This window comes from Gymnodraco acuticeps, unplaced genomic scaffold (genome assembly GCF_902827175.1).
Source record: "Gymnodraco acuticeps unplaced genomic scaffold, fGymAcu1.1, whole genome shotgun sequence".
NCBI classification, from domain to species: domain Eukaryota; kingdom Metazoa; phylum Chordata; class Actinopteri; order Perciformes; family Bathydraconidae; genus Gymnodraco; species Gymnodraco acuticeps.
In genome coordinates, this window is record NW_022990692.1 from 852,468 (window position 1) to 973,265 (window position 120,798).

The following is a 120,798-nucleotide window of genomic DNA, read 5'->3' on the forward strand; positions in this document are numbered from 1 at the left end:
TAAAAGCAGAACTGTGAACGCGGTTTGGGAGACCCGAGATGCACTACTTCAGTGTATGAAGCATATACGCGCACAACCAGGATGGGATACGGTCACCATAAGTGAGGCATACGGCCTGTCAAAGAAACTGCGGGACCGAGCATTTATGCAGCTCCTGGAGTTTTTTTTCGTTGCTTATGCCAGAAGTGGATGTTCTATACAACACTCTGCAAAAACGAAGCATCGATGCACCTGGGATCAACAGCGCGCTCTGCCGTTTCAAGGAAAATGTTCAGAAAATGAGGCAGAAAACTGATGCATTGGCCGCCACTGCTCATGATGGAACAGACGAGCCAGGCCGACGAGTCAGCAGCACAGCGCCGGTGATGAAGGAGGCTTGTGACACAGTCATCTCACAGGTGGAACAGAGGTTCTCATAGAGTGACCATTTGATCGCTGCAAAGCTTGTTGACTGCTCATTCTTCCCACAGCATGTCCTGTCATTTCCTACACCTGAGCTTGACTGCGCCGTGAAACTGTGGCCTGCGTTGGGAAACAAGGAGAAGTTGAAGTCTGAGCTGACCACGCTCTACCGCCACAGTGAGCTTCACACTGGAAACACTGCCCTGTCTCTGTTGAAATCCATTCACGAGAACAACTTGGAGGAAACGTTTGCTGAGACTGTTATTTTGGTCAAAATAATAGTGACAACTCCGATGACGACATCCGAGTCAGAGAGGAACTTTTCCACCCTCAAAAGGATAAAGACTTTCACTCGCAACACCATGGGACAGCCGCGACTTAACGCATTGGCCATGCTTTCAATTGAAAGCCAGTTGATCCAGCAACTACAGGACTTCATCCCCAAAGTGATAGACACATTCTGTCAGAGGAAGGACCGCCGTGCCGCTTTTCTTTTCAAGTGAGCCTTCAGCTTTGGTAAGTTCATTTATGTCATATATTTTGTTGATCTTCTGTGTTTTGCCTCTGCTGGATCGATTGATATTGTGACCTCGATGATGAGTGTCTGTGTTTTCCTTATATTTACAGTCTATGGTGTTTTAATGCTAAAGCATTACGGTTGTTGTTATTGTTAAGAATTACTTTGTGATGGTGACCTTTACTCCATGTATGAAGGTGCATTACTATGACATCCCCACGCTGTGTACGTAAATGTATGCGCTCACAGTGTTACTCCTGTGGTCTTCAGTATGTAATTTGACACTCCCCCTCTCTCTCTCCTCCCCCCCTCTCTCTGTCCCCCTTCTCTCTCTCCTCCCTCTCTCTGTCCCCCCCCCCTCTCTCTCTCTCTCTCTCCCCCGACCTCTTTCTGCCCCCCCAGTTTTGTACACCTAGAAACGCCACTGTCTGCACTACTCATCGACTAAAAAACACCAGATTATCCTTGTTAATTACACAACATTGATTGGTTTAAATTGTGTGCAATGCTTTTGTATTTTTCCCCTTCGATTCGGAGAAACAAATGTGTTTTCGGAGTAAAGGATGGCAGAAGACACTACACTACCCAGAATCCCCAGCTATCGTTTGGACTACACCATGTGCTCTGTTTGACAAACCCCGTGATAGTCCTCAAGCTCTGTGATTGGAGAGTGTGCTCCGAGGGTTACGCCGAGCCTCGAACAGCACTTGAAATGGGATGGAATCACGGCAGACTGTCCACAACTGGATTTCAACGGGTCCACCGCGTCCCCCCCTCCCCCACCCTGTCCCCAGAACTACAAATGCTGGCTATTCTGTTTCGCAACATGTTCTCTATGGCACGTCTCTACTGGGAGTTGTAGTTTTAAAAGACGTTTTCGTATTTCCCATAATAAGAAGTTGCCAGTATTAAACTGTGTACATCCCTGGAGGTTTAGGGGATAGGAAACACTCACATTTAAAACATATAATTAATAAATGGGTGGAAATTGCTTGTGCCCATAATGGGCAGCATTAATATATATATATATACACACATGCCAGCTAAGGTCAGAAGAGCTTTATTTAACAGCTGGTCTTATGTTTGTGACCCCTGTTGTTAATTGATAACATTACATTACATTACATTAATTGATAAGCCTGAAACATGCACTTGTTAAGGTTCAGAGGCACATTTTGCAAATATGGCAGTAGCCATCGATCAGCTTAAGATAAGATATACTTTATTGATCTCAAGTTGGAACATTTGCGTTACATCAGCATGTGTACCAGTTAAATATGCAGTGGTGTTTATTTGTAAATCATTTAGTATAATCACACAAATTCTGTGTTTTATATTCAACAATTCTGTGTTCTTTATTTATTGATTGTTCAATACCTGACAAGGTCGGAGATGAAATATCTACATACATCTTATAAGAGTATAATACATTATGTATAATATCAGTTAAAATAATTACTTCAACATAGTTAACATTGCTGGAGGTATGCACAAATATTGATAGATGTCTTGTAATGCACTATTGAGGAACCTGCGACCCAAGTTTTTCATTCAATGCAGAACTACACCATAGTTGTGTAGGCCTATATGATATGTCAATAAACCTTAGAAAATCTTGAAATCTTGAGCAAAATAGTCATTATATACAGTGTTTAATTAACTATTAGTAGAGAATAACGAGTAATGAATATACTTTATAGGGATCCTATTAATATCTAATAATACAAATAATGAAATTCAATAACATGCTTTAACCACTAGGTGTCCCTTTATATCAGCTGTGCACCTTTATGGTGTAAATACAGCCTATCTACCAATTGGATCAAATATAAAAGTCAGCCGAATTAGTGTTGATACTGCAAGGAGACGTATTGTGTGAAAATAAATGTAAGATGTTGTTTAATGGCTGATATATTTATGATCCACGTCACGTTTTCAGTTCCTCATGTTTGTCTAGAAGTCTTCTCATCAGGGCTCTATAAATACAGAACTACGGCAGATATGTAATATTTAATGCAGCCGAACCGTGTATTACAATGCCGTTATGTGATGACTTCCAAAGAGAAAAGCAAGCACACTCGGAATAAAGTATTATTGTATTTTTTTAAAATGTGTTCGGTCTGTTTCCGTTATTTGTTAATGACGATGTGCTGTGAGATGTGAGACTGGAATTGCACAGGGGGAAATAACGTAGGCTATCTTTAGATGCGGATTTTGTTAAACTAATATGTTTGCACTGTGGACCAACACTATACATTGACGTGGAAGGAGGTAGCAATAAAGATAACACCATTAAACAGTTACACAACATAACAGAAATAATATCGATAGCAGCGTCCCTAGCAACCACCTTGGTAACAATGAAAACGTTATCGGACGCAATTTCCTGAAGTAATCTTCGTAATAACTAGCAAACTAAAGATCATGTACATCCACTGCACACATAATCTGAAATAACAACTCATATTTCTCGCATCAAATGACATCAAAACGCATTTTAATGGCCAAACTAACTTTAAAATAGGCATTTTCCATCGAGAATAAAACGAAGTTCGGCCATGTTTTTTTTTTCTGCAGGGAGAAATTTGAAGATCACGTGACGTCAAACAGAGCACATGGTGTAGTCCAAATGATAGCTGGGGATTCTGGGTAGTGTAGTGTCTTCTGCCATCCTTTACTCCGAAAAAATATTTGTTTCTCCGAATCGAAGGGGAAAAATACAAAAGCATTGCAAACAATTTAAACCAATCAATGTTGTGTAATTAACAAGGATAATCTGGTGTTTTTTAGTCGATGAGTAGTGCAGATATCACTGTAAAATCAATCGACAGTAAGGGGAATACTTACTTCCGGGTGTACAATTCTCCGTTATCCAATGAGAATGGACGCTCACATTGCCTTTAAGGGCAGCCGACACAAACGAATGCCGTGCTTCCATGAGCGTCCATAGAAGCATATGGACATCCCGGAAAGCTGAAAATGGACGCTAAGGGCCCCCCCCTTGCGTTGAAAATGGACGCTAAGGCCCCCCCCCTTGCGTTGGAAAAAGCCGACAGGGGACTTGACATAACGTCAACATAGGCCGACCTGGGAGTGAGGATGTGTTGGTTCAGCAGCTTGATTGACAGCGGAACAAAGGAAAATGTATACCTGTTCAATTTACAGTTTGGTAATCTATACCTTCAGCAACTCAAACTCTCTATACAGGATGTGTTTGGGGTCGTATGTGATTTTACGGCCTTGCTTTCTCACCATCTCCTCAAATATCTCCTGAAGAGAGGATGGTGGAAGCATGCCAATTATTTTTCCAGCCCTTTTTATCAAGCTCTGGAGTTGTGATTTAGATTTAACTGACAAGTTACCAAACCATGTTGTGATGCCATAACGAATAATAGACTCAATTGCTGCCCTGTAGAACATTAACATGATGCATTTATCCACTCCATGAACCCTGAGCCTACGCAGGAAATGCAGGCGCTGGCTTATCTTTGAGCATACCTGATCCACCTGATGGGCCCAGCCTAACTGAGCATTAAAATAAATCCCCAAATATTTAAAACGTGAAACCTGCTCAACTCCCTCCCTGTTGATAAGGCTGTGATCCTCTACTGACTTGGGGTCAAAGATCATTTCCTTTGTTTTTTTTAACATTTAACACCAGGTTGTGCGCCTCACATCACTTCACGACTAATATGGCTAATGTGTTTATTTATTATTTGTGGGGCAATTTAAATTTGTGTTATTTATCTTTTTTTTCAAGATTTAAATGAAGTTCAGCGCAAGTTCTTTCAGGAAGACTGGGTGTATATACATTCACTCCGCAGCTGCGTATAACCAGCTCATCACAGGCGTTCTCTTTAACCTATTACATTTCACCTCATTCTCCAGCAGCCAATCACCGTGCTGCAGCCACATTTTAAAATGGTTCTCCTCTCTCCTGCAGTCAGCTGTGATTTCAGGTGTTCATGCACCTTATCATATGGCATGTGTCAATAAATGTTCAAACTAAATGAATTCTCTCCTGATTGAAACATCATGTGTTGAAATAAACAACTGCAGTTCAAAATAAACAGTGAATTGCCTAATATTTTTGTTGTGGAATCAATTAATTTCTTTCTTTAAAGGCCAAAACATGAAAAAGCTAAGAAAAAAACTATTGAATATAATATATTTGGAGCAACTTAATTTATAAATGGTTGTCAACTTAAAAACGTGTGTTCACAATGATGGTAATTAAGTACATACTACTTAAAATTCCTTTTAAATCATGTGGTAAAACAAGTTGGAGCAACTTAATCTTTTGAGTAAGCAACTTCAAAACTTGTGTTTATAATACCAATTATTAAGTAAGTGGTAATTCAAAACACCTCTGATTGTAGAGGAAAAGCCTTCTCCCCTAACTCAAATAACTTTGTTGCTTTAACACAATTTCATTAGAAGTTGTCTTAACTCAATAAACATCGATGCAAACTGTTGCGTTGATTTTCTTTGTTGAGCCAAGGCATTTGTTTTTAGAGTGTAGAGAGGTGAAGTGTCTGCTTTATGCTGATGACCTTGTTCTGCTGTCTCCTACTGAACAAGGACTACAACAACAGCTGGACATAGTAGACCAGTACTGTAAGAACTGGGCCCTGGCAGTCAATATGAAAAAAACTAATGTCATGGTTTTCCAAAAACGCCCCAGATGTCAGGAGAACAAATACCATTTTAGCATAAATAATCATATCATCGAACATAGTATGAGTTATACCTACCTCGGTTTAACCATAACAGCATCAGGAGGTTTCAACATGGCAGTGAATGCACTCAAAGAAAAAGCTAGGAGAGCTCTAAATGCAATTAAGAGAACATTTTATAATGTCCAAATTCCAATTAAAATCTGGCTCAAAATCTTTGATAGTGTGATTCAGCCCATTGCGCTGTACGGTAGTGAAGTATGGGGTCCACTCAGTCACCAGAGCTATACCCGCTGGGACAAACATCCAACAGAGTCTTTACATGCAGAATTCTGCAGATACAGTTTACGTGTTCAGAGAAAAACACCAACAAATGCATGTAGAGCAGAATTAGGCAGATACTACTGATCATTAACACTCAAAAGAGAGCACTAACATTCTTTAACCACCTTAGATCCAGCCCCGAGACACCCTCCACTCCGAAGCCCTCCAAAGCCAAGAGCTAACCCCAGAGAAGAGTCCCCTATGTCAGCTGGTGCTGAGGCTAGCTGCCCCCTCTCAGAGCCACTCTGACCAGTCTCTCAACAACACTGCTCTCCAAACACCAATCACAGTCAAACGCATTATAACACAATGTAAAGACAACTATTTACAACATTGGGAAGAAGAAACTAAAAGCCAAAGTAGATTAGAATGTTACCTGGCTCTAAACAGAGAGTATGAGCTGGCAGAATATCTCTCTACTGTCAGAGATAGAAAGCAGAGACAGATCCTAACCAAGTACAGGCTCAGTGACCACAGACTGGCAATCGAAACAGGAAGACTCAAAAGATCCTGGAAACCAAAAGAGAACAGAATATGTGATCACTGTACGACAGGTGAGACTGAGACAGAGATGCACTTCCTCCTGAAGTGCCAAACATTCAATGAAGTAAGGAGCGTTTACTGGAACAAGTTGAACTCTGTAATCCCAGGTTTCAAGGAGGTTGATGACCTCTCAAGACTGAGAGTACTTCTAGGAGAAGGAGACAAGGCACATCTTGCTGCCCAATATGTATACTCATGCCACAACCTGAGGGACAGTGAATGAGACACACACACACACACACACACACACACACACACACACACACACACACACACACACACACACACACACACACACACACACACACACACACACACACACACACACACACACACACACACACACACACACACACACACACCAGGGTTTCCGCTAGGATTTTTTCTCGCCGGTCAAATGTCCGGGCAGAATTTATTTTACCGGACACATTTGAAAATTACCGGTCATATTTCAATAATAATAATAAGAGTTGTGTAGCAGAGTTTCCGTTAGCAGGTAATTACCGGACTATGAGCAGATATGCTTCAGTTTAAAACTCAGTTCACGGGGCTCATTTTTATATTGCTTCAGTTTATAATCGTAACAGATCGAAAAATTCAGATTCATTTTTCAATAAATTATTCCACAAACAACAAACAACATAATTATTACATTCAAACAAACTACTTGTAGTAGATAACGTACATTATTGAAAAGTTTACATCAACTTTGAATAATAACACGGGAGAAACGGATAATCTCTTTTCCCCTCTCCCTCCCTCTCTCTCTGACAGCCCGTCAGTTTCTCATGCAGCTCCTGCAGCTCGCTAAACAGAGGGCGGGGCTTCAGGTGATTATGCAGAGCTGCGTGTCTCGGTCAGACTCAGCAGCTGATCTGATCTCTCTCTCTCGCGTCTGGTTATACTTCACTCGCGTTTATGTCCATATCGATCAGATCCAGCTCTCCTGATCGGCCTTTATAGAGAGCACCGATCAAACTATTAAGAGTGAATATCGGCCGATAATGACCGGCGGCCGATCTATCGGAGCATCCCTAATTATTACCAGACATTTTGACCGGCAGGTTTTGAATTTACCGGTTTTTAATACATTTTACCGGCTAAAAACCGGTAATTACCGGCTAACGGAAACCCTGACACACACACACACACACACACACACACACACACACACACACACACACACACACACACACACACACACACACACACACACACACACACACACACACACACACACGTGTGTGTTGAAATGTAATTGAATCACTGTATATATATATCATCAATAATATGTAAACATTTGAAATGTATGTTAATGTTGTTAATTATTTTGTATTGTGATGCTTTGGCAACATTGTTTAATTTAACTTTCATGCCAATAAAGCCTCGTTGAATTGAATTGAGAGAGAGAGAGAGAGAGAGAGAGATAGAGAGAGAGAGAGAGAATGATAGTGTGAGAGAGAGAGAATGATAGTGAGAGAGAGAGAGAGAGAGAGTGTGAGAGAGAGAGAGAGAGGAGAGAGAGAGAGAGAAGAGAGAGAGAGAGAGAGCAGGAGAGAGTGAGAGAGAGAGAGAGAGTGTGTGTGTTGTGTGTGGTGCTGTGTGTGTGTGTGTGTGTGTGTGTGTGTGTGTGTGTGTGTGTGAGAGTATGAAATGAACAGTTAGAACTGACTGCTGTTAGAGTGATGACATCATCGTATTCCATTACACAGGTGTTTATAGAGAGGCGAAGTCCCTCCCCTTCCGAAAGCCTCCATGGGACCCCGGAAGCGGAAAATTATACATTGAAGTCAATGGAGAGAGAAAGGTTATCTTTTGATCCCGTTTGAATTGTGCCACGAATGACACATATGATGTTTGTCAATTTAAAAGAACATTTTGCAAGTCAAAAAAATAAAAATGTGTCGTAAAACTGTGAAGTTACAATTTTTTTTGTGTGAAACCGCTCAGTGAACTACAGGTCTCTGGTCTCGCACAATACGCGTCACCAACATAAAGATGGCCGTCACGTTAGCACATTTCACCACATTCTTTCAGAATGAGAATACAATTATTTTACGAGGTGAAAATCACTACACGTCTGGGCACGTTGAGAGCTGTACCTATATGAAAGGGGAGTTAGTCGGTTCTGTAAGAGCCAGCATGCGGGACCGGCTTTACAAGGTTTCGGTGAGTAATATGAGTGCAATGTGTAACGTTAATGTCAGCTAGCTAACATTAGCTAACAAGGTACACTAAAGTGTTTTGTTTCAGCAACTAGTTTTCTCCTTAAGAACTTCGTGGTCTCTGTGTATGCTGTGGATAACATTAGTGTTCACAAGAACAAGGTACACTCCCGTGTTTTGTTTTAGTTGCTCTTCAGATTGAAGCGGCCAGTTTTATATCGACTATACTGTATGTGTGATCTGCTTTTTCTCGTTGTGTCATTTGACTTTATTTGCTGTGTTCAAGGATTTTGGTTATCTAGGCACAGCTGTGTGTGACTCCCTCTGGTACACTGGTATGTGTTTTCCTAATGTAGAGAGCATTGATTAATTAATAAACTACACACTGAGTCTAGATCCTGACCAATTCCTTTTTTATTGTTGATCAAATGTTTTTCAAAATGTATTCATACACATTTAGAAAAATACAATGTACAATCACAATCAATACAACACAAATTACAAAAAATACAGAAAAAACAAACAATAACAACAGACAAGAGGACAAAACTATGGAAAAATAAACCCTCCCACCCCCAGATCCAGACCATCCTTGTATTATTGCTCATTCAATCTATTATAGCATGCTAACAAATGGTACTTACTTTATTTTTACAGATCTGCATGGGAGACGATGGCGCGATGCAGAGCGCTGTCTGTGATTGTGCACAGGAGATGTACAAATGCAGCCACGCTGCAGCATTGGCAATATTTGCCATGTGGCAGATCAGCTCCACAGATGTTGAGTGCCAGTGGAGGAAGCCTGGCACTTCCAAAGTAGTCCAGCCGGTGTCTCAACTTTACCAACAGCGAGAGGAGACATACAACCCACTGGCCAGAGACATCGCCAACTGTCAACTGGGGGGTTGTAAACGAAGCCGAAGGGGTGAAGGCTTTTGTGGAGGCCTATCAAGTGACAGTGTTCGAATCGAGTCTGGTCTCTTTGTGAGTGAGTCGGGTGTTTTGGGAGCATCACCCGATGGACTTGTGCAGCCATCTGCCCTGCTGGAGGTGAAGTGTCCACACAGCCAGAGGAACATGACCATCGCGGAGGCAGTTTAGTTACCATCCTTCTGTCTCCGTGAGGAGGGTGGGTCATATATTCTCAAGGAGAATCACCCATACTGGCACCAGGTCCAAGGGCAGCTGCATATCACAGACCGGAGTCTCTGCTACTTTGTTGTGTGGACCACGAAGGAGGCGATCATCATCCCCATCCCCAAAGACCCTGCATGGCATGGAAATCTCCTCCTCCTGGAACAATTCTACACCCAGCATATGCTCCCTGTGTTGGCCAGTAGAGAGGAGGACATTTCAATAAACATACTCTTAACACCCTCGGACTCTGCGTTGTGTTTCGTATGTGTGATGGGGTGTTATGCAGAGGGGAGGAAAACAGGACACAGCAGATTGGGATTGTGGTGGAGATGCTGAGCAGTTATTTAATTGTTGCATGTAATTATTATTATACTGCGTGCTTCTTAGTTATTCCATCTTTTGCTGTAACATGGATCTGTATGTAACTCTATATTTACTTGTTATCTACCACACTTCCTTCTACATCATACATCATCATTATACATGATGGTGTATATAGGATATATATATTTGTATACATATCTGTAAATTGTATAATTTTATTTAAACGTCTTTTTGATCTCTCAAACTGAGTAAGATTGACAATAAAGTTGACTTTGAAAAATATATATATTCTTTATGAAAATAGTTGACTGTTGTCAAATGAATCCAAATGAAACGTTGGACTGAACTACAACTACGCCTTTAAATCTCTACGGACTGTTTTTCAGTGGGATGGCAAGTTCCTATCTTTAAACATTTATTAGTTTTTTTCTCAGAACAGATTTGATTTTCTGAAGTTAATTTAACTTTGCCGACCATGTAAGGTCATCATTAAAAGGTACAATCAATTTGTTTATGGTTGACTAAAATAATGAAAAACATTCATTTGGATAATTTACTGACAGAATAAGAAACTCAATGATGCTCTACTCACCTGTTCCCTTTTTATAAAGTGAAACAGTTGAAACGATAGATTTTAGTAAACTTAAAAACAACCTTCTCCAAAAGCTATCAAGGAATATACCGAATACTTGTTTTAGAACTTTATTACATATTTTTATATAAATAGTTTGAATGATCCATAATTGACAGAAGCTTGTGTTTACTCTGACCTGTTACTCATATATTAATGTCTTTGTAACTTCAGTAAACCACTACCTCACTCATTTCACTTTCATTCATCACGGTTCAGTAAACTAAGTGACACATGAACCAGTTTAAATCATTATAATAACGTAGGATTGCAACTCTTTGAAAATATAGGTGGCTCTTAAAAGAGCTGTTGTGTTTGGGTGTGCTGGTCTCAGGTCAGTCTAAGCCCTCTCTCCGCGGATGCGGCGGGCCAGCTGGATGTCCTTGGGCATGATGGTGACCCTCTTTGCTTGGTTCATCTTACTGGGGGGCAGCTACATGGATGTCGGTGCAGTCTACAATCATTGCGCAGTTGAAGGCAGAATGAATTTATTATTGACTCCGAATGAAGCACAACTTCATGTCATACAATACAATGACTTTATTTGTAATTGTGTAAAAAAATATGAGCATTGATTAGCAAGCAGGACCTGCAGGAACAGAGAATGGTGATGGAGCTGGGAAGAGAGAAGAATAAAGAAAACAGATCAACTTCATTATCGGATATTAAAAATTCAATTTCAAAACAAGTTGCCGCTCCTACAGTTATCTAGTATGTAAAGATGATTTCACATGACCTATGCCAAATATCACACTCAATACATGTGTGTCTCTGCGGGGTGCATTGTGCCTTTGATGTATATAAATAATATACCATAACCAAATACTATTACGTACAGTGGAAATCAGGTTGCCAGAGCAGGTCAGTGTGCATGTTCCTCAACGTCTCAGCAGTTACAGGTGAGGTAAAGAAAATAAAAGAGAAAAAGGTCAGTAACAACACTTAGTTTAAAGTAACAACACTTTAAAGTAACAACACTTTGAATAATTATCTCTTCTAACAATTTTCTCTCAATAAGCACACAACGACTGTCTTTCCAACAAACAGATTGTCATCACAATGAAACACGTCCAGAAGAATGTCATGCAAAGCTCCCTGCCTGCCTTCGACTCTCCCTGAACTGCTTCCTTAGCACCCGGTGGAGGGAGCAGTAGGCTACTCTTCAAATGTTTCACGAAATACTTACCATCATGTTTGGTTACTGTTTAACATTTTGGTTTAATTCATGTAATAAAATAATAACTTCATGGTAAGGCTACTAAAAATGACAAGGCTAAGTAATGTAATGCTAACTAACGTGCTCGCTACTCGTCGCTACTAGCTAGGTAGCTAACTTGACTATGCACATGAACATGCACAACATGTATATTACCTATGATATTACCTGATATGTCTGATCCAGCTACTCCTGGTCCTTTCATCAGACGGGAATCGATAGAAGGAGCAAGTGGTATGATCACTTTTATGACTACAACCTGGTACAACGCACACAGGCATCTTGTAAAAGTGAATTTATTTTTAGCGATCTATAATTTATTGGAGGGAATAAATCAGTTATGAGATCTTCTTCTTCTTCGCTTTAATTACGAGTCTTCTTATAAATCACCGAGCATGCCTGTGACATCACTTACGCGACCCAGAATGGGATTTGGGATTTGTAGTCTTTGTAGTAGCGTATTTTTCATAGTCTTATATTTCAGCAGTTTTACGACAAAATGTGACTTTTTTGACATGGAAATGATTGTTTAAGATTGACAAACATCATATGTGTAGTTCGTGGCACAATTCAAACGGGATCAAAAGATATGTGTTCTCTCTCCATTGTAAATGTAAATTTTTCACTTCCGGGGTCCCATGGTCCGGAAGTAGATGGGCGTGACTTCGCCTCTCCATAGTTGAGCTAACAAACTCTGCAGAGATCACAGGTTTCCATTGTTCTGAATGAGAGATAAACCTCTTACATGTGAACGTTTTGTGAAAGAACCGTAACAGATATCTGTGAAATTTCAAAACGTGAAGCATGTCAAGGAAGTTGAGTATCTGAAGTGTAATATTTGTGTACTTTCGGGGTTAATAATGTGGCCTTTTTGGCAGTTTAACTAAAGGTGTGCAGCTACTACAGTGAGGAAATATCTGCCTGAAATTACAATGGGCTTTAATGGAGGAATGTTGAATGTTTTTGTCACTTCATGCCCTCAAGAGGCATTTTGTTTGTTTGTCATTTTTCAAGCTACGAGATGTTTTCCTACATTTGTCATGAAGAATTATGTCTCAGGGATGTAGGGTTTGGGAATTATGGCAGAAAATATGAAGGCACATTTCAAGATTTCCTACCCTCTGTGACATCACACACTCTAGTTAATGTTAAAATCTGAATAAAGCCTCTTTACCAAGGTCTGAACAATGTTTAATATCTCTAAAAGTAAGAATCAGATTTAAAAGTTGTGTTACACGAATAATGTCAGAAGGATGTGTAACATTTTAAAGTTGGAATGAGGTTTCTGAGTGAAAGTATGAATGAACAGTTAGCAGTTGAAGTCGCATGAAGATTGTTCAAGTCTGAAGATTTTCTCCATTGACTTCAATGGTTAAAAATGTGATGAATTATGGGATGTATCTCTGGAATTATGAAAGTTATGAATAATCCAAATGATAGCCATCGATTCCCGACCGAGCTGAACGTTTTGATGTTTGAACGGTGTTTCTGCGATGTGTGTGTTGTGAAGGTAAACTTCTGTTGTTGCAATGTTGAGGTAGAATGAAGGAGTCTGGAACGTCGATTAGCCAAAGCACTTAGAGTTTATTGATCACAGTACATTAATTACATACGGCCGGGAGATCATCTTAGTTTCACACTGTCCTTGTGCTCCACCAAGATTATCTCTGCCCCCAAAGCCACAAACATCGCTGCTACACAAGGAGAGGCCGGCCCACAGAAAGCCCGCGTTTACCTAATTAGTAGCAGATGGGAGACAATAGTCTACTTGTCTCAAAGAGATGCAGCCAGATCTCAAACCTCCCCCAAGGATATAGGAGAAGCGTTTGACCTGTGACCTCAATTTATAGAGGAGTCTTTGAGTGACTACAAGCAGATGTTTGCAGTATCACAGATTCTAAAAAACTATAAGAGACTCTATAAACAGATCAGATTAAAATATTCTCTTACAGATTCACTCTTTTATCAATCTATTGATAACCAATTAACATTAGTCTAAGAATATTTCAGTCAATACTTTAAATCAATAGGCGTCTTCAGAGTTGGGTGGGCTCAGATACATTCATTACATTAAAAAGTAGAACAAGATTGAAAACATTTCAATCACCATGATTGAACACAGTCAATCATAATAAAAAAATCATCTCTCTTCAGTGCTTGGCATCTTTTGTCAAAAGGCACAATAATAAACACATGGGATACAAAATATTATAGCAAAATATATGTTTCAAAAATAAGATCTTTTATCATTTATCACTCAGTTAATCTCATTCATCAAACACAAATTCTAAATCAGTTTACATCTCAAAGATTTACTTTAAGGCAATTACTTATTAAAAACACAATTAGAATTTAGGATTATAAGAAATCAATTGAGGTATAAATCAGAATCATGAGAGATCCAGCTAAGGTTCCTAGTTTAAGGTATAAATTCACAGTGATGAATCGATCAATCTGTAAATCTGTAAAGTTACAGTGTCCTCAATCTTTAACATTACTTTACGTTTACTTCATTACGCTTTATTCAAGTATAAGGCACTTAGTAATACATTTATTTCATTCAAATACATTTGTTCAAAATCTGAAAAGGAAAATCAGACATTTTATTTGTATAACAACCTGAAAAGGAAAAAATCAGACATTTGTCCTTTAATCCAGTGTATCAACTGTAATCAATTATCAAAACATCTGTTCTTTATTCAGAATATCAACTTTAAACAACATCTCAATCGCTGAATGGAGGTACCCACGGGTCGGAGATCACGATGGAGACCCAGGGGTCCGGAAGCTCGGCATTGTACATTAATATTGTGTCCATTACAGTCGAATGTCCAACTAGCCTTTGTGGGGCCTGGAGGGCAGTCTTGGCAACCCTTCGTATGCCTAATTTAACTACAGTGATCAAACAGATCACTAGGATCAGCACAACCAAGATAAACACTGAAACAGTAACAACAAATTTAACCAGCCCCGCTCCCCAAGATCCAAAAGTTCCACTTAATTCCCCAAATGTAAACCCATGAGTTTCATGCAATTCTTTTATTCCCCTGGCAGTATCATGAGCCATGTCCATAACTTCAGGTGTGGTATCAGATATGAAAGAACAGCATTCACTTCCTATCACCTTGCATGTTCCTCCTTGGGCAGCTAAGAGGAGGTCAAGCGCCATACGATTCTGTAGTGCTACTGTCCTAACTTCCTGCAATTCTTTGTGTTCAGCTAACATCGCTGTGTTGGATACATTTAAATGATGTTCTACCACTTTAGACAATGCGACAATTTCCTGCTGAGTGACATAAATACCGTACCAAGGCAAGAATAGGCTAGCTATCTGTTGTCCTTGTGTAATTGACCTGCTGTTCCTGTGTAGAGAGGGAAGTATTGCTGCAATCTCAGTAGCCTCTACTTTACGGATTAAAGGGATTAGGTAGGCTAGATAACAGGTACCATAAAAAACGTCATATGGCACACAGCCATAGGCCCGGTCCCCACAAACTAAGTAAACTCTCTGTGGGAGGGGAATTCTGGCTATATGTACTCTCACTATGGCGTTACAGTCGCTGTGTCCCACATCAGGAGAGGTGTGAGATCCTACTGCATTCTGGAAACAGATGGACACATTCTTCCATTCATGCACAACAATTGGGGGAACATATACTGAGCAGTCACGTGTAGGGGGCTTGCCTAAGGGTATTGGCTGCGTACAGTCATGTATTTTAACCTTAACGGAGTCCACTGTTCTAGAGCCAAACCAGGGCAGAACTGTTACCAAAGCTTCAACTAACAAAGCGGGTGTGTGTGGTTGCATTGTACATGTTGGACTTGTAAAGTTAGCCGAACAATTAGTCTGAGCTAGAGCTAACTGGAATCTATATTCAAAAGCTAGGTTAACGTATTTCTTCATATATATTAGTTTTAAAAACATCAAACGTTTGAAACCGTCAGGCAGGTAATCTTTATTTACTGTATCAACAATGAGAGAGACTAAGCCCTTGTACTGTAAAGGTTTTTCAGAGTCTATGGGGTAGGAAGGAGTATAACAATCCTCAGCCTCATCGCTAATTCTAGATGCTATGTCATTCCAGTTTACTAAACCGTAATCAGCTTTTGTGAAAGGAATTGGGCTAAACATAGGAGAATGCATTGATTCTGGCATATTTTGGCACAACCAACAGTTGCTAACATTACGTTCATGTGCATAGTCTAACATTAAACTTACTGCAGAATTAGTTTTAGTTTGTTTAAAAGGAGTAATTAAGGCCTTTTTTGAAGAATCTACCTCGCCTCCTGATTGTCTAAGTGGAGTAGATGGAACATTTGTTTTGCTATTTGGTCCAGTAAATGTGCATGCAGTATCACCTAGATTGGGAACGCGGTAATCTGGCTTCCGCACTGTACATTTTACCTCATTCCTTATCAGTGTCTCGAACTGTTCTACCGTGCTACACCACAGTTCTGGGGGCATTTCTTCGATGGTGTTAAGAGCCATCCTTACCCCCTCTGGTGCGAACCTGAACCAAGCGTACTGGCTTTTTGGATATATCTCCCATGTTGGGTAAACTGAGGACACAGGAAACACAATAATACAGTTAGATGAGTCACATATTGAACTTGGGCAGTTAAAGGCAATAGTCTCTGACTTATGATCAGGGAGGGAGACAATCCTCCTTATTCTCCCTCCTTTTCTCTCTCTTTGTGTCTCTTGCACCATACTGAATGTCTGTGTGGTGTTTGGATACAACCTGTCCTTGTCGCTAGGCACTTCTTTGCCCGTTGGTGTTGTTTTGCCCTCAGGGTCTGGACCCTGAGTGGTCAAGTCGTCTGCGCTCTTCGATAAGAGCACCTTATTTTCTCCCTCAGACGGGCGAGGTCCCTCGCCACCTGTCGTTGGGATTTTCACAGCTTCATCTAGCAGGGCGTTCTTGGCCAGGTACAGTAAACCCAGAATGACGATGATGGTGACTGCCTTCACACGCCAGCATCCGGTAGAGGAGAGAGACGACATCTTGAAGCGTGAATCCACTCCGCTCTACCTTGTACTCTCAGGGCTGTTCTGGTCACTATTAATACCTGGAAAGGACCTTTCCACCTGGGAGACAAAGAATCTTTTTCAAGCGATTTGATTAGTACATTATCACCAATCTGAAAAGGGTGGGTGGGCTCCTCACCAGGCTGGGGGAGCCTGTCAGCCACCTGCCTGTGAAACTTTCTCAACATGTCAGTTAGATATTTGACATAGTTAGTCATGTAATCCTCTGTCCACAAAAGAGTGAGTCTGTGGGGCATTACTGGAGGACTAGATCCTGTGAACATTGGCCTTCCCATCAATACTTCGTGTGGGCTGAGCCCTGTCGTTGCATTTGGTGAGTTTCTGATTGAGCACAGAACTAGCGGCAGCGCGTCTACCCATTTTAGTCCTGTGGTCAACATTGTTTTAGTGAGTTTTTCCTTTATAGTCAAGTTCATTCTCTCAACCTGGCCTGAGCTCTGTGGATGATAGGGAACATGCAATTGCCATTTGAACCCTAACACTGTAGCTAGACTCTGGGTTATCTTAGAAATGAATGCTGGACCTCTGTCACTGTTAATCCCTGCTGGAACACCAAATCTAGGGACAACATCTTTAAGAAGACACTTTACAACTGTTCTGGCGTCTTCTTTTCTGGTAGGGTAGGCCTCTACCCATTTGGAGAACTGGCACACTATTACCAAAATATATTTGAATCCTTGGCATGGTGGCATGTGCGAAAAGTCAATTTGCATATTTACAAAGGGCCCCGAGGGGGGCGGTAAATGTTCATGCTGAACTGGACCTTTTCTTCTTCTTGTCTGCTGGCATATCATGCATCTATCTACAAGGGTCTGTGTAGCTAGTGTAATGCCTGGAGCAAACCATTGTGACTTTATAATCCCATTCATCCCTCCTTTTCCTACATGTGATTTGCCATGTGCAACATGTGCCAAAACATGGAGGAATGAACGGGGACAGACCATCCGGCCGTCTGGGTGGAGCCACAAGCTGGACTCAGCGTCAAGTGTACAACCTCGTCTTAGGCATAAATCTTTCTCCCTAACATCAGCGCGGGCTTGCATGTCCGCGACATCATTAAAGGAAGGCAAACAAATGGTTTCTGCGGGTTGTGTCGAGGGGCATTGGAGCACCATAGAAGAGGAGGAAACTGCTGCTTGTTTAGCCGCGGTGTCGGCTAACGCATTTCCACGCGAAATAGGATCATTAGAATTTGTGTGAGCAGCACATTTAACTACTGCTAGCTGTGCAGGGAGCAGGATAGCGTCTAATAGCTCAGCTACTAACGCATGATGTTGAATAGGCTTACCAGCCGATGTTAAGAAACCGCGCATTTTCCACAAGACACCAAAATCATGGCACACACCAAATGCATACCTGGAGTCTGTGAAAATGGTTGCAACTCTACCTTGAGCCAAAATACACGCCCTGAGCAGAGCATACAACTCTGCAGCCTGAGCTGACGTGCCATTTGGCAAGGCCCGGCTTTCTAAAACTTCCCAGTCATTCACAACAGCGTAGCCTGCTAAGTGTACTGTGTCAGACGGCCTGCTCGCAGACCCGTCTGTGTATAGAATCATATCTGAATTAGGGATAGGAGTTTGCAACATATCAGCTCTGGGGGAGGAAGACATGTCAATCGTTGTGACGCAGTCATGTGTTATTTCAAAATCTTGAATTGGCACCAGTGTAGCTGGGTTTAGGGGGGGGGAACGTTTAAGAGTGATGTGTGGACTTGAAAGAATTACCGCTTCATAACCAGATCGCCTTGCTGCCGTCATATGCTGAGTAGCAGAGGTGTTCAGATATATGCAAAACTGCATGTGGGACATGTACTACACAGTCACTGGCCAGTACAATGGGAGAGGATTGTTTTACAACTATCGCAACTGCGGCCACAGCCCGCAGGCATGAAGGCATACCAAGCACCACAGGGGAGAGTCGAGATGAGTAGTATGCAACAGGCCGGAAATTAGAGCCATGCTTCTGCACCAAGATGCCCGTTGCAAAGCCCCCCTTCTCATGGACGTGTAGATGAAAAGGTTGATGGTAGTCAGGGAGCCCCAAGGCAGGAGCAGATGTGAGGGCCTGCTTTAAGTCCTGAAAAGCTGTGTGCATGTCCTCAGACCATTGAACAATGTTAGGGGCAGCCTGCAGAGTGGCAGCACGCAGGACAGAATCCATCGCAGCGTACTCAAAAATCCAGTGTCTGCAATAATTTGCCATGCCCAAGAAGGAAAGCATGTCCTTCTTTGTGCGAGGTGGTGGTACTTTGTTCAACAGACAAATCCTTGCTGGCGAGAGGAGACGGTGTCCATCCCTCAGAATGTGACCCAAATACATGACCTCAGTCTGGCAGTATTGCAACTTGGCCAGGGATGCTCTGTGTCCGCATTCAGAAAGTCTTTTCATGAGCAGAATGGAGTCGATGCGACAGGCGTCTTTATTGGGAGAAGCTAACAACAGGTAATCTGCGTACTGAAGCAAGGTACTACCTCCTGTCAGGACCAAAGTGTCCAGATCTCTCCTCACAGCTGCTGCATACACTGTCGGAGATTCAACAAACCCCTGTGGGAGGCGCGTGTATGTGATTTGTTTACCTTTAAAAGTAAATGCAAACAGATACTGGCTGTCTGGATGCAGAGGAACAGAGAAAAATGCTGAACATAAATCAATCACTGTGTAGTACTTAGAGTCCGGGGGCAGAGAAGCTAAAATCGAATTGGTGTCCGGCACAATTGGAGCTGTCGGAATGACAATAGCATTAATAGCTTGCAAATCTTGGACAAAGCGCCACTCATCAGGGCGATTGTGTTTAGGTATGGGTAGAATTGAAGTATTACAGGGACTAGTTGTGTAAATTAACACACCCTGATCAAGCAAAGATTGGATTACTCCTTCAATCCCCAAAATGGCTCTATGGGGCAAATTGTACTGTCTGATAGCTGGCAATCTGGCGTTGGCTTTAAGTGTTACTCGATGTGGAGGCGCTGAGGCAACAAAACCCACATGTATCTTGTGTTTTGCCCATAATGTAGCCGGGACTTCTGAAAAATCTGAGGGGGGGGCCATACTCTGTGGGGGGGTTTCGGTTGTAAATGAAGGAAGGTGCTTTGGGGAAGAGCAATTGGCTCCGCGAGACGCAGCAGGAAATGCTCCCCTCCAAAGTTAATTACGTTAGGTGCCTGTGTGTGTGTGTGTGTGTGTGTGTGGTGTGTGTGTGTGTGTGTGAGAGAGGGGAAAGTGAGGCTTCCAGCTGGGCCTGGCAGCGGGCTGCCATGGCCCCCACCTCCTTTGGGTTACTGCCTGGCGTAACAGCCACCGTTATGTAGGGGAGGGTTTCTTCAACATGATAGCCGTGTTGTGATTGTGTCAGCCTTAGTGGTAATGCACATCCTTGTCGGCCGATGAATAAATATTGTTCACTCATCAACCGATCTGATTTGTTGCAAAAACCTCTTACTGATTGAGCGTAGTCATCTGACGGATTAAAGGCTGCTGTGCAATGACAATCCAACACAGGTCGCATAAGAGACATTAAAGACGCACAAACCGGAGAAATGCTAGCAATCTTCTGAATCCCTGTTGTGGAGAAAACAGAAATCATGTTGAAATCTGGAAATGACCAACAATAAAGGTTGTCTCGCGATGATTGAATGAATTGGACTGCCTGATAGACCTTACTGTCAGGAATTGTCAAAAACAATCCGTCTGAAGTGCAATGTATTGTTGCCTGTAATTTACATAGTAAGTCCCTGCCCATTAAATTAATAGGACTTCCATCTGAAATAATGAAAGAGTGTTGCACGTTTGATCCATTAATTGAAACATTAGTGGTCTCTGAAATGGGTTCGGACATAGAAATTCCAGCAACACCGATAGTTGTGACAAATGTATTGGTTGCTTCACAGACTTTCTCCTTAGTACGCACGGCAGACAAGGTGGCTCCGCTGTCAATCAAAATATCTACAGCCGTACCACTAAAATCAACGGGCATAATCGGATCTTCACGCGGGTTATTGGAAAGGCGAATTGTTGCTGCTTGAATGGGGAAATGCTGTGAATCTGATCCTATATCTTCCTGGCACCCCTATCTTCTATTAAATCCACTTTGTTGAGCGTTCTGCTCCTGCTGAGTTTGTCTGTCATACCGTGGAGGCTGCGTTAATGCCAGATGTCCGGACTGCTGGGGAAGGGGAGGGGGAAGTGCGGGCTGGGAAAAGGGGGGCTGTGTGAGGGGGGGGCTGTGTGTGCTGCTGGACCCCCCACCGCTTACCACACTGTCCTGCCCAGTGATCCGTTGCTCCGCAAACATGACATGGCATCAACTTTTTTGGATTTTTGTTCTGCTGCTGTCTGCTGTTATTATGATAATCCTGTGATCTCCCCTGATTTTGATACTGCTGGGTGTGGTTTTGTCCCTGAATTTGATAAGCCTGGGTGTTTTGAGGAAATTGTTGAAGCAGTTGTGAAATTCTGGGAGTAAGAAATATTTGGCTCCTATGCAACGCACGCATTGTGGCGATAGTCATTTTCCAAGATTTAATTTGCCAATCCGGAGTTGACATCATGTAGGCTTGAGCTGTCTCTGGGATTAAATTATGTAACAAGGTCTGTATGGCAAACAAATCATTACCCTCTCTTTTAATTCCCGCATTATTATCCCACACTGTCATGAAACGCTGGATAAATTCTGGGACATTTTCTGCTGGGTCTTGTACACAAGCCGTCACTTGGGAGAAATCTGTGTGAGTTTTAGCGCATGCTCTGATAGCCAATGCAGCGACGCTTTGTATCCACATGTCTCGCGTCTGTGTCGTGGGCCAGTCCCCTGCGGCCGTACACTCAGGAAATGTAAACTCGTCTCTGCACGTGGGCCAATCTGCTTTGTATGTTAAGATTATCAGCTGCTTAACATCATGAACCAAACAGTTATAAACCGAGCAGACATTAGTCAACCACGACAGATACTCATCTGGGCTTTTGGTGGGACTGGGAGCGTGATTAGTGACATCAATGACCTCAGCGGGTGTCCATGGCTTAAAAACTGGAACATCTCCTATCAGAATGTTCGGGGCGGTCACACTTTCTTCAGAATTATTATCCTGAGATGTTTGCATTGTCGTGTACATTTTACGCTGGACATGTTTTGGAAAACTGGTGCCGTACGGCGAACCTGTGTAATCTTGTAAGCGGAGTGGCGGAGTGCCAGGAGTGGGGGTCAATCGCGGACTGCCATGTGAAACATTCCCCTCCCCCGCTGCTGCACTCTGCCCGGCGTGTGCCGAATCTAATTCGCCATATTGTTCTGTGTGATATCTCAAACCATTGTTATTCATGATAGCTGCAGCTGTTATTAACAGATCATCATCGGAGTTTCTCGCAACGGGATTTGAGAGTTCTGTCGCGGGAATTATTTTCGTACAGAGAGATACAGCCTGCTTTCCGTCCAACAGCCCTGCGTCTGTCAAAATACAAATGAGCTGAGATGGGGTTGGAGTTTTACCACATCTTTTAATCCAATCATAAAATATTGATTTTGCAATGTCTGGAACATTCTCACCGTGTCTTTCCCTGAATCTGGACATGTTTTCTGATCTTACATCAAAAGCAGCCTCTAGGCTAAGCAAATGACAACTTTTTGCACATTGAGAAACTTTATCAATCAGCGCCTTGAGCTCAATGGAGCCTCGCTCGCTGCCAACAGATTTTGCATTCTTCCTTTCCTCATAACCCCTTTTTTCTGCCAAAGTCATCCAGGCTTTCACACATTCTGTCATGTATTTCTGATCCCATGAACAATTTGAATTATCTTCCACCAGTTTAAATGCTTGCCACAACACGGCCATATCAAAACTACCTGTCAGAGGCCAGTCAAATTGAATCAATCCTTTCTGATTAATCTGTTGTGAGTGTTCGCAAAGTAACGATGTAAACGGCATAACTTTAGACCAATCCAAAATTCTTCCGACAATTCCAGACGGCATGTTTGGAGAAAACAAATGCGTGTAGTGGTTTTCTGCAATCGGGTTTTTTTTAAGTGTCTTTGTGTGTGAAATGGTTTTCCTCTTACCAACTGAATCGTTTGTGGAGGCAGTATTACCCATGTTTAACGGTTAGTACAATAAAACAAACACTGCAATTAGACAAACAAACATGTACTCGCAACAAAATCAGCGCCCTGGCCAAAAATCATCCAGTTTAATTTAGTCCGAAATTACGGAAACGTCAACGGGAGCACTGAAATATCTGTTTAATATGGGCTCTTCTCAGCCATATTTACTAGTAATCTGTTGATGAGCAATAAACTACCTTATTCTCAATCAAAACCACTATGCAAATGTAGTGGTAAAACTGCTCAACCGACCGAGAGCAGAGATTGTTTTAATTAATTCAGTAGGCCTACTTATTTTTTTAATTAATTTTTTTAATTTTTTTAAACAACATCCAATTCAATAATCCGTTAGTTTATTAAACACAGTGTGAATGTAATATTCTGCCACCACCCTTCCCATTTAATAGCTCAATTTAGTTCTTGAGCTTATGGTGTGATTAACAGAAAATACAAGTCTGTGTTCTTAAACATTCCTCGTGTGCCGTTCACCGCAGGGGGGAGGGGAATTCGCCCTCCCTCGTGCAGGCCTTAGCAGACACCCGAAAACGGATTGGTCTGATTTAAACCCGTTGAAATCTCCAGAATTCGGCAATTTGTTTCAATTACAAATCCTCACATTGCTTTTTGAAACAGAGGTTCCACCTTGCTGATGCTTTCCTTAAGGTCTCTCCGAATATTTGCAGTGTGTGATTGTCCAGTAATTTAATTCTAGAAACCACACACAGCGGAAATCGTTAAAAGTCGATGTTCCGAGGTTATTTATTAGCCCCAAATATTCTTATTGTTTTATACATGAGCTGTGCTTGCTTTTGTTGGCACTTTCCCCAGCAGCAATCACAGGAAAAACCGGCCAGGATAGAATCCCCCTCAGACACCGATTCCTCAGGTTATGATTAAGCCTTCAAATGTACAGTGGAGAGACCAAAACAAATTGCACTCGCGCAGTTTCACAAGTAATTTTGATACCGTCAATCACAGAGTCTGGTAAGGCAGTTGTTCAAATAGATTTGAAAAAAGCACTTACCAGTCTTCTGAAGAAATCTCGGTATCCTGTTCAGTGACGCCAAATTGTGAAGGTAAACTTCTGTTGTTGCAATGTTGAGGTAGAATGAAGGAGTCTGGAACGTCGATTAGCCAAAGCACTTAGAGTTTATTGATCACAGTACATTAATTACATACGGCCGGGAGATCATCTTAGTTTCACACTGTCCTTGTGCTCCACCAAGATTATCTCTGCCCCCAAAGCCACAAACATCGCTGCTACACGAGGAGAGGCCGGCCCACAGAAAGCCCGCGTTTACCTAATTAGTAGCAGATGGGAGACAATAGTCTACTTGTCTCAAAGAGATGCAGCCAGATCTCAAACCTCCCCAAGGATATAGGAGAAGCGTTTGACCTGTGACCTCAACTTATAGAGGAGTCTTTGAGTGACTACAAGCAGATGTTTGCAGTATCACAGATTCTAAAAAACTATAAGAGACTCTATAAACAGATCAGATTAAAATATTCTCTTACACGTGTGTGTGTGTGTGTGTGTGTGTGTGTGTGTGTGTGTGGTGTGTGTGTGTGTGTGTGGTGTGTGTGTGTGTGTGTGTGTGTGTGTGTGTGTGTGGCAACTGTTTTGTCCAATGCTAATTTCCAATAGTGCTGCACTATAGTGCTTTCTGAAGAATGTGGTAGAGTTACATTAGAAGCTGTAAAAGTTCAACAGGGGTTTCTGGTTAAAAAGAACACACATACATAAATGTAACATACATTACATTACATGTCACTTGTTAGACGCTTTTATCCTAAGAGACTTACATACTCAATACTGTGGGCAATCCCCACAGGAGCAATTTGGGGTGAAGTGTCTCAGGGACACAACGACATGCTGACTGTAGTGGGGTTTGAACCTGTGACCCCCTGATCCGAACACCAACGCACTATCCACTGCACCACACGCCTCCCAATACAGGAAACATACTCTACACTCCAGCAGTCTCATCCTTCTGACTTATAGTTGCTCCAGAGTTACTTCATTTTTGACAACATGGAGGGTAAGTGAATCAGTTATTTCTGTCGGAATATGAACACGGCACAATACGTTGCAAGATACATAAATGTAATATAATATAAATGCTTGGTTTCAAATACTTGGGATACACTTTAAGTTTGTTGTTTTTTTCTAATTGTGTTGGTCTTGTTAGGAGACATAACATATGTAAACTGTTTATTCATTTCCTTGTTGACCTCTTTTTATGTCACAACTCGTTTCTTTGGCTTATTATGCAAATGAACTGCTTTCTGGTCAATGAGGATAAATATTATAATCAGAATCAGAATACCTTTATTAGTCCAATATAGGGGACATTTACAGTCAATTATAATTATAATTTAGTTTATGTCTATACAAAACAACCAAAGGTCCAATGTGCAGTGTTTTTGAGTTGTAATTATTCTCTTTCAGTGTCAAATTGGAGAATTGTCATCTTGGGAAAAACTGGAGTAGGGAAAAGCAGCCTTGCTAACACCATATTTGGAGAGAAACTGTACACAACCTCCCCCACGCTCACTTCTGAAACAAGAAAGTGTCAAGCAGAAACCAAATCTGTCAATGGAAAAAGCATCACTCTAATCGACACTCCTGGTTTCTTCGATACAGAGACATCCGAGGAGAAGGAGCTGAAGTCTGAGATATTAAGGTGTACCTCAGAGTACGCGACTGGGCCTCATACATTTCTCATTGTGCTTAAAGTGGAGAAATTCACAGAGCATGAGCAGGCTGTCATCATGAAAATAATAAATAAGTCAATACTTTTCTGAAGAAGTCTTCAAATACGCAACAGTTCTCTTCACTCATGGTGACCAGCTCGATGAAGGACAGACGCTTAAGGATTTGGTTCACCAGAATCAGCTTGCTGGGGATCTCGTGGATAAGTGTGGAGGTCGCTGCCATATCATAGATAATAAATACTGGAACAACAACCAGCAGGAAGAATACAGGAGCAACCAGTTCCAGTTGACAGAGCTACTCAAGACAATAGATAGGATGATAAAGAAAAACAAAGGAAGCTGCTACACCAATATGAAGCCACAAGCAGAAGAGGAAGAAATACAAAATGAGGAAAAGCACAGTACACAATCACCAGAGACAGAAGTGAGGGAGAAAGCAAAAAGCAGCAATTTGAACAAGCTTTTGACCAAACTGGCAGGTTTAGCATCAGTTGCCTTATTAGGAGCTCTATTGGGAGTAGCAGTGGGGGTTGGAGTATAGGCATAGTTTTGAGGAAAGGACAAGATATAGCCAGGTTTGCAGCAGGGACAGCTGTAGCTACATCAAGCACACTTACAGGGGCAACTGCTTTTGTGGGAGCTGGGATGGGGGGCGTTGCAGGACTTGGTGCAGCTAAGGGGGCAGAAACTCCACAGGAAGCAGTAGAGAAGGCAGTAGAGGCTGTTACAGAGGTAGCACTCTGTCTTAGATAAAGCACAAGGTGTTTTAAAACAGAGGCCAAATGTAACATAAACTTCTGAATAAAGGGAAGAGAATGTATGAACAAAGATCCTTCTGCAGACTTCAGGATAATCTTCCTATTTATACGTAAAAAGGTCTACTTCTTGTCTGAGCTTCAAACCTAGGTCACTTGTTTGTTTCAAATACATTTTTTAAACTTAAGGTACGGACATAAAGTTTTAAACAAATGTGTTACAATCATGACCCCGTGGACTGAACCTGTTTATATTTTATGATCATTTGAAAACTATTTTGATATTGTTCATACTGGATATATGGATTGACAAGGTTCTGTTAATTTTTATTGGCACAATTCCATATTTGTTCTGCAACTACTGCACAGCAACTCCCCCTAGAGATAAATACAAAGTTATACTATAAGTATATAAGTTATATTATTGTGGTCATTTAACATCTTGCCAAGGACAACAGTTGAAAATTAGCCTGCTGGCTAATACTGGCTCATTTACAGCAATGTGGATTAATGTGCACTGTCCTTTTAAATAAATAAACAAACAAAATACACGGTTATGTATTAAATCTTTGATGTATGCAAAGTATTATTTGATAAAGGTTGTGTTGCTTTGTGGATTACATTGTATCAGCAAAACAATTATAAGATTGAATAAACAGAATGCTATGAAAACATGTTAGTTCAGCAAATAAAGTTGTATTTGGTTATTTCCCCCCACCACACATATGCAAGAACAGTAAGTGAAACTAGAAGTGAAACCTGCGTGAGAGCAAAGGGGAATAGATGAAAAAGTGATGTCTGTTACATGTGAAGCTGTTTTCTCTTCTCCAGATCATGGACAGTAAGTTTAGATTACTTCCTTCAGTTTATTTTGTTGTTAACACTGCTCACTGTACAATACTCTGTCATATGACATCTATCTGAGAAGACCATTGATGAGTGTTGTCTGATGCTATAACAAATCTATTAAAGTAAAAATAAAAAAGATAAAGTTTATTTTTGTATTCTCAAGAGAGCGTGAAATAAATGCGACAAAACAGAACTGGAAAATGTGTTCAACCAAAAAGACCAAGCATGTGACGCAGAATGTTTTTCGAAGAGAGGAAACCACATCCTGCTTCGAACTCCGGTTTGAGACTGAGAGAATTGTTCGTTGTGTTTCTGTAGTAAAGCTAAACTGTAGAAGCTGAAGGGGAAAAAAAGAACTGCTGATATGATTCAGGAAGTTCATTGAAACATATTCACGTCGCTCCATAGTTGCATCGCTTCTGATATCATGGCCGGTTAGTTCATTTCCTGGAGTTATTTCTTCAGTAATAAACACTGCACATTAAATGTTACAATACAGATGTTGTAGCTATTTAGTCAACACATCCTCACTCCCAGGTCGGCCTATGTTGACGTTATGTCAAGTCCCCTGTGTCGGCTTTTTGCCCTTAGCGTCCATTTTCAGCTTTCCGGGATGTCCATATGCTTCTATGGACGCTCATGGAAGCACGGCATTCGGGGCTGCCCTTAAAGGCAATGTGAGCGTCCATTCTCATTGGATAACGGAGAATTGTACACCCGGAAGTAAGTATTCCCCTTACTGTCGATTGATTTTACAGTGATATCTGCACTACTCATCGACTAAAAAACACCAGATTATCCTTGTTAATTACACAACATTGATTGGTTTAAATTGTGTGCAATGCTTTTGTATTTTTCCCCTTCGATTGGGAGAAACAAATATTTTTTCGGAGTAAAGCAGGGGTGGGGAACCTTTTTCCTCTCAAGGGCCATTTCAATTTTTTCAACATCCTCCGAGGGCCGTACAAATTATTGACCTCTGCTTAAAAATCACAGCCCATTCATTTGGCCTTTCTTTCATGCTGTGCAAAGAAAAAGCAACCTCTTAATCCAGATATCTTGCCATGACTCGCGCATGCATGCACGTGCACGGTGTAGTATGACCACCACACAGAAAGATATCGATACAAGATGTGTGCAAATGTATTTAGTTTCCTATCCATGTGGACATTATTTAAGTGGGGGGGGACCTAACCTCCTCTAGGGGGGTCCTAGAGGAGGTTAGGTCTTTTAGATTTTTTTTTAAATATTGAAGTTAAAAGCATCAATCTGGTGCACTTTGAGAGCAAAATGAAGAGATCTATGGAAACATCTCTCAACACCCAAGATGAAACAGAACTGTAAGCAGATTAACTTTTTCTTTATGGATATTTTACAAATCACTCTCCTTTCAAACTGTATTATTGTTTATTAATAACAACTTTTGTTTACTGTCATATAGTATTTTATACCCGTTTACTTTATTCTCTTAATTTTTGATAACTATAATGATCATATAAAGATGTGTCTTTACCTCACTGGTTGTAGAAAGAGCTTCTTATATTCGTTAGCATAGCTAGCTAACCAGATGCTAATAACAACAAAGTTATTGACTGTATGATCAGAATGACAGATGAACAGATCGCCACTGGGCTTTCAGCTAAAGACACAGCCACGCAAAAACTGCAGCATGTGTACGGATTTATGGGTAGGCCTACTGCAATTTTTGAAGTTCTGGTGCTCTCCGTCAGAACTGCACCCCTGTCAGACGAGACATATACCAGGTGATGACACGTTAGGCTCGTGTTGTGTTCAAGGACCATGACCGTTGCCAGGAAAAACAGGCACTCGCTTGTTTAATTATTTTGCGGTCTAGATTTCTTAAATTGTTTGCGTGTGTTTATAAATTACCTCGAGGGCCATACCAAATGGTCTCGCGGGCCGTATACGGCCCGGGGGCCGGAGGTTCCCCACCCCTGGAGTAAAGGATGGCAGAAGACACTACACTACCCAGAATCCCCAGTTGTTTGGACTACACCATGTGCTCTGTTGGACGTCACGTGATCTTCAAATTTCTCCCTGCAGAAAAAAAAAAACATGGCCGAACTTCGTTTTATTCTCGGTGGAAAATGCCTATTTTAAAGTTAGTTTGGCCATTAAAATGCGTTTTGATGTCATTTGATGCGAGAAATATGAGTTGTTATTTCAGATTATGTGTGCAGTGGATGTACATGATCTTTAGTTTGCTAGTTATTACGAAGATTACTTCAGGAAATTGCGTCCATAACGTTTTCATTGTTACCAAGGTGGGTTGCTAGGGACGCTGCTATCGATATTATTTCTGTTATGTTGTGTAACTGTTTAATGGTGTTATCTTTATTGCTACCCCCCTTCCCCGTCAATGTATAGTGTTGGTCCACAGCGCAAACATATTAGTTTAACAAAATCCGCATCTAAAGATAGCCTACGTTATTTCCCCCTGTGCAATTCCAGTCTCACATCTCACAGCACATCGTCATTAACAAATACCGGAAACAGACCGAAAACATTTTTTTCGGCTGCATTAAATATTACATATCTGCCTTAGTTCTGTATTTATAGAGCCCTGATGAGAAGACTTCTAGACAAACATGAGGAACTGAAAACGTGACATGGATCATAAATATATCAGCCATTAAACAACATCTTACATTTATTTTCACACAATACGTCTCCTTGCAGTATCAACACTAATTCGGCTGACTTTGATATTTGATCTAATTGGGTAGATAGGCTGTATTTACAACCATAAAGGTGCACAGCTGATATAAAGGGACACCTAGTGGTTAAAGCATGTTATTGAATTTCATTATTTGTATTATTAGATATTAATAGGATCCCTATAAAGTATATTCATTACTCGCTATTCTCTACTAATAGTTAATTAAACACTGTATATAATGACTATTTACAAACACACAAACAGATTATTTCCGGTCCTTTGTTGAAGTTTATAATGTTGTTTATTGAGCTTTACATACCAGGGTTAATTGTACAGTTTCTAATTGTTGTGATGAGCATCTGCCGGGCTGGTGGAATCGGTATGCTCTCTTCCTCCTGTGTCCACACCTCTCCTGTCACCTATGACCTCCTTATATACACCCGGTGCAGCTAAACCCCGCCACCCAGTGTTCATAAATAATATTGCACTATACATATAACTCAAATAAACTGACACACCAACAACACCCACAAAATGGCTCCTACACACCGGCCCCTAATTGGCTTTAGTATGAAAACAAAAACAATTACCAATAAATAATAAAGGAGCTATACAAATGGTGTGTATGTGTTAGCATGTAATTCTTAAAGCATTTTTAGTTTATTTTCTTCTCCCTTATTTTAAGGGTCATCAGTCTTTACTGGGTTAGGGTTACATAGAGGCCTGATTCCACTAATAAACCTTTCAAAAATAAAAGTCTATACAACCCGTTCTTTCCAAACAACATGCAGTCCCCACCCTAAAAAGCAGACCTGCTGATCAGGAAACTGTCATTCATGCATTTCTTTTTTTATTGTATTTTTTTAAAAGACCTGTTTATTGGAATTAGGGCAATGTTTCCTCCCTTTCAGAGGCTTGGTAAAAGTGTTACAAGGATTTAAAAGGAATACAAAACAACCAGATTCCACCAATCTCTGCAAACGTGGCTTAAAACCGCTTCTAGAATTGATTTTTTCAAATGTTTTGGTATCTGGTTTTATTGCCGAGCTGTAAATCTGCCTCTGTCACAAGCATGCAATCTACGAAAAGTATTATTCTCTTTTTAAACACTTAAATTTAAAAAATGATTTATTTACCTGATGTTGTATTTTGTTCTTTGTTTGCGTTATAATTATTTTCTAATTAACTCGTTATAGTAATTTTAAAAATTATGTTGTTTAAGTAGGAGTTGATATTTAAATGTTTACATGAGTCTGATATAATTATAAATATAAAAAGATAATTTGTATGTGTGATATCTTCAGCTTAAAGGATGTTATAATCAAGGCCTGCAACAAGGATCTTATGCAACACTCACTCTATTTTTCAAGTAGGCAGATGTAGATAAACTGGTAGAGAACGGGAAGTAGAGTCAAACCACAGCGAGAGAACCGAAGACAGAACACCCAGCAGTCGGCTGACTACAGTCATTCCTTTTTAAGCAAAATGGACGGTAAGTGTTAAGAGTTATTGTGATTATTTACTGTGAGTTGTAAAGGCTGCAACACTAGACGTTAACAATACTTTATTACAATTGTAGAAGTAAGTATTATCATTATTATTGGTGATAAGTGGATACGTAAGTATGTATAATAATGTAGGGCGGATTCATCTTTAAAAGGTGTTGCAATGTGTTGTGATTGTATCCTATGTTTTGTGAAGTAACTATGTGGTAGAGTATAAAGTAGAATATTATATTCCTCTGAAAAGTAGTAGTGTATAAGTATGAAGTGTGAATGAAAATACTCAACTCAAGTTCAAATGTGTGCTTCAATGCAGTACTTGAGTAAATGGACTTTGTTTATATCCATTCTGATTGATTCTCAGAAAAAAAGCTAAATAATAGTTTTTAAAAATATATTTAGTCATTGTCATTTATTCATCATACATACAGAAACAGAGAAGTCGTCTGCAGTGACTACTATGTGGTTTAATCAGTCTAAAAAGCAAACAGTCATTCACAAAGCTAATCTTTTTAAAGTACATTTGACTTTATCTCTACTCTGACTAGAACGAACCTGATCTGTGCCATGATGGGAAGTTTTGTCTGTAATTCATTTATTGTCTGTGGACACATCTGAATAGGTGGAATAAAGTTATCTAGATTTACATTAGAATTAGGGGGGATTAGCTCATCGTCAGTTTATTCTAAGGATTTGGGTAAAAACCTTTGGTGGGTTTGTATGTCATTAAAGATCTACATCTACAGTTAAAAAAGGAAGTCAAGGAACACTGAACAGAATGCCATTTTATGAAAATCGAAACTATCCACAGCATGTTCCCTTCGTGTACAGACGGCAATTTATTATGGCCCACATCTGAATGCTAACAGAGGAATGTGGTTTGATCAGATTATAGCAAACATGAAGCCATGCCCAGATTTGTGTTAACTCATAGCAACAAGCTGCTGAGAAAATGTTGATCTTATTGGAATACATAATTCACCTTGTTACAAGATCTATGCCCCGTTGGGAACACATCCATTTTGATAATTTACCCCCGACAATAGATAAGATGGTAGAGGCAAACGAGGAACGTTGCTACACCAATGTGATGCTACAAGCAGTGGAGGAACAAATACAACAAGAGGAGGAAGAGCTCATTAGACAGTCATCAGGAAACATACAGGAAGAAGTCCTCTTAGTCCTCTTAGCTTTAAAGAAAAGTCTGTCAGAGCCGGGACAACTTCAATTTGTTGCCAACACAGCAGTAAAAGCAGCTGGAGTGATAGGAGGAGCAGCAGTAGGAGGAGTAGCAGGGGGAGCAGCGACTAGGTGCGATTGCAGCATTATTTGCTGTTGCGGGAGCAGTGAAAGGAGGTGTTGCAGGGTATCATGCCGCTCAGGGAGCCGTCACAGCACGGGAAGCAGCACAGGCTGTCGAGAATCAACTCTCTGTCTTTAAAAGACACTGTTCCAAAAACGAAACAGAGTTTAAATCTTTAATAATAGTCTAGCAGGAAGGGCCCTCAGATTTTGAGATACCCCTACCCGAGGTAGAACAAATGACAACAATGATTTTTCGTATCTTATAGGGTCTCCCATTAATGAAATTGATTGTTGTCACATTTTATTTTGGGGGAAAAAATGTTTTTTTGGTTGTTCTTTAGAACTACCCCAATCCCTGAAAAAGAGACGAATTAGACCAGGCTGAATGTGGGAAAGGTGACAAAAAAGCCCATAACTTGAGAATGACCACTCTTTTCCTCTTCAGATTTGCTGAGGTATGAACCAGGTGGCTGTCCTACATCACCAAATAGTCAGACAATTATTTAACTAAATAAATACTGAATTATAGTCCTGTAAACCTAGCTTTACCTTTTTTTCCTCGGCCGCCCCGTAGTTTCAGAGCGCATCGAGTTTAAAATACCATCTACAAGCTGATGCTGACAGCCCCGCTCCTGCTGCCCGCTTGCGGCAGACCACACTTCCACGCTCACCGGCAGGCACCGACTGGCCATCGGGAGGACCGGGAGGGTGTGTATGTGTGGCCGGAGCGAGCGAGAGAGAGACCTTACGTGCATTGTTGTTGTTAGCATCTGGTGCTAGCTAGCTGCGCTAACGGATATAAGGAGCTGTTTAAATGAAAACAGAGGAGCGCTCTATCCACACAACTGCGCCGAGCACTTGACTTTATGCAGGAAGCCAGACAGTGGGACATTGTACGAAAAGTCAGCACACTCAGCACGGATAGTGCGCAACATGATTGCAGCGTCCAGGCAGCTCCCGTTCGAGCATATGCCTTGAGTTGAACATAGCTCCAACGATCCATCACACACACACACACACACACACACCACAACACAAACACACACACACACACACACACACACACACCACACACACACACACACACACACACACACACACACACACACACCACACACACACACACCCACACACACACCACACACACACACACACACACACACACACACACACACACACACACACACACACACACACACACACACACACACACACACACACACCACACACACACACACCACACACACCACACACACACACACACACACACACACACACACACACACACACACACACACACACACACACCATTTGTATTGTATTATTGTATGAGAGAGGTTCCAGGGGGTATACTACGAAGCAGGATTTTCGCTTAGCCGGCTAAATTCAGGGAAAACTCCGGCTTTCCGGTCCTACGAAGCGGGTTCTCTTTTTAGCAGGCTAGATCTCCATGGTGTGGTGACACGTTATTGGACATAATTCACCTTGCTTATTGTGTTGCCACACGGACCCTTTAGTGGGGAACACCTGTAGCTTTAGCTGCCATTCCTGCTAGCTCATCAGGCAGAGCAGTGCATGTGTTAACCTCTCTGAAAGTAATGGATAATAAAGATTGGAACTCCATTCTTAATACACCGCCTCCGACTCTCTTTTCACGGCACTACACTGGTGACCCTGACTTTTCCGAGAAAGTTTCCGGAAAATTAACGAACATGGCTGAGCGCGATGTTTTCATAAAGCTGCCGGAATTCTGGGAGCACACCGCGGAGGCATGGTTTCGCACACGTGGAGGCACATTTCGCCTGCCGACAGGTCCGTGACGGGGACCTAAAATACTACCATGTGGTAGCAGCGCTGGGGAGCTCCACGTCGTCCAGGTTGGTGGGATTCATCGCAGCCCCCCCACATCATGGCAAATATGAGGCGATTAAGGCCCTTCTCCTTAAGACATTTAGCTTATCTGCTAAGGAGAGGGCCCGCCAGATACTTGACATTCAAGGCCTAGGAGACAGCAAGCCATCCCAGCTAATGGAGAAAATGCTAAATCTGCTAGGGGGGGAAGATCCCCGTATTTTATTCACGGAGATTTTCCTGCGTCACTTGCCTCCCCGGGTACAGACGGCGCTGGCCAACACGCCTGTCACGGAGCCCCGTGCTTTGGCTGAGGAAGCGGATCGTTTTTCCTGGCTACGCAACAGCCCGGGGCAGAGACGTTAGCCGCGACGCTCAGCGGCCCACCGGCAGTCAAGAAAGCGTGGCGGAGGCCGGACACGGCTGTGGCTAGCAGGCGTGGAGACGCCGGAGAGTGCGTTTACCACGCACGTTTCGGGACAAGGGCGAAGAGATGCATCGCTCCGTGCAGCTACAAACCCCCGGGAAACGGAGGGGCCGGCGCCCAGTAGTGGCTCTGAGCGTCGGCGGCACGTGCAGGCTTCTCTTCGTCAGCGACAGCGTTTCGGGGAGCCTGTTTCTGTGTGATACGGGCGCTCAACGGAGCGTAGTTCCAGCGTCGAGTGAAGACGTCGCCCGTGGGGGGCACGGACCGCGATTGACGACGGCTAACGGCAGTCCCATTCGCACGTACGGCGTGAGGCCTATGTGTTTGTGCATCGGAGGACAGCGTTTCAGCTGGGATTTTGTGACAGCGGACATTTCTTTTCCCCTCCTCGGAGCGGATTTTTTGTGTGCTCATGGACTCTTAGTGGACGTTAAGAATAGGCGTTTGGTTGATGCCTTAACGTTTTCTTCCCTCGTGTGCACACTTGGCAGCGCAGCGTACGACGGGCTGTCAGGCTCGCTGTCAGGTGCAGACACGTTTCTCAGACTGTTGGCCGAGTTTCCAGACCTGTCGCTACCCACCTTCTCTGCGCTTACCACTAAGCATGGCGTGGAACACCACATCACTACCGGAGGGCCTCCTGTCTACGCCAGGGCCCGGCGGTTGAACCCTTCTAAGCTGGCTGTAGCGAGGGCGGAGTTCGCAACCATGGAGCGCCTGGGCATTGTCCGCCGCTCCGACAGTCCTTGGGCTTCCCCCCTGCACGTCGTTCCCAAATCGAACGGCGGGTTCCGCCCGTGCGGGGATTACCGCCGACTCAACGACGCCACTACGCCTGACCGCTATCCGGTGCCCCACATTCAGGACTTTTCGGCGCATCTGGCCGGTACGGGGGTGTTTTTCCAAGGTGGACCTGGTGCGTGGATACCACCAGGTGCCCATGCACCCACTGGACATTCCCAAGACAGCAGTGATAACGCCTTTTGGACTTTTTGAGTTCCTGCGGATGCCTTTTGGACTCAAGAATGCCGCTCAGACGTTCCAGCGCCTGATGGATTCGGTGCTGCGGGACCTGCCGTTTGTGTTTGTTTACCTCGACGACATACTCGTCGCCAGCGCTTCAGTGCAGGAGCACCTGTCCCACCTCCGAGACCTTTTCACACGCTCAACGAACACGGATTAATCATCAATCCTGCAAAGTGCCAGTTCGGGGGTGTCGGACATCGATTTCCTGGGGCACCGCGCGTCACCAAGGGCGGTGCGACCACCTCTGCCAGCGAAGGTGGAGGCTGTTGCGGCGTTTCCTCGCCCGCTCACAGCCCGGTCGCTCCGTGAGTTTCTGGGGATGGTGACTTCTTCTACCACCGTTTCATCGCCCGGGCCGCACACATCATGCGGCCGCTGTATGAAGCGTTGAAAGGCAAGACCCCCGTCCAGGAGATCGACTGGACAGCAGAGGGCGGACGGCGCTTTTGCTGAGGTCAAGACCGCGTTGGCTCAGGGCGGCTTTGCTGGCACACCCATCATCTACGGCTCCCATCTCCATCACCACGGACGCGTCAGACTACGCGGTCGGCGCAGTGCACGAGCAGTGGGTGGAGGGCGCTTGGCAGCCGCTCGCCTTTTTCAGCCGCCAGCTGACGCCTAGAGAACGCAAATACAGCGCCTTTGACCGGGAGCTCCTCGGACTTTATTTGGCCGTGCGGCACTTCCGTTCATGCTGGAAGGCCGTGAATTTAAGGCGTTTGTCGACCACAAGCCGCTCACCTTTGCCATGTCAAAAGTGGCGGAGCCTTGGTCGGCACGTCAGCAGCGGCAGCTGTCCTACATATCGGAGTTCACTACGGACATTAAGCACGTGGCTGGCAAGTCGAACCTGGTTGCTGATTGCCTCTCCAGGGTCGTCATCGGTGCCGTCCAGTTGGGCCTGGACTATACTCGCATGGCGGCAGACCAGGTCACAGATCCCGGCGTCCAGGCCCTGAAGGTGGAGAGCGCGGGGCTGCGCTTGGAGGACGTGGTGTTCGGCGACGCGGAGCATTACTCTCCTGTGTGACGTCTCTACGGGCCTGGCGCGGCCTGTCGTCCCTGCCAGCTGGAGGCGTCCTGTGTTCGAGGGCTGTGCACGGCCTGTCACACCCCGGCGTTAAACCTTCGGTCCGTTTGGTAGCGGCGAAGTTCGTTTGGCAGGACTGAAAAGGGACGTGAGGACTTGGGGCCAGGGAGTGCGTGGCTTGTCAACGCGCTAAGGTGCACCGCCACACGAAGGCCCCGTTGGAGCGTTTCCTGGTGCCTGAGAGGAGGTTTGATCACGTCAACATTGACCTGGTTGGTCCGTTGCCTTCCTCTCAGGGGTTTTCCTACCTCCTCACCATGGTGGACAGGACGACCCGTTGGCCGGAGGCGGTTCCGCTCGTTTCGACATCAGCCGCAGACGTTGCCCGGGCCTTCATTGCAACGTGGGTGTGTCGTTTTGGCACCCCGTCAGACATTTCCTCAGACAGGGGCTCTCAGTTCACGTCCGAGCTCTGGAACGCTGTGGCAGGCGGTTTGGGGGTTAAGCTGCACAGGACTACCGCTTACCACCCTCAGGCTAACGGTCTCTGCGAGCGCTTGCATCGCTCCATGAAGGCGGCCCTCAAGGCCGGCCTTACGGACGGTAACTGGGTCAACAAGCTGCCCTGGGTGATGCTGGGCCTGAGGACCGCACCTAAGGAAGATCTGCAGTGTTCTACAGCGGAGATGGTCTACGGTCAGCCGCTGAGAGTTCCGGGGGATTTCCTCCCAAATGCATCGGCTCCCTGGTCGGCGTCGGCCCAGCGGGCTTTCCTGCGTGACGCCGCTGAGGCCTTTGTTCCGATCCCTACTACTCAGCACGGTACTCAGGTGTCCCAGGTTCCCGCAGAGCTCCGCTCGGCGGAGCACGTGTTCATCCGGCACGATGCGCACAGAGGCCCCCTGCAGCCCCCTTATGATGGGCCTTTCCGGGTCTTGGAGCACGGGGACAAGCACCTGGTGGTCGACCTGGGTGGCAAGGCCGAGCACGTCTCGGTGGACCGGGTGAAGGCTGCTCACCTGGACTTGGACCAGCCTGTGGTGCTGGCTCGACCTCCGCGACGAGGCCGCCCCCCGGCCTCGTCCCCTGTCACGGATTTAAGACCTGTTTTTCCGGTCCCTCCCCTTCCGGGGGCCGCACAGGCGGGAGTCACTTTTCCGACTCCCGTGCTCAGGAGTCGTGGGGGTCGGCGTGTCGTTCCTCCCCGCCATGCTGATTTTGTTTATGTGTGAATTCTGGGGGGGCTTGTGGGGTGACACGTTATTGGACATAATTCACCTTGCTTATTGTGTTGCCACACGGACCCTTTAGTGGGGAACACCTGTAGCTTTAGCTGCCATTCCTGCTAGCTCATCAGGCAGAGCAGTGCATGTGTTAACCTCTCTGAAAGTAATGGATAATAAAGATTGGAACTCCATTCTTAATACACCGCCTCCGACTCTCTTTTCACGGCACTACAATGGTAACTTATGCTTAGCGGCTAACCTGGTCGGGACCAGGTTAGGTTGCAGGCTAAGAGCTCAACTCAGTGAAAGCACTGCCTGCTGACCAATCAGAGATCAGTGTGCGGAGTTTAAAGCGATCAAGTCATATTACAGGAGAAAGGAAATACAGAAAAGCTGCCGTCGCAGGAAAGACGGCCGGCAAAAATCACCGACTGTGTGAACGTGAACATTAATAGAATATCACCTCCCATCTTCAGAGCAATCTGACTATTATAACATTAGCGTTAAGAAAGCTTACTTAAATATCTGCCACAACATAAGTACACTGAGTGCAGACGTCGATGTGTCCCATTATCATTCATATCACATCATAATGTATCATATATCTCCTTATCTGAGTCAGCTTCTTGAGCCGTATCTGGCCGTGCAACACTCACAGTGTCACATACTGTATGCAGAAGTATTATTTTAAGCAACACATTAAGTTGACGAAACACTCGAGACAAATGTAATTAAAGTCAGATCGTGTTTTAGACAGGGCCGTGATATCATAAACCTGTTAATGTACGCATTCAAACACTTTTTCTTTTGCCAGCTGTATTCACCTTGCAGGCCTATGTGGCTTTTATCCTGGATAAAGTGTTTAAGTCATGGATGTTTAAATTTTAACTTCTTCATTTTTGACTAGTATTAAAGTTCACTTTTCATTCAGGAAGTATGACGCTGCGCTGTCAGTGCACTTCTCCATGTTTGTGATTGGTCGAATGCTCCAAATACCACCCCTTTCATGTGAACGCGCACCTAACTAGATAGGACACGGCTGGCTTGAGCGATCCACTTGATAACCAGCGTCATAGCCGCGGGAAGTCATTTTGCTCAGGGGCTGCTGCCAAAAGTGAGGAGGGAGCCGCTTAAAAAAAAAAAAAAAAGGCGGTGCCGGGCCGGGCGCAGCTGTCAGCGATACGAGCCGCATACATTGTTTGTTAAAGGCGAGACACGGCAGGCAAAAACATCGTTTTTCATGCACTGGTCAATTTTGAGATGTTGTACTATTTTGATTCCATAACATGTTTTCTTTAAGGCTTTTGGAAGTAAAACGTACAAAATACACATTTAAGTGTTCATTTTACTATAGTTGGTCTATTTGCGTCTGTATATTTCTCCTAAATTCACCAAAAGTTAGCATTCTAACGTAACATAAAGTACCGCGACCGCTGTTTGCACCATGTCATCGTTGGAAAGCTGTGTCTCTCCTGCACAATCTCATCGGATCCAAATATGGTCATTTCCTTTGTATCAGCAACCAATCGTGAAAGCACAAAGGGGTCTTAAACCAAGAAACGAAATGTCATTGGCTCGTGTCAACTTCCAACGTGATTCGTTCAGATGCGTCACGTGATGTGCTAAAACACTTCCTGGTTAGCTTTCCGCTAGAAATTTAAATCTCAAAATGGCAAAGGAACGGCAAAAAAAAACGTTCACAGAGAAGACAACAACAATTGTCACTTGCACGAAGCAAGGTTATACAAAACAAAAATGACCCCGAACATGAAATACCTTCACGGAGTGCGTCGATGCGCAAGCTGTCATCCAAAGAACAGAGGGTTTAGCTAGCGCCTCACTGCAATCTTTAAAGGTCCTTTTCTCAAAATGAGTTTTTTCTCCTACTCTGAGTTCGAAATTTCAACTTCAGTAGCACGTACATACACCAAACCTTCCAGTTATATTCCTATCAATATTATGAAGGCTTTTACAGAAGGGTTTGTTCATAGATCATTCATAGCCTGAATTATATAAGATGTTATACCTAGAAACATGGCGAAAATTGATATTTTAGGGCTGTTGACAGTATTTTCTGATTTATGGAGTGATAAAAAGAGATATCCAAAATCCCTTCTGTAAAAGCCTTTGATGCTAATATGACTACAAAATGAAACGAGCATTTTGAACCTGGCTTTATCCAAAGTTCAGATTTCGGTTCCTGAAATGTGTTAAAATATGCGCAAATGTAATGAGATAATGGCTCATTTGCATATTCAGAAAACTTGTAATATAAGAAACAATTGCCTTATTGTAGGTAATTAACTGGAGAAATTACCCTATTCACCTGGGGTGTCTCGCCTTAACTTTAATAAACCAGTATAGACCTTAGCAACAGCTGCACATGCCCACATGCTAACTATGGGTCTTACAAACCTACATAACATTACAAATAGTCAGAAAATATTATTTACAATATTAATAAAACTATGAATTCAATTTTAACTGATTGACAAGGCAAAACACTGCACAGCGGCAGCAGCATTAAAGGAAACATCGTCTTACCTTGTGTTGGGGCTTCACAAAACTCCAAATGTAGCCTGGGGTGGCACTAATGAAGACCCTCATTAGAGCAGATACATCCACATTGTCCAAAATGTTACTGTGGACATGCATTAAAGTCAGATGTGTCAGTCTCTTCTGTGTCATATTACTCTAGTTGTAGAGGTGATGGGCTGAGGAGTGGTGGTCCACTCTTTTTATTGGGTTGTTTGTTGGAGAAAAAAATCCAAAATCCTTTTTTGCGCCATTCTATAAAGTTGTCACTCTGCAGTGTGTGTGTCGCATCAATTACGTCACTCTCCCACGACCTATGACCTAGATGACTCGGATTTTATTTGGAAAATAAATTCAAGCCACCTGATATATACAAATATATACTATGACTATTATATGCTACTGTATACAGCTAATTTTATTTTAAGTAAAATCATAACTATTTTATGTAGTTTAATCATTTTTATTTAGGTGGTCACTCAGTTTTTCAAATGTACACCACTCGCCAACAGGGGGTGCTGCAGCACCCCCAGCACCCCTACTTCCCGCGGCTATGACCAGCGTCGTAGTACAGTTTAGCGAGAGCGCGTATGTTTTGGATTAGGCCAACCGGCTAACTCAAACATATCCAGGTTAGGTTGAACCAGCTTCGTAGTATAGGCCCCTGGTTGAATTGAGGCGAATATTTGTAATGTTCAGAGGTTGTTGTTTAATATTCATGAGGATATTTGTCATTGTTCAAATTATAATAAACATTAGCATAAAGCATATTTGTCCACTCATATGTTGATAAGAGTTTTAAAAACTTGAAAAATATTCCTCTAAGGTACATTTAGAACAGAGCAAAAATGTGCGATTAATTTGCGATTAATCGCGATTAACTATTTTAATCGTCTGACAGCCCTAATATATATACGAAAACTAGATATAGGGTCATTTTCTGCACATGTCAATAGCAGTTTCAACTATCTTTTTTTGGAAATTAAAATACTATGTATAAATATATACATAGGTACAAATGCAAATTAATAATAATAATAATATATGCATAATTGCATATAAACATTGTGAACACTTATTTTCAAGTGACCTTTTTTACATTCATATATGTTCACGCTGTGGATTGGAACTGCTTTTGAATGTTATGAGGCATTTTGTTATGGAAAATGTTGTGCATAATCAGTACTGTTTTAAGCTGTACTATCTCAACACATTTTAAGAGATTGAGTTTTTTTAAATATGGGAGTTGTGTGTTCATATTTACCAACACCACAGACTATTCGTAATACTTTTTTTGGGATGTTATTATTTTTTGTAGATTTGTTGAGTACGTGTTTTCCCATATTTCGGAGCAGTATTAAAGGTAAGGGAGAAATAGACTGTTATAAAGAGTATATTTTCTTCAAGAATGTTCTTAGTATGAAACAAAATACCTATTGTTTTTGATAGTTTAGTTTGTACATAATTTATATAGTGCTTCCAATTGAGTTTTTCTTCAACAAGCAGTCCTAAAAATGTACATGCACCAACTTTTTCTATCTCTGTATTGCAAATCCGTATAATGCAGTCATTTCTACTCTCAGACTTTGTATTGAATAACATGTAATTTGTTTTGGCCACATCAAGGGATAATTTATTAACTGCAAACCAGTTACATAGTATTTTTAATTCTGCATTCACAATTGTAACAAGATCGCCAAGATTATGATGGGAGCCGATAATTCAAAGTTCAGGTTCAGCCTCAATATATTTGGGGAGAATTAAAATGAGCCATCTTTATTTGCAGACAGCCAAGCCCCCTCCTGTGAGTGTTCGGTGAAGCATTATTGCTTACAAATCCAATGTAGGATATAAACACGACTAAACTGCAATGATAGCAAAACTGTGGCTTGGGTTTTTGGGGTAATAAAGTCCAAATCAGTATGATTATTATTACTTTTTGTTTTGTAACTTCCCATTGTAAAGCGTCCTTGTGTTTCGTGAAAGGCGCTATATAAATTGAAATTATTATTATTAAATCATCGTTGGGCTGACAGCTGAGAAAATGCTGCATCTCTTGCATTTATTGACATAGAGGAGCCTTATTGTTTACCTTTTTAATATAATTTTTTGTAATTTTCAATTGCTTGGTTTTCGTGAAATTAGCCTGTTTTTCCTGGCTGATGCATCTCCACAGATCATCTTAAAGGTCCCATGTCATGCTTTTCCGGTTATTACCCGTCCCCTTGTGTGTTATGAAGGTTTTTATGCATGTAAACGGTCTGCAGAGTCAAAACCCTCAAAGTACACCCTTGTAGCGAGTAAAACTCTAACACAGAAAATATCTCCCCAAAACGCCTCGTTGGAGATACGTCACTGTCCATTGATTCTTCCGGGTAACTCATGATGTCATGCGTTACCCGGAACCAAATGGACCAATCCGTGGAGCCGTTACGTCCGCGGAGCCGTTACATTAAGCCCCCGCTGATTGGTCCAAATTGACCAATCCACGGACTTCCTCACACACACACTCAGTGCATGCAGCTCTGCTGATCTCTCCTCCCTGGCTGCAGGCTGATAACAGACAGTTGGGATCGCGGCGAAATTCTCTCTGCAGACCCATTCTCTCTGCAGACCCATTCTCACAGCGTTTATCAACCCTTTTCTTTCTCAATATCAAGCCACACTTATTGTTTTTACTTCGGCTGTGACTTGTGTGTGCTCAGGGTGAAGGTTGGCTGTGTTTGGCTGTGTATCGCTAAACAAGGAAACCACACCTCCACGGAGCTCAGCTCGATTCACAACGTCCCAACCAATCAGAGCACACTGTGCTCACAGGGAGAGTGGGGGCTGGAGCTATTGGAGCTACAACGAGCCGTTAAAGGCAGAGAGTGAAATTCAGTGAATACACGTAGTTTACAGAGATGCTGTTTGAGAAACCAAAGTGATTTTGGAAAATTGCACAATATAAATCTATTCTAGTAGACCTCAACAATGGAATTATGATCAATGGAAATGGCCATGACATGGGACCTTTAAAGGCTTCGGAATCCCCCCCATTGTAGTCAAAACTAGGGCCCCCAAACAGCATCTTGCATAGGGCCCCCAAAAAGCTAGAAACGGCCCTGCGTACAGGGAAGGCCAATTCAATCAGGAGAGACGGTTTTGATGTGATGATACATATTGAATTCGCAGATGCACAAATGAATGTGACAGTATTGGCGATTAGGCCCCGTTGGGCAGGAAGTATCATTCGGGAGGGTAGAACCGATCCGATGAAAACCCCCCGGGGTCTAGACACTGGTGGTGGTGAATGGATAGTTGGGTCGGTCTGAGGAGGAGTGGTTTAGCTTGACCCTCGATTCGGAGGGACGGGAGGTGAAAAGGGGTGGAGGAGGGTTGCGTTGAGTCACCTGAAATGACAGCTGTCGGAGGGGAGAGCAGATTTGAAAGGGTTTGATGGCACGCTATGATAGGCTCTTGGGAATAGAGCGAAGTGATTGGCTAAGCTGAAGAGTGACGCCCCCGGTCACTTATTGAGGAGGAGAGAGAGTAGAAACATGGATATAGAAATACATGAATGAGTTAAAGACGGTCTTCCTGGTTGAACCTTGCGCTGAGCTTCATCAGAGAGGCACTGGCACTTCCCACTCTCTCCACACTTTGCAATCTTGGCAAATACAAGTGAGTAATGTCTCTCACTTCTGTAGGTGCTGGGGGGTTTTGTAAATGAATGGCCCCCATCTCTGACAATCCACCCCTTGCCAACAGGACTCCATAACAAGGGTTTGGGTCGGGCTGGTGACACCATATCGCTGTCTGAAACATTGCTCTTTACATGTTGTTGGAAAATGCATCCTCTGTTGGCGGCAGAATTTTCCGAGGCTGCATCTGTTGTTGATGCAATTACGAACCTCAGTTCATCCAAGTTAGTGCACATCAGTCCAATTTCCTTTTCCTTTTTTCCATATAGCAGAAAGCGCAAATTGACTTGTGACTGGGCAAAGACTCTTCCAAGCTGGCAGAGTCCAAAATGGGCCAGATCTTTGAGCTCGCTGAGATGGGTCTTGAGTTTGGTGAATGCTGTTGTCTTTCCTATTCTGTACAAACTAATTGTTGTGCCACAGCCAGTGAGTGCATGACGTGCTGGTAGAAAGTTAGACATGTGGTTTCCACCCAGCTTCAGGACCATCTCCAACTAAACGGCCTCTTTGAGAAATTCCAGTCCGGTTTGTTGCCAACACAGCAGTAAAAGCAGCTGGAGTGATAGGAGTAGCAGGAGGAGCAGCAGGGGAGCAGCAGGAGGAGCAGCAGTAGGAGGAGCAGCAGTAGGAGGAGCAGCAGTAGAGGGCACAGGGAGCAGCAGTAGGAGGAGCAGCAAGGAGGAGCAGCAGGGGGAGCAGCGGTAGCACTAGGTGAGATTGCAGCATTATTTGCTGTTGCGGGAGCAGTGAAAGGAGGTGTTGCAGGGTATCATGCAGCTGAGGGAGCAGACTCACCACGGGAAGCAGCACAGAGAGCAGCAAATCAACTCTCTGTCTTTAAAAGACACAGTTCCAAAGACGAAACAGAGTTTAAATCTTTAATAAGCTAAGAATCGAAGAAGGGAAATTAAATGTGTCATTTAAAAGTCACATCTGCCTGTAATTGCATGAACATCTTCTTCTAAATTCCCTTTTAATTATTGAGCTGATAATGTTTATTCATAAGTACCATGTCATAGGTTTTACTTGTGTGCTTCGAGCTTAAGAAGCTTATTTCTTTTCACAGAATTATTGAACTATACTCACATTAAATTCAGATTAAATATTGTTTGTACAGACATTACCTGTTTTATATTTTATTATCCATAGTGAGAAACTGTTTTGGCATATATATATATATATATATATATATATATATATATATATATAATACTGTATATTATATACAAAACAACATATATGCATGTTTTAAAAACTTTGTTCATAAATAGGAAACAGGGTAAATGCAATTTAATGTAAAATAATGTTTTTGAGTGTAAGCCTATACTGTTGTTGCTGTATTTGTGTTTCCTGTTGAAAACATTGCTTACTGTTTCCTGTTGCAAGAGAGGACCAGAAGAGGTCATTAATGTAAGCACAGCATCATTTTGTTGGACAGTAAATGTGGCTATTTATGGACAATAATATAATCAAACTATTACAAAATAAATTAACAATGAAATAAACGGAAAGCTATAAAAACATTTTTTTTTGGATAGTTTTTTCCTTGGTGAAGTAAAACACACTACGTGAACTGTATGTTGTATAGCGACCTTTCATGCACAAAGCAGCCCAAAAGTGCTTTATAGAAAACATAACAACAATATTAAAATGAATACAGAAACAAGATAAAACATATACAGTGATAATATGTTAAATAAAACAATTTTTAAATAAAATATTTTTTTTTAAATAAAATCAAAACTGAAAGAATACAGTAAAACATGACATGATTTAGTGAGGATGGAAAGTTAACCCAAATTAAAACCCATATAAAAATATAGGGTTTTTAATTTGCTGTTAAGCTGATAACAAATGATATGACATCTTTATCTGAGGAGACCTGATGCTGATAGTTTTGTTATGTGATATAATTATTCATAAAGTAAAAACTAACCATTTTATTTTCTGAAGAAAGGGTGAGAGAAAACCACCACAACTCTATAACACCATTTAAAAGCTGCAGTAGCATCACCTGCCCACCAGAGAGTGGCCTATTCTAATGATTTGGGTAAAGACATTTGGTGGGGTTTGTAAGTCAGTGAAGAAGATTACATCTACAGTTAAAAATGTAAGTCAAGGAACAAATAACTGAATGTCATTTTATGATTTCACATGACCCAAAGGTCTGTCATTGAAATGTTAGCTTAGAGGAAGAAAAATGACTTAATTACATTTGGATATTTTTTATACTGGTGTTCGACTAAACAGCTCTAGCTTTTTATTGTGATTTTTTGAGTATTTAAGACCTTTTTGTATATTAAGCACATGAGCATCTTACATAAAAAAAAAGAAAGTCAAGTAAAGAGTTTGATTGATGGAAATTATTCTCTTTCAGAGTCAAATTGGAGAATCGTCATCTTGGGGAAAACTGGATGTGGGAAAAGCAGCCTGGCTAACACCATATTTGGAGAGAAGATATTCACAACTAATACTACTGCCAATTCTGAAACAAGTAAATGTCAAGCAGAAACCAAAACCATCAGTGGAAGAAGCATCACTCTGATCGACACTCCTGGTCTCTTCGACACAGATCAATCAGAGGAGGAGCTCAAGACTAATTTATTAAGGTGTGTCACAGAGTGCGCTCCTGGGCCCCATGCTTATCTCATTGTGTTTAAAGTGGATAAATTCACAGAGCACGAAGAGGCCCGTCATCGCTAACATAAACCAATACTTTTTCGGAAAAAATCTTCAAATACGCAACAGTTTCTCTTCACTCATGGTGACCAGCTCGATGAAGAACAGACAGTTAAGGAGTTTTTCCAGCATAACGAGCCTGCGAGTAATCTGTTGAAGAAGTGCGGGAGGCCGTTGCCCACGTCATCGATAATAACACTGGAAGAACAAGCCAGCAGGAAGAATACAGGAGCAACCAGTTCCAGGTGAAGGAGCTACTGAAGACAATAGATGAGATAATAGAATCAAACGAAGGAAGCTGCTACAACACCAATGAGATGCTACAAAGAGTGGAGGACGTAATACAAAAAAGAGGAGGAGCTCATTAGACAGTCATCAGGAACCTTGACACGGGAAGAAGTCAGAAAGGAAGCTAGACACAGAGTATTTAAGAACCTTATGATCAAACTGGCAGGCATTGCAGGCGGTTATTTTTTGGATGTTTGAATGGCACGTCAACAATGGAAGATGATGTTAACGAAGTTCTGAAGAAATATCAGCCACAGCCAGAGAAAAGCCAACCTTCAGCCAAACACCCAGGAGCAGCAGCAGAAAGAAGATCAATCAACTTTTGCTGCTGCGGGAGTAGTGAAAGGAGGTGTTGCAGAGTCTCATGCAGCAGAGGGAGCGCCACACAACGTAGCAGAGAAGCAAAGGCTGTCAGGGATAAACTGTCTGTCTTTAAAGACACTCTTCCAAATATAAAACAGAGTCCTGAACCTTTAATAAGCGAAGAATCGAAGAAGGGAAATTAAATGTGTCACTTAAAAGTCAACATCTGCCTGTAATTGCCATGAACATCTTCTTCTAAATTCCCCTTTCATTATTGAGCTGATAATGTTTATTCATAAGTAACATGTCATAGGTTTTACTTGTGTGTGTGCTTCGAGTTTAAGCTTATTTATTTTTCACAGAATGATTATACTCACATTAAATTCAGATTCGAGATTGTTTGTACATACATGCCTGTTCCTTTATTTTTATTATCCATAGTGAGAAACTGTGTTGGCATATTGTATTATGCAACTTTGATACTTTGTATTGCAGCTATCATAATTTCCCCTTGTGATAAAAATAGAGTTGTATTTTACATTATCGTAACCACTGAGTGTCGGTTTGAGGAGTTGCGTACTGTCAATTATATATAATACTGTATATTATACACAAACCACATATATGCATTTTTTTAAACATTGTTCATAAATAGGAAACAGGTAAATGCAATTTAATGTAAAATAATGTTTTCAATGTTATAATCAAACAAGTGTAAGCCTATACTGTTGTTGCTGTATTTGTGTTTCCTGTTGAAACATTGCTTACTGTTTCCTGTTGCAAGAGAGGACCAGAAGAGGTCACTTAATGTATGCACAGCACTTTGTTGGACAGTACATGTGGCTATTTATCGACAATAATGTAATCAAACTATTACAAAATAAATGAATAAATGGAAAGCTATACAAAAAGACAGTTTTTTCTTGGTAAAGTAAAATGCCCTCCCCACACAACACACACACAATCACACACAACACACACAATCACACACAGTACGTGAAAGTGAAAACAGAAACAAAGTGGAATTTTAGTTCAAACCGGAGAGACGTGATGTAAGAATTACATATTTATTGTTTACACGTCATATGAATGAAATGATTGCCATGATAGTACAACAGGAGAATGTAATGGTGTTTGGCGATTAGGCCCCCGGTTTGCAGGATAATCATTCAGGAGGGAAAGCACCGCTCCGATGAAATCCCCAAAACCAGTGAAGTATGAATACTGAGATGAACTGAGTTGCTTACCTTGTGGGGTGACTTGTGATCTGGGGAGGAGAGATAATAGATTAACACGTATATGAGCGACACTGTGCCGGATTTCACCTGCCGGAGCTTACTGGTCATGCTGAGACTCTGACTGCCGAAATCAGTGCCGGTCTTATCTGAAAACGACCTGCGGGTCGCATGCCTGGCCAGCAGGGCTTGACTACGCCGAGGAGCGAGCGGTTTCGTTTTGTAACGGTGGCCCAACGTCCACGACACCGAAGTGTACGGTAGCCTTCCGCTACGACACCGAAGTGTACGGTAGCCTTCCGCCACGCCTGACTTCGCAGGCTATATATATATATATATATATATATATATATATATATATATGTATCTTTTTCTTTACTCTTTGTTTTGTAAACTGACACCGAAGTGTACGGTAGCCTTCCGCTACGACACCGAAGTGTACGGTGGCCTTCCGCCACGCCTGACTTCGCAGGCTATATATATATATATTTTTTTTTCTTTATTTCTTTTTCCTTTGTTTTGTAACTGACACCGAAGTGTACGGTAGCCTTCCGCCACGCCTGACTTCGCAGGTTATATATATATATATATATGTATATATATATATATATATATATATATATATATATGTATCTTTTTTCTTTACTCTTTGTTTTGTAACTGACACCGAAGTGTACGGTAGCCTTCTGCTACGACACCGAAGTGTACGGTGGCCTTCCGCCACGCCTGACTTCGCAGGCTATATATATATTAGGGGTGTAACGGTACACGTACCCGTACCGAAATTATTCGGTACGGGCCCTTCGGTTCGGTACAAGTGTGTACCGAAGTGTACCGAACGAATATAACGTTAAACGTAAAAAATTGAGAACGTGAATAACTTTTTGGAAGTAATCTCAGGTGCTGCGTCGCAGCATTCAGAGTAATTTGCTCACATTGGATTCAACGCGTCATAGAGCGAGCAAGTCATTTCATTGGATGAGAGGCATACTATGAGAGCTGGTCAGAGGGATGCGTTCAAATGTAGTCAGTAATTTGAGGAACTGTCGAAAATTAATGGCGAACGCAGATAAAGTTGAGCTCGAAAATCCTCCAGCATCATTGAAGTCTCCGGTTTGGGAACATTTTGGTTTCGCAGTTACGTACAAGGATGACGGACAAAGACAGGTGGACTGAACCAAAGCTGTTTTTCGGCATTGTTCAACTAAAATTGGTTACGCGGCTGGCAATACTTCAAACTTGCACACTCTTGAAAAGGCATCACCCGACCGTGAATATCACCGGTACGAAAAGAAAAAAGACTGAAGTGCAAACCCAACTCCCCACTAGCATTTAAACCTCCACCACTCGCAGAGAGTTCAGACCGAGCCAAAGCTATTACAAACGCCATATATCCTTATGTTGCCATGTTAGCAAAGCGCTACCTGGCTGTATCTGCTACCTCTGTCCCTAGCGAGAGGGTTTTCTCCACATCAGGAGACATTGTTAGTGCCAGCAGATCTGCCCTTTCGGCAAGCAATGTGGACAGGTTCATCTTTCTTAAAAAAACATGAAAATACAATGACAAGCAAGTCATAATGTCAAACTGGCTGCTTAGGTGCTAGTACAGTACAGTTCAAATACAGATTATTTCAGTTCATCGAAATGCTGCACCTTAATGTTCATTTTATTATATTTTGTATTTATTTGAGTGAATATTCACAGTTTAATAATAATTAAAAACCCAAAACTAATAGTTTTGGGTTTTGTGAGTACTAGTACAGTAAAGTTCAAATACAGATTATTTCAGTTCATCGAAATGCTGCACCTTAATGTTTATTTTATTATATTTTGTATTTATTTGAGTGAATACATTATTCACAGTTTAATAATAAAAATAAAAAAATATATATATATGTTTTGTTTTGTGAAAAAAAAATTCTGCTGTACCGAAAACGTACCGAACCGAACCGTGACCAAAAAAACCGAGGTACGTACCGAACCGAAATGTTTGTGAACCGTTACAACCCCTAATATATATATATATATATATATTTCTTTACTCTTCATTTCTTTTCCTTTGTTTTGTAACTGGCACCGAAGTGTACGGTGGCCTTCCGCACGCCTGACTTCGCAGGCTATATATATATATATATATATATAATATATAATATATATATATCTTTTCTTTACTCTTTCCTTTGTTTTGTAACTGACACCGAAGTGTACGGTAGCCTTCCGCTACGACACCGAAGTGTACGGTGGCCTTCCGCCACGCCTGACTTTGCAGGTTATATATATATATATATCTTTTCTTTACTCTTTCCTTTGTTTTGTAACTGACACCGAAGTGTACGGTAGCCTTCCGCTACGACACCGAAGTGTACGGTGGCCTTCCGCCACGCCTGACTTCGCAGGCTATATATATATATATATATATATATATATATATATATATTTTTTTTTTCTTTATTTCTTTTTCCTTTGTTTTGTAACTGACACCGAAGTGTACGGTAGCCTTCCGCCACGCCTGACTTCGCAGGTTATATATATATATATATATATATATATATATATATATATGTATCTTTTTTCTTTACTCTTTGTTTTGTAACTGACACCGAAGTGTACGGTAGCCTTCTGCTACGACACCGAAGTGTACGGTGGCCTTCCGCCACGCCTGACTTCGCAGGCTATAATATATATATATATATATATATATATTTTTTTTTTTTTTCTTTACTCTTCATTTCTTTTCCTTTGTTTTGTAACTGGCACCGAAGTGTACGGTGGCCTTCCGCCACGCCTGACTTCGCAGGCCTATATATATATATATATATATATATATATATATATATATATCTTTACTCTTTCTTTATTTCCTTTGTTTTGTAACTGACACCGGAGTGTATGGTGGCCCGAGTCCACGCGGACTGCAGGAAATACATTTTACACTGATGCGTTTGAGCAAGGCCTGGGAATGAAATACCTGTGTGCCGGAGATGAAGCCCGTTACATGTAGTTGCGGCGTGAGACGAGACATTATTCCCTGTGGGCGGGGCCCGCGGAATTAGGACAGGAATGCAGTTTTGAATATCGGGAACCTTAGTGAGACATGTATACTTGTGAATGTGTTTGAGCCACCACCAGTTATATGTATAACTACCATAGTTAGGGTCTGAGAGATCTTTGGGAAGCCCGTACGGCGCTGATGTCCGGACGAATGAAGGTTGTGAAGGCGGAGGAGGACCACCGTCCTAGTTGTTGTAGGGATGAGGTAGAGAGACCTTGATTAGCAGCAGAGGTGGCTGCACCTATCCTGAAGGAATGCCCGGGTATGATATGGGTGATAGGCTGGATTTAGTGAGAACTTGCTTGGGTAGGAATTGACGGGGCCATGACCCTGCGAACCGCTCTCCCTGGAAGAAACCCCCCAAAACCCATGGATGGGCGGCATCCGTGAAGACCTCATTGAGTCAGAGGAACGCACGAGGCCATCGTAAAATAAAGTAATTCCGTTCCAGTGGCGAGCAGGAGGGACCAGAAACCGAAGGTCTGAACGGCAGCCTTCGTCTAAGAAAACGCAGTCATGGAGGTTGTTGACCGCTGATGCTGCGTCCAGGAGGCGGGAGATGAACGAGCGCCCCTGGGGGATGACGTGCATGGCGAAGTTGAGGTGTCCGAGAAGGGAGAGCAACTGTTGTTTTTGTGATAACTTGTTGCTCGCAGTATGACTTGGTGATGTCCTGGATGCGCTGCGATTTGTCGGAGGGGAGAGACGCCTTCATGTCTATGGAGTCGAGGATGATGCCTAAGAACTCTAAGCGTGTGACGGGACCTAACGTTTTCTCTTTGGAGAGAGGGACACCTCACTCCTGAAGCAGTGTTTAAGCTTGGCCGGTGAGATCCCTGAGCTGTCCTGTGGCGGGTTTATGGGGAGGAAGTCGTCCGGTAGGTGAAGGACGGAGGGGATTCTGACGATGTTCAGCAGGATCCAATAGAGCGCTTCCGAGAAGGAATTGAAGATGCAGGGGCTGCTTCTGCACCCGAAGGTCGTGCGAACGCGAAGATAGAGTTTGGACTCCCACTTAATACCGAACAAGTTCCACTGAGACGGATGAATGGGGATGATTTGAAGGCATCGGTAATGTCCGCTTTGGAGAGCCGAGCTCCGTGCCCTGTGAACTTGATCATCTTTATTGCATTATCCACTGAGGCATGGTGAAGGGAGAACTGATCTGGAGGGATGATGCTATTGACGCTGCAGAATGGGCCGGAGCAGGGAGCGGACAGATCGAAAATCAGCCTTTTATTTACGTGTGGCTATTCCGATGGGATTTGAACGGAACACTGAGAAGGGGGAGGAGCTAAAAGGACCGATTATATATCCTTTGAGAAGTTCTTTGTCGATGAGCTGGGAAACTATGTTGGGTTCTTTAGCGGCTGACTGTAAGTTTCTTGCTACGAAAGTCACTGTGGGAGATGGGAGGACCCCTACCCCTGAAGCCTTGGGAGAGCCCTGACGGGAGATAGTCAACGAACACGGAATCTGTAGATAGCGCAGCTGCTAGCTGAGGGATGTTAATGGGAGTGGAGGGGTGATATTCCAGAATGTTTTTTTTTTTTTTTTTTTTTGTTTCTGGCGCAGAGCCACTGTGACGGCCCGTCCACACGGTGGCGTGCGTTACAGCTTCCGACGCTTCTGCCCATTCACTTTGAATGGGGGTGACGTCACTTTTAGTAGAACTGTATTTGGGAAGCGACGTGGAGCGTTTGCTGGCGTTGCTCGCTTCAAAAAGTTGAGCAATGTTCGACTTTTGGCGCCTCGGCAGAAGCGTCAGCCAATGAAATCCCGTTTATGCAAAATCTGCCGGTACAGAGCGCTAGCCAATCAGACCGCGTGTATGTTGGGAGAGACTTACGCAGGTAATTCCTCATATTCCGAAAATGTGAGGGAAAATTCATTATAGCGGTAGTGAATCACCCGGTGCTGTATGATCAGTCTCTGTTCATCTACCGGGATACAAACCAGAGGAGCGAGGCATGGAGGGAGGAGGCAGAGACAGTGGGTGAAACTGGTAGGTTTTCGCCTGTTGGGGATTTTTTCTTCTTTCCAGTTTACTTAGTTTTAACATTGCTATTGCTTTGTGTGTCGGGGGCGAGAGATTCATGTGATTGGTTGTTGCTGCTGTGCGGACCAGTAGCGTAGGCAGAAATTTACTTTAGGGTGGGCCTGTAAAAATATAGGGTGGGCCAGATTTTCTTCTGCGCATCGGAAACTAACCACGATCCCGCCGGTACCGGTGGCAGATTACTTTTAGAATACTTCCTTTCCTCTTCTTTCCTCCTCTTCTTTTTATCTTTTCTCCTTTCTATCTTTTCCTCTTCTTTCTTCTTTCTCTTTAGAATACTTTCTTTTCCATAACAGATGGGTATGTTTTGGTGAACGGGAGACACGTATTTTACTGTTTTAATGGCTTATGAAGAGCACGAACACAACATTTTAGTGTCATTCTTGACAGCTCTCTCATCTGCACCGCACATAAAAAGAAAAACTCACCCAGACTGCATTCTTTGTACTGTCTTAAAACCTTTCCTTGGAAGAGTTTATGCATTGTAAGGTGTCCTTGGGTGCTTTGAAAGGCGCCCCTAAATAGAATACATTATCATTATTATTTATTATCTGCAACGATGTAATCACTTTTAAAACTTTTCCCAGTTACTTGTCCCATGCATTCGGCAGCAGCAGGCCATTCAGTTAGATTTGATCCCGTTATGAATGTCATCATTCCGACAATAAATAAATGTTACATAAACGTTATCTTCCACGTTTTATCTAAACATCTCCGTTTCTACCTTCCAATATGTTTTGAAAGAGAACTCTCTCTCTCTCATCTGCGTGCGGGGCGGAGCCTCACGGACACGCTGCATCTCTTGCTCGCAGATACGCTGCAGCGCTGTGCGCACGGTTCTGCCGGTAATGAATATTACATTGTGAGGAAACTTTCCACCAATAATTCCAATAAGTATTCACTTCAGGTTTACGAGAGTAACTGCACTCAGTTTAATCGTTTTTCAAATGTAACACCGCTGAATATAGCCTACTGATTTTTTATTTTTTTTATTTCTTTATTTTTCTTCTGATTACGTAACACCGTTACATGTATTCCGTTACAACCCAACCCTGTGTAAGGGTCGAGTGCAAACGTTTTCGTTAAAACTAGTACCTGAGTGCAACGGAAGTTGAAGCTCCTGTGGCGTAGTCTTCCAGAGCCTGGAGGCGAGCATCGATAGCTATCATGGAGCTAGCCAGGGATTGCAGGGAGCCGGCCGCGCTACTCTCCATAGGGGTGTGTGACGCTACCGGACTGGCGAGCCTGAGAAGGGGTGGATTTTTTGGAGGGGGACGGGATCCTGGAGGGCTCGACTTCCTGCCCTTTTTTTTACCTCCGCGGCTGCGGCCTCGTCCTCGCCTTGCTCTCTGGGAAGCTGGCTGGAGCTGCTGCCCCGGACTGGGGAGCTAGCTGGAGACCTGGTCCGAGAGCTATCGCGCTGAGAGAGAGTGAGGCCTGGGGCTGTGGGAAAGCCCTGCTGCAGGAGCCGGGCGATGAGGAAGTCTTCCTCTGTTGATAAGCCGCTGTGTGGAGCCGAACCGGGATCGGAGACTTCCAGAGAAGGTTCGTGTTCCGAATTGTCCGAGTTGGACATCTTGAGCTAGTTGTTTCTTACGGTTTTTTCTCACGAGAAGCAGTATTGTATTGCAACTACCATTGCGTGTGATCATCTGCAATGACAACTGACAGGGAGGAAGAGCAGGTATTTAAGGCATTTGGCATGTGCAGCGATTGGCTGCTGAGGCGTGACGCCCTCATATTTAATGAGGGGGGAAGGGAGCCATAGAGTGACGTGTGAGTGACTCGAGTTAGGTCTTCCTTATTGAACTTGCGCTAAGCTTTAATTTCATATGATTTGTGACCTGCTCTATCGAAATCAGTCGCATTGACCCGAAGACACATTTTGAGTTGTATACACTGCTGGAAAGAGGATATTCCTAGCTTTCTAATGATATAAGTATTGTTGTTGTACTCCAAATATTAAGCGAAATATGTCACATTATATAATGACTGTCACCGAGGCATCATTTTGAGAAAAAGGCCTTCAAAGTTTTCTCTTCTCGGGAATCCATCGATCTGATTGGTTATTAGCAAATGATCAAAATACTACGGAGGGAAGATATTTTCGTTTGGATTACTGGTCTAGGGGAAGCTCGCGAGTGTGTGTAAAACCCCCACGAGAAACACCGGCTGTTGTTATGCTTGCTGTGACGTTAAATTACTCCGTTCTCGCTTGTAATTATACAATTTGTTTTTGTTGGCAAAGACAGTTTTTTCTTGGTAAAGTAAAATGCCCTCCCCACACAACACACACAACACACACAACACACACAATCACACACACTAGGTGAAAGTGAAAACAGAAAAAAGGGGAATTTTAGTTCATATTATTTGTGAAAACTAATAACACAAATAATAATAATAATAAACTGTATTTGTCTATCACCTTTCATGCACAAAGCAGCCCAAAGTGCTTTACAGAAAGCACAACAACAATATTAAAATAATATTAAAATGAATGCAGAACAAGATAAAACATCTACAGTGATAATATGTTAAAATAAAACAATTTAAAAAGACAATTAAAAATGTAAAATAAAAGCAAAACTGAAAGAATACAGTAAAACATGGACAATGATATTGGTGAGAATTGAAAGTTAACCAAAATTAAAAGCCATATTAAAAATATAGGTTTTTAATTTACTGTTAAACATTTCAAGGGAGTTTGCTGATAACAAATGATATTACATCTTTATCTGAGGAGACTGATGCTGATAGTTTTGTTATGTGATATAATTATTCATAAAGTAAAAACTAACCATTTTATTTCTGAAGAAAGGGTGAGAGAAAACCACCACAACTCTATAAACACCATTTAAAGCTGCAGTAGCATCACCTGCCCACCAGAGAGCAGCCTATTCTAATGATTTGGGTAAAGACATTTGGTGGGGTTTGTAAGTCAGTAAAGAAGATTACATCTACAGTTAAAAATGTAAGTCAAGGAACAAATAACAGAATGCCATTTTATGATTTCACATGACCCAAAGGTCTGTCATTGAAATGTTAGCTTATACTCGGAGGAAGAAAAATGACTTAATTACATTTTTATCAAGAGTGTGACTTATCAATGCTATTACACATGGTTGCTTAAGGGTTTTGGTAACGTCTTAATGAATAACTCAAAACTGAAATCCAAACTATCCACAGCATGTTCTCTTAGTGTACAAATAGACACTTATTATGGCCCACATCTGAATGCTAACAGAGAAATGTGGTTTGATCAGATTAAGTCTTAGTGCAACGTGTAGCTCTAAATAGTGTGTTGTTTGTTTGTTGCTTTCTTTAATAAGAAAGTTGTTTTTTTACCATTAGTTTACTTTTCATATTGGCTGGTGTGCCCTCTTTACTTTCTGATTCATTCAAACAACATCTTGTGGCTTCAGAAATCAGTTTCCTCTCTCTTTTTTCTCTCTCCCGGTTATTTTTATATTTTGTTACTTCCCTCTGTACCCCTGCACCAGGAGGGAACGCAACACATATGATACACATTATTTTAAAGTAAAAGAAAGTGTCCCTTTTCTATGCTCAAGAAAAGGTGAGAGAAAAAGACTAACTCTCTATAAACACTTTAAATAATGCAGTTGCATCACCTGCCTACTAGATGGCGGTATATTCTAGCGGTTTGAGTTGTGTGTCAGTGAATAACATTACATTTAAAAATGTTAAAACTGTAACCCAATAAACAAATAACAGAATGCCATTTTATGATTTCACACATTCCAAAAGACTGTAATTGAAATGTAAGCTAATAGAAGGAAAACATAGATTAGATATGAGTTTTGATAATGCAAAACTCATCTATCCACAGAATGTTCCTTTCGTGTACAGATCACAACCTATCATTGCCCACATGTGACTGCTTTTATGGAAGCGTTATTAAGAGAAGCCACTGCAATAGCATTGACAGCAGTTACATAAGTCTTCTGTGGTCACTGGCCTTCGTGTTTTTATAAGATTAAGGCAAATATTCAAACATTACACCCTGCCCAGATTTGTGCTCATGTAAAAGCCGGTCACTCAAAGTGAAAAGCTGGCTGAGCTGGCTGGGATTTGTATAGACATTACCGAGATAAATGTAACACAAATGTCTAAATCATTCAGACCGGACAATGGAGTTAGGTGATAAGATATGTGCAGATATTGTGCCATGCCAGGGTTTTACCTCTGATGTGAATGTTTCTGAGCTAGATGTGAGTGCAACAAAAGTGTGACTTGAAAAAAATCTAAAATACGATTTTGTGTGATGGTGTGAATCCTTTAACTTTTTAAGGGTATGTGGAACAGTGTCTTGTTGGAAATGAGTAATCTCAGACATGCAGGCACTCGTTGGTTGCTGATAAGGAAGTCTCTTGTGCAACACACGGTCACTGTAAAAAAAAGCGTAACAACATTTATTCAATATGTTTTTTTTAATCTTTTGTTAGGTTTGCTAGGAGGTTTTGCAACTGCTGCAATGCAACTTCCCACGTAAAAAGAAAAATGTAATTTTTAAACTCAAAACTCAAATCCAAACTATCCACAGCATGTTCCCTTAGTGTACAAATAGCCACTTATTATGACCCACATCTGAATGCTAACAGAGAAATGTGGTTTGATCAGATTAAAGCACACACGAAGCCTCACCCTGATTTGTGTTAACTCATAGCAACAAGCTGCTTGAGAAAATGTTGATCTTATTTAAATAATAATACATGATTTTGTTGGACAGTACATGTGGTTATTTATGGACAATAATATGATGAAACTATTACAAATTAAATGTACAATGAATAAATGGAAAGCTTTTTTTTTTAGCAAAGACAGTTTTTTCTTGGTAAAGTAAAATGCCCTCCACACACAACACAAACACTCACACCGAAACAGTACGTCAGTGAAAACAGAAAAAAAGGGGAATTTTTGTTCATATTATTTGTGAACACTGCTCACGAGTAACAACGTATATGACATATTTATGTGTGTCATGTGATATAAAATAATAATATAGTACATCTAAATTAAAGTGTCCCATTTTATTTTCTGAAGAAAGGGTGAGAGAAAACCACCACAACTCGAAACACCATTTAAAAGCTGCAGTAGCATCACCTGCCCACCAGAGAGCAGCCTATTCTAATGATTTGGGTAAAGACATTTGGTGGGGTTTGTATGTCAGTAAAGAAGATTACATCTACAGTTAAAGATTGACAGAACAGAATGCCATTTTATGATTTCACATGAGCCAAAGATTTGTCATTGAAATGTTATTTAATACTCATGAAAAAAATTACTTCATTACATTTGTGTAATGAGTGTGACTAATCGTTGCAGCTCCACTTAATCTATTATACATGGTTGCTTAATGTGACACCCTCACATCAAAGGGATTTAGGGGCGGGACTAAGGTTTTATGGGGGTCATAAATCAATAACTCAACATGTCAAAAATACCAAAGTGACATAACATAAGCCCTTGTCTTACTTAAATTCCCCTTTAATTATTGAGCTGATAATGTTTATTCATAAGTAACATGTAAAACTTGTGTGTGCTTCGAGCTTAAAGGTCCCATGTCATGCTTTTCCGGTTATTACCCGTCCCCTTGTGTGTTATGAAGGTTTTTCTGCATGTAAACGGTCTGCAGAGTCACAAACCCTCAAAGTACACCCTGTAGCGAGTAAAACTCTAACACAGAAAATACCTTTCTATGCTGCCCCAAAACGCCTCGTTGGAGATTTCTCTTTTTCTTCCTGGGAAATTAAATGTGTCACTTAAAAGTCACATCTGCATGTACAGTAATTGCATGAAAATCTTCTTCTAAATTCCCCTTTAATTATTGAGCTGATAATGTTTATTCATAAGTAATATGTAATAGGTTTTACTTGTGTGTGCTTCAATCTTAAGTAGCTTATAAATGTTTCACATAATTATTTAACTACTATACTTGTTGTGGAATATTTTCCAAGGCCCATAACTTTGACCCAGTGTATCAGTTCAAACTGTACTGACTGAGCACAGGCACCTGTAACCTTGGCTGCTGTGCTCTCAGTGTTTTGTCTCCCTGTTCCTGCCTGTTGGCGTCAGCTGATAGAGGTGTTATCATTCTATCTTGTTATGCAGCATGTTGATGATGCTCTCTGAACTAGCTAAATACATGGGTCTGGGGTAGAGTTCTCCAGAATTGACGTGGCAACTCTACCGTGAAGTCAGAACCTCTGACTCTTGGACTTGTGATGTGAATCCTCCGGCCGTTAACTCCAAATAAACCATCATGTGTTTGACATCAAAGCTACTGCTCTTCCCGTGTCTCCTTCCTGAGTCGGTGACTCCCACTGCATAGCTACACAGAAGTTTCCTCTACAATACTCACATTAAATTCAGATTGGAGATTGTTTGTACATGTCCTTACCTGTTTATATTTTATTATCCATTTTGGGAAACTGTTTTGGCATATTGCATTATGCAACTTTGATACTTGGTAACATCCCCTTGATATATAAAAAAAACATTTATTTTATTGTCTTATATTATCCGTTAGAGGAGTTGTGTAGTGCAAATACTGTCAATTATTAACGCCACAAACCACATATGTGAAATTGTTTTTAACATATGTGTACACTGTTGCTGAATCTTTGAAACATTGCACCCTGTTTCCTGTCCAAAAGAGGACCAGAAGAGGTCACTTAATGTCTGCTTTATTGTGTTTAAAAAGGTTGTGGCTCTTTGTGGATAACAATGTACCACCATAAACAATTAAAGTAAATGTCACTTGAGCAAATCATTCAAACTTGGTAGATCACACACACACACACACACACACACACACACACACACACACACACACACACACACACACACACACACACACACACACACACACACACTATAATTACTATCTTTGAAAAATGACACTTATACTGTATATCTGCAACAGACAGCAGGACAGTCACTTACACTACTGTACATATTTTTACTGTTGAAATATATTCATCCTCATTCGTTTAGAAGTGACTGTTATGGTATCGACTGTTGTGCTTTTTATTGATGCCTCTTAATGTGTGCATATGTAGAGATGTGTTTATGTTTCATTATGTATATACAAGTGGGTGTACACATGTGTATCTATGTATACATATATATTTTTTTTATTCCTCTGGTATGTGAGAAACAGCATTTCGATGTCCCTGTCTGTATCATACAAACAGAAGTTTGACTATCAAGTTGACATTGACTTATTTTGGAGAAAATTGTTGCTAAGTGTTTTGTCAAATGATATAAAATATTTATTGAAGTATAAAAAAAGTTAAGTTTTCCTTTTTCAGCAAAGGCTGGGCGAGAGAAAGTGACGAAACAGAAAGGGACACTAAAGTCTAAGAAAATACCAAGTTGAGAGACAGCATTGCAGTTCATACAGAAACCTCTAGATGTCAATAAGGATCAGGATTCGTTAGAAAACATTTAACCAACTGACAAATTTAAATTCCAATATGGATGTAAATGCAGCTGCAGGATGTCTACCAATGTCTTATCAATGTTTTATTTGAAATCCTCCTCACTACTTCCTGGAAGAAAGGAGTTGCATTTGCAGTGCTGAAAAGTAAACAAACACTCATTTGAACAATTGCTTTATAAATCTAAACTGAAGGCTCATAAAGGTGAAACAGTGGAGATGTGAAATGTTAAAAATAAGGAACATGCTTCTGTAGCTTGTTGACATGCAACAGAGCTGGTGCTTATTATAAATGTGGACACTTGAATTAAAATGTCCACTGTGTGATATGCTCATGCCATTAGTGTGTCGCCAAGAAACAAGTCAAACAGGTGTCAAACAAAGCGAAAGGCAGAAGAAACGATACGCAGTCACAGCAACCTCCAGATCGGAGTCTGCTGATTTACAATTGTTTCCAAACATGAGTGGTAAGTTAAGATGACTTATTCCATAACTAATAATAATAATATTATAATGTTTTCACAAGTTTGGGTCCATTTTCGAACAATGAAACTTAAATGCCGAAATTATGTTCTATCTTGTTAGATAACAATTCATTGTGATACTCTTTTAAAAGGGTAATTTCATAAGGTTGACTATGAAAGCAAATGAAAGGAGATAAATAAAACAAAGTCATGATAAAGATCATGTTTATTTATTTGTGAGTACCAGCATTTTAAATAATACAAAAATAGATTTTAGGCGAGTAGATTATTGATGAAAAATACCCATTGATGATGAATCCTGAATTCCTTTTTACATTATTTTGTGAAAACAATAAAAAACTATTCATATTATTTCAGTTTCAAAATGTATTATTATTTATAAATAATATTTTATCTTTCAAAAATCTGTATCCATTCAAACTGCTTGTTCACAAATTCTACGCAAAAACCATCCACTACACAGACAGACAGATACAACTATTATATAATACTGTATTACATTTTATATATATGTATTTTAGACATATTTTATACATGCGTATATTTGTCAAAAATATGTAGATGTAAGCCTACTCTGAACACTGATAAAGATAAGTTAGCATGCTGATATTGTCATCACAGCTTTGCTATTTTTGAAATTCTTTGCTCACTCTATATCTCCTGCAAAAGCAGTGAAAGATATCATAGAGTCATTACTGTCTTCTAGATTTAACCAGAAGGATCGTGGTTTTGGGAAAAACTGGAGCTGGGAAGAGCAGCCTCGCCAACACCATCTTCGGAGAGACTTTGTTCAAGATAGACGATTCGGCCAATTCAGGAACACGTGTATGTCAAGCAGAAACCAAACGTGTCAACGGGACAAAACTCACGTGGGTCGACACTCCTGGGTTTTTCGACACAAGCAGACCTGAGGAGCAGCTGAAGTCTGAGATAGAGAAGTGTATAGAGAAGTGCGCTCCTGGGCCTCATGTTTTTCTCATCGTGCTTAAAGTGGAGAAATTCACAGAGCAAGAGAAGGACGTCGTCACAAAAATCCAACAATGTTTCTCTGAAGAAGCTTTAAATTATGCCATAGTTGTCTTCACACGTGGTGACCAGCTCCCTGAGGGAATGACGATCGAGCAGTGGGTCGATCTGGATCCAGATCTGAGGAATCTGGTGAAGAAGTGTGGGAGACGGTGCCACGTCATTGATAATATTAAATGGAAGAAAGACCAGACGGATGAATACAGGAGCAACAAGTTCCAGGTGGCAGAAATACTCAAGACAATAGACAGGATGGCTGGTGCAAACAGAAAAAGCTGTTACACCATTGAGAAGCTACATGCTGCATATGGGTCATGGGCTAATTGGTCTGTCGGGGTAACAGGGGTAGTAGCTGGTATTGCAGCTTTGGTGTCCATTGCTGTTATTGTTGCTAAAAAATGAATATCATGACAAAAGACTAACTGCAGCATTAGGGCTGTGTAATGTCAAGAATCTGGCAATACGATTCAAACTTAACATATTGCAATATTGTAAGCAGGGTTGCATATTATTATTTTTGTATCTAATTTGAAAGAATCCCTTAAAATTAGATAAGGAATTAAAATTATTTCTACTCTTATATCATATATTTTGTAACTTGCAACTTGCTTTTTTTTCCATCATCTATTTATCTGCCAAAAACAGTGAAAAATGGCAGTCATTATTTCTCAACATAAGAACAAGAATATGAACCATGATAAACTAAAATGTGTCTTTACCGAGTATCAAAGACCGATGAGAGTAATTATGAAATGCATTTTATATAACTTTAGTATATGTTTATTAGAGAGACGTCTGACCTGAGAGTTGAAGTCTTACCATTAACATTTGAAAGCATTGTAAGTTTAATGTGTGACTCAAATATGTTGACAAGTATATACAGTGCCAATCATTTGCTTGCTTCCCTTCCCTTTGTATTATGGTGAATGCATTTGATTTACTGTATCCTTTAGTATTTATCATAAAAATACAATTATGAATTATCCGATTATCCCATCATGATCTGATGTGGGCTCTCCATGATTTCTTTGATTCTGTTTTCATTGTTTTCTTTTGTCATAACTTAATCAAAATACAACAATAAATTAGTAATTTAATAATGTGTTTTCAAGTGGATTTTTTTATTATACAATCTCAAAGAGGACTTATTATGCTCATTATCAGGTTCATATTTGTATTTGTTGCCTCTTCTGTCACATGTCCCGCCCCTAAGCCTATCACGTATGTGTTGGAGCGCTAGCCAATAGCTTACTTGTTACATAGTGATGTCACTATGTTCCAGAAGTAAATAAAGGACACCAAAGGAGGCGTTTCAGGCAGGCGGGGAATGTGTGAGAGAGAAACTCCCTCTGGATGTTAGCCTTTGCAGACCATTTACATGCACTAAAACCTATATAGCACACTATAGGAAAGGGAAAACCCCGAAAAACATAATAGGGCTTCTTTAAGTCATCCAATGAGCCGAAAGGACCTCATGGTATTAGAAAGGCTGATATTCTGCAACAAACACTACTGGTTTGTACAGATTCCCTGTTTGTTTCCTGCTTTATGTTACTATGGAAACAATCTGATTATACATATGATGATTTGTCACAATACTGTGTCAAAAGGCTGCCACACCGGTGCGAGTCAAATAATCAGCGACTCATATTTAAGCATATTTAATTAATTCATTTGTGTTATGTAAACATTTGTGGTTGATCATTGTTTTGTATTGATGCAGTATATTGATGCCTGTGCTTGAATAAAATAAGTGAAATGTGAGTGGATCATTTTATCAGCTGGCAGCCGAGGAACAAGTCGGACAGGTAGAAAAAAAAAAAGTTAAAGCAAGAGGTGAGTCAGAGAACAAAAGAAAACCTCACAGTGGAGACGTGTCCCGGATCGCAGTCTTTTCTTTTGCTAATAATTCTTCCTTTGACAGCATGGACGGTGAGCTAAGCTTCATATTATATTTAAATATTCTATTCAAATTAAAATGATTGTATATTATATATGAATCGGGCGCCTACTCAAATCTCAAAATCTTAACTCCTCCTTTAAACTATGTAGAAATGATTAGAGTTGTAATATATTTTAGTTTATTATTAAGGTTGTTTGAGGCTATTATGTCACTTTGATAAAATACACTCTGACAGTTAAGCCTTATTTAACTGTCAGACATTAACACATTAAGCCTTATTTATCTACATTCATCCCACCGAGGCATTGTGGACTAACATGTCATGTGAAAATGTTTTATCTTTCAGTATCATTTAAAAAAAAGAAATGTGACAGGTGTGACAGTATCCATTATTTAATTATCTTTTGCTGCCCCAAAAGTATCTCCTCAAACACATCTTTAGCTGCACCTGTTCTCATTCAAATCTCAAACCAAAACTCAGCTTTTCAGAGCTACTTTGAATGTGTCATTAATATTGTGTTTTATATTTTATTTGGGTTGTTTTTAAAATTGTAAGGAATTTTACGTATTTACATGCATCTGTAAAGTCTCTTTGAATACCTTTAAATAAATAAAAAATATTATTATTATTGGTTTATATTATTACTATTATTCTCAGAACCTGTCAGTCTCCAAAAAATATTATATTGGTAAACATGCAATTTTGATGTGTGAATTTGTATTTATTTTTAAAGATATTTGTTGTGCCAGAGTGCTTTAATTAGAGATACAGAGTTAAAGGGTGAGATAGAGGGGATGAAATTGCGTGAAATGTTCAACAAATTAATTGATTAACTGAGTCACTTTTCTAATTTTAGAGTCAAACACAACGAGGATTGTGCTGCTCGGAAAAACTGGAGTCGGAAAGAGCAGCCTTGCTAACATCATTTTGGGAGATGCCAAATTCAAAATTGACCATTGTAATGACTCAAAAATGAAATCTTCTTCAGCAGAAACCAAATCCATCGATGGACGAAGCATCACTTTGATCGACACTCCTGGTTTCTTCGATGCAGGAAGGTCTGAGGAGGAGATGAAGCCAGAGATGGTGCGGTGTCTCACAGAGTGCGCGCCTGGGCCCCATGCTATTCTCATTCTGCTCAAAGTGGAGAAATTCACAGAGCAGGAGAGGGCTGTGATCACTCAAATGTTTCAGTATTTCTCTGAAGACGCGCTCAAACACACCGTAATTGTCTTCACTCATGGCGACCAGCTCCCCGAAGGAAAGAAAATAGAGGAGTACGTAGAGCAAAGTGAAGGTCTGAGTGATCTGGTGACCAGGTGCGGAGGCCGGTGCCACGTCTTCGACAGTAAATACTGGAAGACCAATGAAGGGGACGAGTACAGAAGTAACCAGTTCCAGGTGGCAGAGCTACTCAACACTATAGATGGCATAGTGACGGCAAACAGTTCAGGCTACTACACAGACGAAGCTATGCAAGAGATAGAGAGAGAAATACAGAAAGAAGAAGGGCACATTAGACAAGCATCAAGAAACATGCCAGAGGAAGGGATCAGAAAAGAGGCTAAAAGCAACTACTTAAAGAAGCAGGTGGACAACGCACCTCGAACATGGTTTAGAAGTTTTATTCGATACGCAGTTATAGCTGGAATACTTGCAACTATCTCAGCTGTGTTGATCAATTCAAAAATGTTTAAGATATTTAGGGTAGCACCACAGGATATCGAAGTCCCAGCAACACCACCACTGACAGAGGTGGAGACAGAAAACGATGGCACAGGTTCAGATTCTCACCCAGTGGTAGAGGTAATACAAAGTGCATTTGAGTACTTTGTGGAGAAATACAATGCTTTGTTTGAAAGAATGTACAATCCTTCGAATCCATTTGAATGAACACCAAGGCAGAATCAAATGAAAATCAGCAGAAGAGATTGTCATTGATGTATAGAAGTTGCATCCAGCAGATGTACATTTATTTCAATCATTTTTTAAGCTATAAGATTTAGTAACTTAAGGATGAATTCATTTGGCTATTTTAGATCTTACCTTGTGATGGTGTTTGCGTCTTTGCTTTACATTTTCGGCTGGTTCCTGTCAACTGAAAAGATAATTACTTTATAACTTGTTTTGATATACTGAGAAGGTGCAAACAATTTTTAGAAAATGTCAAATACATGGAAATGTATATTTTCCTTACTCAGTTTAACTTATTATCTTCAATCTACATGTTGTTGTTTGGGCATGGGTCATGACTTTTAGAATATGTCATCTATACTGTTTTTTGACGTGTCTGTTGTGAGTTCACAAACTTTATGAAATACAAAATCAATCTGTACCCTTTAATAATGATTATGTTTTGTTTGAATATGTAACACTTTGTTTAAAATGTTTTATGTAACAATAAACGGCTGATTGGTAAATGTTCTTTTTCAGTTTCTGTTTTTCATGAAACCATTCACAGGTGCTGTCAAAGGGTTGATGATACTCATACATTCTAAAAATAAACCAAATCCAAAGATGAATTGCAGATATTGTCTGAGCCATAGGGCTTCTTTGTTGTCCAAAACTATACAAAACAATTGGCTGACAGTTTTCTTTGTGTTGCTGAACATAGGCAGTGTCATTAATTTGAGTCAATTACCATCCTGTTGCTATCAATAGTTACAAAAGCACCAACTAAGTATGACATGTGCAAATAGTCCTGAATCCATGCACTATTCACTCTCCTTTGTTGAATGTTTGATAGGAAAGACTGCTGTAAAATACTGGGCCTTTTTTTAATGAAGCTATTTCCTGTTGAATTTTGTTCTGAAATGTAATTCGCCTAAACGAGCTCGTGGCTAACTAAAAATGTTTTATTTTAATCGGAATTTTTCCAGGACCAAAAAAGTAGCAACTGTAATTCTAACATGATGAAAACAAACGTAAACCTGTTATACAATAATAATAGATACTTGTTGTGTTGGTCGAAGCCAGATACAAAAGGCCTTTTTGTTTTGAGTCTGCGTAGATGTATTGTTGTTTCCCAGAAGTCAGGTGGATGCTGCCAATAAAACAGATAAATACAATTCCATTCAACCTGTTGAGTTTCACTAAGACAAAAACACTCCACCTTTAAAAGATATGTAAAGGTACAGCTGCCGTCCTCCCTTTTCTCACGAAATATAAAGACTACTTATTCTGTATGTGATGTTGTTTTAATCCTTTAGCGGTGGGAGATTAGCGGCTTTGAAAGCAGTGAATGTAGTTTGTGAGGGACCCATTTCCATAGTGACAATCATGTATTTCGTTACAATTATATGTAAAAAAAAAAAAAATTATATTTGGCCTCAAATCATCTGAGGCCTGGCGCCCCATTTTTTCAATTTTAGTTTTGGTACTTTGAGTATATTTTGTTTTTACATTTTCATTGCAGGCCTTTTATACTTGAAACAGAGTATTCCTAAACTCTGGTACTACTCAAGAACGAGATATGAGTACTTCTCCCACCGTTTGTTTGTAAATGACCCTTGATTAATAAAGTTAAAAAAAACCTCTGATGCTGAATGCTTGCAGAGGTGCATGAACTCTGCAGCGAACACTCAGCTGCACCAAAGCTAACAGTTCTGCAAAAAATAACAAGTATGTGAAGTGTCACAGCTAAGACCAACCATAAACACCTGCCACTGAGTCACCTGAGTGTATAGTAAGAAAAGTGAATACCTTTACACGACGTCGGAGGGAAGAAGCTCAGCGATTGGACCAAAGTCAGTTCTGCTGCTCAAAATGATTGGATCTGCTGAAAGACCCCCTCACGACCCCCTGGTGACATAACTACTGCAAACACTGCATGGAGGTAAAAGTAGAAGTGTGTAGGAATACTCTGATACAAGTAAAAGTCCTGCATTCAAAATGTTACTCAAGTAAAAGTACAAAAGTATAAGCATCAAAATATACTTGAAGTATGTAAAATTACTCATTATGCAGACCGGAGTACTTAAGTAAATGTACTCAGTTACTTTCCACCACTGACTGTGCAACCAACCAACCATACATTTACACAAACGTGTACTAAACTAAGTAGATTTAGAAGTACTTTACTTAAGTACTTACTTGAATATTTCCATTTTATGCTACTTTGTACTTCTACTCCACTACAATTCAGATGTAAATACTGTACTTTTACTCCACTACAGTTGTGTACCTTTAGTTACTTTGCAGATCTAGATTATTGATAAACAATAGGATCATCACTTAAATCAGACTTTAGTTACACCTGGAGTAAATTCACAAGCTACCTTGAAGTAAATTAATTCAAATGAGTTCCACCTCTGATTTTAGATTTTTTAAGAAGTACTCAGAAGTACAATTAAAAGTGCCAGAGTGCAGGAATGCTCTGTTACAAGTAAAGAAGTCTTGCAATCAAAATGTTGAAGTCTGCTCTGATTGGTTAGCTGGCTGGGTCTGTGAGGTGTATTTTTTTGATTATTTGTACAAATATTAAATGCCGACACAACTGCACTGTTTCTGGTTCTCTCTTTTAACAGAACACTTGTAAGCAAACACGTGTTGACAGTTTTAAGTACCATCGGCTTGTATCATTTAATAAGTAAGAGATGTTACTGCTCAGGTGCAAGGACACACCTGTAGCGTTAGTCACAACGCAAACAGCCAGGCGTGGTTTCTTAAAGATTGTCTTAAATCTCAAGAACTTATTGGCTGTAATATTAAAGAAAACACACATACACTAAAACATCTGATAGTTTTGCTACAATTTACAATTATAATCCTTTAAGTAGATATAAATCTTTTTTCTAAAGTATGACCTTTCAAGCAGGTTTACAGTTAAAGCTCCGCTGCAGTTATCATAAAATAATGTTTCATCCCTTAAGACTTGAAAATAAAGTTCTGGGTATGCCATACATGTTAGTTCATATCATTTTTTATAATAAATCAGTTTATAAGTGTTTTGTATTTGTAAGAGAAGTGGTTCTATTATCCACGGATTAATAGATGAGGTATTTGGGAGTTTCCATCTCGTGATATGTATTTGTATTGGCTGCGGTTCAGCCTGCAGAAAGCACCCTGTTGAACAATACTGTCTGTTGTGTAAGTACTGTCCCTTTAAGAGTTTGAGTCCAAATAAAAGACAGCAATATTCTGGCAAAATGTAACTATAACAGAGATAAGAAAAAGCAAACTGGAGCATTCAAATAAGACTGAATAGCAATGTTTCACTGGCAATATGAAACTTGGTAATATGATGACTAGAGAGGGTTAGAACATCGTGCTATTTATAACTCATCTTTGGCACAGCAGATCATATCTCTGAATGTTGGAACATATAAAGCTGTATAGACACACAAATGACACAGCCCTTGAGTGTATTGTGGCCTTTGCTGGCCTTTCGTGTGGGCGAGCAAAGTACATTAAAGCAAAAACTTTAAAAAAGAAAAACAAGAGAGAAGATCAGCTGCTCTGTAACAGGACGATCGGCCCGTCATAATCAAGGTGTCAGGTGACACTTGAGATAAGATATGTACCTAGTCTTAGACGGCAAACTTTTGTTTTGTTTCAAGGTAATATATGCAACGGATCTGCACAAATGTCTCAACCCAGATCTATTTGGAGTCCTGGAGACCATCTGCTTAAAAAATGTTTTTGTTCTGATATCTAAAAAAATATGTTCTAGCTTATATCAAACATGTTTTGACTGACGACACATCTCAGAAATCTACACAAATGAAGCATTACTTCACTGTGGGGTCCGCAGATACACAATTTACTTTCTATGCGTTATATGTGATTGTTGTTGTCAGTACTTTTTATATCGCACTTCCCTTCAAACATCCCAAGGTATTTACATTTATGTAACAGGGTTTGCTCTGATACCTCTCGGTGTGTAACTGAACACATGATAACAAACTGTACATTTCTATGTCTGTGAATGACATTATGACAAACAAGAGGAACCCTTTTTGTCATACATGCCCCATTATATCACACGCAACATAAATACATATTTATTTAGTTTGATAGAAATGCTTTTAGGTCCAATCTGTGGCAAAGGGAAGGTACAACTTTACTATTTTTTACTAGTACTAGAAAAAAAAGCAAGTTAGTTTTCAAATAGCATTTATTTTATATTTGTATTGTATGTACAGTATAGACCCCAAACAAAAAGTGCGTTTTGTTCAGATTTGTTGTATTCTTTTTCAAATAATTAAGCATTCTGTCCGTTTTTTCTTCCCGTTTAGTATTACATAATCCATGTCTTCTCTTCCACTGCAGGGTGGTAGCCACTAGGGGCGCAGTGCATCCACCAGCTGCAGACATTACAAATACTGCCGCACAAATCTGACGCTCCAGATGTGTGTCTTCACCACGGGGTAAACTATGGATGATTTTGACCAATATCCGGTTTTCTTTGAGTGCCAGACCCTTCTTCAGGATCAGATGAAGAAAATAGAGAATTATTTCCGTGTTCGGCGCAGATCAGGCGGAGGAGACTGCGGATCTCTGCGGAAAGTGACCGATCAAATCTACAGCATTTCTTTTAAAAATCAGAAAGGTAGGCCATGAGACAAGCACAATGCTTATCAGTGATGTTTTCAATTATATATAACTGTTAGATGTCTGTTCTGTTAGAAGCAGCCTATGTTTAAACTATAACATAGTCCATAACTGCGTCAACTCATTGATTTAATTAGATTTGCCTTTATAATAAAATAATATTTACTGTCGAGAGTAAACATATGTCACATATAATATCACTCATATAATATGATCACACGGATTCAACATTGATTCCAAGATCCGAAGGTAAACAGGGAAACCCCCTAGCTTCATTTTCCCGAAAGTGAAACTTAAGACCTTCATGACTTCTGCCATTATGAGGTTGGTGCGCGTGCGCGTCCGAATATGTTGAACGTTGTTAAAATGATTAATACCTATATGAACAATTTGGAGCAGTAATCATCTGAAAAAAACGTTTACAATTCATATTTGAACTCTGGACCAGCTGGCTATTAAATTAGAACCAGCTGTTGTCTATATTGTCTATATCAGAGGTGGGAGAAGTAGGCTACTCGGATCATTTACTTGAGTAGAAGTAGAAGTACCAGAGTGTAGGAATACTCTGTTACAGTCAAAGTCCTGCATTCAAAATGTTACTCAAGTAAAATTACAAGTGTTAGTATCAGAATACACTTAAAGTACTAATAAGTAATAATTATGCAGAATGGTCCATTTCAGAATAATATATGTCGTATGTCTTGATTATAATTATTGATCATTAAAGTGTTCTCAGAGCTGGTAAAGGTGCAGCTAGTTTGAATGACTTTGTATACTGCAGGGTAGCTTGTGAATTTACTCCAGGTGGAACTAAAGTCTGATTTAAGACTGATTATATTTCAAATCATTCATCCAAATCTGTAAAGTAACTAATAGTATTTAATAAATGTAATGTAGTAAAAATACACAATGTACCTGTGAAATGTAGAGGTACAAAGTATCTGGAAATGGAGATACTCATGTAAAGTACCTCAAAATGTTACCTAAGTACAGTACTTGAGTAAATGTACTTAGGAACTTTACGCCTCGAACTATATTATATTGTTGTCATTATCAGTCATGTTGAGATACTGTATTATTGGAACACACTGTGTTGGAGCGGGATCAAGTTAAAGTAAAGTTATTCTATTCTCTACCACAGGGGAAAAAGTGTCCTGTAGAAAGTTCAAATTGATTTCTACATTACAATTAAAAACACATTAAATAAGAAAACATATTCAAACATAAACCTGATATTTAAACAAAACGTGTTACCATGTTATAGTTAAGACATACATCTACAAAATATACACATATTATATATTAAGTTCAAGTTTCACTTTCTCATATAATAATGTGTGCGCAAAATAATAGTTCACTTTCAGCTTTTAACATAAAAAGAAGTTGGAGAATGAGGAGAGTATGTAATTAGGTAAAGAAAATAGAGGATAAAGCAAAACTAATACAACCCTCATCCCTATTTTCCTAGTGTCATCAAAGAAAATGCATATTTTCTTTGTTTGTTAATTAAGGAACTTCTTTCCCTCTAACCTCACAATAACTCTTGTCACATTTTATTTCTTAGACCAGCAGGCAGTCCTGCAAAAGTCTGTTCATGATGTGGGGGATCTGGTGATCACTGTCCGAGACGGCCTTGAACTTCACACATCCTCTCCAAACAAGAATATGACAGCCCCGGTACAGGTATGCACAACATTTCAAATATGTAATTCAAACAACAATTATTTTTTTCCTATTTATAGTCCCCCACTTAATGTAGTTACTACTTCTACATTTGAAGATATGACCATAAGTAAAAGTGTTTAAATGTATATGACAACAGTCCACTGCAATATTTGAATTTCTCTTTTCAACACAGAGCCCACAGTCGATTCCTGTCTCAATCCCTCCATCAAGTGGTGAAAAATACGAACTACAACAAAATACTTTCCTCCTTCGTTACCTAAAGGAATGTCCCACAGCTGGGACAAGATTAGAGGACGATCTTGCCTCATTGTCCTGCTCTGCTCAGTTGTATCCAGAGGAAGGGAGGGTTTTAGTGAGCCTTTCAACTCAACCTGATGATGAAAATGATGTTAGAGATTGGAAAGCAGAGGTTGACAAACTCTTTAATGGCTACCTGTGCCACTGTGAGGTGGACCCTCACAAAGTTGTAGCTTTGCTTGAGTCCAGGAACTCTCTTCAGACCACCAATGACGTTAAGGTCTACAGCGAGAATGGGATGGCTGTTGTTGTTGGGCACCGTTCTCAGGTGAACGCCAAGTTAATGGATGTAGAAGCCTTGCTTGGTAAACAAAGGCCACGGTTACTTGAGAGGCAAACTTGCATTTGTCGACTGGGCGAGGCTAAGCTCCGCCTCCTCTGGAAAGAGATTGAGCACACTTTGCAAAAAGACTTTCCAGGAGTGAAGGTCACACAGGGAGCTCCAGGTCAGTTGCATTTGGAAGGTTCTGTCGAGGATATTCTTAAAGCTAAAGATCGGATCTCTGATCAGGAGAAGTTGGTGTTCAAAAGGACAGTTTCTGACATGAGCCCACATTTGTTGGCCTTTCTAAAGAAGGCTTATAATGGTCCTGGTGTGCTAGGGGACTTTTTAGGGGTTGCTGGCAAGGTGGAAGTAGAGTTACGAGACACAGAGCTACGTTTCTTATCCCTTTCTAACAATATTCTTGTTGAAACAGAAAAGGCACTGCAATGTGAGATTAAGGAAGTCAAGATTGATGTTCCTTACTGCTCTGCTGTGCCATCTGAGCTTCAGGAAAAGCTTAAGTCTGAGACAAAGGATATGAACCAAGTGCAACACAGAGCTCAGGTTGTGTTTGGCGCAGACAGCAGTGTGTGCTTACTGGGCCACACCAAAGAGGTTGAAGACCTAAATGAAGTTGTCATACAGTTTATTTTGGATCAGTCTATTGTGCAAAGTGTCGTCAATCTGCCTTTTGAAGAGTTAGTGCATGAGTTACCAGAATTTCTGCAGCTCCATGGTTTAGATCATTCAGGGGTTACCTTTAATCCTTTAACATCTTCCTCTCGGCCCATGGTGGTGCTGGAAGGTCCATCCAGCAAAGTGACTGAGGTAAGGAACAGGCTGGGGCCAATTCTGGACTCCCTTGTTCAAGATAGACTCCCCATTGATAACAGAGTAGAGGTGAAGTACCAAACAAGTACTGAAAACAGGGCACCAAGTGATCTGGGGTTCCAGATGGATGCTTCTGGCCAAGATGGAGAAAGAGGAGCCACTGCTGGAGCTCCTGGAGGGGGTGTCCGTGTAGAGATCATTCAGGGAACCATCGAGACCCAACAGGTAAGAGAGTAAGCTGTGATTTTAAGAAAATGTTTCAATTCTGGTTGTTGATACCATTTTGTGACGATTAGCACAACGGTTTCTGACAAGCCGTCAAAAGTAGGTTTTTGGGGGAATAGTCGCAACCTTAAAAATGTTTAAAGCGTAAATGCATATAAACACCATAAGTAATACATTCAATGAGAAAAAACATATTCTGCTCTCCTCTCAGGTGGATGCCCTGGTATCGCCCATGGTTTTCATGATCCTCTTTCTACCCGTGTTGGAAACACTTTGTTCCAACATTTTGGAAACCAGCTGACTGCAAGGTTTAGAAAGGAAGCAGATGAAGAAACGATTCCTGGTGACACAGTCCTGGTGGAGGCTCGAGCTGGACAATCAAATGCAGTCATTTTCCTCAACCTCGCTCCATGGAACGAGGATCCGGATGGAGCTCCAGTTGAGGTGAAACAGAGAAGTCCATTGTCATTTTTTTCTTCAGTTTCCCACACCATGAATCAGTATTTATTTTGTTTAGTCTTAATAATACTGTCTGTCCTTTTCAGGTTCTGAGAATGGGCATTAACAACATCCTAACTTGCTGTGAGGATAGAGGGTTTGGATCAGTTGCCCTGCCTGTACTCGGCGCAGGGATTGCCCTGCGTTTCCCTGACAGCCTGGTAGCGAGGGTTGTCCTGGAGGAAGTTTATGCTTTTGAACAGAACCGAGCCAGCGTGAAACCTCTCCTGGTCCGCATCGTCATCCACCCCGAAGACGAAGACTCTTTGGAGGTAATGGATATAAGTTTGACTTTAAACACGATGCAAACAGGGCAACTATCGTCTAAAAAAACTTGCTCTATTTAGTGTGTCAAAAATATTTTTAGAAATCCTACATGTTTATACGAAAGGATGACATGTACATCTCACAGTCAATTGTTGTTAATCAGTATAATGACATGTATTTCTTAAACCATTGAGCAGTAAACACAAGCTTACATTTTATATATATATATATATATATATATTAAACATATATATATATTAAACATATAATATACTGTACATATATTAAACATTTCGTCTTCCTTGTCTCTGCAGGCCTTCAAGTCTGCCCAGGAAGCTTCCCAAATCAAAGGATTCACAATGAGGATGAACCAGCATGCACAAGGTGAGTAAATATATCATGACAGATGAAGCAAAGAATTGGAATTCAGTACTGCGGCATGTTTTTCTTTACTGGTAACTAAACTAAGCATTTGTGAAACTCAAACGTTAGTGGTAAGATGTGTTCATAAGTTCATTTGTTAGCAAATGACTCTAGTTTCTGCAAATTATGCACAAAATAAATAGATAATAATAATTCATTTAATTGATTAGAGCGCTTTTCCAAGTGCTCAAAGCGCTTTACATTACCTATTACACATATCAGACATGTAACAGTTATTACTGTGGACATTACCCAGAGGAGCAAATGAGGGTGAAGGTCTGTAGGTGTATTCGTTTTATTGACTGCTGTGATAACTTTATCACCTTGTTATAGATACATATGCAGTGTGTTTCCCCACTTACATCCTCCAATCCAATCCAACTTTATTCATTAAGCACTTTAAAACCTCCAGACCAAAGTGCTGTACAGAGAGATACATTCAATATAAAATCACACAGCTCAGCTAACAAAACATAAAATAAGTATAAAATCACATAAAAGGTACGAACACAAATCAAACCAGAATAAATGCAACAATTATACAATTAAAATAAAAACAGCCATACTGTATAGTAAAAACAATAGACCACTTAACGCAAATAAAAGCATCAATCTACTTTCGAATGCTAAGGAGAAGAGGTGGGTTTTAAGACGGGATTTAAAAACAGACAGTGTGGCAGCCTGTCTGATTAGCAAGGGCAGGTCGTTCCACAGTTTAGGGGCGGCAGCAGAGAAAGCACGGTCCCCTCTGCGCTTAGACTTTGTTTTTGGCACCCTCAGGAGCAATTGATCAGCTGACCTGAAAGTGTGAGTGGGCGTGTAGCTGTGTATCATGGCAGATATGAGCAACCTCATGTAATCTTTAAGTAGTCATTTTGTATTTAAACCAAACTGCACACTATGTTTGGGTTACTGTTTCCCAAAAAGCCTAAAAAAAGCGACTCTTTGAAATGTAATTAATGCAAACAAGCAGGAGGCAAATGTACTGAACATAATTGTTATGTCTTTAGGTCCAACTCCAACAAGGATTGTCCTGCTGGGGAAAACTGGATCAGGGAAAAGCAACCTAGGAAACACCATACTTGGAGAGGAAGTGTTCACCACAAACAATTCTCCCAACTCTGGAACAAGGAAATGTCAAGCAGAAACCAAAACTGTCAACGGAAGAAGCCTCACTTTGATCGACACTCCTGGTTTCTTTGACGCATGCAAGTCGGAAAAGGACATGAAGCCGGAGATAGTGAGTTGTATCACAGAGTGCGCTCCTGGGCCTCATGCTTTTGTCATTGTGCTTAAAGTGGAGAAGTTCACAGAGCACGAGCAGGCTGTCATCACTAAAATATGCGAGTATTTCTCCAAAGAAGTTTTCAAATATGCTGTGATTGTCTTCACACACGGCGAACAGCTTGAAGGGAGGACAATCGAGGAATTTGTCAAACTGAATAAGAATCTGAGTGATCTGGTGAAGAAGTGCGGCGGCCGCTGCCATGTCATGGATAATAAACACTGGAAGAACAACCAGCAGGAAGAATACAGGAACAACCAGGTCCAGGTGAAGGAGCTGCTCATCGCAATAGACAATATGGTGAAGGACAACAATGGAAGCTTCTACACCAATGAGGTGTTTCAAGAAGTGGAGAAATACATTTGCACAGTGGTGGAGGAGTACATCAAACACGACACGTCGTCGGGAAACGTGCCATTGGAAGAGATCAGAAAAGAGGCTAAATCCATAGTGTTTGAGAGGCTGTTGATCCAACTGGCAGGTGCAACAACAGGAGCATTGTTAGGCGCTTTTTGTGGAGTTGCATTTATGGTTGCGCTTGTGATGATAGCCCTGCATAGCGCCGGAGGATTCATGAATGTCCTGAAACAGATGAAAGCATTGAGAGGGACTGCAGCAGTTGGCGGAGGAGGAGGCCTGGGAGTTGCTGGAACAGTTTTAGCTGTAGCTAGCGCCGCAGGGTTCGCTGTAACAGGGGGAGTGGCAGGTGGAGCGATAGGACTTAAGGCAGCAGAGGGAGCTAAAACACCAGGGGAGGCAGTCGAGATGTCATATAATGCTGTCATGGAAAAAGTAAATGATGTCATAGAAAAAGGGAAAGGTCATTTCAATCTGAAATAACGACCTTTGGAGGGCGTGTTTCTGGTTCTTTAGCTGCTCAATGCACTTCTATGTTCATAAGCAGGTAGAGAACAGTGGGTTTATCACAACTTTATGAATAAAACCACTTACCACTGACGCTAGAAACAAGCTTGATGAGAGTAAGCGAGAGTGGTGGAAAGTAACTAAGTACATTTACTGAAGTATTGTACTTAAGTACTTTTTTTAATTGCACTTTACTTGACTATTTCCATTTAACACTTCTTTATGCCTATACTAGATTTAAGAGGCAAATATCATACTTTTTATTTTTTGGTTACTTGGTGTATATAAAAACTCTTGATTTGCTGATATGATATAATGCAGTACTGTAGTACTAATCAACACAGTATTTCAAGTATCAATGCTAAAATACTCTTACAGTATACAATAATAATAATAATAATAATAATAATGAAGATATCCATTCTGCATAACAAGTACTTTTACTTTTGATACTTGAAGTACATTTAGTTGATAATACTTTTAATAATTGTAGTTCTGAAACGGGTCATTGTGTAATATCAGTAAAATATAAATAACTGACTTTTATTTCTAGTGGAGTATTTTTTAAGACATAAGTGTTTGTACTTTTAAAGTTTCTGGCTACTTTTCCAGCAGTGATTAGCGGGTCAGAAAACCTAAAAAGGCTGCAAGAGTTAGGTAATAATTATTTGTGTGTTTGACGCTAAGAGTGACAAATTATACTCATGCAACTTGATTCATTGTTAATATTACACAAATGCATAAGGGAATAATATTTAGGCACTGACGAACACAACTTGATCTAAACAATACAAGCATAATAGGTGGAGGTAATCGTTTATTTTAAAGCTTCTAATCTCTGTACTCATTTGTAAATAAAGTCAAAATCGTTATAATATAATATAAGTGGGCTTATGCAATCTATATAAATATGTTCATACTGCATTTATGTTCAATTATCTGACAGTGGAGTTTTGAATCTGGTGTGTTTTGAAAATGTTTTTCTATATCATGATGCAACTATGTTCTGTTATAAATCTGTCTTTCAACAATAAAAGCAGTGATTGCACACAACCTTTCTCATGTGTCCATTTTGTTTGACTAGTCATGGTGAAAGTACATTAATTTCAAGTACTGTGCTTCCATAAATTCCATTTTCTGCTGCTTTGTTTTGTGCTACCTTCAAGAGACAAATATCCTATTACAATTCTATGTTAACTTTAAAACAATTCAAATAAAAAATACAAACTGTAACTAGCAATAGTTGTTCAAATTCAAAAGCTGCTTGGCAGTATATAAAAAAAAAACGAAAACTCTTCCGACAGTACCAACATAAACGATAAGAGGATCAATCAATATGGAAGAATTATGATAATTCACTTAGTTATTTAGAAATACGCTTGTGTGGGAGAGAGTAGTAGTTCTACTTTTTGTACCTCAATTACATTTGGATGCGAATACTTTTGTATGTTAAATCTTGCATGAGGGACTTTCACTAAATGATTTTTTATTAAAGTATTTTCTACACCGTAAAATATTATTATTACTTTTACTTATAGGTTAAACATCTCAATTCTATCTCTGTGTGTTACAATGTGGCTGAAGGCCTGACTATTGAACCCTGCACATACAAGCTTTGATCAACAGGGGGCTCTCTAAAGCACATTACACTTTAATATAGGAGCACTCTGGTGAGGTCGACAGGGTCAATAAAAGTTGGAGGACTTTGACCCTTGATCCTTACACTTCACTATCCAACCTTCTGGTGAAAGCAGGGAGTTTCTAAGTATTTCAATATAAATAAAATGCGGCAATGCTCCTCTCTTTTTATGAAACTGGCAGTCACTTCAATGGCCTGAAAAAAAACAACATCAGCAAGAGAAGCAATGTGGAGTAGAACTGGACTGGAATCAGTTCTGCCGCTCAGTATGCCTGGAGCGTTTCTGGGACTGTGAAAAGGAGAAGGGAGAGTCCAGCTTCCCGCAGTGCAGGGAGACCTTCACACGGAGGCAGAGTTGGGTAACGCGTTACACTTAAATCTTGCGTTACACTTAAATCTCAAAATTAAATCTTACAAAGTAACGCGTTACTGTAATAATATTACTTTTGTCGGTAACGGAGTAGTGTAACGCTTTTATAATTCAGTAATCGCACTCCAGCCTGAGGCCTACTCTCAAGACCTTCACCCTGAGGGCTTCTCTTAAGACCTTCACCCTGAGGCCTTCTCTCTAGACCTTCACCCTGAGGGCTTCTTTTAAGACCTTCACCCTGAGGCCTTCTCTCTAGACCTTCACCCTGATGCCTGCTCTCAAGACCTTCACCCTGAGGCCTTCTCTCAAGACCTTCACCCTGATGCCTTCTCTCAAGATCTTCACCCTGAGGGCTTCTTTTAAGACCTTCACCCTGAGGCCTTCTCTCTAGACCTTCACCCTGAGGGCTTCTTTTAAGACCTTCACCCTGAGGCCTTCTCTCTAGACCTTCACCCTGATGCATGCTCTCAAGACCTTCACCCTGAGTCCTGCTCTGAAGACCTTCACCCTGAGGCCTTCTCTCTAGACCTTCACCCTGAGTCCTGCTCTCAAGACCTTCACCCTGAGGCCTTCTCTCTAGACCTTCACCCTGATGCCTTCTCTCAAGACCTTCACCCTGAGTCCTGCTCTCAAGACCTTCACCCTGAGGCCTTCTCTCTAGACCTTCACCCTGATGCCTTCTCTCAAGACCTTCACCCTGAGTCCTGCTCTCAAGACCTTCACCCTGAGGCCTTCTCTCAAGACCTACACCCTGAGGCCTTCTTTTAAGACCTTCACCCTGAGGCCTTCTCTCTAGACCTTCACCCTGATGCCTTCTCTCAAGACCTTCACCCTGAGTCCTGCTCTCAAGACCTTCACCCTGAGGCCTTCTCTCTAGACCTTCACCCTGATGCCTTCTCTCAAGACCTTCACCCTGAGGCCTTCTCTCTAGACCTTCACCCTGATGCCTTCTCTCAAGACCTTCACCCTGAGGCCTTCTCTCTAGACCTTCACCCTGATGCCTTCTCTCAAGACCTTCACCCTGAGGCCTTCTCTCTAGATCTTCACCCTGATGCCTTCTCTCAAGACCTTCACCCTGAGTCCTGCTCTCAAGGCCTTCACCCTGAGGCCTGCTCTGTGGAGGAACATGCTGGCGGAGGCAGAGTTGGGTGTAACACATTACTGTAATAATATTACTTTTGTCGGTAACGGAGTAGTGTAACGCGTTACTTTTATAATTCAGTAATCACACTACAGTTACTAACATTGCCCCGACACGCGTTACTTTGTTACTTTTATAAAATCAGTCATAATCACACTGACAGAAAAGAGGGGTTTCCCTCCAAAAGCTGTTATCCACTGCTGTAAACACCACGTCAAACCTCAACAAACACCTGCAAAGAACACATGCTAAGGTGAAGCTAATAGCTAAAGACCCCCGAACCCAGAGTGAGGATGTTGTGAGTGCGCCGCCGCCGACTCCGAAGCAGCAAAAATTTGAATTTGGAGGACCGGTAACCAAAGCAGAGATGGACAGGCTTGTAGCATCCTTCATAGTAGTGGAAATGTTGCCCATTTGCACCATCGTTCAGAGATAGACTGCGCAAAATACAGATAGCAGGAGACAGAGGACAGCCATGGTCAGATAGGAAAACATTCAGGAGCTATCTGGATCAGTCTTATGCGACAATGGAAACTGAACTAAAGAGAACATTTGAAACTTTAGCAGTCTGCGTGATCTGCCTGTAGGGAGGGGCGGGCCGGCCCTACGAGTAAAGTAACGAGTAAAGTGACGAGTTACTTTATGTAGAGAGTAACGAAGTAGTGTAATGTATTACTTTTTAAAAAAGTAATATGTAATATATTACTTTTTTTTAGTAACGACCCCATCTCTGGGCGGAGCTGAGGGGAGAACTAATCCTTCTACTTAACTAATACTACAATGGCTACATAAATGCTTTCCCATACTTTTTCCTGTAAACAAATACAAAATGAAACCCCTGTAACAGTCCTCTCCCTGTTTTAGAGTTACCATTTATCTCCCAATCCCATTGAGAAGTTCTTGTTTGTGAAATGCAAACTTGCAGAGAGATTCGTAACAACTACAAATAGTCAAAAATCATATATACGTTTTGGGGCATTTTGCATCTGCCCAGGGCTCCATTGTCTGCACATTTGCAAAAACAGTAGTACTGATTGTGGTTATAGTTGTGGAGGTAATTCTGTTTGATTTGATTGTTACAAAACCATTTCAGTTTCAGAAAAGAAGGCTGAGATCGAGGTAAAACAAGAGCCTGAATCCTGTATGACTAATAAGTCTTTCCATCTTCACACTCCTGTTTAGCTTGTCCCGACATGTCAAAATGTAGTTTTAATTGTTGTAATTTGGCGCCAACCCTTCCAGTCTTGCAGGTAATAATCATTCTTTCTTTCTTCCTTCTATAATTAACTGGTTTAAAGTCAAAAGGCGGTCAAGGAGAGCGTCCAGCTGAAAGAGAGGGAGATGCAGAAGCTGAACCAAGCTGAGGAAAATGTGGAGGTTTGAAATGTAGTAATGGTGAAATACTGAGGATAATTTGAACAGGAATAACAAGTATCCTCTGGCTATGTTTTTAAAATCAATACAGTCAGTATTATTACTAGGGCTGTGCATCTTCACTGGTCTCACGATTCGATTCGATTACGATTATCCTGTCAACGATTCGATTCAATTCGATATCCCGATGCATCACGATTCATACCAATGTGTTGCATCCTCAATTTTCTATATTACTGCACATGGCTTATTTTTCATCAATGCATACATGCAGTAAATACATATGAACTCTCTTTTTATTATTTAGAAAGTGCTTCAGAAATCAATAACATAAATGTCTTGACATTAATTTATAAACCAAAATAAATGAATTGTATAGGTCTAGCCTCCCTATATCTGTGTGTGTTCCATCCTCAAAAACAAAAAACTGCAGTGGCGTCATCTTCAATGCGACACAACTCACAAAACACACACAACAATGGAGGATGTGGAAGCGATCGTTTACTATCACAGCAAGAAGGAAAGTGATCACAGCAAGAAGGAAAGTGATCACAGCAAGAAGGAGCTAGCCAGTCGTGGCAACTACTTTCCACCTTGCACCAGGGACATTGGTGGGGTGAATGCTGGCTATTACATCCTGGGAGACAATGCCTATCCCTTGCAAAGCTGGCTCTTAAAACCCTTCCCAGACACTGGACGGCTGACAGCAGAACATGTGGTATACAACAAGAACATTTGCAGCACACGGGTAGTGGTTGAAAACGCATTTGGTAGACTGAAGGGAAGGTGGCGTTGCCTCATGAAAATAAATGACTGATGTGAAACTTGTGAAATCCATGGTGCTGACATGCTGTGCTCTGCACAACCTCTGCGTGAGTCATGGAGAGGACTATGATGATGGGTGGAATGCACCAGCAGCAGCAGAGCCTGGGGTAGCAGTGGCTCATGGGGCAGAGGAGGAGGGCACTGACATCAGAGAGGGTTTGATGCGCTACCTGAATACCTAAATATGCATTGTATTGAACATAAATAAATCTTTTTTTTTTTCATATACATGTGTTTGTCAAATATTTTAAACAAATATTATCTGAATTGAATATTTAGTAAATATTTGAAATTCAAGCACCAGTAAGTACTGCCCCATAATAAGAACATTTGAGGAAATATCAGATCATAAAAAGAAAATCTTTCTAATAAATTAAGCGAATATCAAAGCTAACTATAAACATAAATACTAAAGTGTAAAACACAGCAAAACTATATTCATAAATGCAAGCGTAAAATAGTGTGGACAAGTGTAAACATGGATGGAGGCTAAAGTATCCACAACATAAAATAATATATTAAAATATAACCTCAATCTTTCTTCTAGACATGTTAAAAGCTTGCTTGAATGGGTTATAGGTTTATTTTGTTCTCTCGTCTTTGAAATATATAAGGAATGTGTTTGAGTCTAGTAGAACGAGGGATTACAATTGAGCAATTTCTACATGTATTATGTATTTATCATGTATTCTTAATACTATTACAAAATAAACATGTAATAATGTTTTAGAGGAGGACCTCAAGCTAGCAAACTCAATTTCTTGCTTTAAATCTCTTAAAACTAACTTATCTTATGGGCTTGTTCCTAACTGATGGTGTTTGTTATTGCTTTATAAATTCATGTATGTTTATATCTTCTCTAAATCAAGATTATGTGAATCTGATTTTTTTCTGTTGGGTGCAATTCATTATCAACAAGAGATAAGATAAGTCAAATAAGTACTTTATTGATGGCAGTATAAAAATACAAAAAAAAGGGTGTATCAAAAAGGCATGCCATTAAACAATATCAATTAAAAATTAAAAACTGTATTGCAGCCAGCTTAAACATACATGGCATTGTAAAAATAAAAATAAAATGAACATTTTAAAGAACATAAATAAACAAGAAAGTACAAATTTAAAAATTAACTAGAAAAAAAATATATAATATGTACAATAACTATTAAGGTTATTTTAAGTTGGACGAGGAGGAGACGGGCCACGTCGGCTGCCCAGTCCCCCTAGCACCTCGCCAAGAGTGCGCAGGAAGGCTAGGTTGAAGGTCTCTGTTTGAGCGGCCTCCTCCCTTCTCAAGACGGCCTCCTCCCTTCTCAAGGCCGCATCCAACTCCCATCTCCGCTTAGCAGACGCTTTGTCCAAGTGCCGTTCCTGCTGGGCCATGTGCTGTTCATGGTGCCGTTCCTGCTGGGCCCGATCCTCTCCTCCTCGTTTCCTCTTGCCTGGGTGACAATAAGATAATAATTAGCAATAAGGAAAAAACACTGGACAGGTACAGGACACACAAGGATATAAGAATAACATGTATAAACAGAACAACAGTAAGGTGAACTAAAGAAAGTTCTGGCCCTAGATGTTTACAATGATTGTGAAAGTGAATTACATTATGTCCAGCCTGTTGATAATGAATATAAATATATCTATATGATTGGATGTCACACACAACTGTACTAGCTGCTTACTAGCTAAGACTTTACTTGTAACAGAGCATTTCCACACAGTGGTATAGCTTATTTTAATTACTGACGATGGATGATCCAAGGTTTAAAAAAACAAAACACAATTCCAGTCGTTTTGCCATTTCTATTTCGTACCTAGAACCACACGCTGCGGTGTCGTGATGGCACTCGGTGTTGGTGGTTGAGTCGGGTTAGGGTCTTCGGCTGGGGTCCGTTCTGGATTCAATGACGATGTGGAGGGAACACTGCCATCACCCGTTGTTCGGGAATGTTCCTCCTCACAAATCCCAATGTAATCATCTAGAACAGCCAAATGACTTGTTAATTCCACAAACTACTGCAGCACAATACTAAATAGCAACAACAACTATAGAAAAGAAAAACTGAACGTAAACAATGGCACATATGGTGTTAGCAAACAATAGCTCTAGCTAAGGCTATCTGCCTTAGCTAGCTATGTAGCTCTTCGGGGCTCCATAAAAGCATGGGTTGTCGAACATTAATGTAAGGATAAAATAGACTTCTTTGTTAGAAGTGAGCGTACCTTGCAGGGACTCCAGTAAAGCCCTCCTGTTGTTGTTGTCCTTTATTATGCGATATTCACTCTTCATCTTTTTCAGTTTTTCCCTACACTGCAGGAAAGTCCTCGAAAATCCGCGTTCGGACATCTGTGCAGAGACATCCTGGAACACTTTTACATTTCGCGTTGTTCCGTCGAGCTCCTGCTGGATTGTATCATCCCCAATGAGATGAAGGAACGTCGTCACCTCCTCGGTCGACCACGGTGTGCTTTTCTTATTAGACGTAGCCATTTTTGTAGCTCCTCCGTTTACAAAATGCTGTTTATAAAAATGCTGCAAGCTTGCTTCTAAATATATATGCGACGCTAGGGATGAACTCGCGCGCGATCTTGTGACGATTCTCTCTGACCAATCAGCAGTCGAGAGTGTTGACGTCACTAGTTCAGCCCTGGCCCTGGTCTGATAGAACCACGATTTTATGGGGCCGGAAAAGAGGGAAAAAGTACCCGCTAGCCGGTGCTAGGCTATATGGAAAGGCCACCAAAAACTGGCCTGGCCGCTTGAGGACGGTTAAGGACGCTTAAACGGGGCTACCCGCTGCAGTGGAAATGCGCCATAATACTACAATGGCTACATAAATGCTTTCCCATACTTTTTCCTGTAAACAAATACAAAATGAAACCCCTGTAACAGTCCTCTCCCTGTTTTAGGGTTACCATTTATCTCCCAATCCCATTGAGAAGTTCTTGTTTGTGAAATGCAAACTTGCAGAGAGATTCGTAACAACTACAAATAGTCAAAAAATATATATACGTTTTGGGGCATTTTGCATCTGCCCATGGCTCCATTGTCTGCACATTTGCAAAAACAGTAGTACTGATTGTGGTTATAGTTGTGGAGGTAATTCTGTTTGATTTGATTGTTACAAAACCATTTCAGTTTCAGAAAAGAAGGCTGAGATCGAGGTAAAACAAGAGCCTGAATCCTGTATGACTAATAAGTCTTTCCATCTTCACACTCCTGTTTAGCTTGTCCTGATATGTCAAAATGTAGTTTTAATTGTTGTAATTTGGCGCCAACCCTTCCAGTCTTGCAGGTAATAATCATTCTTTCTTTCTTCCTTCTATAATTAACTGGTTTAAAGTCAAAAGGCGGTCAAGGAGAGCGTCCAGCTGAAAGAGAGGGAGATGCAGAAGCTGAACCAAGCTGAGGAAAATGTGAAGGTTTGAAATGTAGTAATGGTGAAATACTGAGGATAATTTGAACAGGAATAACAAGTAGGGTTGCCAACTTCCAGAAATGGAAAAACGGGACACATGTATGTGTCCCCGGCGTGCGCGCGTGTACGCGCGCGAAGATTTTCGGGTTTCTGGCGGATTTAGTTACTTTTTTTTGTTACTTTATTTCGGTTTTAGGGTTAGGTTAGGGTTATGTTACTTAATTATTTTTTTAATTATGCTGTTTCAGGTCGTTTTCTCCACCGTGACTTATTGAAAACTCCCTCCGACACAAGGTGCAGAAGACCCGAGACAGATCTCCACTCACGGGCTTTACCCAACTGTATTTTTCTTCCCACTGTGTGTTGTAAGACACAAGTCTTTTCTTTTTAGAAGGGCCAGGGCCCAGAACCACATCCTCTCTCTCTTCTCCTCTTTCATTATCACCTCCACCGGCAGCGCTCATTTTCCCGCACAACTGAACAGGCTGACATGCCACACACAAACAATGATGCCGCGCTCGCGAAAATCTCACACACACAAACACACACACACACACACACACACACACACACACACACACACACACACACACACACACACACACACACACACACACACACACACACACACACACACACACACACACACACACACACACACGCGTGCGAGCATTGTGCCTGCCCTGTCAACTGAGCGGTCCTAGCGCCCTTCGCATACAGCACACAAACACACAGGCACGCAGCCAGACACACTGCATTGCGTGCAAACAGAAACATATTTTTTCTTTTTCCCTTTACCGGGAATCCGGGACAAACAAACAATGTCCCGTACGGGACACGCCCCTTTTGGCTCAAATACGGGACGTCCCGGCTAATACGGGACGTCCCGGCTAATACGGGACGGTTGGCAACCCTAATAACAAGTATCCTCTGGCTATGTTTTTTAAATCAATACAGTCAGTATTATTTATTACCCAATAAATGAGCACTCAATGTCATGTTCATTTGGCTCTTAGTAACCAAAATGTACTTTCATCTGAAAAGAGGACTTTGGACCAATGAGCAATAGTTTATTTTTCTCCTTAGCCCAGGTAAGACACTTCTGACATTGTGTCTGGTTCAGGAGTGGCTTGACACGAGGAATGCAACAGTTGTAGCCCATGTCCTGGATACGTCTGTGCGTGGTGGCTCTTGATGCGCTGACTCCAGCCTCAGTCCACTCCTTGTGAAGCACCCCCACATGTTTTAATGGCCTTTGCTTGACAATCCTCTCAAGGCTGCGGTTATCCCTATTGCTTGTGCACCTTTTCCTACCACTCATCTTTCTATGAATATGCTTGGATACAGCACTCTGTGAACAGCCAGCTTCTTTAGCAATGACCTTTTGAGGCTTACCCTCCTTGTGGATGGTGTCAATGACTGTCTTCTGGACAACTGTCAAGTCAGCAGTCTTCCCCATGATTGTGAAGCCTACTGAACCAGATTGAGAGACCATTTAAAGGCTCAGGAAACCTTCGCAGGTGTTTTTAGTTTATTAGCTGATTAGAGTGTGACACCGTGAGTCTACAATATTGAACTTTTTCACAATATTCAAATTTTTTGAGATACTGATTTTGGGGTTTTCACTAGCTGTAAACCATAATCATCAATATTAAAACCAATAAAGGCATGACATATTTCACTTTGTGTGTAATGAATCCATATCATATATGAGTTTCACTTTTTGAATTGAATTAATGAAATAAATTAACTTTTCCACGATATTCTAATTTATTGAAATGCACCTAAAACAGCTTGAGCTAAATGTATTGCTGATGTTATACAGCCTTGTTTGTCCTTTCAATATTTAAGATGTTGCTTTTCAAAAATTGCTTTTCCCTACGAGATCTATCACGATTTATCTTATATTATCTTATTTAATCTTATTACACAGCTTAATTTAATACTCAATTCTGATTGGTCAGTTTGGACATTTCAGAGGTTAACAGACCGGTTGCTAAGGAGAACAGACCGATGCTAAGGAGGATCAAGAGACCATGTGCAGGTCATTTCTATCCCCAAAAAAGATGTCTGGTCGACATCAACTGGACAACATGTCACTAGTTTATGAGTAAAAAGCAAGTAAAAGTATCAAAAATAGTACAATACTGGTAAATGCATACCTCTGGGTTTCCACATACTTTTGTAGGGTTGGTTTGCTACCACTTTGACACAATGTGGGTGCAATTCTAGTTTGTGTGTGCTCAAAGCGGTGCTCTGCATGGCTAGATAGATACCATTAGGGAGAAAAAGACTAACCCTTTAACTCGACACACACGGATGAAATTCCTCCGTGCCTGGGCAGAGGCAGGCCAGGTAATGGGGACACACCTTCCCCTAACACAGCACTACATGTTACAGCAAGCATGACAAATCAATCACAGAGAGAGAAACACAGAGTAAGAGAGTGGGTGGGGGGAAAACGCGGGGAGGAAAGGGTAAAAAGAAAAGGGAGAAAACATTTACATTAGCAAAATATTCAGACTTCTTTTGGAGCTCCGTGTCTTCTTTCTTCACCTGGCAATTACTGTGGATAACTTGAGGTGAGTCTGTTTAAATGTCCTGCTCATTCCTGTTTTGGTTTCTGTCACCAACGACAGTGTGGTCACAACTGCCAACAAATCACGGCAATCAACTGTGTCACTGCAAATGTTGGCGGAGAAACTAGAACATTTTCGTAAGGTTTACTCGCATTCTGTTTTGCTTTAAATTGCTGTATATTTTTGAAGTTATAAAAGGTGTTTTTCATAGTCTTTGCCATTATTGCCAGTTTCGCCTGAAGGCTGAGATTTCTTCAAATTGGAACGACATGGCAATTTGTGTAACTAAACCTGTATGTAGTGTTGTACAATTGTGTTTTTTTGTAAGCAGAACAGGTGCGTTTAAGTAGGTATTTGCGTGAGTCACACAATGCACACAAACACACCTTTTGAGTCCGATTTTATAGTCTGTGATTTGGTCACTAAGGGGAGCTCTGTTTGTACGAATGACAATAAAAAGTAAAGAATTGGGGAAGAAGCAAACTTTTATTGTTTGTATTGTAAGAAAACCAAAGGCCGAGATGATTCAGTATGACAGTGTCACCAACTTGATGGTGTCGTGTGTCATTTTTAGGGCTATTGCACAATATTACGCAGTTTCACTCCTGGTGCTTTGATGCCACTGTCAATGTGGTTTGACCGGCTTTCTGTAAACACTGCCATGTGGTTTATCTTTGTCTCTCTTATCCTTTGAAAGTTGGGGGGAATTCTTCCATTAAACAATATTTATTTAATGCGGTAGAAAATAACATTTCAATTGAACACTGTCACATCATGAGCGTTACAACTATACATTATTTTAAAGAAAAATAATCTTGAATGATTCACTGTTGACAATGTCAATATGTTTCTAAGTTTAAAAAAGCTATATAGTCTCTAGCTACAACGATTATTATCATGAATGCGATATTGCTTTGAATTATTTTAACACTTGGACATTTCCTAATTTATTAGTGAATTAATCTTATTGCATTTTATTTCGCACTCTTTTTAAATGTGGTCAATTAATGAATTGACAAGAATCTCACTTAAAATAGACTGTTTTTCATTTGAATACCAACCGAACAGACAAATAAAACCCCAAAGAGAGCTAAGGGCCAAATTGTTAAAATAAAATAAATAAATAAACTTTTACAGCAAGGCGACAGTCCTCAAGGTCCTGCCCTCTTACATATGATAGAAATGTAGGCTATAGGAGCAGTTTTTGAAAGTAAATGTCTCTAAAACTAAACAAATGTCTGGTTGTCAAGATTAAATATATAAAAAATATTGAAAGGTTTGCTTTGAAGATGAGGGTGTGATTATTTTATTACACACTGCATAGTTTGAGTGTGCGCCTAAAGGGTGTGCTCCTAAAATAATACTCAAGATATGTTGAACAAGTGATGACATGTCACTTTTGAAAATGTTTTCCAGTAACATGAAACAGGTAAAGTACAAATTGTTGCACGGCAGCAGCCTACATGATCAATACAGAGCGTCTGTTGTACGAACTGTTTAAATATCTCCTGGTATTTACTGCTGAGAGCTAACTCACATTTCTGCACTATGCAAATTGGCTTCCATAAAAAATATATATATTCAAAAGTGCTGCAAGAATTAAGTCTCTTAATAAGGCGGTTGAATGTATTTTATTATTATAAACACTTTCTATAAAACAACAACTACAGTGACATCCAGTTAGTCCTGTTAGACTGTTGCGCCCGTCCCCTAGCCTAAACGTCATTCTAATAAAGTTCTATCTTTTTAAAACATCTCCCTGTAGGCTACAAAATGTTCATTAGTTGGGGGCTATTTTCTGCTTTGGTTGAATATATGTTTTCTGTTGTAGTCTATTAAACACGTCCTGCCACTCTATTGAGTGGCAGGACGTGTTTATGGGATTATCTCTAAACGATCTAGGTAACAGGTAACATTTCATCCAGTGCAACAGTGCAAGTCATTGATGTGTTTTTATTAGTCTTTAACAACAAAAACGAAGCTCATTGGATCAAAAGAATAAGTTATATCAGGCCTTGGATACAAACAAAGTGCATGTTAGTAGCATCAATTAAGTGTTGATTTTAGTGTTTTCATGGGACTTGTTTTCATGGGATGTTATTCCAGTTTAAATTGTTCTAATTGTTATGTATGTATGAATTATTACTCCAATACGGAAACCGACACAGTGACTGTTGCTCTTTACTCATGTCTGGTCTCGTTGTTCAGGAATTAAGATTCACAGTTAAAACCTGTTAGACTCCTACGCTTTCCTGCAGAAATAACTACTCATACACTGTATTGTCAAACTGACGTCTTATTAAACATCGGGAAGGGTTCAGAGGTGAGGCTCTTAAAAAGTCCGTTAATTTGAGTAATGAAATGTATTAAAGTCACTTTGGCATTTCTTCTGCTTGTTTTTCGGTACAAAATGCATTCATATTATAGTCACTTGTTTAAGAAATGGCCCTAGAAACATTGTCTTATATTGATTCAATGTAATGACTGCTTTCATTTGCTTTGTCAGGGTGTTTGCTAAAAGTGATATGACCCTAACTCAGTAAAAGGTTCTATCCAATAATGTTATATATCATTTTCACTTTAAATGAATTACTAAATGTTAAACATTAAAAGCATTTACCATAATTCTCTCTTTGGCAGATCACAAAAATGGCCCAGAGTACCATTCCTCCCATCCTTAACATCACCACACCTTCCTCACCCATCGTGGATACCGGCGTTGGCACCACGGTGGGCGCCCTAATCCTGAGCCTAGTCTTTCTCTTGGGCTTCCCTGGAAACCTCTTCATAATCTGGAGCGTGCTGGCACGTGCCCGAAAGCACTCCGTCACCACCCTCCTCATCCTCAACCTAGCTATCGCCGACGGCTCTCTGATGGCCCTCACTCCATTCTTCGTCATCTACCTAATTATGAAGACTTGGGTGTTTGGGAATGTGATGTGTAAGCTCCTCTTCTACCTGTGTCTGGTCAACATGTACGCATCTATCCAGCTCATCATGCTAATGAGCATCTACAGGCTGGTGGCAGTGCTGTGGCCGCGACACGTCACTCTGATCACCGGCCGGAAGACTGTAATATGGGTGCTGGCCGTGGTGTGGGTGCTGGTGATGTTGGCATCTGTTCCTGCAATAATCTTCAGAAAAGTGAGGATTCAGAATAACTCCTCCGTGTGCGAACCAGTTCATGAGGACAACAACGATGTGAGTGAATTTTCCCACTATCCATAATAAGAACAATCTCTCTACCAAGGCTGCGTAATCCTCTAAATCTTTTAGTTGAATAAGAATACAAGTTATAGGTGTAGTACTTGAAAATGAGTCAACTGAGTAAGTGTCATTACCACTAAATCTCTATAAACTCATCTGTGGGCATAAGGGCCAGTCGGACGCCTTCTGGTTTGTGTTTATACGAACGGCCTTATTGACAAATCACCTATGAGCCGGCTTTGGTTGCTAGCAGTTAAAAAAGGTTATGTGGAAAGCAAAAGTGAGTAATGAGATGGATTGCATTGGTTGTAATGCAGCTTTTGACTGACAACGTTTTGGCTTTTTATTTTATTTAATGTGTTTTTTAAATTGGCAATGCTCTACATTCTACTTTGTTGATGTCCTCGCTCAACTCCAACTCCATCCTTGCGTCTAAAGTTGCTAATCAGACACATATAAGGCAAGAGCCAAGGGATGATTAGCATAGCTTAGCATAAAGACTGGAAGAAGCTGGAAACCTTTAGCATGTGTCTGACTCAAACAGGCTATTATTAGTGGTAGTATTATTTGATGATTAAGCTTTAGAGCGTTTCTTTCATTACATTTTTATTTACTTTTGACAGAAACAGGAACACTATTTCCCTCTGGTCTCTATGCTAGGCTAAGCTAAGAGCTAATAACACTTGTAGGTATTTATTAATTAGTGTTTTCTTCCAAAATAAACCAAATAACTAATTAAGGGGTCATCCAACAAGTTATGTACTTAGCTGCCATATGTAATATACTGATAATTTTTTGTCCAATGATTGCAACAGAGAAAAGCATTCAGCAGCAACAAAACGGATTTGCTAATTTCCCTGATCTTTCTCTTTGAGTACTTATAAACTTCCTAAATCAGTTAATCTCATGTCTTTTAACAGAGATGTGAACTTGTCAACATTTATCAAAGTCCATCCCATTGGCATCTGTGGTTTCTGAAACGCCTACCTCTTGCTGCATTTCATGTGATCTTACGTAATGTTAGAGTATTACATTATTTCTTCTCATCCTACGCACAGGTGGCCCTCCAGTACATGCTGGAGCTCGTGTTGGGGTTTCTAATTCCCTACACGGTCATTGTAGTCAGCTACATCTGCATCTTGCGGCGGCTCCGACAAACCAAGTTTCGCCGTCGCATTCGTAGCGAGAAGCTCATCCTTGCCATCGTGTTGACATTCTGCCTCTTTTGGTTGCCTTACCACCTCGTCAATATGGTTCAAGTATGTCAAACATCCTCTTTAATGAGTAACACATTCTTCCAAGCATTGTATAGAGTCTAAAGAGATTATTTGAAATGCATCATGTGTCCAGAGAGTTTTCACTGCTACTAACAAAGCCATTTTTTGTTGTCTTCAGGTAACATGGGCGTTGTGTCCAAAGGGTAAAGTGAAAGAGACGTAAGTGATGACACAACAACTTGCCTGCATCTTATTTATTATAGCTAATATTATTCCCTGGGTCTCTATTTGCTAAGATAAGAGCTAAGCATCACATAGTATTCAGATACCGGGAAATACAAAAATAAAAAATAAATTATTTCAATTGTAATCCAAACATGTGATGTACTAAGCTGTCATATGTATATCCTAACTTTTCCGCACATTTCAAAAGAAACAAAGTTATTTTTCTTTAATAAAAGGCTCTCTCCTTCAGGCTGAATTCAATATGGCAAAAGAGTCGGGCGGTCACCTCTGCCATCGCCTTCATCAGCAGCTGTGCCAACCCAGTCCTATACTTCTTCGCAGGAAAGTCCTACATCCGACGAGAAGGGCTGGCGTTCATGGCTCGCTTATTTGAGGGCACAGCGCTGGACTCGGCCACCAGAAAGAGCCGACAGAACAGCCAGAACAGCCGCGAAAAAGACAAAGAGGCAGATGCTGTAATGCTTAAGGAAAAAGATCAAGACTCTAGCTCTAATGCCAAACCTGTAAACAATGGTAAGTAGAGGACTCAAGAGGAGCAGGCTTGACGCTGGTGTTGTTTCCCTGGAGCGCAACATTAAACGACGCAAGCCTTTTTGTCTACGTTCGCAAAACTTCGTCAGGGTTCATTGTGCAGCAAAGTTCCTGACACCTCAAGAAAGATCCATCCAAGAGGGAGTCTTCTCCTTTATTCACATTAAAAAAGAAATGTTTAGTGGCATAATGATCCTGGAACAGTTTTGTAACCTGATGCACTAAGTGACATTGTTGTGTTTGAGTTTGAGCCTTAACCACACTATCTGTATATTTTTATTATACAGAATTATACAGAGCCTTGCTCTGTTTTGAACCATTTCATATAGAAGAACTGTGGAGTTTACTGTACATTTTTTATTTTAACATCAAAATTATTTTTTAAATTGTATCATGTTTCATATGTAATACTGTACACCAAAATGTCAAAATGAATGAAAACAGTGACAGCAACTATTTGTTGGCTAAATCATATAATCTGTGTAAAAGTTGATTTAATGTGAGTCAACAGTTACCAATCGAGACATTGCACTGTAAACATTTATTTGGAGACGCGTTTGCGGCCAACTGATAAATGCAAGTAAAGCATTCATTGTCCTTTTAGCTGTTTTGTGTCAACACTTCGGCCGAAACGCTTCTGTTCACCATTTAGCCACTTCCATTGTCCGTCTTCCACTTGGTGCTAAGCAGGTATTGTACAGTCTTTTTATGAACGTTTTTGTACATGAAAACGTCCTTGTTCTGCTTAAATTATGAGAACAGTGAATTTTTGGCATGAATGTCAAAACAATGCGCTGAGCGACACTTAATCACTCAGTAGTGAGTCTCAACTGAAATGTTTTAATTCTCACTCTGAACAAAGAAAAGTACAAAAAATTGAAAATGAAGGGTACCATCTTATAATGCAAATGTGACACATCTCAACTTCGTTAGGTAAAGGGGGTTATGTGGTATGAGGAATATGCTGAGCATCTGCCAAGATTTCTGGTGAAAGAGCAGATAATGGAGATATGCTTCAACACTCATGTACCAACAAGATCCTGACAGCTTCCCGGAATATTCACCCACTCACTAAATCTCCCTCATGACGATCACCTGTGACAATAATTTTCCTGTTTTTCCTCTGAAATTATGAGATCGGTTTTACAAGATTTTCTCTCCATGATATTCACTCTTTTCTGTCATAAGGAGGAACTGGTTTCTGTGCCTGATTGTTCCTGTTCCACACAGATACAGTATAAGGTGTCGACATATCTTCCATAAAGCTGGAGTGCATACCAGTATTATAACGATGAATAGGAGGAACAACAGCTACATTACAACAACATGTTTTTAAGCTGGCTGTGTTTATTTTTATTTATTGTCTTCTGTTTGCTATCGTAGTGTGTTAGTGTTAAGTGTTTTTATTGCATGTGCAGCACTTTGGCTCGACCAAAAATCGTTATATAAATAAAACTTGATTTGATTCCTGTGGTCACCGGGCTTCCCCTTACACAGGGGCGGATCTACGGGGGGAAAAGGGGGGCAGCTGCCCCCCCACTGTAGAGCCTTGCCCCCCCAGCTGCCCCCCTAACTTTTATTTCCCTAAAACTGTACTAAAACAAACCTACACTATTTCCACAAACTTCTCAAGCAACAAAACAAGCATTACATTAGTTACAATTGAATCATTTTAAATATCATTTTAGGCCCGTTAAAAACGCAGCTACGGCCCTGCATTAAACTGCGGAGCGGCGTTCACATAGCCCACGGCTTACACCGCTGCAGAGAGGGAGCGAGCTGTCCTAGCACCTATGGATCAGCTTCCCCTGGGAGCATTTCCCTTTCCACTAGTTTTGTTTTACTAAGGACGAGAGCTTGAAACTAAATATTAATAAAACGCTGCCGTTTGAATCGATAGCGTTTAACAGACGGGCGCTGTTTGGGGCGTTACGTTACAAAATACTACGCAGACAGCGTTAGCTGGGAGATCGATCACTTTGCTAAACTACGCGGTAGCCTACTATTAAATCCACGTAAACTACACATCACAGCCATGAGGCCAGATCAATGAAACCAGGATACATCCTTTACCGTAAAAACTGGATCCAAACACAGCTGCCTGTGTGCGCTTGATCAATACTTTCTGATGTTATATTTATGATATGCTACATATTAGCTAGGCTACATGGCCCTAACGTGTAAAGTTATACAAGCATTTGTACCAGTGCTTTTTTTGTACTAAGTAGACTCTTGCAGGACAGAGTATAGTAGTGATTCAACAACAACAACAAGACATATGAGAAGTGATCAGGACGAACAGAAAGAGGAAAAGGAAAAGAGAGCTGAAGAGACCAGGAGGGTCAAAGCAGGAGGAAGAGAAGGAGATGAAGACATTAGTGAAGAAGAAGAAACATATGTGAGGAATAAAGATGAAGTATCAGAAAGAGGGCCAGAGGCAGGGATCAGGAGGCAGATGAAACTCCAGCTGGACCACATGGTATGTTCTTATTCTCCTTACATATTCTATTACAGCAGCTCAATCTAGCAGCTCTTAGTATTGACAAATATTGATTGAAATGTGTTGCTGCACAGGTCACCTTTAGCTCTCTAAAGAGATGGGTGATGTCATTTGTGTACTTAATTAAGTACTTACAGTATGCAGAATTCTGAGTATTCTCTGAATCGGGTGCCTTTTGGGTCTTTATATCTTTGAAAAATGAAACCAAAATGTTTGGTCATAACATCTGGTAGTGGACATGTTCCCACCTCAGGCACAAAATATAAATAATTACTAGGAATTTCCTTGAAAGAATGTAACAGGGTTGAAGTTTTTGACAAAAAGTAGGCATGAGACCTTGTTTAGCTAAGATATGGCACCACATGGAAGTCAAGGACATTACAAAATTGTAATATTTTGCAAAACTATTGTTTATTTTTGTAATAAACAATTATTTACTATTATTAATTCATACAACATAGTTGAAATGTTGAGTTTGTCAATCTTAATCTGAAAATACAAAAACTGAAATATAGGTAAGAGAAGAAACTGACACTTTTGTGATGTAATTCCCTCAATGCAGATCACACATGGACTGATCCATTATTTTAATAGGAGGGTAAATGATATGGTGTGACGGGGTTGAAACAAACTGAGGGACAATATTGCAATTTCATAGATAATTCAAGTATTTTTTCAGAATTGATTTTTGATCAGTTAAAGTTGACAAGCATGTGATTATATTAGCAGCAACATTTTGCCATAATTGGCCATTTTGATTTGTTTAATATTAAATTAATATGTAATAAAGCTTAGTGAGGACATGCAAATATGTCTGTCTAAGACAACCAATTTTTTTTAAAACAAAATATATATTTAATTTTACATTGTAATGCAAAACAACCTGTCCATTAATTCATTGCTTTAAAATACATTTTGTAGTTTCCTTTCATTTAAAATGGTTGAGGTAAGCTTGGGGGACTCAAAGGGCGCCCGATTGTTTGTCTGAACACCTTGTTTCTCTTGTGCATTAAGAACACTTGTGTTAGGGCATGAATTAACAATAAATAGGTTATATACAGTATAAAATACCACGTACTGTCCGCCCTCCTATGCCACCCTGGCATGACCTCTTGCCTCCCCTTTCCCCCCCCATGTAAAATGTTCTAGAACCGCCACTGCCCTTACATAACCCTCTTTCTCAATATATAAACTTTGCTGTTTCTCTACACACTCAGTCCTCAAAGAGGAAAGCCTCGGAGTTAACAGTAGATCAGGGGAGGTGTAGAATAGGTGGAAATTGCTGCAACAAGTCCTCCAACTCATACGACCAAATATGCCGATTGTTCAGGCCCAATTATTACGACCAAATATGTCGTTTGTTCAAGTGCTTAATACGTCCTGCTCCCGTTGAATGCAAACGTTACAGATGGTCGTTTATTCACAAATACTGTAACCCTCTCTGTAAAATTCTAAATTGTAGGATAGTTTGGCCATTAAAACGCTTTTTGATTAGATTTCTAGTGAGAAGTGTATATTGTACTTTTAGAATCCACGTCCAGTTGATATGTAGGATATAGAGTTTGATAGATATTACGAAGATGATTTGAGGTATGCGGCAGCCTCCATGTAAAGTTACGGGTTGAAAACAGTATTTCCGGTCTCAACATTTTCATAATAAAACCAATGATCAAATGAACATTTAATATTCATTACTAAAGGTCCAGCCGAATCATCACAGCGCACAAAACCTATTACCGCCGCAGATGGACCAAAAAAGGGAGCGTTTGAAAAAAAAAAAGGGGCGGGTCCGCTCAGTGAAACGATAACAAGTGATCTCTACAATAAAACAGTTTAGTGCAGAACGTCCAAAGATATTAACAGGAGGATGTGCAAAACAGACCAACTAGGCTTTATTTAAACATTAAAGATTACTTTAAGTTAAGGTCTTCTTTTGAATAAGAAAAAAACGTTGGGGTTACAGATAAATATGAAGTCTGACAAAGTAGCCTACTTAACGTCCAATATATTGCATAGTATATTTTGGCACTTGACAATCACCTTCCCTGAATTTAAGTCAGGTGTAACTAAAGTCTGATTTAAGGGTTGTTTATATTTCACATCATTAATCAGAATCTGCAAAGTAACTCAAATAAATGTAGTGGAGTAAAAATACCAGGTTAACCTCTGAATTGTAGTGGAGTAGAACAAAGTAGTACATGCTGCTGTAACAAAAACATTTCCCAACTTGGGATCAATAAAGTATATCTTATCTTATCTTAAGATGATCGATGGCTACTGCCATATTTGCAAAATTTGCCTCTGAACCTTGTCATGTGCATGTTTCAGGCTTATCAATGAACAACAGGAGGGGTCACAGACATAAGACCAGCTGTTAAATAAAGCTCTTCTGACCTTAGGTGTCATGTGTATATTATTTCATCCATTTATGAATTATATGTTTTACATTGGATAACACCACTGTGTTTCGTATCCCCTAAACCTCCAGGGTGTACACAGTTTAATACTGGCAACTTCTAATTGTGGGGGGGGGGGGGCTGGACCATGGATGTATGGGCTAGACCCGGGGGCTGGACACATCCAATTCCAGTTTTGGAAAGTCTGCCTGGTTCCATTCAATTTCAAAGAGCTGTTGACGCTCAGCGTAACCTTGTCGCACTGCCACTCCAACATCCAATCACAGGGATTGATGATTAATCACGGGGTTTGTAAAGCAAGGCGGATGTTGTAGTCCCAAACGATAGCTGGGGATTCTGGGTAGTGTAGTGTCTTCGGATACTATGTCTAAACTCCTAAAAAACGATTTGTTTCTCTGAATTGAAGGTTAAAAACACAAAAGCATTGAACACAATTTAAACCAATCAATATTGTGTAATTAATAAGGATACACTGATGTTTTTTAGTGGATGAGTAATGCAGATATCACTGTGTAATCATTTGACAGTGAGGGAAATATATCCGGTTTTATTATGAAAACTTCGAGACCGGAAAAACTGTTTTCACCCACGCTAACTTTACATGGAAGCTGCATACACGTTATCCTGGCGAGACCTCAAATCATCTTCGTAATATCTATCAAACTATAGATCCTACACATCCACTGGACGTGGATTCTAAAAGTACAATATACACTTCTCGCTAGAAATCTAATCAAAAAGCATTTTAATGGCCAAACTATTCCGCAATTTAGGATTTTCCAGAGAGGGATATTTGTGAATAAACGGGAGCATGTTGTTTCTTACACGACCACTAGAGGTGCTATACTTTAAAACGTGGCTATGGACAGGGGTGCACATAACTTTTTTGCCCTGGTTCTCAAAGGAGCACGTGGAGATGTTGCTTGGTGCTCATCCTTAAAATGAAATAAACCGTAACTTTTGAGGGGGTCTTTATTTGCCAGACACACGGCACTGAACACACATGCAGAGGTGAACACAGAACACACATGCAGAGGTGAACACAAGACAACATTAGCACGAGCAGTAATCCTACAAGCTGTCATCACTACCCTCCTGACTGTTCTCCTGACTGTCTTCCTCTCTGTCAGACATGGTAGCTGATGATGTAGGCCTACTACTTTCTCTCTGGTTGAGTCTGCGATTAGCTGCTTGCATCCACAAGTCAACAGCTGGTTTTGGGTCGAAAGTCTCTGTTGTCATCTTAGACAAGTGGATGTAATCAAATAAGTATGTGAACATAACCAATAACCTACGATAGCCAATAACAAATTAATGTAACTTATTTTATTTTTGTTGTTCATATCTTATTTTACCTTAACATTTATTTATTTATGCATTATTTTTTTATCTCTCCAGTTTTAAAGAATATTTTTGGTTACTGTCCTATAGTATACATTGGAATGATTTCAAACCTGTTTATCCCAATAATTATAAAGGAGTGCCTTGGAAATATGTGTTTACATAAATTGTGATCAAAACGTTTGAGACCCACTGAGATAACTTAGACTAAAGTGAACTATCTAAACACTCAAGAGTCCTTTACCTCACTGAGCTGTAGTTATCAGCCTCTCAGTCTGACTGGAGAGAGCTCTCATCCACATTATTGTAGAAACATCTTCTTCTTATATCCGTTAGAGCAGCTAGCACCAGATTCTAATAACAACTGCGCCGGAACCGGTGCACCCTCCCTCTCTCCCTCGCATTTTGGCTGTGAGTGCCAGATAAGCCAACAGCCCCCATTTTCATCACTTACAGCGCCCATCGTACAGGGCAAATGAAACGTGTAACCGGGGTGAAAAGGGTGTTACATCTACTTAATTATGAATGTTGTTACATCAAGATCGAAAATTAGGATGCGCACCTGCGCACCAGTTATGTGCAGCCCTGGCTATGGATCGTAATCTAAGGTGCTTAAACAATCGACCTATTTGGTCGTTTTTGTAGGAGGACAGGCTGGGAAATTGGTACATTTTTGGTGTGGATTTACCGTCGTGGGCTTAAAAAATAAATCAGAAGTAGAAGGTCAGTATGAAAATGTATCTTGTTAATATGTTATTTTAAAATATATTTAAGATTTTAATTTCACAGTTTCTTTGCCTTCTTGGCCTTCTTTTATATGTACAAAAGTGGTGGGGCACGAACAACTTAGATGTATAAGCTTCTGGTGCTTTTTTAAATATTAAGATGCCCTCGGACACTGTTTCCTGCAGATGACGCGTTTTTCCCCCCGGTATCGGGGGGCGGTGTAGAAGAGGTTAAACACGTAAAGAAATAGCTGTAGGCGATAAAGAGAGGGGGGGGGTATGAGGAAAACACAGACACTCATCACAGAGGTCACAATATCAATCGATCCAGCAGAGCAATAGCCTATAGGCAAAACACAGAAGATCAACAAAAGATATGACATAAAATGAACTTACCAAAGCTGAATTAGATGGTCAACTTCATTCATTTTCTTTCCGTTTTACTGATTTTAATCGCTATATGCTGCTCTCTTGTCTCCTCTTCACAAACAACAGCCAGTACTCGAGTTGAGGGGGGATGAGGGGGGATGGCATCCCCCCTGAAATAAAAACGGTCAAAATCATCCCCCTTCTAAAACTGCCATTCCCCCTTTCCATCCCTTATGTAATTTTATCAATGAACGTGGCACTGGTATTACTGCTATTTCAACATTAATTTTGCGCATTTTGAGTAAAATACTGTGAGCGAGGGAGCACGCACACACGCAATGACATGTTTACCAAGTCACTGATGCTATACTATGCGAGTGCCCTAGAGTGCGCCAGAGCGCCGTGATGCGCCTGTTTGATCGATGCCAGAAGCGCAGGTAACTGTCATCACAATGGCCAAGTGACCAGGAGGACAACGCGATCTGAGGGACTTCATATTTAAAAATACTAAAAAATAACATTTCAGGTCAGTCAAGAGTCAGTAATCTTAGTCATTACTCACTACTTTAGTCACCAAAGGTGGAATCTATGGACATAAGCAGCAATAACAACTTAGTGTGGAGTTATACGTTTTTCTCTCGTGTTAGCTAGCTGGTAAGACTCAAAACTGTTGATGCAATGATACCACCAGCACCAGAAGAGCTGAAACCCCTCCTTCAAGCAGTGAACACTCTGGTCATCTCCACAGCTGAGTGTGAACGTGGGTTTAGTCAAATGAACATTTTAACCACAACTAGAAGCTCCCTAGAGGTAAAAAGCATGTCAGCCTTGCTTTTCATCAAGTGTGTTGGCCCTCCACTGAACAAGTTCAGACCAGATGTATATGTCAAGACTTGGCTTCAAAGCCATTGCTTAGCTAACAATCCGAAAGCAAGAGCCAGAAAAATTGAGACCAAAAAGCATGATTATGAAAATCTTTGGAAACTTCTATGAGATGGGGGAGAGTGGAGTAGGCAGCCATTGACAACATTGGTCCTATTTTGTATTATCTGTATAATCTTTTAATATATTTTCATATTTTGTAAACAATTTCAATTTGCACTTAATGCCCTGTTAAAAAAAGTAACATTGGGAATGTTAACATAAAATATTTGTATTTGAACTGCAATAAAATGATGACCGATCAATTTTTTTCTAATTTTTTTCCTCACATGAAGAATTTACATAATGATTTAATTAATTACGATAAAAATGTAACCCTTTAGATACCAGTTTTGATCGTATACCAGTAACTGCTTTTTTGAAAAAATACACTATAATTCAATATTCTAAAAACTATTTTGACTTTATTATTAGTGTAATCAGCTGATCCATCTGAATAATAAATGAGGGACTGTTAACCTACAAGATTTGTACCATAGACTTCCATTATAACCACATTTTTGTATCCCCTCCCCCCCTTTAAATTAAAGTGAACAAAATATTTTGCATTAATTGTCCTCTGCATTTGACCCTAAATGTTAGTGGTGCCATGGCAGCCAAGGGACCGACTCTAATTCTGAGGTGCCTTGGTCAAGAGCAATGAAAGGAGTATCTGAACATCCATAACATGCATGTTGTTTTAGGAGTATAATAATTATCTTTATGCTGGTTGGTCTCCCACCCTCGGCGGGTTATCAGCACAAATTATGTCCCCATATGATAAAAAACAAGCATCCCCCCTGATTTTTTTTTACAACTTGAGTACTGCTTAAAGCCAATAAGCTCTCTGAATTATGAGATGACGTTTGGTAGGTATGTCAGCACAGAGCCCCTATGGTGATTATTTTTTTGCCGCACACATTGAACAGAAAAATACTCTGAGCGCAGTGTAGTTTTTAAAGCAACCATTCACTTTGACAGTGAGAGAGAGGGGCTAGATCGGGGCTTGACCCAGGTCGCACAAAATGGCTCAATAGGCACACTGTAGACACTAATTAGAAGAACACAGACTAAAACAGCAATGTACAGACGAATCAGAAGATTAAACATGATCTTAAAATATATTTTAAGATGTATTTATTTTGCCTTTGTTTGCATTTTTTTTAAAATTATTATTTGAATCACTTTCTGCTGACACTAGGTGGGGCTGTGCCCCTAATGACCAGTGACCACTGCTTCGTGGTAATCATTTAGTATAAAACTGATTTGACAGAACTTACATTCTCATAATAATTTGGCAGACTGAATGAAAATGTACCTGTGCCTTGCTCTGTTTTGAACCATTTCCTATGGAAGAACTGTGGAGTTTACTGTACATTTTTTATTTTAACATCAAAATGATTTCTTTAATTGCAAATTGTATCATGTTATGTTTCATATGTACATACACCAAAATGTCAAAATGAATGAAAACAGTGACAGCAACTATTTGTTGGCTAAATCATATAATCTGTGTAAAAGTTGATTTAATGTGAGTCAACAGTTACCAATCGAGACATTGCACTTGTAAACATTTATTTGGAGACGTGTTTGCGGCCAACTGATAAATGCAAGTAAAGCATTAATTGTCCTTGTAGCTCTGTTTTATGTCATCACTTTTGCTGTTGAGGGTAAATTCAGTTTTTGATGATGGTCTCCTGAAAAAAAAATCTGCCGAAACGCTTCTGTTCACCAGTTAGCCACTTCCATTGTCCGTCTTCCACTTGGTGCTAAGCAGGTATTGTACACTCTTTTTTTAAGAATGTTTTTTTACATGAAAAACGTCCTTGTTCTGCTTAAATTATGAGAACAGTGAGGGTTAATCAGAATAGTGAATTGTTGGCATGAATGTCAAAACAATGCGCTGAGGGACACTCAATAGTGAGTCTCAACTGAAATGTTTTAATTCTCACTCTGAACAAAGAAAAATACAAAAAATTTAAAATGAAGGCTACCATCTTGTAATGCAAATGTGACACATCTCAACTTCGTTAGGTAACGGGGGTGGTATGTACGAGGAATATGCTGCACATCTGCCAAGATTTCTGGTGAAAGAGCAGATAATGCAGATGGCAGAGATATGCTTCAACACTCATGTACCAACAAGATCCTGACAGCTTGCTGGAATATTCACCCACTAAATATCCCTCATGACGATTACCTGTGACGATAATTGTATTGTTTTTTCTCTGAAATAATGCCACCAGTTCTACAAGATTTTCTCTCCATGATATTCACTATTTTCTGTCATAAGGAGGAACTGTTTTCGCTGCCTCGATTGTGTGTGTTCCACACAGGTTTCAGGTGTCAACATGTTTTCGATCAAGCTGGAATGCATACACTACCAGTATCATATAAGCAGAAAGCAATGAGTAGGAGGAACAACCGCTACAACAATATTTGAACTTTGTTGTTTCTCTCCACACTCTTCAAAGGATAAAGCCTGGGAGTTAACAGCAGATCAGGAAAGGTCTCAAATAGGTTTACATTTGTACATTTTTCAAGTGGACTTACCGTCGTGGGCTTTAAAAGAGATCAGCAGTAAGGTCAGTATGCAAATGTTACTTGTTAATATATTACACTTAAAATATATTTATTTTGGAGTCTGACCGAAACATTTCACGTCTAATACAACTTTTGGACTGAAATCTCTTTTATAAGTTTCCTGTATATTTTTATAAAATGTTAAATCAGTCAGACAAACATAAATGTTAAGTTAAAAATACTCATGAACATGACTGTTTCTGTTTTCCAACACAAAGACTGCAGCTCTCTGTTGCTGTCTGCCCGGAGACAAGAAGATTTGAAGTTAAATAAAGATTTTAGTTGTTTAGAATAAAGTTCAAAAGTTCACAGTTTTCCATAGGTTGCCTTGTTAGTAATTTGTTGGTCTAAAACTACACTAACACTCTCAGAATAATTTGTGAGACAATTTGGGAACATGTGCCTCTACTTACAAGGAGCTGTCTCCCAGGTATAAGAGAAAAAAGGAAATATTCGTCTACATTTCAATGGTGTCCTTTGACCCTGATCAGAAAAACTTGAAATGAAAAGATATATCAGAAATGTGAAGCTTTCCCCTCTGTCTTATTTGGCAAATGGTATACAAATGAAATAGAAGTAGGGACAACATACAGGAAGTGAAACATTAACCTGTTCTACACCGGGGGGGAAAAATGCGTCATCTGCAGGAAACAGCGTCTGAGGGCATCTTAATATTCAATAAACTATGAATGTTTTATATCCATGTAACAGGAAGAAACTCAGCTAACTGATCTTTTTTTTTTTTTTTTTTATACCCACAAAGCTAGCGCTGAGCCTGGTCAAAAGTGGTCTTCAATGGCATTAAAACGATAAAAACGCTGCTGAAGTTAATCCATAGGTTAATCCAACGTGTCTGTGTCCCTTTGAAATTATTTCTGATAATCCATAAGCAGTAAACCTGCTTTTCCAACCCAGTCTCACAAAAAAACGTGTAATAACTACGTTGGTCCACAACTTGGGACGTAGTATTTCTACAAAAACGCCTCTGAAATTGTAAGATCCCTACGTTTTTTTTGGCTGGCGTCTATGTCACGTGATCTTCAAATTTCTCCCTGCAGAAAAAAAAACATGGCCGACATTCGTTTTATTCTCGGTGGAAAATGCCTATTTTAAGGTTAGTTTGGCCATTAAAATGCGCTTTGATGTCATTTGATGCGAGAAATATGAGTCGTTATTTCAGATTATGTGTGCAGTGGATGCACATGATCTTCAGTTTGCCAGTTATTACGAAGATTACTTCAGGAAATTGTGTCCATTCAACGTTTTCATTGTTACCAAAGTGGTTGCTAGGGACGCTGGTATCGATATTATTTCTGTTTAATGGTGTTATCTTTATTGCTACCCCCTTCCCCGTTAATTTATAGTGTTGGTCCACAGCGCAAATGTATTAGTTTAACTAAATCCGCATCTAAAATTGTGGCATAGATCTACGTTATTTTCCTCTGTGCAATTCTCAATTTACTCAACAATAACACATGATTAGCCTTGTGTTTATTTATTTGTTTGATTAATAAACACAAGTTGGAGTCCGTCAGGAACGAGGGTCGGAGCAGCTCATTTGCTTTAGAGAATATTACACCCGGAAGTAAGTATTCTCTCCGCTTCGCTTGACAAACCCCGTGATAGTCCTCAAGCTCTGTGATTGGATGTTTGAGTGTGCTCCGAGGGTTACGCCGAGCGTCGAACAGCACTTGAAATCAGTAGCGTGGCGTGGGGAAAAAAATAGGGGAAGCCAATAATACGTCCTTTCTTTTGGGTCGGGGTGTGGTGGTCAATGTAATAACGTAACCAGATGAGTAATTACAGAACCCGGTATCATTTTACACACATTTGTATCATACAGATGCAGGACTTACTGTGCCTGTTATCTAATCGACAGGGCCGCACGCACTCTCCAGCCGAAACTCTAATAAGCATTCATTCACAAACTAAATCAGGAGACCTTTAACGTTTTACGTTTGATTCGCTCCTTTTTTCCTCGCTGTACACAGCTCCAGTTTGGGCATTGGCCTGTCATCAGATTGTATTTGTTGTTGCTGCTGTAGCGGAAGTTTAGTACAATTATTTTTGATTAAATACTCCAAATCTCCGCCCTCCATAATTGCACTTGCTTCAGTTGCTTGCTAGTTTCTAACGGCGGTGAGAGTGGTGCAGTAGTGACGCTATCTATCTTCTATCGATTAGATTTATGATTCGAAAATTATAAAAGTATAGACATATGGATATTATCCGACTGAACACAACATGCATTTATTTAACAGGTTCGTTTTCCACTGACCTTATTTCGAGCTATTTTCCAAAAATCCTATGGTGAAATCCCATTGATTTTTTGTAGAGGGAAACTGAGCGCAGCTTACTTCCGGGTTTTAGGATGCGTCACTGCAACACTAAGTTGATGCGATTTGATTGGATTGTGAGGCAAGGGAAGCCAGCCGCCTCTGGCTTCCCTTGGCATGGCCCTGACTAATCACAGGTTGGCAGGGGCATGACGTGAGCCTTGTCTGATTGGTCAATCCCTCCATTTTTTTCACCAAGGGAAGCCAATTTCGGCTGGCCTCCTCTCGCAACAGAGAGTGCAATCTACTGTTTCACCATAACATCTAGAGGGGCGCTGTTTTACTCTTTGTAAAATACTCAATGAGAATGGGGGAGAGATGGGCCGGCAGCAACACACAGCACAGAAAAATTACCGAAACTAAACAAAGTGTTTTTATTTATTTATTAAAATTATAACTACAATCCGAAAAAACAGGAGCCTCCAGGAGAAAACGCCACTGCTTGAAATGGGATGGAACCACGGCAGACTGTCCAAAACTGGATTTGAATGGGTCCACCGCGTCCCCCCCTCCCCCACCCCGTCCCCAGAACTACATATGCTAGCTATTGTGTTTCGCAACATGTTCTCTATGGCACATCTCTACTGGGAATTGTAGTTTTAAAAGATGTTTTCGTATTTCCCATAATAAGAACTTGCCAGTATTAAACTGTGTACATCCCTGGAGGTTTAGGGAATAGGAAACACTCAAATTTAAAACATATAATTAATAAATGGGTGAAAATTGCTTGTGCCCATAATGGGCAGCATTAATATATACCCACATGCCAGCTAAGGTCAGAAGAGCTTTATTTAACAGCTGGTCTTGACCCCTCCTGTTGTTAATTGATAAGCCTGAAACATGCACTTGTCAAGGTTCAGAGGCAAGTTTTGCAAATATGGCAGTAGCCATCGATCATCTTAAGATAAGATATACTTTATTGATCCCAAGTTGGAAACATTTGCGTTACATGTGTAACAGTTGTAAATATGCAGTGGTGTTTATTTGTAAATCATTTAGTATAATCACACAAATTCTGTGTTTTATATTTAATAATTCTGTGTTCTTTATTTATTGATCGTTAAAAGACATCTATCAATATGTGTGTACCTCCACTTCATTCAATGCATAACTACACCGTAGTTGTGTATATGATATGTCAATAAGCAGGGACGTGCACACGTACGGGCTAATGTCGCCGGCAACAGCCCGTTTGCCATTTTTGTCTGACCTGCCCCTCTGGAGAGAGCAGTTTTTATTTTGTTTCTATTGTGGCCGAATCAACATGATAAACCCACAATTAGTATTGTAGCGTCTCACTGCGGGAAACACACCTTTTCAGCGCTGTCATCTGCTCCCAGTCACGTGACTTTGTTTACAATCTGACAGCTGGAAGCAAAGGAAAGCCCTCCGGCCTCATATGGCTATGGTGATCACACCAAATGCCTGCCTGGCGTTAGAGTATAAGGGACAAATCAGGGGACTTTACTTCCTCTTGACACCGTCGGTTATTTACCAAAAAACCACCTAAATATACTTTTTAGTGTGCTTCTGTCTTTCTGTGTCTTTTACTCTGCTCCGCAAACTCCCTCGACGGGGCCGCTCGCTTTCTTTTCTTGATCACCCTCTCACGGAGAACACTTCACCGTCCCGCTTCATTGTAGGATTTCTGCCACTTCAGTTTGACCATCTCTGTTATTAAATTATGGAATACTAAATAAATAAGTAATTAGATGCCTTACCGTTACTGCGCTCATAAAGAATGATAAGAATAAGGTGAATTGAACTGGTTTCATTAGTGAGTTTATTTAAGGCAATTAATTAGAAGCCCTATTTCATCAGTATGTCTGCACAGCAGTTACAATGGTCAAACTACATTAAAACAGAATTGTCCCCATTTTTTCTTTAATAGTTACCAACATTAGATATTTCAATGAGATTTGGACCGCACAACTAAAAATGTGCCTGAATAAAGAATTTAGCAGTGGACATAAAAGTCAACTGAGTGTCACTTGCAATAACAGTGTTGTGTTTTTATGTTATGAACCTTTTACATTAAAAACAAGTTAGAATTTTCAAAAGGTCTTGTGTTTTTTTTCCGGGGTGGGGGGGGGAGAGGCCCTTTTTCCAGTTTAGAGCAATAGCCCCTCCAAATGTCTGTGCACGTCCCTGTCAATAAACCTTAGAAAATCTTGACATTTTGAAAGGGATGTACAAAATAGTCATTATATACAGTCTTTAATTAACTATTAGTAGAGAATAACGAGTAATGAATATACTTTATAGGGATCCTATTAATATCTAACAATAAAAATAATGAAATTCAATAACATGCTTTAACCACTAGGTGTCCCTTTATATCAGCTTTGCACCGTTATGGTGTAAATACAGCCTATCTACCAATTGGATCAAATATAAAAGTCAGCCGAATTAGTGGTGATACTACGGAGCCCCCTAGGGGACATGGAGAAGAAAAGAAAAAATTATTTGAATAAAAATAAAATGTTTTGCGAGATCTCGCGGTCCCTAAGCACTCCTCTCCCTCCTCCAGCTGCAGATTGTGACCAATTATTGATGTTTAGCTCGGATGACGGCGCGTATCGAACTGTTCTGATCAAAACGACTCTGTAGCTCGTTGTCTACCTTGCTATGATTGTAAAGTCATGTTGTTTGTATTTTTACTCGTTATGTTCATGAGTTATTGATCCGCGAAATTCGAATCTGTCAATAACTCAGCTCAGAGGGACGTGCATGTCCCCTCGCTCTGAGTGTTCTCTTGAGGTGTCTTCACTTATGTGAAACCCTTTATATATACAGTCTATGTGTGAAACCCGTGCCTATTGCCAAGCACTGATGTTATATCTTTATATTTAAGGCCAAGCTCAAAGTAAAATCGATGAACCACTCCATTGTTGTGGTTTCTGTGTTGCCGTAGCAGCCGAACTGACCAGGAAGTACTAAATGAAAAGTATTGCGAGATCTCGCAAAGGGGTTTTGCGAGATCTCGCAAAAAAAATTAGTTTTCAATTTTTTTCTTTTTTTCTTCTCCATGTCCCTTAGGGGGCTCCGTATGATACTGCAAGGAGACGTATTGTGTGAAAAGAAATGTAAGATGTTGTTTAATTGCTGATATATTTATGATCCACGTCACGTTTTCAGTTTTGGCGGCAGTTCCTCATGTTTGTCGAGAAGTCTTCATATCACGGCCCTATAGATAGAGAACTACGGCAGATATGTAATATTTAATGTAGCCGAACCGTGTATTACAATGCCGTTATGTGATGACTTTCAAAGAGAAAAGCAAGCACACTCGGAACAAAGTATTATTTGTTATCTGTTTCCGGTATTTGTCTATGACGATGTGATGTGAGATGTGAGACTGGGCTGGAGATTTGCACAGGGGAAAATAACGTAGATCTATGCCACAATTTTAGATGCAGATTTTGTTAAACTAATATGTTTGCGCTGTGGACCAACACTATAAATTGACGGGGAAGGGGGTAACAATAAAGATAACACCATTAAACAGTTACACAACATAACAGAAATAATATTGATACCAGCGTCAGCGACCACCTTGGTAACAATGAAAACGTTGAATGGACACAATTTCCTGAAGTAATCAACTCATAATTCATAATAACTAGCAAACTAAAGATCATGTGCACATACACATAATCTGAAATAACAACTCATATTTCTCGCATCAAATGACATCAAAACGTAATTTAATGGCCAAACTAACCTTAAAATAGGCATTTTCCACCGAGAATAAAACGAATGTCGGCCATGTTTTTTTTTTCTGCAGGGAGAAATTTGAAGATCACGTGACATAGACGCCAGCCATTGGAATGAATGGTGAAAAAAAACGTAGGGATCTTACAATTTCAGAGGCGTTTTTGTATAAATACTACGTTCCAAGTTGTGGACCAACGTAGTTATTGAACGTTTTTTTGTGAGACTGGGTTGGCTTTTCCGTTTCCAGATGTCAGAGCGAAAGATAGGTTCGCTCTGATCCAAACCTGCATGCACAAAGCCCCCACCTTTTTTTGTAAACATGTGTGTGGATGTGGAAATTCTCCTTCGATTCTATTGGCTCTAACGTTCAAAAAGAGATGTCAATCACCAAAATTGGCCAATGGGTTCCAGAGAAACGGTAAAAACGCCCATTTCCACCCAAATCACCTCAGAGGTGGAGTTTTTTTTGCTAAACCTGGTAAAAGGTAAAATGTCACTTGTTTTGCATCAATCTTGATACAGGGTAAAACACATCTATATTGATTTTGACTTTTCTACATCCAACTCACAGGTTTATCATTACTTTGAGAAAAAAGATTATGAATTTAACCCTTTTAGAAGGGAATATATGGCAATTTGTTCTGGGAATGTCATTTTCGAGCCTGAGACCTGAAAAACAGGCTCAGTGCTTAACAGGTTAATCTAGAAATTAGGTAAAAGTATTTCTTTTTTTATTCATGTTCAGTCATTTTCCATTTGTCTGATGCACAAAATTCAAACATACTGTAACGTACACAAGTCTTATGGGTGAAACATTTCAAGCATCTTTGTTATAAAGATGTGTAAAAAGTTATATCGTATCAATCCTTACTATCTGGAAAAAGGCAGTTAATAATCTTTTGAGGTCCATGTTTGCTGATAACAGGCAACATCACTTTCTATAAATATGTAGTGTAGATTTAGAGTAGCAGATAAGGTAAAAACAGTTGTAACCTTTCGAAGCATTGACACACATTGGCACCTAATTCATTTTCTGTTTAAAAGGTTGTGTAAATGTCACAGTGGTCAAAGCCTCACTCAGATTCTTCTCAGGCTTTCCTGATGGCATCCAATATCACCACCACCATCTCCCAGCAGTCCTCCTATTCGTCTGTTCCTCTGTCCATCAACGCCATGGTCGGCATCGCCATCTTGACCCTGGCCTTTTTGCTGGGCTTCCCTGGGAACCTGTTTGTTATTTGGACAGTGTTGTGCCGGATGAAGATGCGCTCAGTGACCTGTTTGCTGCTGCTAAATCTGAGCATGGCGGATGCTTTCGTGCTGCTCAGCGCCCCTTTTTTCCTGCGCTACCTGGCTGGAGGACGAGGCTGGGAGTTTGGCTTGGCAGCATGCAAGCTGGTGCATTACCTATCGAGTGTGAACATGTACGTGTCCATCTACCTCATCTGCCTGATGAGCATGGACCGCTGGCTGGCCGTGTCCAGGCCGTTTCTGTTCCAGACAATGAGAACCAAGCGCTCCCTCCTGATTCTTCTGCTTGTTGTCTGGGTGTTAGCGTTGCTCCTGTCAGTCCCGATGCCTTTCTACCGCAGGTGAGACAAACATTTGTCTTTTCTTGAAATATATCTAGTTTCTCATTTTATAAAGGCTAGTTTTTAATGGAAATACTGTAATGAGGGCTGGTTAATCCATTCGAGCATTAATTATGTGAATTTACAGACTGGAGATGAGGAGTACTTTCCCAAACAATATCACTTTGTGCTCCTGCGTGCCATACCACTGGAAGAGCAAGGGTCATCGGGTCTTCCAGTACCTGTTTGAAACCATCATGGCCTTCCTGCTGCCTTTCTCCCTCATCAACACCTGTAACTCCTCCGTCATCTGTCGTCTGCAGAGTGCCAAGTTCCAGCGCCGAGCACAAGGCAGCCACCTCATCCTGATGGTCATCTGTACCTTTGCAGTATTCTGGCTGCCGTATCACATCGTCAACATCATAGAGGTGAGTTTTACTCATAATTTAGTTGATCAGAGTTTGACTTACATGGGCTAGACATTTCTCCTGATTATATTATATGCCATATACATGTGCTTTATGTGCAGGTATCAGACAACCCTCTTCCAGGCAATCCAACCAAGGTTGATCAGGCCCGCCCCTCCCTACACGCAGATCACGCAGACTCTGTGGGGCGTCACTTCGCGGAGGGAGCCTCGCCTCGCGTAGAGAGCCTCATCTGATGCGCAAATAGGCCGCAGTTAAGCGCGCCGCAGTTTTGCCGCTCCACTAGCAGCCCCTCCCCCCCCATTCGACGTTTGCGACACAGAGGGCCTCATCACATAACTTTGCGTGGGGCCACAAGTTGGCCTGGGGCAGCCCTCCACGCGATAGTGCCCCTCGCTCAGTGCCTTGGAGCAGCTATTTTGCGCTCCCAAGTCTGGCCCTGCCCTGTGCCACACTCCCAATGAGGTCCTTGTGCTTCAACCAAGCCTCCGTCTGCTGGACTGCCTCGGTCTTCCTCAAATTCCTCCCTGTCCGCAGAACAATCCCTGTGCCTTCCACTTTGGAGTCCCTCAATCCTGTGGTCTTCAGATGTTCTCATGACCATGCCACAATAAATTCCTCCTTGACCAAGCCGAAGGGGAAGCTTGAGCTTATTGCTGTTCCCATAAATCCCAATGCTGCTCAGGCCCCAGGGGAACTTCATAGATAAACAGAGGCCAGAGGATTCACACTATGCAGCTGATTCCGCTTTGCTGTTTCTTCAATTTTGTATTATGTGACTGAAAATCAACACTTCCTGCTAATATATTTCCATATTTAAAGTCCTACAGTGGCTCTTAACTTTTTATATGAAACTGCTACAGGTAAATACATATTTTATTTTTTAACTCAAATTGAGAAAAAAGGGGCATAGTAAAACTGACTCTAATGAACAAGTGAGCTGAGTATGACACTCTGATGCTCTTCTGCCCAATTGATTGGACATATACATGAGGGTGAATTTACCAGAGCAGTTATGTGATTTATTTATTAATCTCCCCTCTCTTCTCCCTTCAACAGGTGGTGGGCCTTTTGCAGGACAGTAAATCCGCTGTTACAGTTGCCCTTGCAGCCCGTCCAAATATCACGGCATTCGCTTACTTCAGCAGTGCGGTCAATCCCATTTTGTACGTGTTTGCCGGCAGCTCCCACATCCGCCAGGCCGGCTTCAGCTTCATGGGCAAGCTCTTCGAGGCCACCAGCTCGGAGAACATGACCACGTATACCTTCACCCGGAGCGGACACATTAACCGCAGATCTACAGCTCTATATCGGACGAGCGCTCCGCTCTGAACACCCTGTCGATGAAACTGGGGAAGCTGTTCAAAAGCAAGGAAAAGGACAGGAGTGGCAGCGTGGCGGGAAAATAGGCGGACGAGCCTGAACTCAGGACTCTGGCCAGCCAACTAAACTGATACACTGTGTTGACTCACACATTGAATTATAGGATGTATTTCCTTGACATTTGGTACAAAAAGTATTTATGCCTATAGATGAATCCTAATGGTCTGGCCAACATGTTTGTTTTTTTTAAATCAAATAAAATATATCTGTGAACATTTGATGGATTGGTGTATACTTGTGTATAGACATTCATAGTCCCCATGATGAACCCTAATGACTTTAGAGATCCCCTGACTCTTCCTCTATGCCCACCGTGAGAAATGTATGTTGTTTAATGAAATTGACAAATGGACAATAATTGGATCGATTGTCATAAATGTTGGTACACCCAATAACCTCATACTGTAGCACCACTGTACCTTTGTATGTCCTCACAGTACCTGTGTCCATTGCTGTGTTGGAGAAAGGATAGTTTTTTTAATGATAGACCATCACACCAAAAACATAATTTTTTGTGTTGCTTTTATTATTTTTTTTACAAAATCAATAGCATTTGTTTGTATATTAACCATGCCTTATTTGCTATAAACCCCAATAAATGTTTGATATATATATAAAGTAGGCCTATATATATATATTTTTAGATATATGTAAATTACGACATATTTTGGATGTGTGGAAAAGGTTATATTCTTCTACATTTAATTTGTATTTGGTATTTTCAAACTTAATAAAGCTTTTTTTATATTGAATTTCTAATGCAGTGTGTTTTTCATAAAGAATCAAGATGAAGTACTGGCTTGCAAAGTGAATTGTTTTTTTCCCTAATGCAATACTTGGGACAGATCATTGCACAAGAAACATTTCATCACAACATATTTGTTTCACTATTTCCTGCCTCAGCTCTCTCCTCTATTTCATAACACCTGAATAAAACTGCCATGTTACAAGACTGTAAAGCTTCAGAGCTGGCCTTTGATTAAAATACAAAAAAGAAACGATTTCACAGGAAACATGAGTCATATTTGAATTAGGTAAGTGACAGTGTATGGACATCAAGCAATGTCAGCATGAGAACATCCTGGAGACACAACTGTACTCCAGGAAGACGACAAAATGTAAGTAGCTTAGTAACAGTGTCAACTCCCTACATAGCAACCAAGGCCCCGATATGCCGTGAGAACCAAATTATCTAAAGAGGTCAGCACTATCCTAATAAAGTAGGCCTCCAAAGACCATTCTTGAAATTAGAAACAGCTGTTTGACTACAAATATACAAAATAGCGTTGTATTCACTTAATTTTGTTCATTTGCAACAAATTGACCTTTCAAGCAATTGTCCTGTTTTTCAAAGGGAATTATTCCTATTTTAAAAGGTCTAAATTATGTCCCTATTGAACTGTGTTTGGGCAGTTTGATGAGTTAAGGAGATCCTGTTGGCAGAGTTATCTTTAAGGTGTGACTTTTAAAACGAACCAAATGCAGGACCATTAAGATGATTTCAAAGCAAAAGCTTTCTACTTTCTTTCTTTCTAATTCTTTCATGGCGGTTTGTATATTTGGATATTTGGAGCTAATATGCTCCGTCCCAGAAATAGGGGACTTGGAAAGCTAAAAGATTGCAAACCTGTACACAAAAAAGACGACTCAGCAATTGGCTTGGACACACACACACACACACACACACACACACACACACACACACACACACACACACACACACACACACACACACACACACACACACACACACACACACACACACACACACACACACACACACACACACACACACACACACACACACACACACACACACACACACACACACAATCACAGCTAATCAGCCTTACAGTAACTAATGGAAACAACAAATTATTAATTGTTGTGACTTATGTGCCCTCGTTTTTTTGGAGAGTAGATAGAACAAATAATTGGAATTGGAATTGACACAAATGTCATTCGACGTCAGCTCCTGCTGTGAGGATCCACAGTTCTACCTCCATCTTTTCCCCTGTGTGTTTGTTTTTGTCTGTCTGTCTTCCTGGCTGGGCGTGGCTGACCTACTTTTGGATTCCCGCCTCCACTCCTCCTCAGCTGCTGCTCGTCACCCTGATTGTAACTACTCACCACACCTGCATATTAACCCGGTTCCCTCATCCAGGGTTGCATTCCAATAGTCCATTTAGCTTAGGAACCTTCCTAACGGAGTGAAATGACCCGGAAGTACGTCACTGGCAGCCATGATAAGTGCCTTTCCAATTCTCCAAATGAAAGGAAAGGAGGTTTCAAACTTCCTTTATAACCTCCTTTAGCTTAGGAACCACTGGACCTCCCTAACCGAAAGGAGAGGAGAAAATGATGCCCCACAATGCATTGCAGCTGCAGCATTTGCCATCACAACAGTCGGCCGTTCACGGAAACAACCGATTATGACCGAGAAATTATATCATGAAAGTTACGGTGCTTATTAAGCATTTTAAAACGTATGTGGTAAGTTGCCAAAGTGCTTTTTTCTGAACGTTCATCAGTATTATAATCAAAAAGAGAAATATGAACGTTAGTTTTTACTGAAATGATCAAATAAAGTCAACATTTCACAGTCTTTACTGAGCTGTGTGGGGTTTGTTCAACTTTTAAAAGATGTTTGAATGGTGATATACACAGTGATAGATGTTAAGGACTAACGTTTATAATAAATACATTTGTATTGATTTTAAGATATTTTCATAGTTCATACAATCATACGTATTGGGATCATTTGTATTAATGTGGACCGGAGGGAGAGGGTGACGAGCATAAGTTTCACTTTCCTTTTTTATTTCAATTCCAGCTTTGGTCATGAAGAATATGTTTCTCTGTTGTCCCCGTTCATAAAGCATAAAGCAACAGCGTCAGAGCACGGTGCAGAGTCTCTAGATGAGTTTACAGTAGTCCCTCGTTCTTATTGAACATCCATGTTGTAGTCCGCTGTATAGAAAACTGTAGTTTCCATAGTTTCCCCACAGCAGCAGACGCACATTCAGGACGTCCGCTGGCGCATCATAAACACGTCGGATAGTGAAAGTGCATTCGGATTCTCTAAAGTACCGCGGTCTCTTCTCCTAAATCCTTTTGAATTCTCCTATCCACTATCCCTTAACCCCGTGACGTTTCACTCAGAGGTCAAGGAATAGGAGATAGGGTTAGAATTTAGGAGCTGATTTTTGGATTATCGGAACGCAACCCAGTACTCTCCAGTTCGTCGTCTAACCACCGGTGGTAAAAAACTAGTGATGGCGAGATGAAGCCTAATGAAGCTTTCCAGCCAATTGGTTCGCAAAAGGGTTCATCTCATGAGGCTTCATCATGGGCTTCATTTGAACACAAACCCCCCTGTTGGTCAAAGTGTGTAAAACAGGCAGATTGGACATCTCAACAGTGTGCTCTATCTCATACCGAGTTCCCATTGAGTAAAGCCTTAGAATACATCTAAACAACGAACATTAAATCATATTTTCATGTTAACAATATTGTATTTATTCCAGTTTAATGATTGTGATTGAAAAGCCTAAGGAGGCTGGTAAACATTGCAAAGAGGGATTTGTATTCCTTAATAATATTCATAAACTTAACCATGTTGTAGCCTCAGAAAGGCTAAACCATATCAAAGAATACATTTATTAACTACATTATTTCATTTAGCTGTAGCTTTTATAAACAAGAAAAAATACGCATTGTTCAGTCGTTGAACCAGGGACCCTGGTCAACTGCTTTCCAGCTGAGCCACAGCACACACACTAAAGCTCCCTGAAAACACTGCAACATATTTAGTATTTATTTGTTCATGTTTTTATTCCTACATTTATTTATGCTTGTATCTATTTATACTTATGACGTGTTCCGACCTCTATATAAGTGAGGGTCTGAGCTCTCTTGATTCCATCGTGTCACCGGGCCCGGGTACAGGAGGGGTAATATGATTCTTAGTATACATCCATGGGTATTATGAGCGTTGTGGTTCAACCGATCCAATCCAATTCAATCCAATCCACTTTATTTATATAGCACAGTTTAAAAACAGAGGGTTTGCCAAAGTGCTTCACAATGTATAACATTATAATAAAATATAATATTACACGAAAAGATAAAAAGCACACATAAGAAAAGATAAAAAAGCACACATAAGAATAAATACAAGGCACATAAAGGCTATGGACAGACAGTAAAAGCATACAAATAGGTAAGACATAGCTCAGACTGACTGGTAAGCGAGGGAAAGAGGTGGGAACCGATCTGAATCGCTTCCTGAAGCAGTCACGTGGTGTCGACAGGCAGCGAGGCTTCGTTTGTCATCGATGACGTCACTGGCCCAAAACGATACAAGCCTCGATACAAACATGCATCACAAAAAGCTTCGGGGATTACTCGACACACGCTCCGAAGACTCGGCGCAATACGTAACATCACTAGTAAAAACGTCTCGGCTAATTTAGCTTCTAGCTAAACCTTGTTATCTAAAGTTTTTGTTGCAATTCTAACTTGTGCTCCCCCTGTCCAGTGACCAACTACCTGCTCCTCTTTCTGCCGCGCCCAGCCACCTTCCCTCCTGCTGTGTTCCTCCGTGTTCCCTCACTCCCCTGGTTCAGCCTGCTCCCTCGGGACCCCAGATCCCAGGATTCTGTCCTCCACCCCAGCACATGGTACAATCCCTGGCCCTGACTTTTTGGATTCCCTTTTCCCCTGTTTTTAGATTGTTTCACTCCTGCTCTGTCCCCTGCTTCAGCCCAACCCCCACAGACCAAGCCTGTTTGAAAATAAACATTTTGTTCAACTTAACTTCAGTCTCCGTGCCCAGTGTGCAGGTTCACTCCAGTAGCTTTTTTGGGAGCGTAACACCTGCGTTGGCATGTATGACCTCGTGGTTATTTAACCAGGTAAACATTTCATTAAAAAATGAAAGGTTTAGTTTAAGTTGGGTCTGCTGCTCAAAGTAACATAACGTTGACCTGATATAACATCAGTGCAAGAAGAATACATTAATCATACCACTTATGCATAATTAACACAGATTCACCCAAATCAAATTATCCTAACTGCCCTATTTGACACTTTAAGGGATAGTGCAGCACTTATGCCTTTAAGATACACCTTTTATTTTGAAATGTCCATGGCTTGACTTATTACCCATTTCCGTCCAAGGTCATCCCTTTCCTAAATAAACAGTAATTCAATTATTAAATCATTTTATGGGGCTTTTTATCAGTTAATGACATGATGCATGTGTTAATTATGCATATTATATAATATCAGGCCCCTGAATTTGATTAAATAAAAAATCGTATCATGGCAGACTTTGAGATATCAGCAAATGGTGTGCAAAGGAATCAAAATGATATTATATTGTGATAAAACTTTGGACTAACACTCATACAATATCACTAGTTTGTATCTCTGACTTTCCGATGACATCATGAAATTGATAGATAACTAAAGATAATTATCCTCAGAATACTTTCAAACCCACAAAATACATTATAAAACTCTTTTAAAAGGCTGATTAGTTCTTCTCATGACATGTAAACTCACCTTGATGTAAGTGTCAGTGGAGTTCCCCTTAAATAAGGTGGA

At 40.6% G+C, this 120,798-nt stretch overlaps 5 protein-coding genes and 2 pseudogenes across 5 annotated transcripts; 6 read left to right on the forward strand and 1 right to left on the reverse strand.

Moving 5' to 3' along the window:
- The first annotated feature begins 25,111 nt into the window (after positions 1-25,111).
- LOC117555509 lies at positions 25,112-26,364 on the forward strand (annotated as a pseudogene).
- A 4,927-nt stretch (positions 26,365-31,291) lies between these two features.
- LOC117555539 lies at positions 31,292-48,846 on the forward strand (annotated as a pseudogene).
- A 13,291-nt stretch (positions 48,847-62,137) lies between these two features.
- Positions 62,138-64,268, forward strand: LOC117555540 (GTPase IMAP family member 7-like). Its single transcript, XM_034230430.1, has 2 exons — positions 62,138-62,208; positions 62,933-64,268. The coding sequence occupies exons 1-2, from the start codon at positions 62,202-62,204 to the stop codon at positions 63,652-63,654; spliced, it is 729 nt and encodes a 242-aa protein (XP_034086321.1). The 5' UTR covers positions 62,138-62,201; the 3' UTR covers positions 63,655-64,268.
- An 832-nt stretch (positions 64,269-65,100) lies between these two features.
- On the forward strand, positions 65,101-79,407 carry LOC117555510. Its single transcript, XM_034230386.1, has 8 exons — positions 65,101-65,184; positions 66,013-67,047; positions 73,273-73,391; positions 73,720-75,012; positions 75,310-75,456; positions 75,558-75,782; positions 76,092-76,161; positions 77,211-79,407. Exons 1-8 carry the CDS (start codon positions 65,178-65,180, stop codon positions 78,323-78,325), a joined length of 4,011 nt encoding a protein of 1,336 aa, XP_034086277.1. The 5' UTR covers positions 65,101-65,177; the 3' UTR covers positions 78,326-79,407.
- Positions 79,408-84,741: 5,334 nt separating this feature from the next.
- Positions 84,742-86,206, reverse strand: LOC117555541. Its single transcript, XM_034230432.1, has 3 exons — positions 85,922-86,206; positions 85,513-85,677; positions 84,742-85,140 (listed from the first exon to the last, which is right to left on the reverse strand). The coding sequence occupies exons 1-3, from the start codon at positions 86,187-86,189 to the stop codon at positions 84,875-84,877; spliced, it is 699 nt and encodes a 232-aa protein (XP_034086323.1). The 5' UTR covers positions 86,190-86,206; the 3' UTR covers positions 84,742-84,874.
- Positions 86,207-89,545: 3,339 nt separating this feature from the next.
- On the forward strand, positions 89,546-95,485 carry LOC117555542 (leukotriene B4 receptor 1-like). The gene is made up of 5 exons (XM_034230433.1): positions 89,546-89,699; positions 92,337-92,897; positions 93,962-94,162; positions 94,299-94,339; positions 94,596-95,485. The coding sequence occupies exons 2-5, from the start codon at positions 92,346-92,348 to the stop codon at positions 94,885-94,887; spliced, it is 1,086 nt and encodes a 361-aa protein (XP_034086324.1). The 5' UTR covers positions 89,546-89,699; positions 92,337-92,345; the 3' UTR covers positions 94,888-95,485.
- A 9,902-nt stretch (positions 95,486-105,387) lies between these two features.
- LOC117555543 (leukotriene B4 receptor 1-like) lies at positions 105,388-115,405 on the forward strand. Its single transcript, XM_034230434.1, has 4 exons — positions 105,388-105,755; positions 112,851-113,398; positions 113,526-113,805; positions 114,865-115,405. The coding sequence occupies exons 2-4, from the start codon at positions 112,860-112,862 to the stop codon at positions 115,135-115,137; spliced, it is 1,092 nt and encodes a 363-aa protein (XP_034086325.1). The 5' UTR covers positions 105,388-105,755; positions 112,851-112,859; the 3' UTR covers positions 115,138-115,405.
- The last annotated feature ends 5,393 nt before the right edge of the window (positions 115,406-120,798 follow it).

Excerpts from the sequence above, each read along its gene's own strand:
- LOC117555541 (XM_034230432.1), bottom strand. The coding sequence starts at position 86,189 with ATGGCTACGTCTAATAAGAAAAGCACACCGTGGTCGACCGAGGAGGTG. Across the intron at positions 85,678-85,921 it reads TTTACTGGAGTCCCTGCAAG|ATGATTACATTGGGATTTGT; the intron begins GTACGCTCACTT and ends TGGCTGTTCTAG. Across the intron at positions 85,141-85,512 it reads ACCGCAGCGTGTGGTTCTAG|GCAAGAGGAAACGAGGAGGA; the intron begins GTACGAAATAGA and ends ATTGTCACCCAG.
- LOC117555510 (XM_034230386.1), top strand. Across the intron at positions 75,457-75,557 it reads CGGATGGAGCTCCAGTTGAG|GTTCTGAGAATGGGCATTAA; the intron begins GTGAAACAGAGA and ends TGTCCTTTTCAG. Across the intron at positions 76,162-77,210 it reads GATGAACCAGCATGCACAAG|GTCCAACTCCAACAAGGATT; the intron begins GTGAGTAAATAT and ends TTATGTCTTTAG.
- LOC117555542 (XM_034230433.1), top strand. The coding sequence starts at position 92,346 with ATGGCCCAGAGTACCATTCCTCCCATCCTTAACATCACCACACCTTCC. Across the intron at positions 92,898-93,961 it reads TTCATGAGGACAACAACGAT|GTGGCCCTCCAGTACATGCT; the intron begins GTGAGTGAATTT and ends TCCTACGCACAG. Across the intron at positions 94,163-94,298 it reads ACCTCGTCAATATGGTTCAA|GTAACATGGGCGTTGTGTCC; the intron begins GTATGTCAAACA and ends TGTTGTCTTCAG.
- LOC117555543 (XM_034230434.1), top strand. The coding sequence starts at position 112,860 with ATGTCACAGTGGTCAAAGCCTCACTCAGATTCTTCTCAGGCTTTCCTG. Across the intron at positions 113,399-113,525 it reads CCGATGCCTTTCTACCGCAG|ACTGGAGATGAGGAGTACTT; the intron begins GTGAGACAAACA and ends GTGAATTTACAG. Across the intron at positions 113,806-114,864 it reads ACATCGTCAACATCATAGAG|GTGGTGGGCCTTTTGCAGGA; the intron begins GTGAGTTTTACT and ends TCCCTTCAACAG.